Source organism: Callorhinchus milii, unplaced genomic scaffold (genome assembly GCF_018977255.1).
Source record: "Callorhinchus milii isolate IMCB2004 unplaced genomic scaffold, IMCB_Cmil_1.0 Scaffold23, whole genome shotgun sequence".
In the NCBI taxonomy this organism is placed as follows: Eukaryota; Metazoa; Chordata; class Chondrichthyes; order Chimaeriformes; family Callorhinchidae; genus Callorhinchus; species Callorhinchus milii.
The window spans coordinates 2260420-2382315 of NW_024704764.1; the positions used below are offsets into that span (position 1 = coordinate 2260420).

Below are 121896 nucleotides of genomic sequence, written 5' to 3' on the forward strand. Positions count from 1 at the left end.
AATAAAACTACCGTGTGCCTGAGTTTGGTACGTATGTGCTGTGTAAGGGGAGTACAGTGCAGACGCGTTGAAGGATTTATAGCCATTAAAATAAAAGTACTGTATAGCCTTGAAATAAAAGTAACAATTGAAGCATTCGCTGATCGCAGTCGTTGCGAATCGGTGCATTTTCCACCTCGATCTTCCCCCCCACCCCCCACCCCCAACCTTTCCCCTCCCCTCACCCTCCACCTCCCTGGACGGCAGGATCGTGAACCAGGTCTCTGACTGACGGGGGCTCAAGCCTCACCCTTTTCTGTCCGGGGGAAACAAAGAGGCTGATAAAAAAATAGACATAACCATGGCTGAATCTATCCTTCTGTGCCAGGCAGAGACCATAATGTGTACAGCTCTCTCCTGCCTTCGATCAGCAGCTTAAAAAAAATTGATCAAATGCAAAGGATTATTAAACTCAAATCACACTCGGCACGAATAAAGCGCTGTTGGTAGGTTAATGGTGAGTACTTTATCACCTGATGTGTTTTTCTTCATTAGTGTTGGCTCCCAGGGTTACCCCCACCCACCCCCACCTACCCGGGGGGCAGTCTGGAGGGTGAGGAGGGAGTGTGTGGGGTAGGGGGTGGGGGGGTGGGGTCTTTCTATAGAAAACGTTACCGAATTGAGCATTGCTCCTGTCTTGGTTTCCCTGTGTGGATGCAATGCCTTGTGTTGGACTCTGGATTACTACCTCTCTCTCTCTCTCTCCATTGCATCTCTTGTCAACGCTGTTCCCTCGGCATCACTGGGAGACAGAGCAATGTGCCGCGTGTGTGTGTGTGTGTGTATATATATATATATTCCAATGGGGCGAAATCCACACGGTGTGTTGCATTGAAAACATTGCAATATGTTGTATAATAATGCGTGTTGGGTTTAGGGTCTGACAAAATGGCTGATCCTCAACATAAACAGATATTGAAGCCTCACGGTTTCTTGACTTGGCTAAATTAAGAATCGAGAGGTATTCAACCTTCTCTCTCTCTCTCTCTCTCTCTACACACACACACACCCTTGTCCTCTGCTTCCCTCCACCCTCAGGGCCCAAATAGGTTAAAGTTGCAAACAAAAAAACAACATGATGTTACCTATAAGTTTGCATTTCAGCCCTGGTTGGGTAGGTAGGTGTGGAGCATTTTATTGAGTGCCTTTTTTTTATTTCTCTCTCTAACTCCCTGTTTCTTTCTGTCCATCCTATGACATATATTCCATACTATCTGAGGGTAATGTTCATTCTTCTCTCTTTCTTCTCTGACAGGCCGATTATTTTATATTTAAGATTGTCTTTACAGTAAAAACACAATTAAAATCCGGATTATGAAACGGAACTGATTTCAAACCAGATGGGCACAGTTCGGGGAAGGGTCAGGAAATGAAATCACAAGCGTAAAATATTAAAAAATGTGTATCATACTCATCTGAGCAGGAATGATATAATCCATGAGAAAGATGGATGTGTAATTAACGCCTAATTTAAACTTTACGTGGAAAGTGACCTTTCAGAAAGTGACCGGTATAATTTGATACAATGGGTTTAGAAGGGGAAAAAAATGTTCTTTTTCTCTCTGTCACTCTGGTGCGAATCTTACTTCGCAAAATGCTGAATTTTATATTTTTTAAAAATTCAAGAGGTAAAAAAGGCTCTCGCCTGTAAATAAAGAGCCTGTGAGTGTGCCTGTGAAAGAGAAAAAGCAGACTTTCCCGGGTGTTTGGCACAAATAATTTATTTGATTAAAACTGACAGCGTTATTTAACCCAGTGGGAAAAGTACACTGAATAAATATCAGAAACGGTATCCAGTTTTGCACATATCCACCGCCCCCACCCCCATTATCTTCTTTTTCGTACACATATATTTGTGTATTCCAAATTTAAGATTTATTCAGTGAGTTTAATTAATGTTGAGTGATTTTTCTGAATCTTGAGTGAATATATACATGTCCTTAAATAAAGGAGAGTTGTGTGGGAGAGAAACAAAAGTCAGACAATAGTCGTCTTAAAAGGTTCGATATTCAAACGTTGAGGAGGTAAAGAAGGCGGAAGATCAAATATCCCAGACGAAATATAATCTAGAGTGGCTTTGGTTTCTTGCTTTAAGTAACCGAACCCTTCGGGTTTGTTCCAATTTTAAAGTGTGTATCTAATATTAACATTGTATGGGGGGGAATCAATAAGATTGACTATTCTAATGCTGTTAAATGAGATAGATTGAAACATCTAATGCCTTGGGCCATTGTAGCACAAAAAGGCAATCTGTCCAATTTTACAAGTTTTTGGGGTTGAAAAATAAATAATAATATTATCTACTAAATCACGTTGTACTTACTGGCTTTGCAAAGCAAATCAGATATGACCATCAAATACCAGTTTCCTATTTAGAAATGGGAATTGGTTCCTTAAACTTAGAATGCATTACTCCGATATTTATTAGTGGGATTGAAATTTAAAGACCCCAGGATTTAGAATGAAAGACTTATTTGCTGGCCTTTTTACCCCTGTTTCTATATCAATAATAGCCAGGAGATCAGAGAACCTGAGCCGGAATCCTAGTAGCAAAGGCGGGATTTTGTTACTAATTGGACGTGTGGATATACAGAATTGTCATATATAAAATTGGTATACATACAGTACATATAATATATTTATATGTCCAATATATGTAAACCACAGAGGTTTAAGATAAATCACTCTGGTTTTAGAATAAGGGGCAAAAAAAATCCAAGACCTTGCCAGTATTTACGTGACTGGAAACTTAATCTCACAATCTGGTCAGGAGAGAATGGCAATGCACCACATCTGTTGGCGATGATTCAATATTCCTGCATTAGCTTTGGAATTAACTGAGATCCATCCTCAGTAACACACTCGCTTGGCACCGATGAGAGATGCGAGATTGGGATTTGGATGTCACCAAACAATAACTGTGGAGTCTGATCCCGAGTGTTAATGTGTGTCCCACATCGATGCAATTATATTATGTGCTTAAAAATCTCAAATTAACTTTGATTTCCTTGAACCCATCCTCCAAAGTAATGTTATTTCAAACAATGGATCAAACCTAGACACAACACGTGGTTCGACAGGAAAACTCAATAACTGACCCATTCCATTTTTTTGTTTGCTTTTATATTAAAATAAAGCTACAGTTTTGGGGGGGATATTTCATTTTATTGTGATCTCCCCCCACCTCCCCCCCCCCCAACGAAGCACCTCGCCGATCAGAATCTATTTGCACAGTGCGCCCATAGATTCAACTAAAGCATTTCATTCTCAAAACGTCCTTAATAATAGACGGTGAAAACAAAACTTGCACATTTTTATCATTTATATTATCATTATTTCTACTAATCGCCCCCAAAATACACAGACAATTCACCCCACCGTGCTGCGAAGCACTTTGAGACGTCTTAACGAAGTAATAAGGAGCTATATCAAATGCAAGGATTATTATGAGAAGTATTAATTTTACATTATGCCTTTAAGCTTTCATATGCAATATCCCCGCAGCTCCCTGGATTTATGAATCGTTGTGTTGTGTGTATGTGTGTGTGTGTGTGAGAGAGAGAGAGAGAGAGAGAGAGAAAGACTGACAATGCACATTTCACCCCCACTCCCCAAAAAATGCCTTAACGTCTGGCAGATAGTAAAGCTGTTTTGCTCGGCGGAAGTGCATGTGTGTTATATTAATGCGGTGCATACTTGCTGCTTTGGCGGTTATGAGTGTTTCAGGGGCTGGGGGTCGGGGTGGGGGATGGGGGGTGGGGGGGGGGGGTACCAGCTTTTATTGCATCACATGTAGAAAGTACCCAATCAGCTTTGAGTAGAGAGGAATCGTTTGGTGGGTGTCTCCGTTAAGATTGCTGTACTCTTGTGAAGTTTCCTTGGTGAAGGTAGAACAGAGAGGTGGTGAAGGCAGCGCTATATATCACATCGCATTCCTGGTTTGCTTGAGGTTGTATTTTAATCTTTATTTCCCCTTCGTCCCGTCCCGTCCTCCCCTCAAAATGCTCTCCCCCCCCCACCCCCACCCCCCAAAATCTCCAACACTTGCGAAACCAACTGAGCTTTTTTTTAGTGTTTACATCCCATTTTAATTCTAAGAGCGTTTAATGGCACAAGAGCCGAGAGGGTTTGGCTTTGGATGGCGGACACAATGGTTGGCGTTATTCCAAGGTGCGTGGATTGTATTGCAAAGGGCGGGATGGCGGGGTTGGAATCGGGCTACCTGGACCTTGACGGGGTGAGACTGGGTTACCTGCGGATCAATGGGGTGCCGATGTTCGCCTTGTCCCAGGTACTGACGGGGCTATTCAGACATGTGCCCAAGACCACGATCCGAAAGCGAATGGAACACCTGAAGATCAAAAGGCGCCGCTGTGACCTCAGAGAGCTGAGGGGTCTCAAAGCCATTAACTCGGTGCCGGTGAGGGCAGTCAAATGCTCTCTCATTTCCAAAGAGGATCTACAAGCCTTGTACACCGTTTACAAACGACCGGGCGCCAACCAAAAGGGGAGCATTGAGGTCAAGGAGGCGAAGGGGGCAACGCAGATGACGAGACCGGCCGCCGAGGGCTATTTCTCGGGGTTCTGCAAAGGGGTTTTGCTGGAGTCCCGGGGATCCGCTTTCCTCTGGGGGCAGGAAGAGGACAACAAGCCCCGAGGCAGGTCCATCCCAAACAATGCCACTGTCAACGGCCAACGCTGCCATTCGCTCGCCGGCAACTGCGGGGAAAGCCTCTGGAACTTGCCAAACGTGGCGAGATCCTCTTCCTGCCCCGGGTCCGGGCAGCGAGATGTCTTTTTGCACAACGTGGGGCTGTGTGGCTTCCCCAAGGCGCTCCATCCAGCCATTGCCTCTCGCCTCAATAACACCACCACCAGCACCAACCGCCCGCTTCAGTCCAGGTACAAATATTCCTGTTGCACCGAGAGCCAAAGGTTGGCGAGCGGCCTGGGTCATCACTACCATTGCTCCTGCACCTCCCCAACGCTGACATGTGTCCACCGGATGGTCCTCTCTGGAGATACAAAGGGTTTGGGTGAAGCCCATTCCGTTCAATGTGCTGTCAGATGCTCCAGCGATTCTGATTGCAGCTTCGATCCCGATAACGATTCCCGATCCACTGATGATGATGATGATGAGGAGGAGGAGGAGGAGGAGGAGGAAGGAGAATCGCTATTTTCCGCCTCCAGCAGCGAAGACGAAAGCTCCAGCGCCTCCGATTCCAGTTCGGTTTGTAGCGGCGCCTCTCTGCACAGCACCCGCTTCAGGAGAGCCACCCTCCCCCAGCTCACCCCGGGGCCCGATCAGTCACCTCACCCGGGACACAGGCCACCCACTCGCCCACCTTGGCTCTGCTCCGAGCCTCCTAACCCCCATCCTCGTCGGGTCGAGCGAGAAAGGACAAGCGGTGGCTCCAGTCGGTCCCTTTGTAACGTGAGCGCAGTGGCCAACTCCCTGTCAGACAGAGAGAACCACAGTTACATTTGGCCACTCCTGACCCCCAGTCAGTGGGCAAAGCGCGGAGACTGTCCCGCTCTAACTCGCCTGGAGAAGATAGCGGAATCCTGGCAACAAAGGAACTCTTTACACCGAAAGGCCCGGCCCCGGGCGGCTGTTTTGCCCCCAGTGCCGGAGGACAAGAAGGACTCGACAGCCAACGAGCCGGTGGACAACGGGGCTCCGTTGGATCCGAACGCGCAACAAGATGGGAGGGTTAAGCTACGGTGCCGGAGCTCTGGGCCCCCGACCCCTTCGCCAGACCCCGACCCCGACCCCGATCCCGACCCCGGGCCAGAGCACCTCCCCAGCCGCCTCCCCAGAGCCGACACCCGGCCACCGGGAGGGAAGGAAGGAGCGGAGGAGGGCTGTGATGGCAAAGCAAAGCAACGCAGAGCCAAACAGGGAGCGGACGCGCGGAGGGCGAATTGGAATGAAAACGGTGGGACCGTCCAAGCAGTCGGCAAACTGTGTGAGCACATCCCCCTGGAACTCACTACCTCAAAGGGAATACAAAACCACAGCACTTTACAAAACAGCCCCTCTGCCCCTGACGGCTGGGATAATAGAGGCAGGAAGAGACATAAAGCCGGGAGCGCTGAGCCGGAAAAGAGAGATACCTTGAAAGGATGTTTGGAGAGGACATCTGGTGGGCTGCAGCCATGGGGGACAGCCACGGGCAAAAGGGGCAATTCGCCGAGAGAGGCGCAGAAGTGCAAACGTATCACTTGTGGATTGGCAACACCGGTGAAGAAAGCTTTTAGTCTGATGGCGAATTTCCCCTCCCCACCTTCGCTGGTGGTGGGCGCTGACGGGGATTTGAGCCCCGCTTACACACTTTGCAGGAACAACTGTCAGTCACTGCACAAGTCTCACCCTCTGTGCAAGTGGCAGATTGGAGGGACGGTGATCCCTCTCCCACCCAGCCATAAATTCAGGACTTTTAGCCTTTAACCCTTTAACCAGCACCAGCCAATGTCTTAAGGTTCTCGGCGCAATGCCTGTAGCGAGCGGTAAGGTTTTGGGAGGGAAGGATGTCTGTTAAGAAATGTTTTTTTTGCAAAAGCTTCTCTTCCAGTTGTTCAGAGTTCGTGTCGTTTCCCCCACATCCCCCCACCCACACCACACACACACACACTATTCGCATGTCGTTAAACGTTATTGTTCGTTTGCAGTTGGGGGAGGCAGAAAGCAAAGAAAAAAGCTTCTAACCTTGTCTGGTTTGTAATAATAGATATCACGAGTCTTTTGCAAGTGGACAAACGGAACGAGAGGTCTCAAAGCCCTGTTAAAGTTTTATTTTGTGAATTTTATTCATATTATTTCTCCCCAGCGAAGGGTCGGTTTACAAGCCAACGCGTTATTGTCCAAACAAAGAAGCAAATGAATGCAAATTAAAACAAAACAAAAACCGACAATCTCTGCTAAGGGGCGAAACGTGGGACTTTGATGGAGGGAGTTCAGAATCACAGCCCCAGATCGGTTTAAAAATGCTGCTTTTTGTGTTTTTTTTTATTATTTGCGCTATTTATTTTCTTAGTGCAACTATTTGAAACACGGAGATGTCACTTTGTGAGTAAATAGCACATTCAATTCATCGTGAGGGTAACTTGAAACCATCCAAATATGAGTTTCCCCAGGATTTTGCCAGCGAATGCATTATAAAACCGGGAGTAGATTAAGAATATGAAACAGTTTTAATGTATCGAGAGAGTAGGGATTTTTTTTGGGGGGGGGTGTGGGAAGGGATCCTCATTAAAACTTTGACAAGGTTAAATTTTATGGTCACCGTTCTTTCCTTCTGTTCAAGAGATTTTGATGACCAAGTGATTCCAAAGTGCCGGCAGTTAAAATGGGAGGAAAGCGAAAAAAATGATATCAAAATGGGCATTAAAAGTTGATTTTCAGGTGGAAATAAAACCTGGAACTTTTTCAAGGTATTGAAAGTTTTTTTCAGATGGGTGTCGGGGGTGGGGGAATACATCCTAAAGTGTAAACTTAAAATATCTTGGTTCTGTGTGTACCTTAGCCTCCTGCTTATTTAAAAAAAATCGGATGTATAATTTGCAGGAAAAACACAGCAACTAACCCTCTGTTTTGATGCAAATCATTTGAACTTTGGGGTGAGAGAAGGTTAATGCTTGGTTCAGTCAAGCTGAACAAGAGCCTCATGTGACCATCCAATCAATAGTTTCCTTTAGGGGGGATGAAGAAAGGCTGTTTATTGAATCCAAAATGAGATTGTAATACCTTTTTTAATTAAAATTTATTCCTCAGTTGTTGTAAGCTTTATTTATTAAACGTTTGATTATATATATATATATATCAAAAATAAATTGGGTGCATAAGTTGGCCTTTTGTTGATCGCTCGGTTTGGAAAGAGTTTAGAAACTAAAGTAAAAGTCCACGTAAGGCCGTAACAGAGGGGAAAACGGGTCCACGGCGCACTTCTAAAGTTAAACAGGAATTTATGGCTCACTGGCGTAGGACTGTTAAAGAAATAAACTTTATTTACAGTTTATAATTTACGACAAAGCCGCATTGTTTAGCTCTTTTCTTGCCAAGCCTATTTGTGGCTTGTAAAACGCAGGGGTGGGTACAAAATTATCTCTTATAAACCTCATAAATATTCCTCAGTCTGTCCCGTTTCTTTCTGCTTCACACACACACACACACACGAGTGAAGAGAGAGAGGGAGAGAGAGAGAGAGTTGGAATTGATGCGAGGAAAGATGGTGGCGAAGCAGTCATATCTGAAAGGAGTCGGGAGGCGTTTCTGTGAGTATGGCCCAGGCGCCAACTCTCAGCTATAAGGACTGGGTCAAGAACCAGCGATGTGAGCTGTAACGAAAGGTTGGAATCTCCCTTGCCTTGGTTTGAGTGTGGTCACGGAAGTTAAATGATAGATTGGCTTAAAATAGCAGGAGCAAAAGGGGGGGAAAAAAACCAACCCAGGCTGTTCCAGGGATTACAACTGGATTGCTGCTGACTTTTGAGGGAGAGATGCGGGTTCAGAGCTTGAGGGATGCGTGTTTGTGCGTGTGCATATGTTTATATATTTTACCACGACCATTGCAAATCGTGAATCTAGTCTGCATTAACTCGCAAGTCGGGGTCATTAGCAATCGGCAGATGTCAGGGTCGCTGCCCTGGTGTGTTCGGCTCGTTCATATATTTGTGGGCATTTTAGACAATGGGAGAAAAAGGCAGTGGGTTAAAAGGAGCCCAATTTCAGAGGAAGTTTCCATCAGAACTGAAGGAACACTGAGAGAGAGATACAATTTCCGAGCTCAGGCAACCATCCATTTACAAGCTGCCTGGGAGTAACTGGATTTGCAAAGCCTATTTTTGTTGCATATATATTTATTGATAGACAGATATGAACTTTAGTTTGCAAAAGCGAGTTTTAATTTGATGAAGCATTGCTAGGTTTAATCTAACAGGTGCGATTTTTCTACATACCAGATTCCTGCCATTATTATATAGTACTGTTAGAAATTAGACAACAACAGCCATACACACTTCATCTGTTCTATAGAGGGAAGTCCATGGATATAAAACTTAAATCCTCACATTTCGCATAAAGTGCTTTGAGACATCTCGAAGACATGATAAGGTGATATATCCAATACAAGGAGTATTATTATTATTATCTAGTACCGAGCCTTTCATAGGATTTTACTGTCAAGTGAAGTGCCCGCGTCTTTGGAAGTGAACAAGGCAGATTTTTTTTAAAAAACAGCCAGCGTGAAATATGATTTTAATCTGCATTAATATGCATCTCAGTTACTCCCACCCTCCAGGGCACCGCTGTGATGTGTAATGTTCATTGATACTTGTGGATAGATAGGTAGACAAGATTAACAGACATGCAGAGAGACAGATGGAGTTTAAGCGATTTATTTTGGTCAACACGTGTGTGTGTGTGTGTGTGTCTATCTTCCCAGTTATCTTAACACTTAATATCAGAAAGGGAATATTACATTAGTTATCACCACTGTCCAGCTAAACAAAATAGCTAGATATTCGGAATAAAGTCCTAAAGTCAGATGTTTATGGTTGCTGAGTTAAGTCCGGTGAATTTATTAAATAGTTGAAGCAACAACTTTGTGTTTACAGTGTCTACAAATTGCACTTATACATGAACATTTCAAAAGTTTTGCAAAATGTGAAATTAAGTGAATGTTACGCAGCAGAAGTGGCAGCTAATTTGAATGGGGTGGGGGGGGGGGGACGTTTGAATAGACATTACAAGTCTGAATTAATTAAATAAATGAGTGGTTTGGGGTACCTTATGCTCTCCACGTTTGCTCAGATACATTATTTATTTCTTCGCAAACCAAGCATCTTTGGACATTTTTCTTGAAACTTATTTTGGATGGATCAAGTCAGTAATAATTTGTGTTAAGATCGTGTGAGAAGAAACGGTGGACAAGGGGGTTTGTGCATTAGGTAGTTATTTATTATTATTATTATTATTAATACTAGTAGTAGTTATCATTACATTGGTTTGGTTGCTACAATTCTGCTTCCTTGTAAAATCGCTTCACTTTACTGTCGCTCGCCAGTAGACATCTTCGATAATAATGCATCTGTTATACATAGCACCTTATCACGTCGTTGATACGTCTCAAAGCGCTATCACATAATATACAGCAAAGTGAATTGACTGTATATTTTGTGGGCGACACGAGACAGAGGTTATCCCACAAACAGTCGTGGTTTTCTTGATCAAATTATTATAATCACTTAATATTTTTGAAGGAATTGTTGCCCATTAACGTTATTATTGCGAGATCAAAAGTAAGTACACACAGTAAATTGACTCGGACACAACTCTCATAGGATATCATTATATTGAGACGGTTCTCAAAAAGTCATTGAAAAAATCCAAATATCTTAGCATATTTTTGTACAGAACTTTTTTTGTTGTTTGGGCTGTGACCCTCTGGGGGTTTTTTTTTGTCTATTTTGCTGGGCGTTTTCTCAATCTCTCCCTCTTCCTATTCCTCTCTATCTCTTTATCTCTCTGCCTTGAAGTAATTGTCAGCTCATTAAACCTTAGTACCATCTAACGCTTAAACACAAAGGGGAGGGATGAGGAAAGGTGGTTCAGGGATGGCTCATAACCGCTGCACAGTTTTCCTGTGAGGCTGTGAGTTTGGGCAGTACTCACACTTCATCGATGTGAAATCCGACAGTGAAAAAGTGGACGCTTTAGACCACTTCTCATTCCGATAACAAATCTGAAACTAATAAACTGCAACGTTTGACGTTATAAATTGAATGCAACGTACAGATTGCACCCAATAAAAGGGCGAGGTGAAATCTTGAGAAGAAGTAGGATAGGACAGACTGACTATCTGCCACTCTCATTTCGCAAACTCACAGTTAAAAGTGGTTCCACTCGGATAATGGCGATGGGGCTTTTTGGAAAGCGCCTGTTTGAGAGACCGGTTTGCAGGAGGCGTAGCAAAAAAAAATTGCGATATATATCATACTACTTGTTAATATTCCATCAGGCCCTTCAAAAGCGAGTGCGCCGAGGGATTCAGACTGAGAAGCGGCCCACATGGAAATTTCATTAGTTTCATATTTCAGGATGTGAAGTTATGCGGCTCAGATACCAACTAAAATACCCGGGTTTGCAATGCTACTCTCGCTTGAAATAAAGCAGTCCTGGGGGGCGTGGGGGTGGGGGGGGGAGAAGGGGGGGGTTACAATTCTGGGGAGGTATTTGAAACACGAATTCCTTACGTTATTTATGTCAAGAAGAGGAATGAGTGTTTGCAGATTGGAATGGAGAATTGTCCATTTTCAAATCAATGTCCCACGTCTCCCCCCCCCCCCCCCCCCCCCCCCACCCCCACCAACACCACCATTGTCAGAAAGTCCAACGATTTCTGTTGATAAATCAGTTTTGTATTTAAGATGGATTCACAGGACATCACATGCCACCAGTAAATGGCTACTTTCATTGATACCTCCCCCATTTTTGGTATTCTGAACCAGACGATGCAACTTTAACTATTGGTACCGAAATCTATTTTCTAAGCTGCCTTATGATTAACTTCAGCCTTTGTTTTATTTTAAGATTGTGTTTCCCTGTGTCTCTCCCTCCGGAGAAGTATTTAAATCTTAAGATGACAACATTCAGAAAGCCTTATAGCTACAATATCAGTGCCTGGCAATTAGTTAATGTATCTTGTGCCCTGTGAGCTGAGATTATCAAACGGTGAAGAGATAACTCGTGCCCTCTTTCATCACCAGCCCCCCCCCCCCCCCCCCCCCTTTAATATTAATAACAGGAAATGACAGTGTATACTCTGTGTCATTGTTGAATGTGTATGGTTACAGTGTAAGTCTTAAACTGTACGCTGTGTGGTTTATTATATCAATATTTTATCGGCACTGGATGATAACGAGTGATTATTATTATGAGGGATGAATGGAGTAAACGGCGTATTCTCGTCCTTAATATCAGCAAACTCCAACTTCCTTTCTTAACTGGTATTTTCCACAATGCAATGGGTTACATCAAAGGCAAGGTCGCCAATATTCTTTAAATTATTTGTCTCTGTGTGTATATGCTGTATCTCTGTGTATAGAATATGGATGTGTGTATCTGTATGTGTATATATATATATGCATATGTAGATGGTGTATGCATTTATATGGATATATGTATGTTTGTATGTATGTGTATATGCATATATAATATATATGTATATATATTATGTGTATATCTATGTGTGTGTATCGAGGGTGTACATTAGCACTTTTCGAGATGCTATAGTACATGAAGGGCGTTATAAATGTAATTTACTATTATATCTGCGTGAGTTTGGACCTTTCCACTGACTTCTTTTACCGAGTGAATAGTTCATTTGCCATATTTTTCATGAGGGGGAATCAGATAGAAATCCTTCACAATAATCTGCCGCTATTAACCCAATTTAGACATTCTATAAAATAAGCCCCATGTTAGGTCATGTATTTCTACATTTCTATTTATATATCATGCCTCTTTTTTGATTAACGAATCTTCAGATAGCTAGATAGTTTATTCTTTACATACAAATATTTGCATCGACTCTCTGACTAGCCAGAACACTGTCAAGATACAGCATTGGGTATAATAGGTACCAGGTAATGGTGTTACTTTAGGGAAGACAAATAATTGAGAGAACTGACAAGATATAATTCAGAGAGTAAATCGACTTTTTTTGTTATGTTTTTCATTGGGGTTTCAGGTAGAAATCCTTTGCAATAACCTGCAACTATTAACCCAATTTAGACATTTTCTTTATAATAAGAACCACGTTGGGATATATTTTTCTTCCGAGTATTTTGTTCGAAATATTACTCCCAAGTTTTCATCTAATGAGGACAATCTATAACATCGAAGGGGCAAGGGGCTATAGATGTGACAGCAACCAGTTACATAAATTAACAGAGCAGAAGAAAACTGTTTCCCCTCCCATCCCCCGTCCAATAAAGAAAAATAATAGTAATAAACCTCCCACAAGAGAGAATCTCCAATGCATTGTTCATTTTTTACATTGACTCGTCTTGGCTCATGGCCAGCGACGTTACACTGTTTTGAAAGCAAAGGAAAACAGATGTGTGTTCAATTCAATCCTACATTTATAACAAAAAGACCTTGGATATCGCCTTTTACCATCATCTTAGGAGCGCCGAGGTTTCTTCCTGATTACAGCTCTCTTATCTCCCGGTCAACAAACAGAAAAACGACAGAAAGACAGATCTGTGTCAGTGTTTGTGTGTGTGTGTGTGAGTGAGAGAGAGAGAGAGAGAGAGAGAGGAATAGGTACTGTAATTATAAAAACAGAATCTTGTTTTAAGATCTAACAGTGACCAAGTGCTACAGAGAAGCTTTCTTTGCCCAGATGCATACTTTTTAACAAGCGTGTATTTCATGGAATTAATAGTTGCTCTCCTTCCATACGCATACACTGCAGACTCCCCCCCCACACACACACACACCCCACCCCCCCCACACACACACACCCCTGCTCTCTCTCTCTCTCTCACACACACACACCACACACACAAACACTCTCTCTCACATACATTTCACACATCCCAAACATACTCCTACATACACTCACACCTACATACAAACGCACAGCCGCTCAACCCTCCCCCCCCACCCCAAACACACATACAGACTCCCCACTCCTATCGGAAGGAGGTCAAATAATATAAATACAGAGGACATTTCTGTCTTTTATGAATCAGAGATGAATTATACCGCCAGAGACCGAGAATCGATTCAAACATCTCAAAAACGGACTGCGTTCACAGGGCAACGTGTTTCCCCTTTCCTTGTACTTCTGAAACCCACATTGAGAAGAAATGGAAAATGACCTAACTTCCCATCTTCCTTCCACATCCGCCTCCCAGTTTCCGCCTGTCTAAATCTCTGTCTCCTTCTAACTTCCCCCCCCCCCCACCCCCCTCTTTCCCCAAACTCAATCAAATATGGTTCAAGTCATTGTGTATGCAATGAACTCCCCATCTTCCAATAAGGACCATTTATTTATAGCAAGCAGTGCGCTCAAAAGTAATTAAACGTGCGGCAAATGTCTGGAGATGGTCATTCTGCCCACACTCTTCGGACCCCTCTCTCTCTCCCCCCCAAATCCCTTGGCCTTGCGCTCTCCCTCTCCCTTTCCAAACCTTTCTTTTTAAAAAAAATCACCTCTTAGATTTTGCCTGTCTCCCTCCCCCACCCACCCATCCACGCTCCCCGCTCTGTCCCTGTGAAGCACTTTAAAGACATCTGCGTGAAAGTGTGGACTGTTGAGGGTTTAGTTAGTTAGTGAGTAAGTCACTCAGTCTCTTAAACGGCTCCATCTTTGTTACATCTCTGACAGATTAGTATTGGACGAGGCGATTGGCATTCGCTTGTCATTGATAAGTAGATCAATAATAATAATTAAAAATAATAAATGCGTAGGTAGGTGGTTCGCGTGGGATTCTTAGTTTGGTTTGGGTACTATTAAACAAACATTTTGATCAGTTGACATCTAAACTCTTAATATCTTAACCGGTTATCTCACAAATACAACAGCGCTTTCCAGCTAATAATTTCAGACACCCCCACCCAGATACCGACACTACCCCGAATTAGATTGAATCAATTGTATCACTGGATTATTGCGACTATTCACAGAGACAAACCTTGAGCACAACACGTGAATCTTTATCAACGTGCTTCCCACTTAGCCCCACTGAGATGCACTGTACAGCCGAAGCTCCAGTCGGACTCTCTAAGAATGTACTTAATAATTAACTTTTTTTAAAAAAAAAGCCAAATGTTCGCTTCACTTGGTTTCCACTGAAGTGGAAGCAAAAAGCATTGTAAATAATCCAGAACCGTCTCATGTTTCGCGCACAGAATATACAGTCGATTGTTCACGTTACAGTCCATCATGTGAAGCGCTTGGAGACGTCTCGGGGACGTGATAAGGCACTCCATCAACTGCAAGGATTATTATTGTTATTATTTATTTATGTTTGGACTCAGCGCCGAGTTAAACGTACCGCACATTAAAGTGTGCGAGTGAGTTAGGTTCCGCTAAGATGGGTTCAAATAATCGGTTAAAAAAAAATTTGGTAACTCAATCCACGACTGTTTGCGGGACACCGCTTTGTGCGATTAATAATAGTAATAATTAATTGGCTGCCGCGTTTCGCCCACGACACATACAGTCAATTCACTTTGCAGTATATTGTGTGAAGACGTCTCGAAGACGTGAGAAGGTGCTATATCAAAATTGCAAGGAATATTACCATTATTATTAATGTTAACACCAAAGGCACTTCCTGGCTTTGATGTAAGGGAAATCTCATTGCATTAATACAGGCTTCACGGTGCTTTGCGAGAGGTTACAGACAGACTCCTGGCCTGACTGCCTCTCTGCTGGACTGAGCTGTGGGCCCTGGAATGAGACACCCCTTCATTTACATCTTTATGAGCTGATTGCATCTTTAGATCAGTGTTTATTTTGGGGCTGTTTTGTTCAGCTTGTTATATTGGTTGTCACACCCTCCTCTCTCTCTCTCTCTCTCTCTGTCTCTCTCCCTCACTCCCTTTTCTCTCTCTCTGTCTCTCTCCTATTCTGTACTAGTCTCACCCTCTGGGCTTGCACGTCTTTCTTCCTTCTTTCCATTGCTCTCTTTCTGGCCCTCTGTATTTCTCTCTCACACGCTCTCTCTCTCTCTTTCTCTCCCTCTCTCCTGCCCCAGAGTTTCTCTCTCTCTCTCTCCCTCCCATTCTGCCCCTGAGTCTCTCTGCCCCAAAGTCTCTCTCCTCTCTCTGACCCCCCCCCCCCCCTCCCCTCTGCTCTGTACGGTGAACAGTGTACACAGCTGTGTTGACAAACAGAGCTCCAGGCTCCGAGCGCCCCACTGCGCCCTCAAGAGCCCCATCGTTTGTAACCTCCAACTTCATACATCTTCGATTTCTCATTAAACCCCACACCAGCTATTTGTGACAAAACGCCTCTCATAGACGTCCTCCTAAAATTAATGATGGGGAGGGGGTTGGGGGCGATATCATTGTTACAACGCGGGTAAAATCCAGAGTTTGTCAATAAAATAAACTAACCTTTTAGTTTAAGAGATTGGAATCGTGGGGTGGGGTGGGGGTGGGGGGGGGGCGAGTGAGACTCACAAAAGGGTGAAGGGAAATCAAACAAAGTTAATTAGTTTGATTCCTCCTAAGAGGGTCGAGTGATTCACATATTACAGGGATACATGTTAACCACAAATATATATACACATAGGAACATACTATATACATGCACACGTGCCCAGAATGCGCTTATACATATAGTTTAACACACATTAAATCATACCAATATACATACAAACATATATACACAAATAGTTTAATACACAAACTCACACCTACATGTATACAAACAAACAATAAGTGTCATTCTTTGAAATGCAAATGAGATATATTGATTTTAGGAAATAATATAAAACATTGTTTTATAATATTATGTTTACAATACATTTATAAAAAGCAAATATGTACATGTAATAATAAATAAATATAGTAATCATAATAATTTGGTCACTCAATCCATGACTGTTGGTGGGACGCTGCTGTGCCCAATTGGCTGTCGAGTTTCGCCCAACAAAATATACAGTCGATTCGCTTTACAGTATATTCTGTGAAGCGCTTGGAGACGTCTCAACGATGAGGCGCTGTATCAAATTCAAGTATTATTATTACTATACACACACACACACAGAGTTTAACACACACAAACGCATTCCTCTCATTCCGCAGCCTCACGAAGTGGCAGAAACCAAAAGGAAATGTTGACAAACCAGTCACTGAGCTGAATTTCAACAAATCTATGTGTGTGTGTGTTTTCCCACCGCCAGGATTAAATGTCAGTAATCTGTGTCAGGTCACGGAATCTCCCTGTAAGTGATAGTGACAAGAACAAAGTTGGTTGCCAATGTACATTTACCTAAGAACAAAATCTACTTTAGCCAGAATTTCTCCTGTTTAATGTGTGAATGAATCTGCTCTGCCTGCTGGTTGGAGCAAATATCTGATGACATTTTATCTCCTCGCCTTTGTCGCGGCTATTTACCCTTTAAAAATTAACTGGGGGGTGGGGGGGAGAGAGAGCCTGAACTTCAGCTTTTTCCACGTGCAATAATACTTATGTGTTTCTACTTTCCAGTATGTGTCAATGCACTTGTTGTGTTTATTCTTGATTTGCGTCTTAATTTGATTAAACTGTGCGTGCGTTTGTGTCTGTTTTTATACATTTACTTATATACATATGTAGGTATGAATTTTGTGGATTAAACTGTATGTGTTTATGTTTGTATATATGTTCGCGTATATGAAGGTATGAGATTTGTGTATTAAACTATTTGTGTGTGTGTATGTTTATATATACTGTATATACTGTGTAGGGATGTGTTAAACTGTGTATAAAAATGCATTTTGGAAAATGTATATATATTTATATACATATATTATTTTCCTCTGTGTGTGTATGTATTTGTATTTAACGAGTATCCTTGAAATGTTTGTATTTACGATGCCCACATCTCAGAACACAAATGGAACTGTAATATATGATACAATATATTTAAAAAGAAACCCCGAATAATCATAGTTTTCAGGTCGCCAGCAAGTGTAATGGACACTTCAATTGCTCCAGGTAGCGTTACAATTGATCCCAAGGTTTTGGATCAGTGAAGTCTTGTCCCTTTTCTCTCTGGGGCACAGTCTGGGTCAGGTCGAGAGGCTCCAGAGGGAAGCTGAAAATATAAGTAAAGGCAAAAAGAACCAATGACTATTTTTGAGGGGGTTTCTTTTTCTGTTTCTCTTGCCATGTTATGTGGTGTAACAACAGGATGAGCATCAACCAGGGAGGAAAGGGATGGAAATACGGTACCTTAACAAGTCTATCCCGGTGGCTATGGTTGGGGAAATACAAAACTATAGACCCAGAGACATTTCTCTGATAAATTCCACTTCTCAGCATTTCCCACCACGTTCCACGCTTTCCATTCGAATGACAGATACACGAGATTAATAATAATAAAAAAAGTAATCCTTGCACTTGATATAGCGCCTTATGAATGGCATTGAGACGTCTCAAAGCGCTTCACAGAATATATTGTAAAGTGGATTGCCTGTATTTTGGGGTGTGGGGGGGGGGGCGGTAGTCAATTGCGCACAGTAGTGTCCCACCAACAGTCGTGGATTGAATGACCAATTTATTACTACTTTTTTTACTTTACAAGGTGAAAAGCTGTCAAGGCAATCGTTGATTGTCTTAATGTACAATCTCGACAATCGAGAACACAGAATTGTAAGTTCAGAGAGAGCAGAAACTGATGTTTAAAAATGCAGATGTATTATTATAAATATGTTATGATTTCAGGATAACATGACCCAAACAACTCTCAGTCTTATGAAGTCTTTGATATCCGAAGCTTGGTTTATAGTGCACCGGTTCCTTGTTACATTATAATTTGGCTTTTTATATTCCCTTTTCCACATCCTCTACCTCATTTGACTGCTGAGAACACACAGCATGTATTCGCACCTCCCAGGGCAGAGTCTATTAAATACCAATTCAATAATAATTAGCATTGTTTGAGGGGAAACAAACTACCTTGTCATTTGCATTTCATTTGTAACCCCTTGTCCTGAGAATCAGCACGTACATGAGCTCTCCCGTGGGTACGGTCTATATCTTTAAATAACCGATGGTTTATTTTAAGAGAGATTGCAACAATTAATAACTAAATCAAACCATTTTCTTATTGACAAAAATGCTGATTTGCCCAGATCGATCCCGATCGCTCCTAATCTTTTCATCAATTGATGCCATTAATTCTCTGGATTATTAATTCCCCACCGTCCACATGATTCATTACAACAACAAACTTGCTTTTGCACCGCACTCCCCGCAGGTTAGCGCCCCAGAGCGCTTGACAGTGGCGGGGCACGACATAGAGCCTGGGGGAGTGCAGGAATGGTCGAAGAGTAAGGTCCTCAGGCGCGACATGAAGATGGGGAAGCAAGTGAGGGCAAAGCGGGGGGTTTAGAGGAGGAGAGTTCCAGAGTTTATTACCCGCTAATTCATTCTTTTTGAAACATACTTTTTTTTCAGGGATTTTACTGTTCTGCCGAATCGTACAACAATAATAATAAATCCTTGCATTTAATCTTCTTATTTTGTTCACAATCTCCGAATGATATCGAAACAAGCGACGGTTGCATCTGAGTATTAAATCGACCAGATTGTTCTGTCGGTAACCGATTGAATTATCTATGGTTCGCCATGGAGCAACGTGTGTGTGTGCGTAATGTGGAGGTGTGCATCGTGTGTGTTATGTATGTGTGTGTGCATGTAATATAGAGGTGTGCGTTGTGTGTGGTATAAGTGTGTGTGTGTGTAATATAGAGGTCTGCGTGGGAGGGGGTTGGTGGGGGGGTGGAGGGGAGAGAGAATCTTCTCTTCCTGTGGTTGCACTTGTATAATATTTTTGCCTCCTGGTGACAACGTGTGTGTGTGTGTGTGTGTGTGTGTGTGCATGTGTGTGGAGACATAAATAAAGTGCAAACCTCGTGTGGACAGACAGACAGACCGCCAGCAAAAAAAAACACACCATATTTTGGCCAGCAGAAAAAAAGTCTATTTCAAGAAAATGCAACACGCTCTATGACTGGGCAATCGCCCCTCGATTTGTGTTCAGTTCATCAGTTCACAGCGATCTGAAAGTCCTGCAAACCCTCATGAAATAAGATTAAAGAAACACAGTCTGGAGTCTATTCCAAGTCCCTCAGCGATTCTCCCGACCATGGGTAGAAATTCCACCTGGGTCGAGATTTACTCTCGTCAGCTTAACATTTTCACAGCCTCCAGAATTTGTTAAATTCGTTAAAGTGCTGTCTTCGATTTTGAAGCTTTTTTTGTACCCCCCCACCCCCACCCCTGTGAGTTTCTTTTTAAGAGCTATAGAAAGCGGGCTTCAGAATTCAATCTGAATGCAAAAATTTGACAGATTCTGCACAATCTGAAATAATAATAATAATAATCCTTGCATTTGCAACAGCGTCTTATCACGTCGTTGAGACGTCTCGAAGCGCTTCGCAGGATTCACTGTAAAGTGTGCATTTTGTGGGCAGTGCAATGTTGCTAAAGTAAATCTGGACCCAGGTGGAATTTTACCCCCAGAGTTCCTTGAGATGTATTTTAAACAGTCTTTATGTCTGTTATTTTCCCTGTCAGTGCACTCCTGTGTCTTTATATAACTTTCCACATCTCTGATGGGAAACTTTTCTCAATAAAAAAAATGGGTCAAAAAAGGAATCTCATAAATAAAGGGAGCGAGAGAGAGAGAGAGAGAGACTACTTTTTTTTTATTCGCCCCCAAATGCAAAAGATAGTTAGTTCTTTGTTTAAGGTGATGCCATCCCAATGAGGATGTGTGTGTGTACCGGTGTGAAGCGATCGTTTGCTAATTTTCAATGAATTTAAATCAAACCGAATAAACGGCAGTGCAAACCGAATCTCAAGTGAATATGTTATTAAACCCTTAATGGCTTTGATCTCCAATCAGATTGCAAAAATACCCGCCCCCCCAAAAAAAAATATTTCAAGCTCAATAAAAAAAATTTAAAGGAGAATTATTTTATTGATTTAGAAATCCAAACAGCGCATTTTTCTCACAAACATTCCCAAAGTTTCTGAACGACCTTTCCCCCTGAAAGGGAGATGGAAATTGACCGTTTTCAGCCGATCTGACTAATTTTCTTTTTGCTTCCCCCCCCCCAAAAAAAAAACCTACACTCACACAGAAACAGCCACAGTGAAAGTAATTTTAACTGAGTTTCATTTATTGATTTTTTTAAAATATAAAGTCAAAGCAATCTGAAACGCCAGAGAGAAGGGGGGGAAAAAATCAGCAAAAAAAGTTTGTTTTAAGGCGTGTGAAATCAAAGAGTTATGCTGTGGCTTTTTGTGCTTGTAAAGGAGAGAGAGAGATAGAGAGAGAGAGGGGGGAGAGGGTATGGTATAGAAAGGTTATATTAACAATGTTAATACGTTGGGGATGAGTGGAAATTACAGCTCCGTCCCCTGTTGTAAAGAGAGAGATTATAACAGAATAACCCGTCGTTTGCATTGTGCATCAGCACATTTCAATCCTTGCTTTGTGGGGACGAGGGTTTGCAAAGCTCTCCCGGTTCAACCGAGTACATTTCTCGACCAGGAATGAATGGACGGACCGACATTGTTTGGTTTTCTGTCGAGATTTGCAGATCAGGTTTAATTTACAGACCGTTTGACGATTGCGGAAAATGCAGATCAAAGGCAGCAAAAGCTTAATAACAGTCCTCAGATAAGCCCCGAGCAGTCTGTCTGTCTGTCTGTCTGTCTCTCTCTCTCTCTCTGTGGCTGTTTCATGTGTCGCCATGTTTCCTAAACACAGTCCCAGTGCCTCGCCTTGTGCTCTATTGTTATAATCTGCAAAATACATCTCCAGTCTCATCTCTTTCTTTGATTTCTCTCCCCCTCCCGTCTCTCTCTCTCTCTCTCTCTCTCTCACCAAAATAAATGCATTGCATACCAACGTGCAATAACAGTTCCCGAGACGCTGGCGTTTTTGTTCAGAAGGATAAGTTTGCAGGGAGGCAAACACATCTCACAACAAGGCAGACCGTTTGCAAAGGAGATTAGGCAATGGGGAAGCTCTGCAAACCTTTCTCCTGCACAAAGCAAGGATTGAAATGTGTCGGTGCACAATGTAAACGCGGGTTATTTTGGGATGATTTCTCACTCTCTTTACAACAGCTCTGATTGCCCCCACCCACACCCCCCACAAAAAAATAATAACTCTCCTCTGGATTTTACAAGTTAACATCCCACCTTACACATTGGGACGAGTTTATATGGTACTCGAAATGGTGAAGTTGTATTGATTTGATTGCCACACGTTATTACTAATAATTAAAATACACTGGAACAATATTAAACTATATATAATATGTGTGTGTGTGTGTGTGTGTGTGCATTGCATGTAAATATTGATTTAACACAGTCTATGAATCTGACTTATTTGCACTCGGAGCCGGAGTGGAAATGCTTGTAATGGTTCACAATAAAAGGCTTTAAAAAAAATCGCCACTTGCACCAAAACCTCGTGTTACTTACTGTAAGTGCTGTGAGTATACCCGCACGAAAATAGAAAGTAAAATATTTTATTTCGACTCCAAGATCCAATCTGCAAAACATGGACGAGGCGTCAGGCAGTCAGAGGGAATACAATGAAATGTTGCATTCCTATACAATTTATCTGCCATTATTTTTGTCCCGATTGATCCCGTGTAAAACAACAGATTGTAACATAAAACACAGGTAAATCTTTTCTGCAAATAACCTATGCAGATACCACTGTGTTCGAGTCTTGCAGATGTGCAGAAATTGGTCAAATGCACTCTGTTTGTATGTATTTTTATTATGCGATAACAATATTTTATAAATAGTTTTATTTCTTGCCCTTTTGAGACGTCTCAAAGAGGTGATAAGGCGTTACATCAAATGCAAGGATTATTATTATGATGTGATTCCCACATTTTCTGTTGGACATGAAAATTGGTTTACTTTTCTGATTGAAAACTTTACACTTACGTATATTCTGCATATAATATTTTGCCTTTTTAACAAAAGAAAAAAGAATTCTAAATTTGTAGAGGTGTTTTGAACATTTTTCTGGGCTGTGATAAGGTATGAAATGGAGAAGCTTCCAATTGGAAGAGGATAATATAATAGATTATACTGAAACTCTGTATGAAATTTACTGGTGGAAAATAACTGGAGATATAAGATCTTATTTTGTTGAGTTCCTAAGGTTTTAACACAGTAATCACATAACCACTAATCACGCATTAGCTTGGCAGTCCACTGTGCCTCCAAATGTTTCTTTTTAATTATTATAATCTTAATTTAGATCCCAAGCTGTAATTATGGACTGTTTCAAGGTATAATTCATTTGTAATCTGAAAGGTTTGTTTTAAAAATTCAGAGACGTGGGTAGAGGGGAATCTTGGCCACGTGGTGTTAAAGAACGGTTCAGTTCAGATGTTCGGATCAAAGGTCAAACCCGAAACCTGAACCTTTTTCTCTCTCTCTCTCTTTCTCTCAGACAGAGGGAAAAGAAATCCACCTGCTGTGAATTTCCAGACGTTTCTGGTTTTTGTGTAAGATTTCCAGGTCTCGCAGCTTTCCCTGTGATGCAATTTCATTTTCGAAACCAATGTTTAAACCCTCGACATTCTTTGCTGATGTTAATGACGGTCAAACTCACCTTAAACCATTGTTGAATAGGCCATTTAGCCTAACGCCACAGTTTATACTCCACACAAGCCCCCAATTTCCCTCTCCCATACCCCTCTATTCCTTTCTCTCTCATGCCTGTGTCAATTTTCCTTTTAAATTCATTGACGCTTTCTACTTCAATCACACCTTTCTGCAGTGAGTTCCACATTCTCACCACCATCTGCGTGAAGAAATTGCTCCTGCACTCCCCTTTAGATCTGCTACTGGCTGTCTTATATTTCTGCTTTCAGTTTCAACTGACCCATAAGTGGAATCAGCCTTTTATTTCCCCCTTTTCAAATACTTTCACAAATTGAAACACCTCTACCAGGCCCCTTTCAGTCCTCTCTTTCCTTGAGAGAACAGCTCTTGATACTTGTCTCCACTCGTTTCTAATAACATCCTAGAAAAATCTAAATCTATGAATCTGAGCAAATCGTACACGTACCTCCTTAGTTTGATTTGTATCTTGAGTTCTGTGTTGGAGTTTGTTGAGCTGCTTCTAATGTGTTTGAAGTTTAATGGATTGTTCCCCCCAACAGAAGTGGTCCATTATTAGTGAGTTGAGTGCTCATTCATATTATTGTAATAATAATGGTCAATTCACTTCACAATTTATTCTGTGAAGCGCTTTGAAACATCTCGAAGACGCGATAAGGCCTATATCAAACGCAAGTATTTTTATTACTATTATTATTAGCTGGTGAGGGAGGAAGAGAGAGAGAGAGTGAGTGAGCATGGAAGGGGCAGGAAGAGAGAGTGAAGGTGGAGGGGGACGGGATGGGGGGGAGAGAGAGAGAATACAAACATAAAAGCTTCCAGCCTCCCCTCTGTGGACTGGTTTGAAGTGCAATGTGCCAGTGTTATAAATGCACAGATATGTAGTTTCATCTCTCGGGGCAGTTGGTGCAAATTAATTGGGACCTGGTTAATGGGCAGTAATTTTGGTGCCTGTTAATTGCTTAATAATTTGTCCAGATTTTTTAAATCAAACCAATAGTTAAGTCAAACCAATAGTTCAAAGCTGTGAGAGGTTACCCCTACTCTGTCCCTTCCCCCTCTCTCCCTCTCTCTCACCCTCCTTCACACTCTTTTCCTGCCCCGTCCACCCTCTCTCTCTCTCTCTCTCTCTCTTCCCTCCTCTCCACCCTCAATCTCTCTTCCTCCCTCCCCCACCCTCGCTCTCTCTTCTTCACCCCCTATCGCTATCTCCCTCCCCCACCTCCATCCTCCCCACAACAGATGTGAACAACAGATATGATAACAGTGACAACAGATATGAACAAAACTGAGCCAGTTTGAGACACCGAGCCAGTGAGAATGGGGCAGTTGCTGCTCATAAACTATTATTTTATGGCAGTGGGTGTAAGTTCACAGTATTTTATCACCAGCTGCTCTTGAAGATTTGATCTCTGCCCTGAAATAATTCTAAATATGATCCCAGTATCTGAAGTTGGTGCCATACATTAAAGAGAAACTCCCTTCTCTTTTCCGATACTGACTCGGGAACAGGCAGACAGGACCTCATCTCATCTGAATGATGATACCTTTGATGATTCAGCCCTCAATCCACTTTACAGTCTATTCGGTGAAGCACTTTGAGATGTCTCAAAGATGTCAAATGCAAGGATTGTTATTATTATTATGCAATATATCTAAAATAAAATAATTTGCAAGGACATGGTGGCGGTGGTGGTGGTGGGGGGCAGGTAGAAATGGGACTGAATTGATTACTTCTTCAAGAGCAGCACAAGTGTGATTAAGCGAAAGAGAATTGTGGAGTCCTGTAGTGTATTGGTTAGAACATTTGCCTCACAAGCTGGAGGACCTGAGTTCGATTCCCAGGTGAGGCGAAATGTTAGGCAAGTTTCCTCACTCCACTCGCCTCTTTTTACCTAGCGGTAAGTACGAACCTGATTGTTAGTCAAATAATAACCAATTGACGGATCACTTTTCCAGGCGGTAATAATCCCTGCAAAAATAATAATAATAATAATTTGGTCACTCAATCCATGACTGTTTGCAGGACGCTGCTGTGCACAATTGGCTGTCGCGTTTTGCCCACAAAATATACAGTCAATTCACTTTACAGTATATTCTGTGGAGCGCTTTGAGACTTCTCAAACACATGATAAGGCGCTGTATCAAATGCAAGGATTATTATTATTATTTTAAAATAGATTGCCATTGGATCATGCTCCGCCACTTCGAAATTCTCAGTGCATCTTGCTGACATAGGAAGGATGACTGACTTGTTCTGATTGATTTAATTATTGATTTATTAAAGGTTTGGAAGTAAATATGTACTTATCATATCACACTTTAATGTTAGCACACTTTAAGCGCTCGCATTCCATTTGCAGCTGCATTACTTTGAGCTTCACCTCTCGTCATCCAGCTATCTGATGAACGATTTGTGACAACAGTGCTCTAAACAACAAATTACATTTATACAGTGACCATAGGCAGGACAGAGGTTTCGGGGCGCTCTCCTGAGAAGGAGGGTGGATGCGAGTTGTAAGTGGGGGAGGGGGAGGAAGGGAGGAAAGGTCACATTAGTTCTAGCTGGTGAAAGAGTAGCAGAACCACAGCCATTCTGGCAATCTCAGTAATTCTATGTTGGAGCCAGACAGGTCTGCAGTTACTCCAGGCCCTGTGATGGCTGACCAGACTGCTTAGATCAGGAATGAGATAGGGGATAATAATAATCCTTGCTTTTGATATAGAGTCTTATCATGTCATTGGGACTTCTCAAAGCGCTTCACAGTGTACATTGTAAAGTGGGTGAAACGCAGCCAATTGTACACAGGAGTGTCCCACAAACAGTCGTAGATTGAATGACCAATATTTTTTGAGGAATTATTGTCCCTAGAAAACATTCTACCTACCGGGGACTACCAACCGGGTTCCTATTTACTGCTGGGTATACAGAGGCATGTGGAATAAGGAAACTTGCCTAAGGTTTCGTCCTGCCTGAGAATTAAACCCGGGTCCTCTCGCTTGCGAACTGAGTGCGCTAACCACTTCATTACGGGACTCCATGCAGTTTAGATCACGAGATTGATTCGTATGAAGATGGCCCTTCAGCCCATTTGATATCATCTTTCCAGAATCCCTGTCCTCCCCTCACTGAATCAAACTGATCCTTGAACGTAAAAACAAAACAAAAGGCAAAATACTGCAGAGGCTTGAAATTTGAAATAAAAACAGGTAATCAACTTGAAATAATTAACTCACTTTCCTCTCTCCATAGATGCTGCCTGACCTGCTGAGTGTTCCCCGCAACTTCTGTTTGTTTCTTGAATGTGTTCCAGCATCCTGAACTCAAGCACTATTTCTGATAACCCTGTTGCAGTCAATAACTGCTCTCTGTGTAAAGAAACACTTCTTGGTGTCTGCCCTGGATTCTTCCCACTCAGCTCCTGGGCAGCGAAAATTGGTGAAACATAAATAGTTGATGACCTAAGTCCAACTAAGCCTACTCCACCTTTTTTATTTTATTTGATATTGATATTTATTTATTTGACTTGATATTGATATTGTGCAAATCACATTGGGAGGTCATCTCAAAGTGCTTACTGAGGTGTAGAAACTGTGTGTTTTGTAGGTGAATGTGGCTGTCAATTTGCACACGGCAACAACCAACGAACAAACAGCCAAGAAGTGAATCGCCACTATTATATGGAGAGGGAGTTGTAACCCACAACACTGGACGTTATGAGGGCACAGGAGAGTTATTGCTGACAACTGCTGTATCTTGCAACTGTTATGGAAGTTGACCTATTGGAAGTTTTCAGCTTTCCATTGATACCAATGACACTATCTCTAGCTCAGATTGATGTCTCCATGAACAAAACAGACAATTCTAAGCTTATGACAAAAATGGAAGCCAATAATTACAAGTGAGTCACATCACAGATGCCATGTTCCTTATACCTTCCTTGACGAATTTACTAGTAACAATTGCTGGCGATGACAGAATAATTTTGTCCATATTGTGTGGTTTGTCTGGACAGATTCACTTTATCTGTGTAACATACAACAATATCAATAAAGAACGTCAAAAGAAACAAATGGAGCTATGTAATCAATGAGCTGAAGGTTAGTGGACATAAACAAAGATGACCTAAAGATTTTAACAACACCCTACATTCAGGAATGTTCAAGACATCATCATTGTTGTTTCAAGCTGATGAATGGCAAAACGCCGTAGACATTCGCGCTTTCAGCCACTGAGCCCCGAAACTCTGGAACACTCTTCCTCTATCCCTCCACCTTGTCCCTTCCTTCCCCATCTTCAGATCGCGCCTGAAAACCTTCCTCTTCGACCGTGGCTACAGTCACCTCCCCCTCCCCCCCCGGCTTGGTGTCGTGCTCCGCCACTGTCAAGCGCTCTGAGATGCTATCCTGCGTGAGGGGCGCTATATAAACACAAGTTGTTTTTTGGATAAAAATCCACCTTCAAACCTTTGGAATCAGCCAAAACAATAAAATAATTCCCCATAGCTCTGGATCTATTTAACCCACAACCTTCTAACTCAACTGAGCCAGGCTTGACACGTTTTACTGGCAATGATATTGTGTTTCTTTGTGACTGAACTGAACTGGAGTGGAGGGGGTGGGGGGGCGGCACATGGACTTTCAAGATATGGTGAAAATGCATGTTTCCAAAGACAAGCTGAAAGTGCTGTACACGGAAGAGTGTGTACGTGTGTGTGTGTCAGAGATCAATCAGGCTGACACACTAAAAAAAACAGGAAACCATATTTGTGGTGTGGATAACGGAGTTGGGATTTAAACATGTGTAATGTAAATTTGACAACTAGTAGCTCCAGCACTGACCAGAGATGAATGATGTTCTGCACCCCAGAGACCCTATGTCGTGGAGACAGACGGACAGACACAAACACACACGCGCACACACATACACAGAGCAGCAACGCGGAAGTAACACGGGCGATTAGAATTGCTCACTGACACTGACTGGCCTGAAACACACCAACAAAACAGACACATATTCTCCGGCACAGGATCTGACTGAAGTATTGAAACACAGTACATAAAACCACGAGATGCTTCGATCGTCCACAATCGCTATTTTCCACGAAAACAATTTGGGGGAGTGTATGTGTGTGTGTGGGTGGGGGGAGGGTATGTGTGGCGTGGAGGGGCTACGTGTGTGAGTGTGTTGAGGGTGTGTAAATGTGTGCGCGAGGGATGTGTGAGGGAGGGGTATGTGTGTGTGTGTGGAGGGGGTGTTTGTGTGTGTGGGGGTGTATATGCGTGTGGGGATGTATATGTGTGTGTAGGGGGCTATATGTGTGAGGGGGTGTATGTGTGTGTGGAGGGGGTGTATATGTGCGTGTAGGGTGGGTATATGTGGGTTAGGGGTGTATGTTTGCGTGGGGAGAGGGTGCATATGTGTGGGGGTATGTGTGTGGGTGGGGGTATGTGTGTGGAGGGGGTGTATATGTGTGTGGGGAGGGTATATGTGTGGGGGGGGCATGTGTGCGTTTATGGAGGGGGTGTATATGTGTGTGTGGGGAGGGTATGTGTGGGGGGGTGTATAAGTGTGTGTGTGGGGGAGGGGGTATGTGTGTGTTTGTGGAGGGGGTATGTGAGGGGGTGTATATGTGTATGTGTATGGGTATGGGAGGGGTATGTGTGTGGGGTGTGTGTGTGTGTGTGGGGTGGGGGGGTGATGTATGAGTGTGGGGGAGATGTATAGGTTGGGGGGGGGGGGGGGGGTTGTTGTGTGTTGTGGGTTAAGCAGAATTCAACGCGTCAGCCCCCTCCCTCCCTCCCTCCCTCCCTCCTTTAGCGTCCGCATTTCTCTTCCCGGCGTTATTTTTGCGTTTGATTAAAGATTTGTCAGGCAGATCAGATCGGCTGCTCCGCAGATCAATCAACTGATCCGAACCGGACTCGAAAGACAAGACAGAAAGAAAGGAAGGAACGAAGGAAAGAAGGAAGGAACTGGGGTGAAATTGACCAAATAATCAAATGACAAAGGAGATGGTGTGAGTGTGTGCAGTGCAGTGTCGTGCAGAGGGAGGACTTGGGGTGCAATTCTTTTCCACTGAACCGTACGAGGATGGGTTCAATCAGAGGGGTAAACGTATGTGCTTAGGATCCTTTTTTTTGGTGGGGGGTGGGGGGTTTGCTCAGGTTTCTTTTTAACATGCAATTCGGCATTTTACAGCCGGCCCCTAGGGTGCAGATTGCGGCATCGGATTCGAGCCCAGTTCCGCCGGGTCAGCGTGGCTTTTAAATCCTCCACTTCATTAAAAAGTAACAAGAAAAATGGCAACTTTTCAAGTCCTTCAGACTGACAGCTTCCGGACTCACCCACTTGTTTACCCACAATCCCTTCCAGTGGAATAAAAATTTTTAGTTTCAAAGAACTTCCCTTGCATCGACCTCGAGAGCAGAGCTGAGCTTCTCAGTCGCTGCGGCATCTCTGCCTGTCGTGATAATCATTATCCCCGCGTTTGATATCACGCCTTGTCACGTCGTCGAGACGCCGTGAAGCGCTTCGCGCAACGTACTGTAAAGTGCACTGACTCTCCTCTCGGTGAATTCGCTTTGCGAGCGAACCGCACGCGGCAATTTTTATTATTTTATTCATGTTTGAAGGGATTATTGCCCCCGGAACACGATCCGCTAATCAATTGACAACCCGGTTCCGATTTACTGCTCGGTAAACAAAAGGGCGGGTGGAATAAGGAAACTCGCCAAGGTTTCACCCTGGCGGGAATCGAACCTGAGTCCTCTCGCTTGCGAGGCGAGTGTTCTGACCAATACGCCACAATACATCATCTGAGAGTGTATGCCTCACTCTCAAGTGAGTCGCTCAGGACACTTCTGATTCAGAAACTCTCTGTAGCACTGACAATGTACAAACAAATGCAATGAGATGGCAATGAGACAGCCTTGGGCGACTGTTGATTTGAAATCAACACAGCCACATTGTCCTGCAAAATCACAGTCACTACTCTTCAAAATAAATCCTGCAAAAGAGCTTTGAGATCCTCTCCTTTATTTATTATTTAACAAATAGTTTATTAATTTCAAAACAGAGGCTGGTTGTGAACCCTGACTCACGGGTTGGACCCAAGCAGGGGGTTGGGATCAGGAGGGCCGGAGGGTGGAGGTAGGAGGCCACTGAAAGCATGGTCGAAGAGGAGGATCTCAAGACGTGCCTTGAAGGAGGCAAAGGAGGGAGCAAGGCGAAGGGACTATGGGATGGAGTTCCAAAGGATGAGGTAGACAGGCTGAAGGCCCGGCCACCGACGGTGAGGCAGGCCAGGCGGGGGACGTGGAGCAGGCTGGAACCTGCTGAGTGGAGGGAGCAGACAGGTTGATATGTGGTCATCAGGTCAAAGAGGTAGGAAGGAACAAGACCGTGGAGGGCTTTTAAGGCGAGGAAGAGATTTTTGAACTCTATCCCATGGATGATGGGGAGCCAGTGGAGCCGGGCGAGGGTGTGGGCGATACGGCAAGGTTCTGGACTGGCTTAGTAAGGTGGAGTGTACATCCTTGGATGGTGATGGTATCAGTGCCTGAGGCATGGAGACACCGATGGTGGCCAATCAGTAGAGCCTTGGTCTTGTTGACGTTCAAATGGAGAAAGTTAGCTCTCGTCCAGGACTTGATGTCGTCAGGACAGCAGTGGTCCAGGAATCGAGGGTTGAGGCAGAGAGAGAGTTGGATGTCATCTGCATACAAGTGGAAGTTAACCCTATGTCTGCGAATTATGTCACCAAGAGGGAGCATGTAGATGTTGAGGAGAAGAGGACCAAGGACAGAGCTCTTAGGAACGCCGCGTGAGATGGTGGGGGAGAAGCCATTCGTGGAGACAAGGTGGAGATGTTGTGAAAGGTAGGAGCTGCACCAGTTAAGGACAGAACCGTGAAGGTTGAGGTGAGAGAAGAGTCGCTGGAGGAGAATAGAGTTGTCAAAAGGTTCACAGAGTAAAGAGGAGGAGCTATTTCCACTGGAGGATAGTCGGTGACCAGAGGACATAGTTACAAGAAAGGAGAGCTTGGGAGTATTTTTTTCCCTCAGCGAGTGGATGGGATGTGGAATGTCCTGCAGGTAAGGTGGTAGAGGCAGAGTACATTGTTGATTTCAAGAGGGAAGTAAACTGGTATATGAAGGAGAATCTTGAAGGGTTCTGGGGATAGGACGGGGCAGGAGGATTGAATGAACACTTTGATCTGATAGCCAGTGCAGGCTCGATAGACCGAATGGCCTCCATCTGCTCTGTAAATATCTTTGATTCTCTGTGAGCTCAAAGTCCCAAATGAGGCTTGGAACCACAATATACTGACTCAGAGGCGAGAGTTCTACCAATTGAGCCATGCAGACAGTTGACAGATGATACAGAGGAAAAGCTACATGTAAATACTCCTTGTGTTTGATATAGCGCCTTATCAAATCATCAAAACAAATCAGAATCCTTCACAGCATTTACTGTAGAGTGAACACGACTACCAATTTGCACACAGTAACGATTCACAAACAGCATGAAGGGAAATTAGTTTGAATTATCTTGTGAATCATCCGGGGATGGGTAGTTCGGAGTCAGCGTGAGTCTTAGCTGTGCTGATACAGAACTCCCACATTGACAAGATTTTGTGATAGGGCCAAAGAGAGGAACTCTCAAAGGGCTGCCCAAAGCCAGAGGAGGTGGCTAGTTTGTTCTATGTAGCCTTTTCTTTTACCAGTTTCTCTTGGCAATGGCCAACCCAACTCTCAGGTTACAAAATGGTTTAATTGTTGGGAAAGGCAGCCCAATGAAACAGCTGGGAAGATCTACATCACATTCCTGTCTGGAGGTCTATTAGGGGTGAGCTTTAATTGTGTTTTTTTGTGTGCTTATCCTCTCTGGAGGGGAAGGGAGGGTTAAGCGGGGGTCTCCTTGGAGCTATCCTGGCTCCGAGGTTACATGTTTGGCAACAAAATATTGGAATCCAGTCACTCCTTTGTGACTATCTCAGTAATCCTGTTCCGGAGCTCATTAGCAGGTCTTGGAAGGGGAGACGAATCAGGAAGGGTAGGGAATCCTCCCTTTCAGCTCCTGTTAACCACAAGCAAAAGCCGTAATGGGCAGAATGGTCCTAGCAGGAAGCGGCAGAAAGTTTAGGAGACAATGCTTTCAATGGCAAGCTGTGTGGTTTTAGCTGGTTAGGCCGCAGCAGTACCCCAATGTGTACACTCTGGGATCCCCATGGCTTGGCTCAATTAGGCCAACCTGTGTCTAATACTCTCTTGAATTAAGTAAATGGGGTGTGTCCTCTAGGGAGAGAGGGTGCATTCCATTCCAGTCAACCATGAAGTGAATGAGCAATTTTATTTGGGGATTCTTGCCCAGGGACACAGGGAGGATTTCCCTTCTCTTTTTGAATTTAGACTTAGAAGTGATCTATTTACTCACTTAAAAGCAAGTTGTGGAGTCCTGTAGCTGAGCTTTCCCGGAGTAATAATCCCTTAACAAAAAATTGTTCACTCAGTTCACTTTACCATAGATTCTGTGAAGCGCTTTGAGATCTCGAAGACATGATAAGACGCTATATCAAGTGCAAGGATTATTATTATTGTAACACAGCACATTTTTTAGAATTCCCTCTTGGACCAGCTGGCACAATCAGAATGGGAATTGAAATTCTGTGGGAAGCATTTCAGAACTTTTCCTGGGAAAAGAACAGAACTGAGAAAAAGAGGTGAGCTTTCAAATGGCTAGTGCACAATGGGTTTCCTCCAGCTCGGAGGCAGTAGCCTGTGTGAAGGGCACAATGTAAATGTAAGTTTGCCCCTTACTCTATCAGCCCCACCAACAGCCAATTCTGACCCAGCTCTCCGGGACTCCAGCCCCGATTCCCTCTGACTTGCCCCCTGATTCCTCTCATTCAAAATGTACCTCTTTGGCCGTGCTTTCAGTCATCTTTCCGCTCCCCACCTTCCGCCCTCGGCTTCCACCCCCAGCTCAGGTACCCATTCCAACCCTGTACTGTTGAATGATTTCAGACATCCTCCAAAAGTGAAAGACGCTGTATAAATGCAAGTTATTTTGTAAGCTGTTGTTGTTGCCTCAGAGAGGTGAATGTTAATAATAATGTTATTAATAACAATAATTAATGATAATATTATTAATGTTCACAGTCACTCCACTTTACAGTATATCGTTCAAAGCGCTTTGAGACGTGCTCCCAATGTGAAAGGTGCTCTACCAAATGTAACTATTAATATCATTATTACTATTATAATAAAAACAAGTTTCTGATGTTAGATGCCAAACCCGGGGATCTTACGAATAAGACTGTCTTCTGAAGAGTCAGCAATATCAACAAGTTGCATTTATATAGCACCCCTCATACAGGGTAGAGTCCCAAAGCGCTTTATTCCTTTGCAAAGAAAGCAGCAACAATCGGCAGACTCTATCATGAGGCTGGTTTATACTCTCCTTGCTCTTTCTTTGCACAATCAATCAAATCCTTGTCAAAATAAGCGAAAGATAATTTCAGACAATTAGCATTCAAAGGACATGCGGTTTGTCTCAGCGCTGTCTGACTGGACAGGGCCAACTCCCAGGAGGAACAGTTTGTTATTAAGCTCCCATCCAAGCCCTTTAAGCTAATGATAGCCAAGATGAGCTACTTGTCATCTCACCGTTTTAGTGTTTATACTGAGACCTGCTGGATATATGTGCATAGGTAGTTCGGGATATATGTGCATGTGACTGCCAAGAAGGTGGAAGGCAAACTAGATGGATATTGGTATTTTTATCGCCTAGCATTTCTTATGTTCTTATGGTGGGCTGAATAGTCTATTTCGATGCTGTACAGTTTGTGCTTCTCTATGGTAGTGATCTTGGCCTTCATTGAATCCGCATAATACGTTGGTTCATGCTGTGTTAGCCTGGCCCAGTTCTGTCAGCATGACTCAGTCATGTATGCGTGGTTCAGTTAGTCCGCCTCTCATCGGTGACTCAGACACTGTTTGAAAAGCAACGGAAATTTTTCCTGGTGTCCTGGCCAACAATTCTCCAAATTAAAACAAGTTATTTCATTGCTGTTTGTGGAACATTGATTTAAACACTCCGCGATGCTATCCAGCGTGAAGGGCGCTATATGAATGCAAGTTGTTATTTTTACTCCACCATCGGCGGTCGGGCCTTCAGCCTCACTGCCCCCACCCTTTGGAACTCCATCCCACAGTCCCTTCGCCTCGCTCTCTCCTTTGCCTCCTTCAAGGCCCATCTCAAGCTCCTTCTCTTCGACTGCGCCTTGGGTCACCCTCTTACCTCTACCCTTCCTGCCCTCCAGCCCTCCTTATCCCAAACCCCATCCTGGGTCCAAATCCCTGACTGTCTAGCGCCTTGTGACGTCCTCTTGACAACTGTACAGCTGTAATTTGTTGTTGTTTGCTGTGTGCAAATCAGCTGCCGATCTGCAACCCAAAACCTTCTGATCCAGAGAGGAGAAAGCGTCCGACTCAGTCAAGTGTCATTTTACAACAGAACTCAGCCTGAAAAAACATTTTTCACTTTTCGGGATTTGTTGAGAGATATTTTGGATCTGACTTTAAAACCCTGTGCATGGATAGGGACAAAAAGCATCTCCCAGTTCCACCTTTGATTCCCGACAGTTGGAAGCTCAGTTGGTAGCATTTGCACCACTGCCAGTTAATGTGGAGGTCGTGGGTTCAAGCCCTACAATGTGACTTTGAACTCCTAGTCCAGGATGATCCTCCAGTCTAGTGCTGGAGGATAATAATAATAATAATCCTTGCATTTGATATAGCTCCTTATTACGTCTTCAAGACGTCTCAAAGCGCTTCACAGAATGCACTGTAAAGTGTAGTGACTGTATATTCGTGGGTGAAACACGGCAGTTAACTGTGCACAGCATCTCGCCATTGTCATGAAGTATCATCTTTCAGATGAGACGTTAAACTGAGGTGCGATCCACCTGCTTGTCAGGTGGTCTTTAAACATCTCATGAAACTATTGAAAAAGACCGCCTGGTTTCCTGGCCACCAATGCTCCAAATCAATGGAGGCCAACCTTTTTGATTGGCCAACAGACTAATAATAATAACAAAAATAGCAAAGATTTATGCCATAAATCAAGAAATAGTCAATCAAGAAACATTTATTTTGTTGGCCAACCAAATGTTCTAGATTAGTTGATCATTCTGGTCACGGCTCCTCTGAGACCGTGCAGTGCATAAAATGGCCGTTACGTTTACCTACACTGCCTACGGGTGTCAGCCTGGCACAGTTAGCGCTCTCGCCACAAGGTTGGGGGGTGTTCAAGCCTCACGTCAGAACTTTCTACTCACGAGTCCAGGCTGACACTCCAATGCAGTGTTGGGAGGAGCGTTGCTTTGTTGGAGGTGCTGTCCTTCAGACAAGATGTTAAACAGAGGTCCCATCGGTGTCTGTTCAAGTGGACGTTAAAGACCCCGCGGACCTATTCAAAACGTGAAGAGTTTTTTTTTCTCTCTCCCGGTGTCCTGGCCGACAATCCATAAAGTTGGTCTTTTATTTTGTATCTGTTTGTGAGATGTTGCCTTTCTTGCACAAGTTAACTGCCACATTCACCTACAAAATATACAGTCTACAGTATATCCTGTGTGCAGCTTTGAGACATCCTCCCGACGGGAAAGGCTTTATATCAATAAGGAGGTAAGGCCCAGGTTTGATTGAACAATGCAACGATTTAGAGTTTAGAATGTATTCCATAAACATTGCAAGAAACTCTATCACAATCCCAGCTGATATTTTATTAGGAGTTTATGACATTTGAATTGTTTTTTTATTGAAAACAGACAATGATGGAATGTTGAATAGAGTATATGGTCCTGAAAAGTACGTCTCAAAGGGGACTTTATAGAAGATTTTCCATGGGTTTGAGAAAGTAATAATAATAATTATAAGCCTCACATCTGTTACACGCTGGGAGAAGGTCTTATTAGCTGCATAGGATTTACTGTTAAGCATAGTGACTGTATTTTTTAGGTAAAATCCTTTTTGGAGGCAGAGAGAGAGAGAGGACGTGAAGTCAAGGGTTTTGGAAGAGAGTTCACTATACGGCGGTTTGTCAGCACCTTGTGACGTCCTCCCGATGTGAAAGGCGCTATACAAATGTAATCTTGTGTTGTTGTTGATGGATGTCAATGTTTGCAAATCAGCTACTGTGTTTGCCTTCAAAATGAACAGTCATTACACTCAACAGTTTATCCCGAGAAGTGCTTTGGGACACTGTCCCGACATGAAAGATGTTGTATCAAATGCAAGGATGATTATTTTTTATTATGTCGAGTTTCAGAGAGGGGAGTCATAATGGTTGAAGATCTGGCCACTGATGGTGGGATGGAGCAAGAGAGGCGTCCGGAGAGCAGCGTCAGAAGAGCGGAGGGCTTCACCTCCTCGCAGGAGAATGGGGCTTGAGGAGATCGCATTGGTAGGGAGTGGCGAAGAGGTGAAGGGATTTGAAAATTATGACAAGGATCATCAAGTCTGAATGGTGAGGCAATGGGAGTCAGTGGAGGCAAGTAAGGATGAGGGAGGGTGGGGGGGTGGTTGCGGAGTCTAGCGCTGGACACATGAGCTGCAGAATTTTCAATGAGTTGGAGCTTTTGGAGCTAAGAGGCTGTCTGGGAGAGCGTTGGAGAAATCTGGTCTTGAGGTGATGACAAAATGGATAAGAAACAGCCCCACCATAAAGGGAATCAGGCCCTCACTCCCCTGACAGTTTAGATGGTGAAGCATCTGCCTAATGTGACAGTGACCCATGAATGACCCAAGAGAGGTAATTATTCATAGAATCACAGAACCTTTACAGCACAGAAGGAAGTGATTCAGCCCATCACGTCAGTGCTGGTGCGTACTTCCCCACTGGAGCTCTCTGCTCTGATCCCACTCACTGTCTATATTCTTTAATATTATTTTTCATCAAGTTTTTATTCCAAATCTCTTTCATTCCACTTTGACGGTACCCCTTGGAAACTAAAATTCAGGATCAAAACTAGAGACGTCACCTCCATCATCTCCAACCACCAAGGGCACAAACCCCCCACCGCGATTACCTTGACATATTTGCCTAAATGTCTCACTTAGCAGAGATTGAAAAGTGCCTCTGATTATCCGACAAACTTACTCCTAGTCCTTTTCAGGTTGGGCTGGAGAACTATCTCCTTGTCCCCAAAGCCAGGAGATCCTCTTCTCCCCTGTTCCTGAAGCACACAATTATGTTATTGACCTGAGAAGGGGGTCAACCAACTGAGCTGCTTTATGCCATTTGAACGCACACTCTGGAATCCCCAAGCCTTGGCTCTTGCCAAACTGTGCCTAATACTCTCCAGAATTAGCAGGAAGTGCCTCCAAGGTAGAGAGTCCGCATTCCATTCCAACAGCCTATCTCTGGAATTTCCATGTGTAGATCAGATGCATGAAATTCTCAGCTTGGTTTTGATACTCGTAAGTATGGTGATGGGTTTCCGCACGTGTCAGACACCAGGCTGAGTAAAAAATAAATGCCTTTAATGGAGCAGAGCCATGGTCTGATTTGCATTTTTTTTCATTAATAAATAGGCACTGAATATGTTTACGGAGAGATATAAAACTCTGCAGAGTTCTTCAATTTCCAAATAGTCTCAGTTTTATATGAGGTAATTCTGCTCTCAGTTGTTTAACATCTAAATAGTATTAATAATAATCCTCACATTTCACATAGCACTTCTCACATCAAGAGGACATCTCAAAACGCTTCACAGTAGTCATAGTAGTCGTGTATTTTTGCGGCTTGAAGTGAAAATAGTATCTACTGGGTGTTCACAAAGTCCTGTTGCCGCCATGGGTTTTTTTCACAGTGCACTGTCCAACAACTGAAGCATGTGGAAGAATGACGCGATTTGTATTTAGAAGTACTTGATTGTATTCAGTACAAGCGTTTAATTGTACTTGGAAGTCCAGAAGATTGGTGGGTGTGAGTGTCATCATTGTCATGGCAGATAATGATCCGTTGCCATGTTCGGTGTGACATCTTCCATACCGTGGATGGAGACGGTGAGGAGGAAGTTACTGGTGTCAGACATTGTTACACTCGACTCATCCGCAACAGAAAATTGAAGTTCATTGTAAGAAAAAAAACAGGGGGCAGGGGTAACAGGACCTTGTGAACACCATGTACAAAACGTTCACCAACAAAATACGCAATCACTACACTTTACAGTGAATCCTTTGACGTGCTTTGAGATGTCCTCATGTAAATTATTATTTATTACTTTTATTATTTTAATCTTTCACATTGGAGGATGTCTTGAAGCCCTTTACATAAGACAGCACAGGAGAACAGCGGCAACAATGTGCACTTACGTAGCACGTTCTATGTGGGATATGGTTCAAGAGATCGAATAATAAATGATAATAATAATACTTTGGTTTGATATAGCGCTTTATCACATCGTTGAGATGTCTCACAGAACGTACGCTTCACAGAATATGCTGTAAAGTGAATTGATTGTACATTTTATGAGTGAAACGCAGCACACAAATATGCATAGCAGTGTCCCAAAAACAGTCGTAGATTGAGTGACCAATTTTTTTTGAACCCCCAAAAAAACAGTCTGCCAATCGGGTGGGATAGGAGCGAGATGACCAAAAGTGCAGTCAGAAAGGTAGCTTTTTGCGATAATAAAAACTTTGGATTTGATGTAGCGCCGAATCTCATTGTCAAAGTAGCTCAAAGCACTTCACAGGATTTTTTGGCACAGTACAGTGATACTTTTTATTTTTGTGGTCAACAAGGCAGCCGATTTGCATACCGTCATTTCCCACAAACAGCCCAAAAAGTGAGTGAACAATCTGGGGATTGTCGGTTACGATACTGGCAGAAACTCCCTTGGTTTTTTGAATTGCGTCATGGGATTTTCAACTTCCACCTAAACTGGGACAGACGGAACTTTAGTTTAACATCTCAAGTGAAAAAGTTCCATCTTTGACAACGCAGCGCTCTTTCTCCCCACCCCAGCCCCAGTCAGCCCAGTTGGGACGGGAGAAATTAAGAGAATTTGCCGCAAGTAATAGCTTAAAATAAAACACACCTCAGAAAAGTGGCGTTTCGCCCCACAAAATGTACAGCCGCTACACTTTACCGCAATGTTCTGCGAAGCACTTTGAGACATCTCGAAGACGTGCTAATTTTATATCAAATGCAAGGATAATTGTGGAGTCCTGTAGCTCAGTGGTTAGAGCACTCGCTTTGCAAGTGAGAGACCTGAGTTCAATTCCAGGCAGAGGGCGAAACCTTGGGCAAGTTTCCTTACTCCACACAGAGCCTAATAATAATCCCTCCAAAACCAAAAACAATAATAAATTGGTCATTTTCAATCCACGACTGTTTGTGGGACATTGCTGTGCGCAATTGGCTGCCGCGTTCGCCCACAAATATGCAGTCAATTCACTTTACAGTGTATTCTGTGAAGCGCTTTGGGACGTCCTCCCGACGTGAAAAGCGCTCTATCAAAAGCAAGGATTATTATTATTGTTATAATTATGAAACCAACGTCCCGCACCGATTCTCGCTTTCAGCATCCGATCTGTGCAGACGAGGAGGATTTTTTCGCGCGGGGGAATAATAATAACGTGGATTCCAAATTGATTGTTGTGGTGTGGGGTGGGGGGTGGGGGGTGAGGGGGGAAATGTGGGGAGAGAAAGAGGGTTAAAGATTTGGACTGGAGAAAGGGTTAACAAGCAAATTTTTTAAAAAAAACCTGCCCTCCCCAGCGAGTTTCGAGGAGACAATAGTCGGCCAACCTAAAGATTTATTGTCTGCGGCCATACTTGGGTTGAGCAGCGCTGATGGTTGCTTTGCATCGACTCCCACCCCCCTCCTCCTCCTCCCCCCTCCTCTCTCTCTCTCTCTCCCCCCACTCACCCCAACCCCCTCCCCCTCCCCCCCCCCCCCAATCATTGCAAAACAATGTGGTGTGGGAGAGGATGCGATGGTTACTTTGTTGTAACTAGTTTTTAGAAGCAATCGGGACGGGTCTGGGAAGTATGAAGGAGATGGTGGGAGGCTGCTGCGTGTGTTCTGACGAGAGAGGATGGACTGAGAATCCTTTGGTTTATTGTGACGGACACGGCTGCAATGTGGCTGTGCATCAAGGTAAAGGGAGAGAGAGAGAGGGGGGGGTGGGGAGGGGGAGAGAGTGGGGGGGGTGGGGGAGAGTGGGGGGGGGGGTGAGGGGGGAGAGAGTGGGGGGGTGGGGGAGAGCAGGGGGAGAGAGTGGGGGGATGGGGGAGAGCAGGGGGAAAGAGTGGGGGGATGGGGAGAGCAGGGGGAGAGAGTGGGGGGGGTGGGGGAGAGCAGGGGGAGAGAGAGAGGGGGGGAGAGAGAGAGGAGTGGGGGGGAGAGAGAGAGAGGGGGGGTGAGAGGGAGAGAGGGGGAGAGCAGGGGGTGGGGGAGAGAAAGAGAGGAAGGGGGGAGAGAGAAAGAGAGGAGGGGGGAGAGAGGAGGGGGGGGAGAGAGAGAGGAAAACAGGGTTGATACTCGCAAGAGGATGTGATGCATTCACTCCCCTAATCCTCTCTCTCTCTCTCTCTCTCCGCGATCCTCTCTATACATTGTAACCGTTCGCGACTTTGTATCCATTTCTCGCGACTTTGTATCCATTTCCTACCGCAACCCCCGTGTGTCTGTGTGTGTGTGTCTGTGTGTGTCTGTGTGTCTGTGTGTGTGTGTGTGTCTGTGTGTGTGTGTCTGTGTGTGTGTGTGTCTGTGTGTGTGTGTATCTGTGTGTGTGTGTGTCTGTGTGTGTGTGTGTGTATCTGTGTGTGTGTGTCTGTGTGTGTGTATCTGTGTGTGCGTGTGTGTGGATGTGTCTGTGTCTGTGTGTATCTGTGTGTGTGTGTCTGTCTGTGTGTGTGTGTGTCTGTGTGTGTGTGTCTGTGTGTGTGTGTGTGTCTGTGTGTGCTGTGTGTGTGTGTGTCTGTGTGTGTCTGTGTGTGTGTCTGTGGTGTGTGTGTCTGTGTGTGTGTCTGTGTGGGTGTGTGTGTGTGTCTTGTGTGTACGTTTGTGTTCACAATGTAATGCCAAGCCGTGGGTTACATTGTGTGTTGCGGGTTGGGGGGGTTCGGGGGTTCGGGGTGGAAAAAAAATAGATCCCCAAGTTTCCACCGTTCGCTTTCATTTCTGGGTGTCGTTTCTACGTCGGTCGAGGCCAAGGCTATGTTGGTTTGATGCAGTGATGTGGTTGTCATTGCATCTTTTTTTAAAGAGAGAGAGATTGCATTATTTTCTTTTTATTTAATTTGGTTAAAAAAAAGGGTAGGGGCCAGGCAGGAAAAGGGTGGTGGTAGGGGAGGGGACATTATATGTATATATACACACGTATCTATAAGGTAGAGAAAAAAAACACGTGTTGTCTGTAAAAGCAAATTGATTTCCTTTATAACACACATGGTCTTTAAATCTGGAACTGGGTGCCCCCAGTGTTGTAATCAGTGCCCTAAACCTCTTATATTTATTTGTTTTTTTTAATTCTACAACGGGCAAAAGGCTCAATTTTGTGCGGCGTGAGATGAGTAACGGTGCTGTGAGTTGATTAGTGGTCAATAATCCCGTTAGCAAAATTAATTGGGTGGTGGGAGGCGGGTGGGTGGGGAGAACAGAAAAGTAACGGGGAGGAGTGTCGTTCTTACCTACGCTTGTCTTGTGATTGACGGCTGAAATTAACGTGTTTTCTTTAAGTTACATGCCTTGCTTCGAAGTTGTACCACGGCTTGAGGCTGGCTCGGGCGAATTTAGCTTTAGGCCATAGTTTTATTGCATATTTTTTAGAAAGTCCTTTTGTAAAAAGGAAAGCCGCTCTTAATAATTGCTTCCCGACTAAACCCTTGCCAATTGTGGGCTTGCGTGTCCCAAGCTATCGTCTTAAAAGGGAAGTTTGTGGTCCAGTAAAGTGTCTTTTGAGATTTGTACAGTGATGGGATGGGATGACAATGCCAGTCATAATAATAAATATACAGTAATAGTTGGAATCCGTGTACTTGATGGCAATTTATCACGTCATCCCGGTACACGTCAACATGTGTTGGCGTGTCCTCTGTTGTCTGTCAAGCTTTCCCGCTGCTTGACCAGCCAGGATCACCCTTACCCATTAGGGCTTTGGCTTGCAGGAGCTAAGTGGGAGGATTTCATGCCCCAGTGACTGGTCTGCCCTTCCAGGTCCTGCTGATGAGCCAGGCTGGCTGTGCTGTCAGCAGCAGTGCCCTGGGAGTACCATGGACCCACCTGGTTCAAGAACTGGACTACCGAGACCGCCACAGAGGGTTGGCTTGATCTAGTTCAGCTCCAAGGAGACCCCGGTTACTTGTGTGTACCTCAGTACGAGTATATACCTTCAGGAGAGAAGGAAGAGAGGGGCGGAGGGAGGAACCCCATTTTTTACACAAGTGAGCATGAACATGGTTATACATTGTCTAATATGTCTGTTTCCTCTCTGTTTTACAGCGTGTTATGGGATTGTTCAGGTCCCCACTGGCCCATGGTTCTGTAGAAAATGTGAATCACAAGAGCGTGCTGCCAGAGTGGTGTGTATTTGCCCAAATTTTTGTCTTGTCTGAGTTTTGAGTAGTTGTAGCATTATGTCAATCTTAGTAACTGTGGCTGAGTGTACACGTTGCACACGTTCACATTACGTTTCTAAACCTCACGTTTTATATGTCAAAACATGTAACATTAAAAAATCTCAAAGCGCTTCACAGAATTTGTAGGATCAAGCCACAAGTTCAGTGCTTCGAACTCACAGCTGACCCTCCCAATACAACGCTGGGGGAGCATTCCATTGTCAGAGATGATGTCCTTCAGATAAAACATTAAACCAACCTTCCATCGGAGCCTTATCGGATGGATGTCAAAGATTCCATGGCACTATTCGAAAACTGAATGAACTTTTTCCCGGTATCCTAACCAACAGTTGTTTAACAAAATCGATCATGTACTTCACGGCTATTTGTGGGTTAGTGCTACGCGCAAATTGGCTTCCGCATTTGTCTACAAAATACCACACTTTAGAGTAAATCCCTTTGAGATTTCTCAATTATGTGATATATTAAAGGTAAGGATTATCTTGAGTTTTTCACNAAAAAATATAATTCCTAGGATTATCCAATTGTAGGCTCAATCACAGGGACTTTAAATTAACCCAACTTCAAACATCTAAGATGATTAATAATTGATGTAGCACTTAAGTTAACTGAAACATTGAAGAGGTATGTTCTTACTTGATTTTTTTTAACGCAGGGGTTTGATAACAATTTGTTAACAATAATATTTGTTGAATTTGATACAGCACCTTTCATATCAGGGCGATGTCTCAAGCACTTCACAACATTTTACTCTAAACTATAGTGACTGCTGCGTATGTTGTAGGCAAACACGGCAGCTAGTTTGCGTACACCAGTGTCCCACAACAGCCATGGAGTGAATGACCAATTTTACCTGGGGGATTGTTGGCCAGGACACTGGGAGAGAGAAAATCCCTTATCTTTTTCGAATTTGTGTCACTGGATCTTTAACCGGGCAACAACAACTTGCATTTATGTAGCTCCCTTCATGCGCGACAGCGTTGGAACACTTAAGTAATAATCCTTGCATTTAATATAGCACCTCGTCCCATCGTTGAAACGTCTCAAAGCGCTTCACAGAATATATTGACTGTGTATTTTGTGGGTGAAACGCGGCAACCAACAGTGATGATCCACAAACAGTCGTTCCATCAATCGACTAACAACCGGGTTCCTACTTACTGCTCGGTAAACAGAGGCGTGTGGAGTAAGGAAACTTGCCTAACGTTTTACCCTGCCTGGGAATCGAACCCTGGTCCTCTCACTTACCAGGCGAGCGCTGTAAACCCCTCTGCTAACCTCCATGGCACAGATAGGACCTCAGTGTAATGCCCTGCCTCTGACAATGCATGTTCCCCCAACATCGCACTGGAGAACCAGCTTGAACTATGAATACTGGTGCCTGCTACGGTATTAACAGAGTATTAGGATTCTTCCAGTGGCCGCTTTCCCAGGGCCTCACTCTCATGGTGTGGGCTCGAATGGGGAATGTTACATATCATTGACTGTAATGCGTGCTGTTGTTTTTCAGCGATGTGAGCTCTGCCCCCACAAAGACGGTGCCCTCAAGAGGACAGATAATGGAGGTAAGGTGGAAAATTACACACTGCCTTGACATTTTACCTCCTGCTCTTTGGAACTCACTTTCAAAAGCCCTCCTTTGCCCCCTCTCTCACTGCATTCAAAAAAAAATTATACTAACAGTCCTACTAATGTGTGCAGCCAATTGCATATAGCAGTGTCCCATAAACAACCATGGATTGAGTGAGCACTTTTTTGGGGGGAGGAATTATTCCTACTTACTGCTAGGTAAACCGAGGTTGTGTGGTGTAAGGAAACATGCCTTGAGACTAACCTCTTTTCCGCGATGTTCTCCCCACGTGAAGGGTGCAATATCAATTCAATTGTCCGGTTAACCTGGGGGATTGTCGGCTGAGATACGGAGAGAAACTCCCTTCTCCAGCACCAGCGGGATCTTTAACATCCACCTAAACATGGAAGGACTTTGGCTTAACATCTCATTTGAAGATCGGTGGGTCTGAAAATGCTTTCCCCCTGGAGGTGGCCGCCTGGACTGTGAGCTCAAAGTTCCTAATGTGGGGCTTGAAAGCACAACCTTCTGATTTTGGAGACTAGAGCGCTCCCGGTTGAGCCAAGCTGACTCTGGCCTGAGGTTATTTCAGTTGATGATGATAATAATGATAATCCTTGCATTTGATATAGCGTCTTAGCACATCTCCCAGAAACAGCAGCCAGTTGCACCCAGCAGTGTCCCATAAACTTTGTGGATTGAGTGACCAAATTATTATTATTCATTTTGGGATGGGGAAGGGCAATAACAGTAACATTAGCATTACAGATGTATAATGTACAGTTGTTTGACTGACACAATGTCTGCCCACAGCTTTACAGTGTGAATGTGACAGAGTTTGGACTGTGTTCGTGTCGCGTGTTAAATCTTTTCCTCCTCCTGCCCTCTTATGTGATCTCCAGGCTGGGCCCACGTTGTCTGTGCTCTGTACGTCCCTGAAGTACAATTTGCCAATGTTATCAGCATGGAACCCATCGTCCTGCAGTATGTGCCCCACGAACGCTTCAACAAGGTAAAGCATCCTGAGTTCCTGTTGTACTGGATATGTTCATATTATAATAATAATAAAATAATAATCCTTGCATTTGATCCAGTGCCTTATCACGTATTCTAGACGTCTCAAAGCGCTTCACAGAATATACTGTAAAGTGAATTGACTGTATATTTTGGGGCAAAATGGGGCAGCCAGTTGCGCACGGCAGTGTCCCACAAACAGTTATGGATTGAATGACCAAATTATTATTTTTTGAAGGGAGTATTACCCCCAGAAAAGCGATCTACCAATCGACTAACAACCGGGTTCCTATTTACTGCGAGGTAAACAGGCGTGTGGAGTAAGGAAACGTGCCCAACATTTTCCTCTGCCTGGAAATCGAACCCAGGTCCCTGAACACCATTCACCCAGCGAGCGAGAAGATTTGGGTTTGATTCCTGGGCAGGGCAAATTTTTAGGCAAGTTTTCTTATTCCACAAGCCTCTGCTTACCCATCAGTGAGTAGGAGCTCGGGTGTTAGTCGATTGGTGGATCGCTTTTCTGGAGGTAAAAATCCCTTCAAAATAAATAAATATAATAATAATTTAGTTGTTCAATCTACAACTGTTTGTGGAACACTGCTGTGCGCAATTGGCTGCCGCGGTTCGTCCACAAAACATAGTCAATTAACTTTACAGTGAAGCACTTTGAGGTGTCCCAACAATGTGATAAGGCGCTATATGAAATGCAAGGATTATTATTTTGTTATTATAAGAGGGTTCCACTGCAATAGTGTTGACTGGAAGAGTTGGGCTGGTGTTTGCAGCCACGTGTCTCACTGAAAGCCCGACAACAGACAGTGCAGTGGGGTGAGGGGTGAGTTCCAGATGCCAAACATCGTTAAGAGGGCAGGAGTGAGCCTCCAAAAGTCAGCAGGCTGAGAAGATGCCGATAATGATAATAATAATAATCGTTGCGTTTGATAAGTATCTTTTTCATGTCGGTCGGATGTTCACAGGATATACTATAAGGCGGAGTGACTGTGAAACTGTGTTGGGTGAGCGAATGCAGCAAATCAATTTATCACACAGCAATGTGCCATCAACAGGGATGAAGTCACTGATCAATTTTTAGCTGGCAGATTGTTGGTCAGGACACAGAGAGAATGTCGAATAGTGCCATTTACCTGAACGGGTTTAACATCTCATTTAAAGGATGCCAGCACACCTCCAGCACTGTATTGGAGTGTCAGTTAAGACACGGAGCTTGAACCCACAGTCTTCTGACTCCGAGAGTGCTACCAATTGAGCCAGGCTGACACAGGATATAATAATAATGTATTTGATATAGCACTTTATTACGTCGTTCAGACATCTCAAAGCGCTTCACAGGATATACTGTAAAGTCATTTGACTGTATTTTGTGGATGAACATAGCAGCCTGTTGCACACAGCAATGTCCCACAAATATCTATACAGTGAGTGAACAATTTTATTTTAATGATAATAATAATCCTTGCATTTCATATAGTACCTTTAACATCATCGAGATGTCTCAAAGTGCTGCGCAGGAATTACTGTAAAGTGTAGTGACCGTATTTTGTAGGCGAACGCAACAGGCAGTACGCACACAGCAATTTTTCACAAACAGCCTGTGAAGTGATCAGCCTGATATCTTACACGTGGAAACCCATCACTGTGTTCAAGAGCATTCAAACCTGTCAAGAGACTGTGTATTTTGTGGACGAAACTTAGCAGCCAGTCGAGCACACTGGTCCGTACTAACAATCATGGACTGAGTGATTTTTTTTTTGGGGGGGAGGGAGTATTAACCCTGGAAAGCGATCCGCCAATCAACTAAAATACCTTTATTAGATTCCTACTTACTGCTAGGTAAACAGAGGCGTATGGAGTAAGGAAACTTGCCTAAGATTTCACCCTGTCCTGGAATCAAACTCAGGTCCTCTCGCTTGCGAGGCAAGTGCACTAACCATTATGTTATGGGTTTTGGGATGTCCTCCCAACTTGAAAGCTGCTATATAACTGCTAATTGTATTGCGATTGGACCTTCAGAACCAGGCTTTCAATCCTTAATTGCCAGCGGTGGTGTTCTTTGCTTTCAGACATGTTACCTGTGTGAGGAACAAGGCCGGGAGAGCAAGGCAGCCACTGGAGCTTGTATGACCTGCAATCGGCACGGGTGTCGACAAGCCTTTCACGTCACCTGGTGAGTAACTCATGGTGGGCATTCCTGCGCCTTGACTAATAACGTAACGCAGAGTTACATTGAGTGATACAGCACGAAAAACAAGTCATTTGGCTTAACAAGTCCTTGCGGGTGTTTGTATTTAACAGACCTCCACCCCTCCTTGTCCCCTTGCCAACCCCTCCCCACCCCCTTCCATATGCATCGAGTTTCCTCTTAAATACGTTCTTGGTTTTTGCTGAAACCACAGTTTCCGACAGTCAGTTCCACATTCTCACTAACCACTGTGAAAGGAAGTTCTTCCTAAACCCCGTAATTAGACTAGAGTTCTGTACTGCATTGGTTAGAACATTCGCCTCGCAAATGAGAGGACCTGGGTTCGATTCCCATGTGGGGCGAAACCGTACGCAAGTTTCCTTACTGCTCATGCCTCTGCCTACCTAACAGTAAGTAGGAACCCAGTTGTTAGTCAATTGGCAGATTGCTTCTCTCCAAAAAAAGTAATAATAATAATTTGGTCACTCAATCCACGGCTGTTTGTGGGACACTGCTGTGTGCAATTGGCTGCCGCGTTTCGCCCACAAAATACACAGTTAATTCACTATATACAATATATTCTGTGAAGCGCTTTGAGATGTCTCAATGACGTGATAAGTACTATATCAAATGCAAGGATTATTATTATTAGATCTGCTACTGGCTAAGATTTGTTTTTACTGTCAATAAGTGGAAACAGTCTATCAATGACCACCTTATCAAATTAGTTCATAACCTTAAACACCTTGCTCAGGTCCCTTCTCAATTGTCTCAACTCCAGAACAGTCGCAATAGTCTTAATTTGACACTTGTGCTAACTATGTGGAAGAGGAAATTACAGCTGCCATTCATAACTTGCGTTCATGACACTGCCTCTCACATAGAACAAACAGCAACTTGCATTTATACAGTGCCCTTCTCGCCGGATAGCGTCTCTGAGCGCTTTACAGTGGTGGAACTTGAATCCGAACTAGGGAGAGAGGAGAGGTGAGCGAAGGAGATGGGTAGCGGAGTAGGGTGTGAGCAGGTTGGAGAGATGGGAAGGTGCAAGGGCATGAATCGATTTTGTAAATAAGTGTGAGGATCTTGAAATCGATTTGTTCTGCAACAGGGAGCTAGTGGAGTCTGGCAAAGACCTGGGTGATGGGGGGAGTGGGGTTTGGTGCAGGTGAGAAATAGGCAGCGGAGTTTTGAATAAGTTGGAATGTGTGGGTGGTAGAACTGGGGAGATAGGCAAGGACAGCATTGAAATAATTGAGGCGGGAGGTGATGAATGGAGGTTTTCAGCTAGGTTTGGTGTGAGGTCTGGTCAGAGGGGTATGATGTGGCGAAAAGCTGTCCTGGTCAGGGACTGGTTGTAGGGTAGGAAGGACAGCTGGGGATCGAACCAGACACCTACGTTGCACACAAAGTCAGTGAGGAATAAGCTGGGGAGGTTAAGGAAGATGGAGCCGCAAATTTGAGATGGGTCGGTAGTTTGCAATTTGGAAGGATCGAGAGTGGGGCTTTGGGAGAGCGGTGATAGCAGCAGTTTTGATGGAGATAAGGACAGTGTCTGTGGAGAGGGATGGGTTAACTGTCTGCCAGCAGGGGGCAGAGGAGAGGAGCAGATGAGTGGTCAGCAGCTGGGTGGGATGGGGCGGGGTGGGGGGCTCAGGGCATTGGGCACTCATCTCGCAAGCAAAACGAACCAGGGCAGGGCAAACCCTTAGGCAAGTTTCCTTAATCCACAAGCCTCTGTTTACCTAGTAGTAAGTAGGAACCTGGTTGTTAGTCGATTGGCAGATCGCTTTCATAATAATCCCTCAAAGAAAATTGGGTCATTCAATCCATTACTGTTTGTGGGATATTACCTTGCACAATTGGCTGCCACTTTTCACCCACATAATACACAGTCGCTTCACTTTCCAATATTCTCTGTAAAGCAGGCTTAGACGTCTCATTAAATGCAAGCCTTATTATTAGTGTTGTGATGACGTTGGGTTGCATATGGATGATGTTTAAGAAGGGAAATGTATAAGGAGAGAGATATGGGAGCAAGGGTTGCAGTGGTAGGAACAGTGCTGGAAAATGCGAGTAATATAGAATATATGGGGGAGGAGTGCTGGGAGACCAGGCGGAGGAAGAGGAGGCAGCCAGGCAGATGTTGTCTCTGGAACCTCTTCTCACTTGGCATTTGAAGTGAGGATCAAGGCAGCTTGAGGGGCAGACGGAGGAGGTGATATGTGATGGAGAACAGGATCTTGGGATTATTTTTGGTCTACAGGATGGCCTGGGAGCAGAATGTGGTTTGGGCCTGTGCGAGGGAGAGGAGGTAGGTTCGAAGATGCTCGAGCCACATCTGGTGGTGAACCATGAGGCTGTTTTTGTACTATCTGCGCTCGAGCGTCCGGGTTTGGATTTAAGGGGGCGGAGGTGGCTATTATACACGGGGGAGCAGGTGGGGTTGGAGGTGGCCATGGATTTCGGGGGGGCGGGGGGGAGCAAGGGAATCGAAAGTGGAGGAGAGCCAATTGCTTAGCAGCTTAACGGGTAACAGCTGCTAAGAAGTTCCGAGGACTCCGAATAGCTGAAAACATCTCAAAGCACTTTACAAAACGGAATTAATAATAATGTGACAATCCTTGGATTTGATGTAGCGCCTCGTCAGGAGAATGTCTCAAAGAACTTTGCAGCATTTACTGTATAGAAACCAACTTGTGTTTATATAGCGCCCTTCACGTGGGGCAGCGTCCCGGAGCGCTTAACAGTGGCGGAGCCTGACTCCCCAAGTGGGGGAGGGATGGGGTAACCATAAGAGAAAGATCTTCAGTTGTGATCTAAAAGAGGGGAAGGAGGGGGCAAGGCGGAGGGATTGGGGGAGAGAGTTCCAAAGCTACGGGGTGTAGTGGCTGAAAGTGCGGCCGCTGATAGTGGAGCGGACGAGGGACAAGCAGGAGGCCAGAGACAGCAGAGCGGAGGCAGTGGGTAGTGGAGTGCGGAGAAAGCAGGTGAGAAAGGTAGGAAGGTGCCAGGGTGCGAAGGGATTTATAGAAAGGATTTTGAAATCAATCCGTCTGAGATACGGAGCCAGTGGAACCTGGCGAGGACTGTGTGATGGGGGTATGAAGTTTACAACAACAAATTGCATTTGTATAGCCCCTTTCATGTCAGGAGGAGGCCATTCGACACATTGAGTCTGTACTGGGTCTCAGAGCAATGTGTTCATTCAATCCCACTGCCATGTCCTATCTTCAAGCCTCTTATCATACACCTGTCTATTTCCCTCTTGAAACCCACAGTGGACTGTGCCTCAACCATCTCATCTGGCAGGGGCGTACCCCGTCCCAACCACTCTCTGTGAAAAAAAATTCTCCTAAGCTCTTGTTTCACTCTTCTTGGGATCTTCCTGGGATCTTATATCTATGTCCTCTCGTTCCTGCCTCCCCCACTGTAAAGTGTAATGAATAATATGTAGATGAATTGGCCTTGAATTGTCTGATGTGGTGGTTCCGCAGTGCTCAGATGGCAGGACTCCTGTGTGAGGAACAAGGCTCGGAGATAGACAACGTCAAGTACTGCGGCTACTGCAAGTACCATTTCAACAAAGTGGTGAGTGACCGTGAGTGCAAACTGGGCACTGTGTGTCCAAACGTTGTACAGTCTTCATGATTATTTATCTTTTTGTCCTTTCCGTGTCCTGCAGCACTGTGTGAACATGTGTGTCTCGCACTCGCCATTGTCCTTGTGTGGTCTTCACCCCCTTTCCCCCCCCCCCCTACACCATGACTGTCTTAACTAACAGATGAGGAAGGTTCCAGGTTCGGTCCTGGTCTGCGCTGAGTTTGATGAAATCAGCTGAAGTGGGTTTCTGATTGACTACAGTACGAAAGGCTGGTCAGATTTCCCAGTCAGTAACCATTCGTTTTGCCCACAAAAGGTACAGTCAATTCACTTTACAGTGTATTCTGTGAAGCACTTTGAAACGTCTTGCAGATGCGATAATGCGATCTATCAAATGTAAGGATTATTATTACTGGGGAAACAGTGCCCTGGGTGGGGGTATACAGACTCTGTTAGATGGGGGAGAGGGGCAGTGACCATATGGAACTGACTGCTTCTGTTATTTATTGGAGGACGAGGGCTGTGTGTGACATGCACAGCCTGTGCTTTATAATGCAAACACCACAGATAACAGTAGCTTGACTGGACCCTCAGAGCATTTGCTAACCATCACTTGCACCTGTCGAGAGGATTCCTGCAGGGCAAATAGTGAGAGTGTTTGCACTGGTCGACCAGTCAGTCACAAGAGAATTGCAGGAATGTCAAAGACAACCGCAGAGTGAATGGAAGGGGAAGTTAGAAACTAAACCTGTGTGGAATCCTCACACAAACCTTTGTTTGTAGATTGAGGTCCATTAATTATTTTACAAGGAAATTACAGTGTACAGTCCTGTAGCGTAGTGGTTAGCCCTCGCAAGCGAGAGGACCCGGAATCGATCCCCAATGGGGCAAAACCTTAAGCAAGTTTCCTTACTCCACACGCCTCTGTTTACCCAGCAGTAAGTAGGGTTATTTGTCAATTGGTCGATCGCTTTCCAGGGGTAATAATCCCTATATATAAAAAAAATTGGCCTCAATCCATGACTGTTTGTAGGACACTGCTGTGCGCAATTGGCTGCCACCTTTCGCCCACAAAATACACAGTCACTACACTTTCCAATATATTCTATGAAGTCTCAACAATGTGATAATGGAATCAAAAGGAAGGATGATTATTACAACAAAGGACATGGTACAGAGCTACATGGTATTATATGGTACAGAAACCGGCTACTTGGACCAATTTAATCTGTGCCGTGTTTATACTCCACACAAGCCCCCACCCCCTCTACTCCACTCTCCTGTACCCTCTTCCCTTCCCCCTCATGTGTACCTCAAGTTTATCTTCGATGCTTAAAGATGCTTTGATGCTTAAAGGTTGAAATACTTTGATGCTTTTTGCTTCAACCACAGTTTCTGACATTAATGCAATAGGTGTGTACGATGCTTAGAGGGGAGGAGAGTTTGGGCAGAGTGGAGAAAAACACCAAAGTAGGCTGGTTGGCTGAACAGCCCATTTTGTGTGCTGTAATGTTCAATTTTCCATAGTTCCTCCCCCAATACAGGCTGACGTTAGGTGGAGATTTCGAGGCCTTATCCTGTTTTAAGCCACAGCAAAAATACTTTCATTCACAAAATGTACAGTCTTGACTTTGCAGTATATTCTGTGAGCGCTTTGAGACATCTCGATGACGTGATAAGGCACTATTCAAATGCAAGGATTATTATTAAGATAGCATTGCATTTGATATAGCACTTATTAAGTTGTATTATTAATAATAATCCTTGTATTTGATGTAGCGCCTTATCACGTCTTAGACACGTCTGAAAGCGCTTCCCAGGATATACTGTAAAGTGGATTGACTGTAATTTGTGGGCGAAACGAAGAAGCCAGATTCGCACAGCAATGTCCCACAAACAGCCAGATTATTATTAAGAAGAAGCAGAAAATCATGCTCTTTGCTTTGCCTGCCTTAAGCTTTTTCTTTGGTTCTGTAGAAGAAATCTCGTCACTCCGCAAACAGTGCTTATGATCAAGGGCTCAGCGACTCATCCACCCATTCCCAGGATAAACTAAGCTCCCTTCACGACAAACAGCGAAAGGTACGTGTGCTGGTTTGACCTTTCTTGCTGTCACTGTGAGCTGGGAAGTTCTGACCAAGAGACAGGGAGTCTCGGAGGTCAAGAAACAATGCGTTGCAATCACACCCCTCATCAGGCACCGTGTCTAAAAACTCCTCACCCCTGTGACTGAGCCTTACTCAATATCCGCAGAGGAACACTGTCTCATGATCAGAAGTGGGATTTTGCTATAGGGATTTTATAATATTATAACTATACATAAAACCTGATATATATGTTATATTTATAATATATAAATATATACAGTAAATCTCACATAAGTCGTATCAGTTGGGACCATATATTTAATATGACTTATAATATATATTATATGTATGATTTTGCTGTGCCTTAGAATGCGTTAAGGCTACAAAACCTCCACCGAACCTCAGCCAGTACGGGGGCGGGCGGGGGTTGAGTTCGAAGACATGAGTTTTGTCTTAAAACCAGGGAATTGTGGAAATTCTACAATATTCAGTTCTCAATTTGGACGCCTACTTCCTTTTAAATTTTTTAAATTAAAAATGTTTGATTTTTGGGGGCCTGATATTGCCTGAAGTAACCCCCCCCCCCCCCACCCCTTTACCTGGAGTCAAATCCACAGCCTTGTGGTCTATGGGGCTCAGCTAAGTTTAGAACCATTTATTCAATTGTATGGAGTGTAGAAATTTCAAACCAATTCCAGCCAAAGAATTAAGTGTGCATTGGTTACATAACATGTAGGGGTCAACAGACTGTGCCACTGAGAAGCACTCTGAGGTTATCCTACTTGATGGGCACTGTTAATAACAAGTTGTTATATTCCATGCTTGTTATCTGTTGGGGATGATGTGAGATACTGTGTTACAAGCTGTGGTTTTCTCTAAATTGTGTGCGGATTATTGCCAGCTCAAATGGGTTGGATTTCACCACTTCAGACGCTGCTAAGCTCTGTCATGGTTTGGCCGGTGTCAGTGGTGTTTAGGGGCAATGGGATTAAGTGGACCGAAGGGTGTTCTTCATCTCTCCTGACTTCTTATGATGCAATTCAAAGTATGTGTGGTCGGGAGATTGCAAGTTGGTTTGGTTTGTCTGTGTGACTCCTTCCTGCTGCTTGTTCGGCAAGGACCACCATACCCTTTAAGGCTTTGGCTTGCAGGGTTAACAGGAGCTGAGTGGGATGGTCTACCCTTTCAGGTCCTGCCGATGAGCCAGGCTGGCTGTGCTGTCATCAGCAGTGCCTTGGAGTACTGCAGACCTGCCTGGCTCAGGAACCAGATCCCCTCCATTTGTATTGATTGGTTCCCCAATGGCTGTAGTCTGTAGGTACCTGGTAACCCATGAGATGGATTCTCCAATGGCTGTGTTGAATTGGAATAAATCGCTTCTCTCTGGCACCTCCCTACCTCTCTGATCTCATCCTACCCAATCTTCCCCTTGGCTAACACGTCCCTGCCCTCTCTGCTCAACTATCAGTGGCTGAGCCTTCAGTTCGTTCAACCCCTAACCTCTGGAACCACCCTCTGCCTCGCCCCCTCTCTATCCGTCTTAAATTCCTGCCTCAAAATCTACCTCCTCAACCGTGCTTATGGTCACCTCCTAACTCTCCTCCACTTCTCTATTGGACACCCGACCTCGTCACTGTGAAATACTGTGAGACATTACCCTATGTGAAAGGCCCTGTTAATAGCAAGTTGTTGTTATTGGATTCCTGGTAAGCTGTCGGATGGATTAGAAGCCGCTTTCGGGAATGAGCATACCGTGTTGTACAAATGTTCCAAAAGAAATCCAGATTTTTTTAAAATATAAAGAAGAAGTGCCGTGCTTTGGATGAGATGTTAAACCGAGCTCCCGTCTGCGATCGGTTCAGGTGGACGTAAAAAATTCCGCAACGTTATTGGAAACGAAAAGGGAGTTTCTCTCTTCCGTTATCCTGGTCGACAATCCCCCGGTAACGTCGCTCGCTCGCTTCATGGTGTTTGTAGGACACCGCTGTGCTCAGCTTGGCTGGTCACATTTCTCAAGGCTCTCCTCTTCGACCACACGTTCGGCCACCTTCCCCGGCCTCCATCCTCCCTGATCGCAACACCTGCCCGGCTCGGGTCCCTGACTGTCCAGCGCCTTGGGATGTCCTCCTGACGTGAAAGGCACTGTGTCAATGTAATTTGTGTTGTGTGTGTATTGAGTAGTGCGTGGCTATTTGTGGAAGGCTTTGGACCACCAGGTCCCAATTTCGAGTCCATTCTCGACCCCGATAGTGTTATGTTCTGTTAACCGCTTCCCTTTCTTCCTGTCATCTGACAGGAAGCTGTGCAGTATATTGCTCCCACTAATAGCTACAGATTCAAACAGGAAACTCTCTAAGAGGCCGTGTATATAAAGAGAACAAAACCTACAGTTACTGGTCCATGGAGTTTCGAGCGTGTTTATGACCTGGGAGAACAAGCTCTCCTGTGGTTTACACCATCTCTCCTTCTTTTCCTTTTTAAGAACGACAGAAAACCCGCTTCAAAATTGAAACCGAATTCAACAATTTGCCCAATTCCGAAAACGCCCTAAAATCCCACATAATTGGAATAAATTGGGAGTCGTCAACTGTGTTGCAAACTGTGCGTTATATCCCCACCACCACTGCGCCTTATAGTTGGATAATTCGGAGAGACTGATGGAAGAACCAGGTTCAGTCCTATACTCCATCCCAGTCCCTTGCTGATAGACATAACTATTCCAATATTAATAATAATCCTTGCTTTTGATACAACGCATTTCACAGGAAACTGTCTCAAAGCGTTTCACAGGATGTACTGTAAAGTGTAGTGTTATAAGTCAATGTCCATAGACCAAATTCTGCACCAGCAATGTCCCACAAACAGCCATGAAGTGAGTGACCAATTTTATTTGGGAGATTGTCGACCAGGCCACCTAGAGAGAGAGAAACTCCCTTCTCTTTTCGAATAGTGTTGCGGGATCATTAATATTCGCCTGAAAAAATTATTTATTGCTCGGGGTTGAGATGTGATCACTGAGATGTGGGAGTTTGTATTAAGACAAAGTCCTGTGCCTCTTCAAGTTGACGTCAAAGTTCCTGCGGCACTCTCGGGAACTTTGTCCCCGTGTCTGAGACAACAATCCTTTAGATAAATTGATTGTTCACTTCATGGCTGTTTGCTGGACATTGCTGTGTGCAAATTATCCCTGCATTTGTCTACACATTTCATAGTTGCTAAACTGGATAGAAATTGCCTGCGATGCATTTCAGGTGTTTAATTGTTCTGATCACAGAATCAAATGCAAGTGATTATTATTATTAATAACAATAACTATCCACGGAGAGCTGCCAATGTAGATAACGCTATAGAAATGCAAGTTTCTGACTGGTGTGTTTGTGTGGATGCATTGGTTAGAGCACTTGTCTTGCAACCAATTCTGCTTCGATTCCTGGTTGGGGCGAAACCTTAGGCAAGTTTCCTTACTCCACACGTCTCTGTTTACCTAGCAGTAGGTAGGAACCCGGTTGTTAGTCGATTTTGAAGGATCGCTTTCCAGGGGTAATAATAATCCCTTTAATTCTTTTTTAAAAAATCGCTCAATCAACAACTCAATCTGTGGATCCACGACTCAATCCATGACTGTTTGTGGGACACTGCTGTGCGTGATTGGCTGCCACGTTTTGCCCACAAAATAGACAGTCACTCCACTTTACAGTATATTCTTCACAATGTGATAAAGCTCTATTTAAGTGATTACTATTTAAGGCGGAGGGGACTATGGGTGGTCAGGCTGCCAGTCAGTCTCTTGTTCCCTTCCTCTCGTGTGTTTTTTCCCCCCCTCGGGGACCCTTTGATCAGAGACTATTGAGGTTTTGCCCTTTAATGACATATGGGACATCACAAGGAAGACTTCAAAAGACCCTCCTCAGTGACAGTGACCACATGAAAGGGTTGTTTGTCGTGGGCAGTCAGTGATGGGAGGGGAAAATATCAAACATCGCATCAGAGCTGGAGCTTCCTGTATTTAAAGCTACTGAGGTTTGTTCATATGTTCAGGGGCTGAATGTCTCCTGTTTTTAGGCACTTCATGGGTTTTTGTCAATAATAATAATTTAAAGACTGTGAAACTATTATGGTGGCTTGACAAAATACATGGTAAACAAAATAGCAACGTCCTGTAAAATGCAGCTATTTACCGAAGCTCAAATATATTTAAAAAAGTAACATACATTCATATGTAAAGTGGCAGTGCTATTGCTCTGGCTGACCATCACTGAAACCAGTAAGAAACTACCTCTACAGAGAGATTTAAACTGTAATAACATAATAATAATAATATTCCTTGCATTTGATATAGCACTTTATCACGTCGTTGAAGTCTCAAAGCGCTTCACAGGATATGCTGTAAAATGCAGTGACTGGGTATTTTGTGAGGGAAATGCAGCAGCCAGTTTGCACACAGTAATTTCCCACAAGCAGCCATGGAGTGAGTGACCAATTTTATTTGGGGGATTGTTGACCAGGACAGCGGGAGAGAGAAACTCGCTTATCTTTTTGAATAGCGCCGTGGGAAATTTAACTTCCACCTGAACAGGCAGACGGGACCTCGGCTTAATGTCCCGTCCAAAGGACGGCACTTCTGACAATGCAACACCCCCACCCCCCCAACTACTGTATTGGAGCATCATCTTAGATTGTGTGATTCCAAATCCCGATGTGGGGCTTGACCCCACAATCTTCTGACTCGCAGGCGAGAGCGCTACCACCTAGCCAAGCCGACACACAAGTGTGGTGACTGTGTATTTTGTAGGCAAATGTAGCAGCTAGTTTGGGCACAGCAACATCTCACAAACAGGCGTGAAGCCAATGACTAGTTCTGGATGTCTCTTTCTTTACCCCACACCCACCCTGAGCGTCAACCTAGACTGTGAGCTCACAGTCCAGTCCCTGAACCCAGCACCTCCTGATTCCAAGGCGAAAGTCGGGAGACGGGATACAATGCAGGGCGAAGGGTAAAAGAAACTGCTAGCTCGTTGTGTGTTTCAAGGCAGTAACACACTGAGTTAGCTGTACTGCTAGGAGCGCAGACTGCAATCACAAACCCTCTGCACGTGACACTGTGAGGCCTGACCCATCCAATTTAAGTCATTATTGATAATAATAATAATTTCGCCCATAAAATACACAGACAATCCACATTGCAGCGTACTGTGTATCCTGTGAAGCGCCTTGAGACGCCCGTCGACGTGATGAGGCGCTGTATCAAATGCAAGGATTATTAGAATGACTTCCATCGCTGAGGGGAATGTTAGCAATCATGGTGGAACTCGCGCGCACACACACACACACACACACACACACACGCACGGAGCGGTTTATTTTTAGCCAGCAGCTGCTGTGATTTAAAGGGGCTTTGCGCAGAGGGAGTGCGATTGTAGCCAGTGCTGCCGAGGCTGTGAGAACTGCAGGGGTTCAGAGGGTGAGTGAGTGAGGGAGTGAGAGAGAGAGCGAGTGCGTGCTGGGGTGCCAGGTAAGGACACCAGTCGCCTCTCTGCCTGGTTGGAGCTGGCGTGAAACGTGAGCTGCGGTAATTGACCAGGATTATAGCGGAGCCTCCCTCCCTATACAGGGCCCAGCACCTCACACGCCAGTTCTGATTCACGCACAGCAAGCACAGCCTCCAGGCGGTTAACTCCTTGAGCGCTAAATGTCCCTATGCAGTTTTCTGGAAAGACAAGGAGGTGGGGGTTGCGATCACACCTCCCTGTCCCTCTCCTCCTGACAATTTGGGATTTCGTGTGTAGGTGGGATGTATGGAATTCTCGGTTTGGTTACTCTTAAGCCTGGTGATGGGTTTCCGCGCGTGTCAGACACCCGGCTGAGCAAAAACAAAAAACCTCCTGGCAATTAGACTGCGGTTCTTGACTGGCTGCATCACGTTACCTGTATGACGGCTTGAATTCTAGCCGTCTTCTGTTTTATGTCTTATCCGTAGACGCCATAACTGACTGTTTAATTTTCCCTGATTTGTCTTCCACTTCTGTGTGTGTGTGTGTGTGTGTGTGTGAGGGGGGTGGGGGGTTCTCTGGGGTGTGTGTGTGTGTGTCTCTCGCTATCTGGTGTGTGTCTCTCTAGGAGTGGAGGGGGTGACCCTCTGAGAGGTGCGAATGTCTCTCTCTCTCTCTCTTTGTGTCTTTCTCTGGGGGGGGGGGTGTGTGTGTCGGAGGGAAGAGGTGTGTATCTGTGTGTGCGCAAGCTTACCTATCTGTGTATGCGTGTGCGCGTACCTATCTGTGTGTGTCCGTGTATCTGTGTGTGCGTGTGCATATGTCTGAGTGTTCGTATCACTCTCTCTTTCTGTGTGTGTTACATATCTGTGTGTGTGCGTCTTCGTAATTATTGGTTTGTGTGTATCTATCTACCTGTGTGTGTGTGGGGGGGTATTTAACTGTCGTCTATGTGGGATTGTCTGGGTGTGTGCATCTATCTATCTGTGTGTCTCAGGGTGGGGTGGGGGGGGGGTTCTGTGTGTGTGTAACTATCTGGCTGTGTCTCTTGGTGTGCATGTTTCTGTGTGTGTGTGTGTGTGTACGTGGGGTACGTGTGTGCGCACGTGCCAGGGGTGTGTGTGCAACTGGGGGGGCCGCAGGGGGGAGTCGGTGTGAGAGGGGGAAGGATGGGATGCCCCCCCCCCCCCCAACATGAGCTGACACCTACAGGAAAGGAAGAGAGAAACTGGGGGGGATGGGGGAATCACGTGCATGATTAGTGATCTTGAATTACATATTTTTTTATTAATATCCCTTTCTTTCTCTCCCCTCTCCCCAACACACACACACACACACACACAGGCCAAAAACACTGCACGTGAGAGCAACAACAGTTTGCATTTGTATAGCCCCCTTTACGAGGGGTAGCGTCCCGGAGCGTTTGTGGGGTCTTGGAAGGCTTTCCCCCCGCTCTCCCAAATGCCTTCCCCCCCCACCCCCCCCACCCGGTTTAGTACTATCTCTGTGGAACTCACATACCTGGGAAAGGTATTCTTTAAGCACGGGTTGGCGTAATAACGTAATGCATGTGTGTGGGCTTGACAACGGTGCTTTGCATCACTGTTAGGACAAGGAACGTTCAGGAAGACTCGCATACATGATGTACAGCTCTTTCGCCCTCCCTCCGACGACAACAACTTATACAGCATCTTCCACAGCAGGAACGCGTCTCAAAAAGCGCTTCACAGGATTTACTGTAACCTGCAGTGACTGTGTGTCTTCGGGGGCCAATGCCGCAGCCAATATGCGGACAGCGGTGCCCCCGCAAGCAGTCATGAAGTGAGCGAATAATTTTATCTGGGGGATTGTCGGCCAGGACGCTGAGAAAGAGCGAAACTCCCATTAGTTTTCAAGCAGCGCTACGGGATCTTTAACATCGTCCTGGAAAGGCACAAGCGACACAGCGTCCGACAGTGTGGCACACCCCAAGCCCTGCACTGGAGTGTCAACCTGGACTGTGAGTTCAAAGTCCGGACGGGTGTGGGGGTGGGAGTGGGAGTGGGGGGAGGTTTGAACGCACAATTTTCGAGTGTTACTGACTGAGCTAGGCTGTTGCACCGGCTTAGGGAGCTAAGACCAGAGAGAATCGGCTTCCAGCTGTCAGTCTCTGACATTTCAGCAGTGGATTGGCTGAAATGGGTGCCACCGAGTTCATTACTGCAGGATCCCAATCGAGCCTCGATACCTGTTCAGGGCACCGTGCCAAGCACAGCCGCACGCTCCAATTACTGCTCTCAGGCACAGCGCCATTCCATCGGGATCTTGCTAATCCCCGGGATCCTTTGCATTAGAGAGCACAGGAGATTAGGTTGCCTTTCAGGTGAGGGTTTAGGCATCTGTGCCCTACTTTATGCTTTATCTCCCTCCTCTTCTCTACTCACCCACTCACTCATTGATATATAGTAAACCAGATGGGATTTTGGCCCCCCACGTTTCCCCCACCTCCTCTTTTCCTTTCCCCCAACATTGGGAGGGTGCAAATCAACCAGTGTTCCCCTATGGGTCATTGGCAGCTATACCCAAGCCTACCCTCACCCAGCTGACCCACAGGTATGCACCTTCTAGTAAGGGGAACAGGGTAGCAATCTGCACTGGAAATCTTTATTAGGTTCCCCCCCCACTCCGCCCCAGAACCTCAGTCAATTATCCCTTGTGACTCCCTCACTAAATTTAAAAAATTACTCAATCCACGATTGTTTGTGGGACACTGCTGTGCACAATTAACTGTCGAGTTTCACCCACAAAACACAGTCAATTCACTTCATACTATATTCTGTGAAGCACTTTGAGATGTCTCAATGACGTCAATGGATTATTATGAACTCATTTGTCACAGGCTGGAGACATTCCCAGGTTCAGTGGAAGGCTCCATCATTCACTTGAGAGATGAATATTCCTTCCATTTAATACAGTGCCTCTGAAACAGAAACATCTCAAAGAGCTTCACAGAGAATTAACTGTCAAATTCAGTGACAGTTGTTACAGGCAAATGCAACAGTCATTTTGCGTACAGTGAGATCCCACAAAGAGCCATGACGTGAATGGCAGAATTGTCTGGGGGTTATTTCCCTTCTTTTTACCAAAGATGCTGTAGGGCTTTTTAAGGTCTATCCGAACACGTACAGACAGGACCTCGGTTTAATGCGTCATTCAAAGGAATGGTGTCTTCGACAATGCTAAACTGAAAGTGAACCCACATCCTTTGACTCACAGGCGAGAATGCTGCCACCTGAGCCAAGTTGACACCAGTTGGATTCAGTTGATTGAGCCCTCTTAGAGACCCATTCTTCCTCTGGATGGGTTCCTGACCCCACGTACAGTGCGAGCTTTATCTCTGTCCACAGGACGTCCCAAGCTAGATGTGCAGAGAGCGACAATCCTTGTTCCAAAACTGTATTATGCGTCAGTCACTAACTGGAGCCCTATATCAGTGACAGACAGTAATCCAATCCAGTGCTTTAGTAGATGCGAGAGCCAAGATCCATTGTTAATTTAATCCGAGCCCCTCCGTGCTGAGCTGGCTGACCTCACTTGGGGTGACCCTAGGAGGAACTCTACACTTGGTCTCAATGACCTGGGAAGGGGAGGATTTTGTTGTCTCACCAGCTACAGGCAAACACAGTTCTAATGCCCTTTGACGAACGCTATGTTGATTATAGTTCCAGCGATGGAGTTGCTAACTTTTAAAGCCCTCCAAGTCCTCGCTCCTCCCTACCTCTTGACCTACTAAAACCTTAACAATCTGCCTGCTCCCTCCGCTCAGAGGGCAGTGACCTGCTCCACCTCCTTTGCCCTGCCCGCTCCATCATCGGCAGTCGGGCCTTCAGCCTTTCTGTTCCCACCCTCTGGAACCCCAACCTGGAATACCTTCACCTCATCCCCTCCCTTGCCTCCTTCAAGGCCCATCTCAAAACCTTCCTTTTTGACCTTACCTTCGGTCATCCTCGTACACTCCAATGCAGTGCTGGGGGTAGTTGAATTCAGATGAGAAGTTAAACCAATGTCGCCTTTGCCTGTTCAGGTGGCGGTTAAAGATCCCATGGGACGATTTGAAAAGAGAAGGGAATTTCTCTCGGTGTCCTGGCCAATAATCCTCCCAAATTGATCATTCACTTCATGACTATTTGTGGGACATTGCTGTGTGCAAACTGGCTGCCGCATTTGCCCACATAAATACAGTCACTCCACTTCACAGTAAATCCTTTTGGGAACAACCTCCCGATGTGAAAGGTGCTGTATCCAGCGCAAAAATTTTTATTATAATCCTGACATTCAATATAGTCGACCACTTCATAGGCATTTGCTGTCAAGGGTAGTGTGTGTGGGGGAGGGGAGGGTGTTTGGTGTTAGTAATAATAATCCTTCCATTTGATATAATAATAATAATCCTTGCATTTGATATAGCGCCTTATAATGTTGTTGAGACGTCCCAAAACTCTTCACAGAATATATTGTAAAGTGAATTGACTGTGTATTTTGTGGGCGAAATGCGGGAGCCATTGTGAAAGTTTGTGTGTGTGTGAGGGAGGGAGGGAGTGAAGGGGAGTTAGTGCGATAATACAGCTTTAAACAAGGAAGTGGGGGAAGGTGAATAGATGGACAGGAATGTATGAAGTGCTAACCTCCCTCCCACACACAACAACAACATTACATTTGTACAGCAACTTTCACATTGGGAGGACGTCCCAAAGTGCTGGGGGACACAGTGCATTGGTGTCGCACTGACTACAGGTCGGGAATGAATGTGTTTCACTGGGTGATGTCCCGGGGCCGAAGTCCCTTCAAATGCCTGGACTTGGCTTTGCGCAGACCTTCATCCGGGGAGCCCTGTAACTCGGACACTCTGCTCCCTGCCGCTGAGCCAAGGTCTGGGGTCTTTCGTCCTCCTGACGTGAAAGGCGCTCTATAAATGGGTTGGGGTACCCGCTGGAGTCTGATCTGCTAAAACCACATAGCTTGCCATTGATTTCCGCTGTCCCGCAAGCTTTCCCGCTGCTTGGAAGCGCTCCGGGACTCTGCCCCGGGTGAAGGGCGCTGTATAAATGCGAATCGTTGTCGGTCAGCAGGGACCACCCTACCTGTGAGGGCTCGGGCTTGGAGGGTTAACAGGAGCTGCGTGGGAGGATTCCCTGACCCCGAGACACAGTTACAGTGGATTGTGCAAAAACGCTGAGCCAGCTGACTGACTGCTTCCCTGTGTGTGAGGGAGGGAGGGAGGGAGGGAGGGAGTTGGGCTGCTTATTCATGTGATACTCTTGAGAGGTGAGCTGTGTTCTGTAGTTTGTGTGTAAATAGTTAAATTATGTGCTGTTCCCACTTACTGCTTCCCTCCTCCTCCTCCTCCTCCTCCCACCACCACACCATTTTCCTAAACTTGGGAGCCAGAGCAATGGGGGGGTGGGAGAGAGGGAGAAGTCTAGCTCTGTACAGCGAGGGACGTGTGTGTCTGCCACAGTCTGTGTGTGTGTGTCACTCTCTGTCTGTGTGTGTGTGTCTGTCTGTCTGTCTGTCGCTGTGTCTGTCTGTCCAGCCCTTGGTGAGGAAGCCAGGAAGAGATTGCCTAATTAATGAACGTCCAGGAAACTGAAATGAAAAGCCCAGTCTGCAAAACACAAATGCTACCCAAGTGAATGAAGTCCCCTGGAGGACATTGCAATGTGGCTTCCAGCCAGTCACACCCTGTGCAATGGGCACAGGCAAGTTCATCTGGTTTGCAATGGGTTTTTTTTGGGTGGGGAAGAGAGAGAGAGATAGTAAAGTTTACAGTCTCAGGGGACGGAGGGAGAGAGAAGGGGGGAGTGAGTACAGAGGACTTGTTGCATCTTAATAATAATAATAATAATAATCCTTGCATTTGATATAGCGCTTTTCACGTCGGGAGGATGTCCCAAAGCGCTTCACAGAACACACTGTAAAGTGAATTGACTGTATATTTGTGGGCGAACATCTTCAATGGCAACGTGAAATTAACACGCGGGGGATCTGCTGTTGTGGTGTCTCTCTCTCTCTCTCTCTCTCTGTCCCCCCTGTGGTTGCACAGCCTGTGCTGTGTGTGAGCTCCGGCTGAAGGTGTGTGTTTTCACAGAGCCCTGTGACTGTGACTCCTCATTCCGCCTATTCGCTAATCTCCCCGACTCTGCTCTGCTTTGCTCCGGGAGTGGCAGTAGTATTGGCACAGCAGCTGTTTAAACCCCCCCCACTCCCCCCTTTAAACAGCTCGACTCACAGACAGGAAGAAGAGTTGTTTAAAGGGACTGAGAGAGTACGTGTGAGAGAGAGAGAGAGGGGGAGAGGGGGTGGAAAGCGCCACTGGATGTTTCTGCCACTGTTCCCAAACTATTCAAGGTAAAAAAAAAAGTGTTTACAGTGTTTTCTCTCTCTCTCTTTCTCTCTCTGTGGTTCTATCGAGGTTTTAATGCTCAGGGATTGAGTGGGTGGGAAGGAAGGAAAGAAAGATAGAGACTTTCTTCTCTGCTGGAGTCTCTTGGCAGTCTCTGGCTTTTTTTTTGGGGGGGGGGCTGTTTTTGACCCCTGTTCCTGCTGATCACTGTCCCCCCCCCAAAAAAAAACCCCAGACAAGCCCTTTTCCTGCCTTTGACATGGTTTCAGTACAGTGCGAATGAACAGTGCAGACCAGGTTACTTTGTACTTAGTGTAGAATTGGAAACCACCCCCACCACATTGTGCCCAAGTTACCTGATAGCGGCACGTAATATGTCGTAAGTGCTTTTTAAGATGTGTCTGTGTGTGTGTGTGTGAGAGAGAGAGCGACAGAGGCAATGGAGCCAAGGATTAAAGTGTGTGTGTTTGGGGAGGGAGGGAGAGGGCGAGAGAGAGAGAGCCAGAGCTGGGGGCTTGGGGAGGGGGGCAACAGAGCCAGAGGTCGTGTGGGGGGGAAACAGCCAGAGTGTGTGGGTGTGGGTAGGGCGGGAAGCGGGCATGGTGTTGGGGCAGACAGAGGCAGGGGTTGGTTGGGGAGGAAAACAGAGCAGGGGTTTGCGGGGAACAGAGTCAGAGGTCGTGTGTGTTTGTGGCGGGGGGTTGGGGACAGCCAGGGTGGGGAGGACAGAGCTGGATGGGGGTGAGCAGGGGCACAATGCCGGGGGGAGAGGGGTGGTGGTGGGGGGGGGCACGGAGCCAGCGGTGAGGTGAATAAGGTAGGGTGCGGAGCTGTGAAAGGCACTGGATAAATGCACACTGTATAACACCGTTTGTGAAAGGCTCTCATGATAATAATAAGCCTTGCATTTGATACAGTGCCTTATCACGTCATTCAGACATCTCTAAGTGCTTCACAGAATATAAAGTATGTTGACTGTATATTTTGTGGCGAAAGGCAGCAGCCAATTGTGTGTGTTGGCACCGGTCGACATTGCAAAACACCGACCGATGTGCGGGAAACCAAAATGGGTAATTTCCAGGTAATCAGGTTCCTGCTGATGTCACTGTGGTTCCTCAGTTGTCAGAAGCACCAATCGATCCAGCCACCTATCTCTGCATTTGCGTGCGTGTGTGGGTCAGTCCATGGGTGCGTCTGACTGTGGGTGTTTGCCCCTGTGTATGTCTGTGTGTGTGTGTGCGTCTGTCTGCCTGTGTGTGTGTGTGTCCCTGTGTCTGACGACCATTCGTGAGGAAGCCAGTAAGAGATTGTCGCTCCAATACATCGCTGGAGGGAGTCCTGCATTGTTGGAGGTTCTGTTCTTCGGGCGAGACATTAAACCGCGCTCTCATCTGCGCCTGATCAGGTGGACATTAAAATCATTAAAGACAAATGCTATTCGAACAGTTGTCCCGTGACCCGATATCCCGTCCAACAAACCTCCCGATAAATAGATCGGTCGTTCACTTCACAGCTGTTAGTGGATACCATGCTCTGTGAAAACTGACTGGCACTCTCAATCTAATTTCTTCCGGTTCTTCAGGTAGCCACAGACGAGGTTGAGCACGCGTCATGTCCACAAAGTACACAGCCCGTCCACTTTACAGTGACATCCTGTGAATGCTTTGAGACGTCTCGATGACGTGATAAGGTGCTATATCAAATGCAAGGATTAGTATTATTACTACTCTTTCTTACTGTAACAGGTGTGCCACATACTGTGTTTTGGAAAAGAAGAATCCCCTGCGATTGTGCTTGGACTATCTGTGGATTTACAAGGAGCAGAGGGTTGGGGGTGGGGGGAGGAAAGGTGGCAAGGGGTGGGGGGGGTGGGAGTGTTGTGTATTGATGCAAACTACTTTGGCTGCTGCTGGTTGCTGTTTTGTTATAGAACAGCTCTCGTGGGAGTGTGAGCCGATCCCAATGCCAGTCAATTACCCCCATTGATGGGTCTCCGGGGATCAATCCACACCGCAGCTCACCAGCTCCACTGTATACAGTCATCCACTGTGCAGGTTGTGCCCTCCCCCTCGCAGTTTGAGTTTGGAGCAAGTTAAGGATGTGGTGTGTTTGTGAGGGGTGGGTGGAGAAGTGTTGCCACACCTTTACTGAAAGTATTGACTGTTCCTGTGATATGGTTCCTCCTGCTTGAGGCTGGCCGGTGAATCCAGGCTTGCGAGTGCACAGTCCGCTCCCACCGTTGAATATCCTGCCGACATTCCCTGTTGGGACTCATGCACATGACTAACGGGAAGGTAAGGTAGCCAGAGGAAATTGGAGTTTGTGGAGTCTGCCCCAGCGCAAGGCAGAGAGTAATTACTCTTTGAAGGTGCCTTTTTGTTTAATAGATTCAAACCTCAGGATTTTGAGCTCACAGTCCAGGCTGACACTCCAATGAGGAGTACTGTGGGTGTACTGCATTGACACAGGTGCTATTCTTTGGATAAGATGTTAACGTCCCATCTGTACCTATTCAGGTGGATGTTAAAGGTTCTATCGTATTACTTGAAAAGAGGAGTGTTCTGGCCAACACTCCTCCTCCCCCAAGTAAAATGGTTACTAACTTCATGGCTGTTTGTGGGATGTTGCTGTGAGCAAAATTGGCTGTCACATTTGCCTACAAAATACACAGTCACATCACAGTATGATATACTTAGTGAAGCTTTTTGAGACGTGCTCTTGACGTGAAAGGCGTTGTAAGAAATGCAAAGAAGTGTTAAGTATTAAGAACTAGTTTTGAGTGGAAGGTGGAGTCAAACATTTGCAGGAAAGGAGAGATTATCAACGAATCAAACTGACACTTCATTGCACAACCCTCCCTTGTGTGAGTGCTTTGAGATATCAATCTTATCTCTGTTATAAACGCGGCGAACCTTGGCTCTGAACTTTCCCTGAAAAAATGTTTGTGTTGTGTGACTGGGTGTTTGTGGCCATGCTCATTGCTTCTCCAGGCAAATGGTGAGCCAATTGATCAGTCGCCTCAAAGGACATTTGTTTAGAAATATTTTGATTATGGAGAAAGCTTCTCTACTCCACGTCAGGCACTAATCCGGCCTTCATTAAACGATGAGGCATTCAACTGAGATCCTGTCTGTGCCTGTTCAGGTGGATGTTAAAGATCTCACGGTACTATTTGAAATGAGAAGGGAGTTTCTCTTTCCCAGTGTCCTGGCCAACAATCCCCCCGGATAAAATTGGTCACTCACTCCATGGCTGTTTGTCAGACGTTGCTGTGCAAATTGGCAGCTGCTTCACCTACAAAATACACAATCTCTGCACTGTATAGTAAATCCTATGAAACGCTTTGAGATGTCTCCTGATGTGAAAGGATGTGCCAAATGCAAGGATTATTAGTTAACGTAATGCTGATAACTGCTTTTGTTTTGGTTTGCCCATTTGTGTCTGTGTGTTTAAAACTCAGCGATGCCATTTTAATTTAAGAATATAAAAAAGATTAATTGTCCTTGCATTTGATATTGCGCTTGTAACATCAATGTCTCAAAGTATTTTGCAGTAATTATTGTAAAATCTCTCCAGGGACTATTTGTAGGCAAAAGCAATGTACGACAAAGGTCCATGAAGTGAATCCTTGCATTTGATATAGCGCCTTATCACGTTATCGAGTCATCTCAAAGCGCTTCTCGGGTTTACTGTAAAGTGGAGTGTGTACCTTGGGTGTGATGGCAGCAGCCAGTCGCGCATCGCAGTGCCCCACAGACACCCATGGAGTGACTGACCAATTTTATTTAGTGGATTTATTGGCGAGGCCAGGGAGAAACTCGCTTCTCTTTTCGAATAGTGCCATGGGATCTTTAAAGTCCATCTGAACAGGCAGACAGGACCTCAGCTTAACTGAAGGTCGGCACCACCAACAATCAGTGCGCCCTCTAGCACTGAATTTGAGCTTCAAGCCTGAAACCTTCAGCTCAAAGAAAATACTGTAAAGTGAATTGACTGTTTATTTTATGGGTGAAATGCGGCAGCCAATTGTGCACAGCAGTGTCCCACAGACAGTTGTGGATTTGGTGATCATATTATTATTTATTTATGTTTGAAGAGATTATTACCCCCAGAAAATTGACTAACATCCGGGTTCCTACTTACTGCTGGGTAAACAAAGACATGTTGAGTAAAGAAACTTGCCCAATGTTTCTCACGGTCCGGGAATCGAACCCAGGTCCTCTTGCTTGCGAGGCAAGTGCTCTAACCACTGAGCTACAGGAGTGTGTGTTTTGTGGGTGAACACGCCCCCATGGGGTTTGAACCCACACACCTGACCCCCAGAGGCAAAAGTGCTGTGGACTGAACAAGCCATTTTTTAAAAAGAAACGCACTTGCACTTCGGCACTTAAATGGTTAAACCGCACCATTGCACGCACCTTAGTTGGGCTTCAGGGCTGGTGCGTACAATGTGATGTAAAAACTGGCCGGTCTAGTTTGTCTGCATTCAGTTTGAATGAAATCCCTCTTTTGTGAAACTCTGACCTGTTGATCCGCCGAGCAAAGCCTGGTCCGTGGTTCCAACCACCGGTGACTTGGACAGGCATCCTGGTCAGCCAGAATAGGGTTAACACTGTGCTTATCTTACATCGGGCGTCCCCCTCTTCCTTTTCCCTCCTATCCCAAACGGCATGTTTTATTCCCCTCCCCATCATTGTATGCACCCTCCCATCCCCTTTTCGTTTGAACGGGCCTATGGCTATCGCTCACTCTCCTCCCACCCCCCATGAAGGACGCTATACAACAACAAGCTGTTGTTGTTTCTCTCTGTGGGAAAACGTGCTACAATAGGACATCTAGGACTTCGAGGTACGCAGGAATGTTCTGTACAGAAGAAGGCTGTATCCTAGCTCTCGGTTTGCGTGGGGCTCGCTGATCCGTTAGGGTAGGAATTGGAGAGCTCCAACCATTTTTGTTTTGGTCAGCCAGATGGCTGATGTGAGTGAAAACCTAAAACTGTGCTTAAGAGTATCCAAACCAAACCGAGAATTCCATGCATCCCACCTAAACGTGGAGTTTCCTGAGATATTTATTGGAATGCAATGCACACTCGCCCAGGTGTCCTGCGTACCTAATTCCGGAAAGTATTAGGCACAGGTTGGCAAGAGCCGAGGCTTGGGGATCCCAGAGTTTGCGTTGGGGTAACTGCTAGAGTCTAACCATTGACATTGCTGTCCGGCAAACTTTCCCACTGCTTGTCCAGCTCGGACCACCCTACCCGTTAGGACTTGGCTTGCAGAGTTAACAGGAGCTGAGAGGGATGACGCCCAGTCAATGACTGGTCTGCCCTTCCATGTCTTGCTGTTGAACCAGGCTGGCTGGGGTGTCATCAGTATTGCCTTGCAATACTGCGGACCTGCCTGGCAGAGGATTAGCTCCATTCCGATATTCCGTTGCCAAGCATGTCACCTTGGAGACAGTTCAGCTGGCTCCGAGAAAGCTTCCAAAACCACTTTAAAGGCCTCTGCTTTTGCCTCTTAGTGCTCCTTCCCTTTTCGGTTACCATGACAGGTCCCATTTCAGGGTTGAATGTCTTGCAGGCTGTGGCTTCAACTTCCTTGCGAGCTCAGCTGCAGAAGCAAGAAAGTCCTCAGCCACGTTGTCGATCGTTGGGTCCGTGCTGTTAGCCCTCACACAGTCAGTCCCAGGCTTCACAGTCAGCAAGTGTGGTGGAGGACCTTGGTATGTTCATTTATAGCTCCCTCCTGGCTCAGTGTTGTGCTCTGCCACTGTCACGTGCTCTGGGCACTATCCTGCATGAAGGGCGCTCTATAAATGCCAGTTGTTGCAGCACGAGGCATACCGACATCTCCAACCTGACAGTCATCCTGCGTCACAGGCTCAGCATCCACGGGAGGAGGTCCAAGGGCTGTTCTTTTGACACAGAAGTTGACCGGCTAGTGGTCAGAGGTTTCCCAGTGATGCCGAGCAATGTAATTGGAGACCATAAGACCACTCACCACTATGTTGTCAATTGGTGTTCTGTGCTGCCCTCCGCCCCAATGCCATGCAATTGGCAAATCTCAGAACGGAAGCAGACAGCATAGAAACCATGTTGAAGGGTCTTGATCCTCCTTTGTTCTGGTTTTGACATGTTCCAATCTCCCATAACAAGCAACCCAGTAAGTGAATGAGTGATTTTATCTGGAGGATAATTTTTGGCCGCCAAACTCCCCTCTCTTTTCTAATAGTGTTGGGGAACTGTAACATCTACCTGAACAGGCGCACGTGGGAACTTTAGTTTATGTCCCATCCCCTCTGGCAATGCGGTGCTCCCCCCAGCACTGCACTGGTCCATCAGCCTAGATCATGAGTTCCAAGTTCCCCAATGTAGGGCTCAAGTGCACAACCTTCGAAGGTTGGGGGTTGGGCGGTGGGATTGCAGAGCGGAGTGAAGTGTCTGCCTTTACACATCCGTGGAATTCGCAGCTTACATTTTAGACGTTTCTTTAGTTAAGACCCCCACATGACATTTGGAAAGATTTCCAGGGCTGGGACCCGTCGCCTTGGTAAATGAGAACATCAGAGTGCTCATTATCTCGATAACACAATTCACTTCACGGCTGTTTGTGGCACGTGACTGTGTGCAAAATTGTCTGCCCTGTTCGCCTCCAAATACACAGTTACAGAGACTCGATGGTAAACGCTTTGAGACGTTTTAGGGCCGGTAGACGCTGCGTCAAAATGCAGGGCTTATTTGAATGTGAATTGTGGGGCTGCAGTGTTAATAAGTCACGATCCAGCCTTAAAGACACCAACGGCTTTCAAATTGTCTTCTCTACACGTGAAAGCAGGCCTCAGACTGGGGCTGCGGTGGAAATGGGAGATTCGGGCCTGAGCGTGGCAGACAAAGGCTCGCTTGTGTAGCCAGGGACAGGGTGCAGTCTGATACTCTCTGAGACGGGCAGGAGTGAGGTTTAACATTAGCCCGTAGGAGTAGGTGGAGCAGTGCTCTCCTCGGTTTACTCCAATCTGACAGCTACAGAGAGGGCCCCCGTGGGTGATTTATTCTGGCCTGCAAGTGGCGGGTCAAACAGATAGGTTAGCCTGGAGACGGACTTAACCCTTTCCAGGCCCAAACCCTGTCACAGTAAGGGTTGTTTGTTGGATTTCCTTTTTTTTGACAATAAGTAACCAGAATCCTTGCATTTGATCCAGCCCCTTTCACGTTGGCAGGATGCGTCGAAGCGCTTCACGGGAGTCGATGTGAAGTGACTGTGTGTTTTGCCGGCGAACGCAGCAGGCAATTTGGGCACAGCGTCCCACAAACAGCCATAATAATAATAATGATTGCATTTCTTACAGTGCCTTATCACGTCTTTAAGACGTCTCAAAGTGCTTCACCGAATAGACTGTAAAGTGAATTGATTGTACATTGTATGGGTGAAAAGCCGCAGCCAATTGCGCACAGCAGTGCCTCACAAACAGTAGTGGATTGAGGTGACCAAATTATTTTTATTTAGCTTGAATTATTACCCCCAGAAAAGCGATCCGCCAATCGACTAACAACAGGGTTCCTCACTTGCTGCTAGGTAAACAGAGGCATGTGGAGTAAGAAAACTTGCCCTATGTTTCACCCTGCCATGTCCTCTCGCTTGTGAGGCGAGTGCTCTAACTGCTAAGCTACAGGACTCCACGCCATGAAGTGAAGACCAATTTTTCTCCAAGGCGTCAGATAGGAACTCCCTTCCTTTTTCCAATAGATCTGCGAGATTTTTCGACGTCCGCCAGAACAATCACAGACTGGGATTCAATGCTCCCCCCGGCATTGCACTGGAGTGTAAGTCTCGACTGTGAGCTCAAAGTGGAGCTTGAACTCACAACTTTCTGAAATGGAGGAGAGAGTGCTCTAATTGAGCCAGGCTTAGTTTTTCTCTCTCTCTCTCTCTCTCTATCTCTCCTCAATGTGTTTCACTCCACCTTTCTTCTGCTGGAGGATGGTTCCTTGGATCATTTGTGTTGAGTGCGAGTATTGGGAAGGTGTTTGAATGTGCATGGCGGAGGGGGGCAGCACAGGTGGGTTGGGGGCAGGTCCACAGACCTGTCGGCAGGACTTCCGAGGAAGCCATCACGAGCAGGAGCCCTGGTGGTACGTAAGCACCAATCAACACAGCTAACCCTTTCACATTCTCTGCTCTCACAGAGTCGGAAAGACAGGGAGAGGCCAAAGCAGAGACTGAAAAAGCCAACTGAGTCACTGAGCGTTGTCGTGAACACTGTTCCCGCGGCGACAGAGAAGGTAAGTGGCATCCGAGCCAATAAAACCCAACAACGACTGGGAAAAAGCTGTGTTTGTGTATTGTGTTGCTTGCTGGTCTGCCAGCTGCGACTCTCTGTTTACCTAGCAGTACGTAGGAACCCGGTTGTTAGTCAATTGGCAGATTGCTTTTCCGGGGGATAATAACCTCTCCAAAATAAGTTAACAAAATAATAATAATTTGGTCACTCAATCCGCAACTGTTTGCGGGACGCCTCTGTGTGCAGTTGGCTGCCGCGATTCGTCCACAACGTACACACAAAATTCGCTTTGCAATATATTCCCTACCCCAGGGAAGCTGAAGCCGATGGATCAGAAGGTTGTGCAGTTGAGGGACTTTGAACTTATCATCTAGGCTGATGGTCCAATGCAGTGCTGCCTCCAAAACTCCCGCTGCTCCTACTTCTATGAAGAAGCCTCTGCTTTCTGGGTGTAACGCGGCAGCTGATTGCGCTGAGACAACAGGCTGAGCACCTGAGCAGTAAAATCATGTGAAGCGAGAGAGCGAGGTGGAGGGGGTGTGTGTGTGGGGGGGTGAGGGTGGGAATTAAAAAAAAACCCAAGCAGCACAGACACAATATGACGAACTGCCTGCCGTTCAGAGAACTTCAGAACCTCTGTTTGCTCAATAAAAAAAACAACGCAAAGTTTAACTGTGGGGCCTGGTTTACAGTGGACTGTCCACTTAGTTTCACGCAGAGCATCTGTTTGCCGAGGTGGGCTTTAATGTGGGCTGCAAGTCGGATGTTGCCCCATTTGCGAGGTTTTATTAAATTCCTGGAATGTACGAGGTGCCTCTGGGCTGGGCTGCACATCTGCTCTGGCCCCAATACACTCCAGCTGCTTTTGCCAGAAAGTTATCTTGAACTAACAGGAAGTTTCTGCACTACGCCCGCCGAAAAAAACCAAAAACTATCGGACCTGCACAAGTGTTTGCAGTAGTTACAGGTCTTCGAGCTTTGTTGAGTTTGGCTCAGTTTTATCAAGTTTGGTTAAAACCGTGTTTTCTCTCTCTCTCACTCTCTGTCTCTCTCTCTCTCGTTCTGTTTTTTTTTCACCCAATAAAACGATCGCAGGGAGCCTGCACCCCACACGTGAGCGGGAAGGAGCCTGCTGCCGAGGTTAACAGGTCAGAGAGCAAAGTCAAGAAGGCCTCAGGTCATGGGTCCAGCCAGCGGGGACGGAAGCCAGGCGGAGGGAAGAGCTCTTCCAGCGTTCCTGCTGCATCGTCCACCAGCACGTTTCAGCAAGGTACTCGCTCCCCCCACACCCCCACCGGCAGCGCCACGCCACGGGTCCCACCCAACAGTGAGCGGCCATCAGCGGACTGCGCATTCCATTCCATCAATCTATCTCTGGAAGCGGTTAGAGCGCTCGCCTTGCAAGCGAGAGGATCCGGGTTCGATTCCCGGGCAGGGTGAAACTTTAGGCGAGGTTCCTTGCTCCACACGTCTCTGTATAACCAGCAGTAAGTAGGAAACCTGGTTGTTAGTCGATTGGCGGATCACTTTTCCCGGGCTACCAATTCCTTCAAAATAAAATAATAATAATCATTTGGTCACTCAATCCATGACTGTTTGTGGGACACTACTGTGCGCAATTGGTTGCCGCGTTTCGTCCACAAAATGTACAATTCGCTTTACAATATATTCCCTACCCCGGGTATATATTCTGTGAAGCGCTTTGAGACACCTTGAAGACTTGATGATGATAATAATAATAATATAATAATAAATGCAAAGGTAGGGGGGGTTGTGTGTGTATATAGGATTTCCCCTGTGATTTAAAGCTGAGCCTGAGGTTGACTGGCGACCAGTCACTGTGAATGATGAGTTGTTAAAGTGGAGTATTGGCCATTAGCAAATGTTCCAAGGTGAGAATGGGCCATTAATAAGCTCCTGGAAACCACCGTGCAGTGAGTGCTGAGCAAATACTAGGCAGGTTACCAGCATGTGACCCTGGATAGAAACCAACTCTCCCAACCCCGAACAGCGTGGCCAACCGCTGCATTATCGGAAATGCCGTCCTTTGGGTGAGACGTTAAAGCTCCCGTCTGCACCTGTTCAGGTGGACGTTAAAGATCTTGCAGCGCTATTCGTAAGAGAAGGGAGTTTCTCTCCCGGTGGCCCTGGGCCACAATTTCCCCCAGATAAAGTGCAGTGAATGTGTATTTTGTGGGTCAAATGCAGCAGCAAGTTGCACACAGTAGTATCCCACAGACAGGGAGTGAGTGACCAATTTTTATTTTGGAGGGATTGTTGGCCAGGACACAGGGAGAGAGAAACTCCTTTCTCTCTTCAAATAGTGCCGTGGGATCTTTAAAGTCCACCTGAGCAAGAGGATGGCATATTGCTTCAACACATCTCATCCAAAGGACAGCAAGTCTGATCAAATGCAAGGTTATATTGTTATTGCTATAACCTGGTGCTAATACTGCGAATGTCTCACTGAACTGGATTAGTTACAGTGGGAACGAGTAGCGAGTGGTAAATTACCCAGTCAGGAGCTTGTTTAATTAAAATTATTAAAAATTATGAGGGGTTTTGATAGGGAGTAGGTAGGGAGACTGTTTCTACTGCCAGGTGGGTTGATAACCAGGGTAGCCAGGGGTCTTAACACGTGCGGAATACCATCACCGTGCGTAAGAGTACCCAAACCAAGCTGAGGTTTCCATGGATCCCACCTACACATGGAAATCCCAAAGATAGGTTGTTGGAACGGAATGCGCGCTCTCTCCCTCGAGGGAACGCAGACTGCTTACCTAATAGAACTGAGTGTTCCCGGTGACTTTTGTTTTTGTTTCAGTATTAGGCACAGGTTGGCAAGAGCCAAGGCTTGGGGACCCCAGAGAGTTGGGGTAACTGCTGGAGTCTCACCAGCTAAAACCGCATAGCTTGCCATTGGTATCGCAAGCTTTCCTGCTGCGTGTCCAGCTAGAACCACTCTACCTGTTAGGGGTTTATCTTGGAGGGTAAAACAAGTGGGAGGACTCCCTGCCCTTCCAGGTCCTGCCAATGAGCCAGGTTGGCTGGGCTGACATCAGTAGTGCCCTGGAATACAGTGGACCCACCTGGCTCAGGCACCAGACTACTGAGACCGCCACAGAGGGCTGGCTTGATTTCGGCCAGACGTGTCATCTTGGAGCCAGTTCAGCTCACCCTATTATCCCCACCTCCCCTCCCCCCACCCCGAAGGAGAAGAGATTTAAGATAATTCGCAAAAGAACCAGTGGGGAGAGGAGGAGAATTTTTTTTTACTCAGCGAGTCGTTGCGATCTGGAATGCACTGCCTGAAAGGATGGTGGAAGCAGATTTGATGATAGCTTTCAAAATGGAATTGCATGGGTACTTGAAAAGAAAAAATTTGTATGGCTAAGGGGGCCGGGGGTGGGCGTGGGGGGGGGGGGGGGGGGCAGAGGGACTGATTGAATAGCTCTTTCAAAGAGTTGATACAGGCACAATGGGCCGAATGGCCTCCCTCTGCTGTAAGATTCTATGACTCTGTGTGCCTCCCTTGCAGGTAGCCTCCTGAACACGCCCAGTGCCCCCACTTGTCAGGAGTTGGTGCGGATTCCTAAACCAGACGTTCGAGGGGAGACTTACCTGCAGTCTCTGTGCCTGTCTCAGAGCTCGCCACCCTATGAGACGATAAAAGGAGGAGATCTCTTCAGCACCGACAGCAACCTCTCGGGATTTAACCCTTTGATGCGCTATTCGTCCGGCACCGGGGGTCCGGCGAAGGCCTTGGAGAGCACGCGGGGGGAGCTTAGGACGTGCAGTGGCGGAATGGGTGGCCCGTCCGCCGGGGGGGGCGGCTACAAGAGGCCGCAGACAGTGGGAGCCGAGGGCGAGGAGACGGTGAAGGAGAAGAAGCACAAAGCCAACAAGAAGAGCAAGGCCGGCCGGGGACGGCCCAAAGGGAGCAAGAACAGCGAGCCCCCGCCTGCCCTGGCCCCACCCTTGCTGGCCATGCCTGAGGTGGTTACTGCCATCGGCAACCCTACCCTCCCCAAACTGACCCCCTCGACCTGTGCCATGCCGGGCATGAACATCGAGTCGTCGCTCCTGAGCACAGGTACGCAAACCCCTTAGTTTGCCCCCTTCGTGCCCCGTGTGGTGTCAAGCCGTGGAATGGTTGGTTTCTTTTGTACTCCCTTCCTCCCAAATCAAGACGCAACTTCTTTACCGCACTTTTGATCATCTCTCTCCCCCACCCCCCCCCCCACCCCCCGAAAAGTGCGGTCAATGGTGCCAGGGTGAAGGGACTCATTAGCTCTATAGCCCGAATGAGGAAAGAAACAGCTTGGGGAGCAGGGAGTTGAGAAAGCTGGATAGCTCTAGGCTATGAAATGTTATTTCTGGAGGGGTTCATGTGAAAATTATTAGTGCAAGTTTTTCCAAGGAAAGTGGACAGTGGTGAGTCAGGGTCAGGATAGGGAGACAGGTAAGCAGGTTCCTCTCTCTGACTCACTCTCTCTCTCTCTCTCTCTAGCCAAAGATTTACACAGACTGCACGGTACAGAAACAGGCCACTCGGTCCAACTAGTCCATGCCGGTGTTTATACTCCACACGAGCCTCCACCTGTTCTTCACTCTCCCTCCCACACCCTTCTATTCCCTTCTCCCTCATGTGAAGGACTAGCTTCCCCTTGACTGCATCTACACTGTCTGATTTGACCATCGCTTCAGGCACAATCTCACTCTCCTCTGTGTGAAGTAGTTCCTCCTGAATTCTCTTCTAGATTCTCCTAGTCACAATCTTATACTCGTGTCCCCTAACTGGTGGAAACAGCCTATTTAAGCTAACCTTATCGAGCCCTTTTATAATTTTAAACACATATATTAGTCCCGTTTCTTCTCAAGCGAAAAAAGACCTAACGTATCCAGATTATTCTAACAACAGCAACCTGCCAGCGCTGGTATCATCCTCTTAAACCTACGCTATAGCTCTTCAATATTAGTCTATGTCTGTCTCTTAATTCTCTGACCTCTCCCTCTCTTTCTTTCACTCTGTTCTGTCTCTCTGATCACCATCCCTCTCTCTTCATTCTCCGACTCCCTCTTTATTCTCTGACTCTTTCTGTTCTCTCTTTTTATTCTCGTCGATCTCTCTCTCTATTCTCTTGTCATCTCGATCACTCTCTCTGTAACTATTTTCTCTCTCTCTCCCCCCCCCCCCCCACCACCACCACCGCCACACTCTCTTGCCTAGCACTGTGACCCCCTCCCATCCCGTGAACAAGGAGTGACTAACGTGTGCTATTGCTTGTTATTTCTTCTCTCTTTTCTGTGACAGATGTGTTTGCTAGCAGCGAGCCCCCTCTCTCTCTGGGGGCTGGGATGTTGGGGGCCGTTTGTAGCACGCCGCACTCCTCTAGCATGCTCAGTCATCAGCGTGGAGGCCACCTCATGCACTTCACCAGACCCTCACTGCCGGGCACCATCACTGCAACCACCTCCATCAGCAGCTCCCAGGTAAGAGGAGAACATTCTCTCCAGCTCCGAAACTCTTAGCCTGGCTCAGCCAGTAACGTTCTCACCTCCCGAGTCCTACTCACTCTCACCTCTGCCCTCTGACACACTGGAACTCCACCCCCGAATCCCACCATCTTGCCCCCTCGCCTCCTTCAAGGCCCGTCTCAAGAACGTACTCTTTGACCATGCCTTTGGCCACATTCCTCCACCCCCCTACCTCATTTCCCCCCACCCCACGCCACCATCTACCCCTCTTGATTTCAACCCCCAACTTGGGTGCAAACCCTTAATTGTCCAGTGCCGTGGGACATCCTTCCGACGTGAAAGGTGCTATATAAATGTAAAAACAAAAACAGAAGTCGCTGGGAACCTCAGCAGGTCAGGCAGGATCCATGGAGAAAGGAAAGTGAGTCAACATTTCGGATCCACGACCCTTCATCAGAACCCTTAGGAAGGCCTACCTTGAAGACTGCTCTAGCAATGCCTAATTAAATGTAATTTGCTGTTGTGGTTGTAGCATCAGAAGGTTGTGGGTTCAATCCCCGCATCAGCATTTTGAGCTCGTAGTCCAGGCTGACACTCAGTTTAATGCTGGGGGAAGCGCAGCATTGTCAGAGGTGTTGCGGCCCTTCAGATAAGACATTAAGCTGAGCTCCTGTCTGCCTTTTCAGGTAGATGTTAAGGATGCCATGATGCTATTTGAAAAGAAGGGAATTTCTCTCTCGGTGTCCTGGCCGACAATCCCCCTTCTCTTTTTGAGCAGTGCCACCTGAACAGGCAGTCTCATCAGAAGGGCATCATTGGACTGGCAGCCCCAGCAGTGAGCTCAAAGTCCCAATTTGGGGCTTGAACTCACAACCTCTGACTTAGAAATGAGAGTGCTACCATCTGAGCCAGACTGACACACGTTGATGTGCAGTCAGTTTCCTTGACATATGGTGAAACGGGAAGACCGGAAATCCACAAAGTGAATGAGCGATTTATATGGGGTTTGCTTGTAAACTCAGGCTTGAGCAGAGAGCCCAGCAGCGTGAGGAGGGAACTGAGTGAGGTGGAACAGAGTGAGAATTCTGTTAAGGAATTTGGTGAGAGTGGGAATTGAGGTGGAAGAGTGAGAATTCTGTTAAGGAATTTAGTGAGTGGAATTAGGTGAAGAGGGTGAAAGAGGTGATTAATTATAAAATATATAAGTTATATTAAAATAATATAAAACATCTGGGAATATGGCAGGGCAGCTGAAACCGGTTGCATGCATAATGTGCCATGTGGGAACTCCAGGATGCTTAGTGTGCCCTGGACAGACACGTGTGTAGAAAGTTCCTCCTGAGTTTCTGAGCTTGAGGAGAGGCTGGTGTCACGACATAGCTTAAGGAGGTTGAAGAGTTCATGGATTGAACTTTTAGGAGGTGGTCACCCCACAGCCACAGAGGATTCAGAAGGAGAGTGAGTGGGTGACCACCCGGCATGGTAGGAAGAGGGGACGGGCAGTGCAGAAATCCCTCAAGAGTGTGGCACACTCAAACTGGTTCGCTGCACTGAATACTGGTCAGGGTGATGACACCTCTGGGGAAGGGATGCACAGAGGGACACAGGGAAGTGTGTCAATGCAACTGTCATTGGGGACACAATGGTGAAAGGAGTCGATGGGCGTTTCTGCAACCAAAGACATGACTCTGGTATGGTATGTTGCCTCCCTGGTGCCAGGGTTGAAGACATCACCAAACGGGTGAAAACGTTCTACAGGGGGAATGGGGACATCCAGAAGTCGCGGGCCATGTTGGGATCCATGACTTTGGGAAAAAAAGGGCTGAGATCCTACAGAAAGAGTGTCAGAAGCTAGGGAAAAGGCTAAAGAGTAGGACCTCAAACCTGGTGATCTCTGGATTACTCCCAGTGCCTCGTGTAAGTGAGTATCAAAACAGTAGGATCAAACACATGAATGCATGGCTGGAGAAATGGTGCAGAAAGGAGGGCTTCAGGTTCCTGGATCATTGGGACCAGTTCTGGGGCAGGTGGGACCTATACAAGGTGAATGGGTTATACCTGAATAGGGCTGGAACCAATGTCCTCGCATGGAGGTTAACCAGTGCTGTGGGGAAGGGTTTAACCTAAGTTTGAGGGGGCTGGGGGAAGGGAATCGGGATGTAGTATTAGAAAGGGACGATGTGCTAGAGGGTCCAAAAACAGAATCTATTGGTAGGAGTTAAGGAGCAGAAAAGGAGCTGTTACTATGTTAGTTGTATACTATAAACCACCAAATAGTGGAAGGAGATAGACGGGCAAATCTGCAAGCAGGTTTCAGAAAGACGCAAAACCAAGAGAGTAATGATAATGGGGGTTTTTAATTATACTAACATAGACTGGCAAAAAAACAGTGTGAGGGAGAAGGATTCCTTAAATGTGTGCAGGATAACTTTCTGGATCAGTATGTTTCCAGCCCAACGAGGAAGAAAGCAGTAGGAGAGCATCTCGTGATCACAACATCATTAGGTTTAGAATACTTATGGGAAGGGACAAGGAGCAATCAAAGGTGAAGATACTCAACTGGAAGAGGGCTAATTTCAGTGAGTTAAAAAGGGACCGAGCCAAGGTGGACTGGAAAGAAAGATTGGCAGGTAAAACAGCTAACGAGCAACGGGAAGCCTTCAAGGAGGAGATAGTTCAGGGACAGAACAAATACATTCCCACAAAGGGGAAAGGTAGGGCATCCCAACCTCCCTGGATGAATAAGGAAATTGGGATTAAAATAAAACAGAAAAAAGAGGCCTATGATAAATGTCATAAGAACACAAGAAATAGGAGCATGAGTAGGCCATTCGGTGGTGAATGGTGGTTTTTCTGACTGGAGGGGAGTGTACAGTGGTGTCCCCCAGAGATCAGCATTGGGATCACTGCTGTTTTTGATCTATATAAATGACCTGGACTTGGGTATAGGGAGTACAATTTCTAAGTTTGCAGATGATACTAAGCTGGAAAAGTAGTAAACAGTGAGGAAGATAGTAGCAGACTGCAAATGGTCATAGACAGACTGGTAAAATGGGCAGACACGTGGCAGATCAAGTTTAATGTGGAGAAATGCAATACACTTTGGGAGGAAGAATGAGGAGAGGAAATATAAGCTGATGGTACAATCTTATCCAAATCAACAAAGCTCTTTTACATACACACATACAAAAAATACGCACATACAATTAAAGGTGTGTGTGTGTGCAAACTAAATACCCGCATTTTTATGCTAAATACACACATGTACGTACTAAATACACACACAGACACATATGCACCAAATACATACACACATATGCACTAATTAACACAAACATACGTACTAAATACACACATGTAAATACAAACACACGTATGCACTAAGTAGACACACACACATGTGCACACTGAATCCGCACACATGCAAACGTACATCAAATACCCACACACCCGTATGTGCTGAAGACGCAAGACAGATATGCAGTCAGGCACATACCGAACGTACACACAACACGCGCACACACGCACACACTGCAGAAGTCCTCTGAGCTCTGTATTGTCACTGTGCGCACTGTGCAGTGCCATCCACTGGTAGCAAAATGTCTTGCCGTTCCAGAAATCACAGATCGCTTGGTCTCATTCACTGCCGTGCTGTAACCCATATATTTTAAAGCCTCCGCAGGGGTCACAGTGCCTCCAGCCCGGGTAGCACAAAAGCAGACAGAGGTGTGATCCTGCGCCAGGCTAGGCTAGGCCGGGCTACTGGATCTCAGTGGGAGGCAGTGGTGTTATTTAGCCTGAGGGAGAGGAAATCAGCCACGGTACTGAGACCCCAGACTTCGAAGGCCAGGACAGGGTGAGGCGGGGGTTCCTGCCAACGCTCATGGGCTCTTCCCTCCTCATGGCCCAGAGCTGCCCCCACACAGTGTCTGCACCAAAGGTCCTCAGTTTGCCCTCTTGTCAAATCACAATAATGTGGAGTCCTGTAGCTCACCTCACAAACAAGAGGACCTGGGTTCAATTCCCAAGCAGGGCAAATCCTTAGGCAGGTTTGCTTACTCCACACGCCTCTGTTTAACTAACAGTAAGTAGGAACCCGGTTGTTAGTCGATTGGCAGATCGCTTTCTGGGGGTAAGAATCCCTTAAATAAAAATAAAATACTAATATAAATTTGGTCACTCAATCCACGACTCTGTGCGCAATTGGCTGCCGCGTTCGCCCACAAATATACAGTCAATTCACTTTACAGTGTTTTCTGTGAAGCGCTTTGGGACGTCCTCCCGACGTGAAAAGCGCTATATCAAATGCAAGGATTGTTATTATTATTATTCTGTGAAGCGCTTTCAGACGTCTCGAAGACATGATAAGGCGCTACATGAAATGCAAAGGATTATTATTATTATTAAGGACAGGTGACCGCTCCTTCCACCTTGCTCTCTCAGTTCCGCCCATCCTTGTACTCAACGTGCCATCTTATGGTTCGTAAACTCCCAAAGTGCAGGGCTCCTGTGCCAATGGGTTCCATATGGCCCCAATGGTTTTATTGGCTTTAAATCCTGTTCTGCGGTCGGAGCCTTGTTAAGAGCTGGAATCCCACCTGCTTGCTTCCTGCTCTACGTCTCCTTAATTGTCTGCCAGCAACCGGACGGGACAGGATTTCCTGCCTGAGTACTTGGTTCAAGGCTCTCGTTTTGTCTCTCGCTTTCTCTCGCTCCCTCGCTTTCACTCTCTCGCTCCCTCGCTTTCACTCTCTCGCTCCCTCGCTTTCACTCTCTCGCTCCCTCGCTTTCACTCTCTCGCTCCCTCGCTTTCACTCTCTCGCTCCCTCGCTTTCACTCTCTCGCTCCCTCGCTTTCACTCTCTCGCTCCCTCGCTTTCACTCTCTCGCTCCCTCGCTTTCACTCTCTCGCTCCCTCGCTTTCACTCTCTCGCTCCCGCGCTTTCACTCTCTCGCTCCCTCGCTTTCACTCTCTCGCTTTCGCTCTCTCGCTTTCGCTCTCTCGCTTTCGCTCTCTCGCTTTCACTCTCTCGTTCTCTCACTCTCTCGCTTTCACGCTCTCGCTCCCTTGCTTTCACTCTCGCTTTCACTCTCTCTCACTTTCACTCTCTCTTGCGTTCACTCTCTCTCACTTTCACTCTCTCTTGCGTTCACTCTCTCTCACTTTCACTCTCTCTCGCTTTCAGTCTCTCTCGCTTTCACTCTCTCGCTTTCACTCTCTCTCACTTTCACACTCTCTCCCTCTCGCTTTCATTCTCTCGCTCCCTTGCTTTCACTGTCCTGGTCGCTTTCTCTCTCTTGCTCCCTCTCGCCTTCCCCCTCTCGCTCGCACTCTCCCTTTCACACTCTCTCGCTTCTCAGTCTGTCTCACTCGTCTCTTTCTTTTCGTACTTTTTCTCGCTAACTTTCTGATTTTCCCTCTTGGTCTCTCGGGTTCTTTCTCTGACTCTTCTTCACTCTGGCTCTCACTTTCTTTCTCGTTCTCTTTTTCTCTCTTACGCTCTCACTCTCTTGGATCACTTCACTGTGTTAAACCCTGGTTTCGCTGTATGTTTGTTAAGCAGCATCACGGTGTCCTCTCAGTGAGAACATTGAGTGTTTAGGCCGACACAGTCTCATACAGTACAAGCGGACCCTGCATTGGCACAGACCCTGTCCTTCTGACAAGACAATAAGCCGTCCAGCCATCCATCCCTGTTCCTGTTCAGGTCACAGTCCCGTGGTTTTATTTGAAAGCAGCAGGGAGTTTCTGGCAGTGGTGCTGGGATAAGATAAATTGGTCGTTCACTTTGCAGCTGTTTTTGTGACTTTTCTGTGCGCAAATTGGCTTCCCCGTTCACCTAAAATGACAGTCACTGCACCTTACAGAAACCCTGTGAAACGTTAGGAAATATCTGATAATAAATTGAATGCAATATTATTATTGTACGTTCTACACGTATAAAGTGGAGTTCCGTTAGCTTAGTGGTTCGTGCGCTTGTCTCGCAAGCGAGAGGACCCGGGTTTGATTCCCAAGCGGGGTAGAATCTTAGGCAAGTTTTCCTTACTCCACACACTCGCCCCCTGCGAACCTAGCAGTGAGTAGGAACCCAGTTATTAGTTGATTGGTGGATAGCTTTCCAGGGGGTTAATAAACCCTCAAAAAAAATCGCTCAATCCGCGACTGTTTGTGGGAGACTAGTGCGCATTTGGCTGCCGCGTTTCTCCCACACAGTCACTCCGCTTTACATTACATTCTGTGAAGCGCTTTGAGGCGTCTCAACGATTCGATAAGGTGTTGTATCAAATGCGAGGGATTCCAATTGGATCCGCATTGAGCTCTTTCTTTTCCTTTCTAACACCCGCTAAATCCATCGGACGCACTTAAATGTTTACAACGGAGGTTTTTTATCACCTTTTCCTTTTGTGAAGTTGTTTTTCTTGGGTTTTTTTGTGCAAGGCATGTTTTACTTTTTATTGGGTGACGAAGGCACAAACACAGAGATGGTTCATGTCTGTAGGGCCTTTGATTGGGAACAGCAGTGATTTACAAGCCAGCCTGTTCAGCAAGAACATCCTAAAGAGACTCGTGTGTGTGTGTGTGTGTGTATCGCTCTCTCTCTCTCTCTCTCTCTCTCTGTCTCTCACATGCTCCCATTCTCTCTTTACCCTCTCTCCCACTTTGCCTCTCTGGCGTGCGCTTTCTCTCTCTCACTCACACTCTCGTTCTTGCTCTCTCTGGCGCGCACTCTTTCTCTCTCTCTCTCTCTCTCTGGCCTGCTTTCTCTCGCACTCTCTCTCTCTGGCATCCACTCACTTTCTTTGTTTCTCTTCTCTCTCTCGTGCTGCTGTCTCTGTCCGGTGCTGTTTCTCTCTCTCTCTCTCTCTCTGACGCACACACTCTCATTCTCTTTCTGGCGCACACTCTCTTGCTCTCTGGCTCACTTTCTCTCTCTTGCGCTCTCTCTGGCGGTGCTCTTCTTTCTTTGTCTCTCTCTCTCTCTGGCGTGCGCCATCTTTCTTTCTCTCCCCCGGGTGCTCTCTATCTCACTGGCCTGCCTCTCACTCATGCTGTGATCTCCTGCAGTCTCGCTCTCTCTTCTCTGCCAATTCCTGCTGCTTCCCCCCCTCCTCCCCCACCCACCATGAACATCCACCATGTTGCCTGTTTCGTCCGCAACTCTCTCTTTAAATCTTCCTCTTTGCTTTCAACTTGTAGTCAAGACTGACTCCTCTCCCAGGACTATATGTGCGGTCAATCAGATGAGATGTTAACCCGAGATCCTGTCCGTGCCTTGCCAGGTGGACATTAAAGACTCCGCGGACTATTCAAAAAGTCAATGGAGTTTCTCTCTCCCTGTGTCCTGGCCAACAATCCTCCAAATAAAATTGGTCACTCACTTCATGGGTCTGTGGGACATTGCTCACCACACTCTACAGTCCACCTTATGAATATCAAATGCAAGATTATTATTACTTTTGTGTGTCAGCCTGGCTCGGTGATAGCACTCTTGCCTCTGAGTCGGAAGATCGTGGATTCAAGCCCCACATCGGGACTCGCACAGTCTAAGGGGGTAATCCAGTGCAGTGCTGGGGGTTTGTTGCATTGTCGGATGTGCCATCCTTCAGATGAGAGAAGGGAGTTTCTCCCGGTGTCCTGGCTCAGCAATTCCCCTAAATAAAATTGGTCGCTTCAATCCGCGACTGTTTGTGGGACACCGCTGTGTACAGACGACTTCCGCGTTTCGCTCACAAAATACACCGTCGATCCACTCTCCGGTGTATCCCGTAAAGAGCTTTGAGACGTCTCAAACAAGATAAGGCACTATATCAAATGCAAGGATTATTATTATTATTATCAAATCCATGTAAAACTTTTATCTCTTTGCACCTTTGGTCATCTCTCTCTTTCTCCCACCTCCCGCCCCCGCAAAATCTCCCACTCCATCTCCGTACTTACTTTGAGACAGTCTCCTTCGCTGTGAGAGAGCTGTTGGCGTTGAGGTTCCAGTGATGAACAGATGAATCGATGAAATGTCTTTGCTGAGAGATGCTTCTCTCTGTGTGCAGGTGTTCTCGCTACCTGGTTCGTCGTATAACCTGACCCCGTCACACCTGTTCGGAGGACCGCTCACACCCGGCCCATCCATCAGCTCGCTCATCAACGCCTCGGAAAACAGTCAAGCAGGTAAATACTGCTTTTTGGTCCCTATATATAATGCCCCTCACACAGGGTAGTGTGTCCAGAGCACTTGAGAGTGGCGGAGAAAGGTGCTGAGCCGGGGGGAGGCACAGTCGAGTGGAGGTTGTGGGTTGGGGAGTAATCAGGTCGGAGAGGTTGGGAGGTGTCAGGGCATGATCATTTTGCGACAGGGAGCTCATGGAGCCTGGCTAGAACTGGTGTGACCGGGGTTTAGTACGGGCGAGTGTGGAAGGTGGCGGAGTTTGGATCAGTTTGGGATCAGGGAGCTCAGTTAAGCGCTTCATCCGATGCGGGGATTCAAACCCACAACTTTCCATCCCAGAGATAAGAACGCTGCTGATTGAGGAGGAGAAACAGAAAAGGGGTGGTGGTGGGGGGAGAGAGGCGGGAGGAGAATAGGACGAAGCAGTTCTCAAGTCCCTGACTCGCAACCACAAGCTGTGTGATTGGAGCCAGAGGGAGGATAAATCTTTGATTTCTTGTTGTCTCGTTTATTTCAGAACCGGATATGGACGACAATGACTGCAGCTTTGTGTGCCGCGGCAGCTCTTCCAGAGAGAGTCTTTCCCCCAGGTCAACTTTACACCGTCTCCTTGCGCTGGTTTCCTCTTTCGCTATAGTAACTGCACAGTCTCACCCCTCTCGAGATACCAATCACTTTTTTTGGTTTGTCTTTGGTCAGCCGGGTGTCTGACACACAGGGAAACCCATCGCCATTGCTTAAGAGAATCCAAACCAGACTGAGAATTCCACGCATCCCACCTCCACATGGGAATTCCAGAGATAGATCGTTGGAATGGACAGTCTTATCTCCGGGTGGATTTGGGGGGTGAGGGGGGCAGTGGGGGAAAGTGAACTATGGGATGGGGGTTGGAAGGCGGTGCCTTTGGGGAGGGTGGAGGCAGCACTTTTGTTTGCGGCGAAGAAATATGTCTTTGTGTGTCCATCCACTGTTCCTCATTCCCAATGATTTTACCCCTCTTCATTCCCTCCCTTTTCCCACTCTTTCAGCTCCTCACGCCCCAGCCTCCAGCCCGGGTATGTCACTTGCTTCGGAGTCCTGTGCCAGTGTTGCCCTCGCTAGTCACTAAGTTTCAAGAAGTTCCTGTGGTGATGCTGGTGTTTGTTTTTTACTCACTACCCTCACAGGTCTCCGATAGGTGGCTTGCCCATCCTCTATGACCAGACTGTGTCCAGTCAACTGGAGAATGTCCCACAGTCAACGTCTAACATCGAGCAACTCTTAGAGAAGCACTGGAATGGAGATGGGACCATTGATAGTGAGTGGACATCAGTCAGACTCAAATATCCGTCTTTTTGCTCTGTTCCGGAGGTTGGGGGTTGTTCTGTTCTTCATTTCAAGATCCTCACACTCTCGTACAAATCACTTCACGTCCTGGTACCTCCGCATCTCTGATCTGCTCACACCCCCACTCCTCTACCCCCTCCTTCACTCAGCTGGCTCCGGCTTCCTGCACGTCCCTCGTCCCCTCCGCTCCAACGTCGGCTGCCGGGCCTTCAGCCACTCCGCCCCAAATCTCTGGAATTCTGTGCCTCGATGCCTCCGCCTCGCCCGCTCCTTGTCCATCCTCAGATCATAGCTGATCTTCGACCTTCCTCTTCGACCATTTCTTTGGTCTCCTCTCTCTCCCTGCCTCAGCATTAAGCTCTGTCACTGTTAAGCGCTGTGAGGGAGGGAGGGAGTTGTTACCGACTCTGTCTTTGTGGATTCAAATATTGGTTTGTCTTTGCTCCCCCGCCCCGGCCCCAGTTGTGGAGATGCTGAGGTCACTGCACATGCTGCAGCTGGAGAACAGGCGCCTACAGGAGCAGATCATGAGCCTCTCGGCCAAGAAAGAGCGGCTGCAGCTCCTCAACGTGCAACTGTCGGTGCCCTTTGTCAGCGTGTCGGCCAGCCCTGCCTCCCAGCTCCACATGATTCCCTCTCACAACGGTGAGTCCGTGCCGAGTCCGTGCTCGCTCTCCTCTCCCTGTCTGACCCTCTCAGGTAAAATCGGTCGTCACTTTGTGGCCGTGGGACGTTGCTCTGCGCAAATCGGCTCCAGCTTCGCCTGCACAGCACACAGCCACTACACTTCACAATAAAATGCTGTGAAGTCCCCACTAGATTAGTGGCTAATGGTTCCGCCTCGCGAGCCAGAGGACCGGGAGGGGGGAGACGAAACATTAGGCAAGTTTCCTTACTCCACACGCACGCGCCTCTGTTTACCCAGCAGTAAGTAGGTTGTCGGTCGATTGGTGGATCGCTTTCCGGGGGTAATAATCCCACCGGAAAAAAAACTCGGGTCACGAAATCCACGAGTGGTTGTGGGACGCTGCCTTGTGCGCATTTGACTGCCGCGTTTCGGCCACAAAAATACGCAGTCAATTCACTTTACAATATATTCTGTGAAGCGCTTTCAGCCGTCTCAATAATGGGATAAGGCGCTGTATCAAATACCGGGATTATTATTATTATTGTTATTGATATGGAGCAAATTTCACTTTCTCCTTTTCCATCCCAGTTTGCAGCTCGGATTTGCTGAACAGCATTAAAAGCCCCCCCTCCAAGACCAGCTACATCACTGAGAATTCCCTCTCGGCATCCTCGGAGGTACTTGACACAGCGACCGACCGGCGCAACCCGACGTGCGTGCCCCGAAATTCCACCAAGTCTCGGGCCACGTGGCCTGAAAATTTAAGGTGGCACGGGAATTACGGATATGATTCAACGCTGCCTTCATTTGGAAGTTGGTTTTCCCTCATCCTGGAAAACGAACGATAGGACTTCACAATTCAAATCTCGGTTGAAAAATGTTCCACAGTTCTCCCCGCCTTAAATCTCGAGAACAAATGGTCTCGGAGTCTAAGACTGAGTGGAATTTGCGGCCTAATTTGTGGTTTGAACTTGGCTGCATAGTGGAGGAGCGTAGACCTGGGGGAGCGCGGCATAATCTGAGGCGCAGCACTTTGGCTGAGATACTTTCATGCCGGGAGGACGTCCCAAGGCGCTGGGTGTTAACCCGAGCTTCCTGTCTGTGTGTTCAGGGGTTTGGAGACGTCTCGACGACGGGATAAGACAATATATCAAATGCAAGGATTATTATTACAATAAATCCTGTGAAGTGCTTTGAGACATCTTCCCGACTCGATAAGGCTCTGTATGTGTAAAGTGTCTGGTTATAAACCGGCTGTTAATCCCTCTCTCTCTCTCTCTCCTCTCCCACTGCCAGGATCTGCGCTCAGGCTGCCACAGCAGAAGCAGTTCGGCCTCGTCGTTGCAGAGCACCCCTCCTCCCCCACAGACCCCAGCCTCGCTTCCGATCCTCGGGCCCATGCCTGGGGGCCAGCCGCAGGTCAATGGTCTGACCAGGACCAGCATGGCCGCCGCCGCCGGAGGAGGAGGACCTCCCATGACCTCCGCGTTTGCCGCGATGCCCGGGGTTGGTGGAGTGATGGCGAGCCAACCGGGAAACCAATTGGCGATCAACGGTATTGTCGGCTCTCCCAACGGTGTCATCCAGCCGTCGGCATCGACGGCACAGACTCATCCCTCCCTCTCACATGCGTGCACATCCCATACCGTTCCACTGTCAACAAGCCTCTGTAACAGGTCAGATTGTGTGATATTCACTGAGTGAGAGCGGGCGCCATCCACCAGTCTCTGCGTGCGGGTCTGTAGGTAATTGAGGGGCCCTATCTTACCCATAATTAGATCAATCTCTTGCATCGAGGCTCCAACTGCCGGCTATGCAGGTCCCAGACTCGGTGCTGTCTCTCTTTCTCTCTCTCTATCTTTCTCTCTCTCTCTCTCTTTCTCTCTCTCTTTCTTTCTCTCTCTCTTTCTCTCCCTCTCTCTTTCTCTCTCTGCTCCATCCGAGCTCAGCCAACGGCGTCAATGCCCTCGGGCTAGGGAGGTGGGGGAGGGGACACGGGGGAAAGGAAAGACCAGCAATCCCCCAATTGCTCTGTGTTGTGCCCCCCCCCCCCCCAGCCCGTTCCCCCCCGCCACACCGTCCCCGTCCCTATCCCCAGCTGCCCATCAGGTTAAGTGAGACCAGGAGTGGGCTTGGCTGCGATTGTCCACACACACACCTCACGTGGCTGAATCTGGGCTCACAGGGAATGAGGGTGCTAGAAGAAGACACCCGGGCTGGGCTTGTGTACCCCAACAGCGAGGGGGTGGGGCTGAATCCGAGTGGGGGAGAGGGAGGGAAGGGGTTTGTAGCCAGCCACCCTGAATCTGGACAGTGGAAAGCAGAGACACGTAACACATTGAATTAATGTTGGGAGTAAGGCTTGACAGGTCATCGGTTTCAGTTTAGCAAGTGCATGGCCTCGCTCCCAGACATCTTATCTGTCCCTCAGTGTGCCTCCATCGCCCTCCTCTTACCCCTTCTCATGGCTCTTCACCTCCATGTATCTGTGTCTCTCCTCCAGGTTGAGCCTTGCTCTGCGCACATTCCCCACACTGCTCTGCTTATCTCTCTCTCTATCTCTCTTCCCTGCCTCATAAACTCTGCCCGACTCAACCTGGGGACCATTCTGTCACAATTACAACACGAGCTACATCTATACAGTAACTTTCACCTCAAAAGCGCTCGACATGGCTGACTGGGAAACCCGAGAGCAGATCGAATGGAACTGTGCAAAAAAAAACTCAATGGCCCCTTCTGCTGCTGTAAATTTCTTAAGCTTTGGCCTTTGTTTGGAAGTCGGTCCTTTTTGTGAAAAAATGACTACAAAGTCACGCTGGCTTTGGAAATTTTGCATGTGATTCTGGGCAATCTGAATCTGAACCCCAAATTGTCTCGCGAGCTGAGACTGGGAGATGTTTGAGGCATAACCTATGCCCAATTGCAAAGAGCGAACAAAGGCTTTAACAACAACCAACAAAATTACATTTGTAAAGCGCCTTTCACATCGGGAGGACGTCACAAGGTGCTGAACAGTTGGGGATCAGGACCCAAGCGTGGGTGGGGGGGGGGGCAGGGATGGGATGAGGGAGGCCAGAGGGGGTAGGAGGGCGGCTGAAGGCACGGTCGAAAAGGAGCGTCTTGAGTCAGGCCTTGAAGGAGTAAGGCGAAGGGGTTGTGGGATGGAGTTCCAAAGGGTGAGGGCAGAGAGACTGAAAGCCTGGACGGTGATGGTAGGGCGGGTCGGGCAGGAGACATGGAGCAGGCCGGAACCTGATGAACGGAGGGAGCGAACAGGTTGATAGGGGGGTTAGCAGGTCAGATAGGTAGGAAGGGGGCAAGGCCGTGGAGGGCCTTGAAAGTGAGGACAAGAAAATTCCGTTACCCCTTAACAGAATTTTAGCCATTCCGTTAAGGGGTAATGGAATGGCAAAATGCTTCCTTTCTCAAGAGCGAACATCAGGATTAAAAGCTCCTGGGTGTTGACTGAGGGTCAGTGAATGGACCTGGTGCAGAATAAGACCAGCGCCTGCTGTGTTGGTCATTCGGCCGATCTCAGTTGTGGCACAACCACATTATCAGCAAATTGGAAATGCGCCGTAAAATCTTCCTTATTTTGTTGTAGCTGCGCCTGCACTGCAGCACCCTGCCACCAGAGTGCGGCAGTGAGCTTTGTAAACGGTGTGGGTGGGGGGCGGGTGGGGGGGGGTGGGGGGTTTCTCTCCAATGGTGGGAAGCTTTGCAGAAACCGTCCCAGGTTTACAGCACACAAAGGAAGCCATTCGGCCCCTCGTGCCAGCGCTGGGGCCTGGGGAAAGAGCACTGCAGCAGCTCAGTTTAATCTCACAACGTTCAGTGTGGCCCCTCGCAACAATGCAGCTTTCACTTTCCCGCATAATCTTCCGACTTTCTCTCTGCTATCAGGACGCTCACTGGGAAAACTGACCTGTGCGCAGTGACCACTCGAGCCAGGTACCAGACCCCAAGGCCTGCGCTGGGTCGACATTGGGTACATGTGGGATATAGTGCTCACAACTGAGGAGGTGCAGGGTATGACCCAGAGGGTAGTTAACGACTAGAACAAGTTAGCAAGAGGTTGAGGCCAGGACACTGGACTCATTTAAGAAACAGTGATCTCTGATGGGAGGATATGCAGCTGAGTAGCTTGGAGCGATGAGATCACGTGGGCCGAATGGTCTTCTTCACCCGAACCAATCTTGTGAACTGAGTGAGAGAAGTTCAGAATAATGAGGGGAATTGACAAGCCGGGTTACGGGCAGCTTCTGCCTTTGTTGGAGGGATCTGAACCAGGAGACAGGCTTCAAGGATGAGCCGCGCTGGTTAGAGATGAGATCAGGAAAGATTTCATCAGTCAGATTGATTGTGGAGAATGTCGAACACATTGCCCCTGGGCCAGTGTGTTCGACATCAGAGATGCCGAATTGAATGGGATGTTTACAAAGGAGACAGATACATACTTGGGAAGTCAGGGGAATTAGTGGTGACGGAGAAAGGGAGTGCTTAAGAGATTGGACTCGACCTAAGAAGCTGACGGTGCAGGCTGCAGGGGCTGAATGACCTCCTCCTGCACCTGTTTTAATAACGACGTGCATTTGTATAGCGCCCTTCCCACAGGTTAGCATCTCGGAGCACTTAGATGGTTAATTATGGTGCAGGGTCCAACTGGATGCCCACGGGCCGATTTCATCCTCCCCACCCCCTCCCTCCCCACCACCACCCAACCAGGAAAGAAAAGTGTCGTCAGGGGAAGAGAAAGAGCAAAGAGATGGCTGTGGGGTTCAGTGTGGTCCATCCTCCAGCAGATCTGCATACATCTCCCAGCTCCTCTCTCTCTCTCTCTCTCTCCGTGAAATCACTGATCATCGCAGGTCACACTTGCTTACGTTCCATTCCTCTCGTACTCGGCTCCCCCAGTCTACCTTAACCGGGGAAAAAAATAACAAATTCCACTGCTGGGTGAGATTTTCTTTTGTACCAAGTTGGGAGGGCGGGGTTGGGGTATTTGATCTCTCAGTTAACTGTGACCTAAATTCCAGCTCCTGTGTTTTCTCCCCTCGCCCCCTCCCACCATAGCAACATGTCCGGACTGGGGCAGTTACCTGATCAGCAAAGACAGCTCCTCTATCAACACCAGCAACAGCAACAGCAGCAGTTACACCAGCTACTGACCTCTCAACAGCTGACTCCGGTAAAGACTGTGCGATAAAACACGGTTAAGTAGGCAAAAGTGCCAGGATCCCAAGAAATTATGAATAATAATGATAATGATAATAATGATAATAATCCTTGCATTTGACATAGCTTTTATCACGTCATTGGCACCTGTTAAAGCGCTTCACAGAATATATTGTCAAGTGGTTTCTTACCTCTATGCCTCCGGCCACTTATCCCTCTGCCACTGTCAAGCGCTCTGGGACGCTACCCTCCGTGAAGGCGAGTTGTTCTGGTCAGGATGTGGAATTCGTTGCCTCTACCGTTTCTTGAAGCGGAACCCACCAAACTGTTCACAAGTGATTCACAACGGGTTGGAGAGGGGCTGTCGAGAGAGTTGGGGGGAGTGGGTGGGAAGGTGGGATTGGACTGTGGGAAACCCTGGAGCACTGAGCTGTCATCCTTCAGATGAGACGTAATGTCTTCGGACTCACAAACCCGAGTGGGGCACTTCCCGGGGCGGCTCAGGTCCAGACATCTGGAGATTCTGTGGGTGTGAGTGTTTTGTTTATACACTGTGTGTATGAGTATGTTATTTGCACACTATGAGTGCGTGTTATTTACACACTGTGTATGTGTGTTATTTACACACTGTGTGTGAGTGTGTCATTTACACGCTGTCCTGTGTCTGTGTGCAGGACCAGCACGCTCTGGTCTATCAGATGGTACAACAACAGCGTCAGCGACAGTTCCAGCGGTTGCAGGTCTCCGCGGGGCCCCAGCTCCCCATCAGCAGCCTCCTGCCGGGCCCCTCGGCCCTGCCCGCACACCCAGCCCGCAACTCATTCCTCTCCCTTCACGCCAACAGCGGTGCACAGAAAGTACAGGTGAGAGGCTGAGTGCCAGACAGCAGAGGGTGTGTGTGTGTGTGGGGGGGGGGACTGCCATCTCGCTGGGGTGGATGGGGGGGAAACAACCGCCCAGTATCATTGCTCCCCATAGAGAGCCTGAGCCATGTAAACACACACATACACACCGTGTAAACACACACACCATGTAAACACACACACACCATGTAAACACACACACCATGTAAACACACACACACCATCTACACAGACACACACCATGTAAACACACACACACACACCATGTAAACACATACACACCATGTACACACCCACACACGCACACACTATGTACACACCCACACACACCATGTAAACACGTACACACACACACCATGTAAACACACACACACATACACACAGCATATAAACACACACATACAGCATGTAAACACATACACCGTGTAACCGCATACACACACACACCATGTAAATACACACACACATGCACGCAGCATGTAAACGCACACACGCGCGCAGCATTTAAATACACACACATAGAGCATATAAATATGTGTGTGGTTGGGGGAGGGTCAGAGGTCCATAGGCAGCTCAGGCGAGAGCGTGTGCGAGGGCGTGTGCTGCTGTTGTTGCCGACGCGTTGCTTGTAACCGTGTCGTGCTAACACCGACCGGGTCTGTTTTCCTTTTCTTCTCGGAAAGAGACTGAGTGAGAAAGGTGGCGCCGTGAACCAGGAGAAGAGCTGACAGAGCGAGACGCATCCCAATCGGTCGCTGGAGTAACAACCCGGATGACGCTCTCTCGCGACTTCCTTCCTGTGCGAGATGGGGGTGGGTGGGTGGGGGGGGGGGTGGTCGGGAGCGGGGGGAGGGGGGTCCGGTCTCAGCGGGTCACGGAGGCCAGCTTTTTTTGTTTTTCTCTTCTTATCATTTCAAAGAGACAAGACGGCGCGGAGGAAAGATTTCCAGTGGCTTCTCCTCATCCCCGGAGTTTACTTCATCCCGGATCCACAGTCAGCAAGTGTTGGGATGGGACGGAATTCAGAAGCAGTCCTTCCACCCGCTCCCGGGACACAGACAACAGCATTGAGCTTGATGCCTGACCCCCCACACCCTCAACCCTAACGACAGCAAGTTTCGAGCAGGGTGTTGGGAAAGGAAGGAGGAAAGGGGGATAGTCCTCCGCTCCGCTCGGTCCCCCCTTCCCACAACCTCCTCCCCCTCCGACCCTCACCAGATACAGTCATCGAGCACACGCTGTGCTCACTTTTGGCCAACGGGTGTTCGGAAGTTCTGGGCGGCGACTCGGGTCTGGTTGGTGTTGGCAGGCGGTTGTCGAGGCTGAAGTCCCTGCTGGCACCGACGCGCGGCCCTGGCGCGGAGGTGACTGACTGGCAAGGCAGTGCGAACGGCCGCCCGGAGAAGGGGGCGAGTGAGAGGTTCGGCAACGGAGAGACTTGGTCATCCGTCCCCCTCGTCCGGTTGCCTACGTCGTCCACTCTCTGCTGCAGCCCCAGGCACAGAGCGGAGGGAATGGGACATTGGCCGAAGATCCTGGATTCCAGATACCCCCACCAACTCTACCCCCTCCACGCTGGGTATCCCACACCCTGGCCACCTCTCTGATTCTCTTCTCGTTCCACATAGACACTCACACACTCACACCCATTGACCCATTGCTCGTCAGAGAAATGCTATTCCCACCCTGGCTAGAAATCAGCTGGACACCCATTCGCTGCAGTGATTTTAATTTGCTTCCGAGTCTTTGCGCGCGTGTGTGAGCACGCGAGAGGGTGTGTGTGCACAAGAGAGGGTGTGTGTGCGCACGAGAGGGCGTGCGCGAGAGGGGGTGTGTGCGTGCGCGAGAGGGTGTGTGTGCGCGCGAGAGGGTGTGTGTGCGCGAGAGAGGGTGTGTGTGCACACGAGAGGGCGTGCGCGAGAGGGTGTGTGTGCGTGCGCGAGAGGGTGTGTGTGCGCGCGAGAGGGTGTGTGTGCGCGCGAGAGGGTGTGTGTGCGCGCACGAGAGGGTGTGTGCGCGCGCAAGCGGGTGTGTGTGCGTGAGAGGGTGTGTGTGCACGCGAGAGGGTGTGCCCAAGAGGGTGTGTGCGCGCGCAAGAGGGTGTGCCCAAGAGGGTGTGTGTGCGTGCGCGAAAGGGTGTGTGTGCGCGCGCGAGAGGGTGTGTGTGAGTGAGAGGGTGTGTGCGCGCGCAAGAGGGTGTGCCCAAGAGTGTGTGTGCGCGCGCAAGAGGGTGTGCCCGCGCAAGAGGGTGTGCCCAAGAGGGTGTGTGTGTGCACGCCCGAGCAAGAGGGTGTGCGCAAGAAGGTGTGTGAGTGTGCGCAAGAGCGCGTGTGCGCGCAAGAGCACGTGTACGCAAGCGGGTATGCGTGCGCGCAAATGTGTGTGCATGTGCACCAGTGTGTGTGTACACGCAAGAGCTTGTGCGCGTAGTAGTGGGCATGTGCGCGCGCGTGCAAGAGGTGTGCGAGTGTGTGTGTGTGTGTGGTGCGTGAGAGCGAGCGAGCATGTTGAGTGCGCACGTGTGAGCATTTATCTGAAATTCCAGTTGGAGTTCTGTGTAGTAACTGACTCTCTCACTGGTTAATCCCGTTAGGGGGCAGGGACCGTGTCTGACCTTCGCTTTGAATGTAGCCAAATGACACGTGCCTCGGGGCGGGGGAGAACCCGCAGCGCAGTCCAGACCGGCTCCATTTACGCAGAGTTTCAGAGCGGACAGAATTTTGTAAACTCTTAAAAATGCTGCTTTTTAATCTTCGAGCCCGTTCTTCTGTAAATTGCTATTGCGAGAAACAACGGACCCCAAACTGGAGTCGAGACAGAATTGAGCAATTTGCCAAATTCTGGACGCTCTGAAATGCTCTGAAATGCTCAGAGGAGCGAGGAAATCCAGAGCCCGAGAGGAGTTTCTCTCCCAAGTAATTTTTTTTTAAAAACAATCGAAAAGGTTATATTATTTTTCCGATCTGATGACTTTTTCACCCCGTGTGTGGTGACTGGAAACAACTGTGCACTTTACGGCAGCAACCGATGATGTGGTTGCTTTTCGAAAAATTGGAGGCTTCTCCTAGAAAGACTGTTCCTAGTGGGATTTTTTTGGGGGGAGGGGGGGGGGGCGGGGGGAAGGGAGTGAGTGGGGGAGAGTAGCTCCCATTCAGCCGGTCTGTTGGTCCATATTCCTGTTTTTTTCCCCCTTCACTGCCAGAGCTCCGTGACCCGGGATTGTGAACTCGCGGCGTAGCTTTACTCTGTCTGAAACCCATGTTGCCTCTGACCTGGGAGTGTGGAAGCACAGTGTAGACGGAGCTTTACTGTGACTCTTAACGCTGACCTGGGCGTGTGGACGGACAGGATAGAGGGAGCTTTACTCTGTCTCTGAGCCACAAACCACGTCAGTAAACTCTCTGCTCAGTGTTGACATCTACATATCATCCTGAAGAGTAAAAGCGATTGCAACCCACCTCCCCAACAAATCCTATATTTTTGTAAGCTAAATAAATGTATGCCCTCCCTAAATTAAGCAATAACAATATTCAGGCACACACTGCCTTGGCAGGAGGATAAGTTGCATTTTACTATAAGCAAATCTTCCCAACCTCCCCGCCCCAACCTTCCCTGCTCCCACCTTCAGGCTTATCCACTCTAACTGAGACGTCAGATTTGCTTCTTTTTAAACACCTTTCCTGATCTTCGGGTTGAATTTGTGTTTAGTCGGTCACTATAACTGGGAGTGTTGCCCTATAGGAATCGGTGTATGTAGGGGTGAGTGTGACTGCTTCTTGACGTGGGTCGTGCGGGTGTATTGTAGAGGAGAGAGTAATGGGTACACACACACACTGCATTTCCCACAATCTTTGATGTGCCAGTGTGTCTTGTGTCAGGGAAAGTTCAGATCACATTTCCATACTCACACACGAACACACACACACACCGAGATATAAATGTGCATACATGTACGTACTCACACGCAAACACAGACGCACACACAGAAAAGTATGCACATGTGCACAGATATGTTCACACATTCACATGTACCCAGACACTTGGACGTGCCCACACAGAAATTACGAACAGATTTTCTGCACAGAAAGAGGCCGATCGGCCCACCGAGTCTGTCCCGCCACTTGCTGTTTCTCCCGAATTTCTGGAAGGGCCACGATAGGAGCAGAAACAATCGTCGTGTTGGAGCAAAATCAAATTTGACGTACGGTGACGTTTAATCCTATGTTATTTTCCTAATGTGTAAAATGAGTACTTTGGAGGGGGAGGGGGGAAAAATGCATCTTTTTCAAAACCAGAGCTGCTGCAAACACTGGGATAGGACAGACCAACCAGCACTCTCCCAGACCGTGCTCTGAGATCAGTTCTGTCTCGGTTTCGGTTCCCGACTCACTCCACCGGTCCCGCTCTCTTTGGGTTACGAGCGTTGCAAAAGCCAGAGCAGACGTGGAGTTCACTTTAAATCGAGACGGACCGAAGCCTCTTCCTTCTACGACGATCTGAGATCTGGAGATCACAAACAGTGTCTGTACTTGTGTCCGTCCCAGTTCCCACCCCCTCTTCCCCCCCCCCCCCCCCCCCCACCTAATTTTCTCCCCAGATGCAGCGGAATCCAGGTGCATCCAGATTTCAGAAGCACAGAGACGTACAGATGATTGAGGCAAGGACACTGACTGACACTGTGCCTCTTTCCCTTCTGGGGGGGGAAAAAAAAGCTGTCAGGTGAGCGTTGAGCTCTGATTATGCCGCGTGTCCCAGTATATGAAGCAGTTCTGATTGTAATATTTAGATGGCTTTGAAGAGTAGATCACCAACGTGTACAATGGTGAGGTCCTCTCTGTTGCTATGGTTGTATTTTTTTGCTATTGCACTTTTACGCGGAGCCTCGGTCGGTCGGTCTCTTGCCCGGCCACTCTGTTCCGCACTGGTAGCTATTTTGTGAATGAAAAGTAGAGTTTATAGCGATTTGTCACATCACTGGCGTTTAAACGTAAACCAGACACTTTGGCACATGATATAAAAAGCAGGAGGCAGCTTAGTAATAAGTAATATAAGTTTCGCAAGTAAACTTTGGTTTTGTGGGGATAAAAAGGTCAGCTTTTATCGAAAAAAAATAATAAAATCTTGTTCGATCGGCAATGTCAGTGATTTGGAATCGTCAGACATTGCTGAGTTAATTATACAGAAATGCTTTTTTCCTGTTTTATTCTCTCACTCTCTCAGCCCTTTGCTTTGTATAGCTGGATGTCATATTAACTTGGTTGTAAGTTGTACAGCTCTTTGTGTCAATTGTACATAGACGTTGTTCTGAATATTATTTGTCAAAAAAAGCAAAAGGGGGACAAAGAAAACCCACAAAAAATTCTTAAATATTTCCCGTTTGTAATATTTTGATGGAAAACCTTTTTTTTTGCCTTAGAGATTTATCTGTTGTTTTTTTTAATTTATTGTCTTGTTTCTTTTTTAAATGTAACTTTGCAAGTTAACATGTTAACAGGAACTGTTTAAAAAGGTTGCTGGTTTGGCGAAATGCCAACCCTCCCAACACCCCACCCCCCTCCCCTCCCCACCCCCCACCCCCCCAACCCCACCCCCACCTTCTCCCGCTATGTCTGAGCAAATGTAAAAAGAGATATTTTGCTATGAAGGATTAAGTTTTTACTAAAAATCAAATTTGTCAAAAAAAAAGCTCTTCCCTTGGTCTCTGCCTCACTACTGAATTTAACTCATGTCCACTTTGCGTGTGTGCCATTGCATCTGTGTGCGTGTGTGTGTGGTATGTGTGCACGCCTGTGTGAGTGTGCACACCTGTGTGTGTGTGTGCACAAGTGTGTGTGTTAAAGATTGGCCTTGTTACTAGATCATCTGGGCAAGGAGTTACTAATAATAATAATGATGATAATCATCTTTGTATTTGATATTGCGCCTTATCAGATCATAGAGACATCTCAAAAGCGTTTAGCAGACATTACTATGAATGGCCAGCCAGGTGGGTGTCTGACACATGCTGAAACCCATCACCATGCTTAAGAGTATCCAACCCAAACAGTTACTAAAATGTAGTAGGTATGTAATTTGTACGCGAATGCAGTAGCCAATTTCCAACGTCCCACAAACAGTCATGAAGTGAATGACTGGTTTTATTTGGGGTGGGTGGGGGGGGGGGCGGGGAGGGATTATTGGCCAGGACACTGGGATAAACCCCCTTCTCTTTTCCAATCATGTCGAGGGATCTTTAACATCCACCTGAACAGGCACAGATGGGACCTTTATTTACCGTCTCATCTGAACGCACAGCACCTCCCAACAGTGCAGTGCTCCCTCCAGCGCTATGCTGCCAACTTTCCCTTTGAAGCAATGCCTGCTTCAAGGTGGCACTGTGTTCACTGAGCTGCTACATGTCATGAGGGTCCCTGGTCCGTGTCATTAGTTGCTCTCGGCTAAAGCAGTAAGTGGGGAAGAGAGAGAACCACATCCCATACATGTAGAGTTAACAGGAGCCAAACCTGAGGTTTGCACTAGTCAAGTTTAGCAGGTAAATGGAGTTTTTTTTTGGTGGGGGGACAACTGGTTGTCTGACACATGCAGAGTGAATGTCTAACACACATGTGCTCGAACGTGATGTATTTGACCAGAGGTTGTGCTTGATGGGACACTGGGGTCTTTTTGCGCCATGTATAAGTGCTGTGTAAACCATGAGTAAAACCCGTGCGTGCAGGGAATTTACAACTTGAGTCTCGCGTTGCTGAGCTCAACAACTGCAAAAGCTTTTTGCAGTTCTCCCCCCCCGCCCTCACCACCACCGCCCTCCTCCCCAAACACCGCCATCACCGTACACCATTTCAACACGTGTGTACAGAGAGGTATGTGAGTGCAAATCATGTGTACGTGTTTATAAAGTCGCCAGGAGTTGAGTGAGGAAAATAAATATTTTTTAAAAAAATGATATGTATGAATTTCCGAGACCCCCAAATTCCACCCAGTCTCCCGCGAGACCATTTTGCCTTAAAAGTTAAGGTGGCACAGAATTGTGGAAAATTCTTCAATCCAGGCTTAATTTGGAAGCCAATTTTCACACAGTTATTAAACAGTAACCAGCTTCAGAATTATTATTTTTGGGTTAGCCGGGTGGGTATCTGAGTCTCCAAACCAAACTGAGAGTTCAGCATAAGTAGGCCACCTACACGTGGAAGTTTCCCTGTGCGTGGAACACAATGTGAACTCTCCCCATGAAGGGATGGACCCTGCCGACCTAATTCCCGAGAGTATTAGGTGCAAGATGGCAAGAGCCAAGGCTTGAGGAGCCCAGAGTGTGCGATGGGGGTAATTTCTAGAGCTTAACCAACTAAAAACGCACAATTTGCCATTAAAAGCACTGTCATTAAATGCTTCCTGCTCGTGTCCAGTCAGCGAGGACTTTGGCTTAATAGGAACTGGGAAGTAGGAAGAATCCCTTCTCCCCATGTTGCCCGTTTCCTAGTCCTGCTGACTGACCAGGTGGGATCGCAGGTGCGGCTGTCCTGGGGTGCGGACCGCCCAGACCACCACAGAAGATTGACTCAATTCCACTATTCTGTTGCCAAACGTGTCACCAATGATATCTTGCAAACTTCTCCCCCAAAAGGATTGTCCAAATAAAGGTGGAATCGAATTCCTCACAATTCTGTACCACCTTAAATTTTTAAGGCAAACCCAATCTTTTGGGTGACATATGTCACAAGCTCCTGAAATTCTCTCTACGAATGTGATCAGGGGCAAAAAATTATTTAGAAACTTCATCTATAATAAGATTTCAGGTTTAAAGAGTTTTAATCTGATGTTTTTTAATATATAAAAATATATGTACATGCAAATAGCAAAATATCCCTTTCAGTATGGTGTGTTTTTAATTCTATATGCCTATAATTCTAATGTCTGCATAATATTTGTAGTTTTTTTTAAAAAAGGTACAAAATGTTTATTGTTGGCAACAATTTTATAATGTTTGCAGAAACTTAATTATCTTGTAGATTATTTTGTACCAACTGAACGAAAATACAACCGGAGCGATTTTGTTTTTAGGCCCACGTTTTCTACCTCCCGTCAATTTGTGGGAAATTAAACACTTAGAGGTTTTAGGATTCATCATTTTTTTAGAACTTAAGGTGGCCCAGAATTAAGGTGTCTCAAAATTTCTCCGATTGAAACTGAATTTAGAAGCTTTATCCAACCGTAACCTAACCGTAAGTGCATTTATATTGATAATAATTATAATCCTTGCATTTTCATTGCAATGTGCCACTTGTCCCTTTTATAAATGGAGTCCTGTTGTTCAGTAGTTAGAGCATTCGCTTCACATGCAAGAGACCTGGGTTCAATTCTCGGCGGGGTGAAATGTTGGGCAAGTTTCCTTACTCCACATGCCTCAGTTTACCTAGAGGTAAGGAGGAACCCGGCTGTTGGTCGATTGGCGGATCGCTTTTCCGGGGGTAATAATTCCTTCAAAAAGAAATAATAATAAATTGGTCACTCAATCCACGACTGTTTGTGGGACACTGCTGCATGCAATTAATTGGCTGCCACATTTCGCCCCCAAAATATACAGTCAATTTGATTTACAGTATAGTCTGTGAAGCGCTTTGAGACATCTCGAAGATGTGATAAGGGGCTATATGAAATGCAAGGATTATTATTAAGAAATCCACACAAACTTGATGGAATTGAGCCAGGGGTGCAGGAGAGTTGCCTCTTTAACAAGAACAACAACAACTTAATAATAATAATGATAACTTGCATTTATATAGCGCCCTTCATGCGGAGTAGCATCCCAGAGAGCTTCAAATGATTCATAAGTCCGGAAATTCCTCTCTACCCCAGCTTTAAAATTATTAAACCCTTTAAACTGTAGGATCTTGGAGAGTTTGGGGGGAAAAGAACACCTTAAATCCAGCATGAATTTGGAAACCAGTTTTCCTTGATTGTTTTTTAAAAAGAAGACTGTGCCCAAGTTCAGACTGAATCTAAGAATCGTCCCCATTTCTCCGGCATTGGGCATTTTAAGACGAGCTGAAACCATGAACGATTTGAACCATGAACTGTGTGTGGAGGGGTCTAACATGCGCTGATCTCAAATGGGATTTCTTAATTAGGAATCCCGGGACAGCTGGGGCATCCTTCTGATCAGGATCTCTGTCTCGGATGTACAAGGTATTTCACAAAGTACTATTACCCCCCATTTTTTTTTATATAGTGCACTGACTAACAACTGAAACATGTGGAAGAATGATGATAATTGTACTTAGAAGTGCTTAACTGTATCCAGTACAAGTGTTTAACTGTATTTAGATGTCCAGAGGAGTGCCATCATTTTCATGGGAGATAATGTACCGCTGTAAAGTGGGTGTATGCGGAGATCAGATGAGCACAGCAGTTGGGTTGATGGGATGTGCTGCCAACACTCACAGTGTGGGCTCGGGTATGAAGACTGAGGTTAGAGAGGTTGGCAAGAGCCAAGGCTTGGGGACACCAGAGTGTGCATTGGGATACTTCTGGAGTCTTAACCAGCTAAAATCGTATAGTTTGCCGTTGATAGCACGGTGTGGCTTTCTTTCCCGCTGCTCGTCCAGCTAGGACCACCCTACCCATTGGGGCTTTGGCTTGCAGGATTAACAGGAGCTGAGTGGGAGGATTCCCTGCCCCCAGTGACTGGTCTGTCCTTCCAAGTCCAATCGATGAGTCCACTGTCATCAGTAGTGCCCTGGAGTACTGCAGGATCTGAGACTACCGAGAACTGAGGCTACCAAGACCGCCACAGAGGGCTGGCTCGATTCTGACATTTCGTTGCCAAATATGTCACCTTGGAGCCAGTTCAGCCAAGGAGACCCCGTTAACCTAATACCCCCCCCTCCGCCCCACCACAGAGGACAGTTACTAGTTGGTTGTATTCAGGATTATGAAGGACTGATTTTTAAGTACAGATATCAGGAAGTATCTCTGTGCACACAAGTAATTAAGAACTGGAACAGCTAACCAGGGAAGGCTGATGAAACAAGGATGCTGGATGCCTTTAAGGAAGAGCTTTGATGCTGTAATGAGCCTGGGGTTTCTGGAAGCATTATTTAACCCTGATAAGTGGTGAAATCTTTTCCCCCCATTGCATAATTCTCAGCCGCCTTCAGTAATTTCTCCTTCAATCCTATTTGTCTCCTCTTTCTGCTCCCTTCCTCGCCCTCTTCCTCCTCTTTTACTCCCTTCTCTCTTTTCTCCTCTTCCTCTCCTTTCCTCTTCCTCTCTTCCTTTTCTCTCTCCTACTTTCTTCTCTCCTGTCTCTCTTCCTCTCTTCCTAATAAACACTCATCGAGACTCTTCCCTATAAACCAATTTGTCTCCAGTGTGTCCTTGATTAGTTTGTGCCTTTTATAATTCCTCTAGAACGCTTGAGACGTCTTGACATATATAGGGCTTGTCCTTTTTTCCTTTTCCCCCCTCCTCCACTTCTGTTGGTCCAAAGCTTGAACTCAACCTATGTTCTCAGCCACAAACACTGTGATTAACCGTAGTGTAAGACTCCGCTGAATTCCTCTCGTTCTGCACTTCAAGCGAACTGTTCAATTTATTGTCCAGTTAGGATCATCTGAGCCAACAGGCTCACAGGGGCTGAGGACATGTCTCCTTTAGGTGACTGTTGGAATCGTGTCTCAGAGTATGTTTAACCTCTGGGAGACCCTACTTACCGCTTCCATCTGCAAAGATATCAACAGTGAAAAGATGGGATCCAGTAGATTGTTATTATTGTATATAAACAGCATATGTTTCTTTATATACAATAACATACAAGCAGTTGCATATACTGTTTATCTACAATAATTTATCTATTGTATCCCATCTTTTCACAGTGTATAAAAACAATAATAATCCTTGCAATAAATGGAGCACCTTATCATGTCTTTGAGACGTCGATTTTTGTTTGGTCAACTGGGCATCCGACACATGTGGAAACCCATCACTGAGCTTCACAGTCTGGTTTGGACGCTCTAAAGCACAGTGATGGGTTTCTGCGTGAGTCAGACACCTGGCTGTCCAATATATATACTGCATATAGAATATTATAGGTATTTTCAAAGAATTCTATCTTGTGAACTCTCACATCACTTATAAAACAAAAGGTTGCTTTGTTTCCATGTTGTACCCAGGAATTATTGAACAATGCAGTAATTGAATATCTTTATTGTAATGACTAATGTAATATTGAAATATTAACACATTATTAAATATAAGAGTATAAGTGATCGGTTACATGTGTGCTTTGATATTTTACATACTAATTTAATAATAATCCTTGCATTTGATATGGCATCTTATCACATCGTTGAGATGTCGGATTTACTGTAAAGTGTAGTGACTGTGTGTTTGTAGGCGAACAGAGCCAAGTGTAGGTGAAACCCTTGACTGGTTTGGATATTCTTAAGCACGTCAAACACCCGGCTGGTCCAAAACAAGTGTTCCTCCCATCGTCCCCGCCAACAATCATTCCAAATAAAATTGGTCATTCACTTCACAGGGGAATGAACTCCAGCGCAGACACGATGGGGAAGAGCAGGGAATGGGATTAGAGTAGAGAGCTCCAGTAGGGAGCGAGTACCAGCACAGACACAATAGACTGAATATGTGCTGTAAACAGTCTATAATTCTAAGACAGCGTTGAAAATCTGATTTGAAATTCAAACATCAATCTTCTCATTCGAATCAACTGCTGTTAATTTAAGTGGAATACAGCTATAGCGAACAAGTGGAGCAATCGGCTGTGATGAACCGGTTCAGATAGACAGTGACACTGGATGGCCAGCAGGTAGCGCAGTGCAAAAAATATAAAAATTCAAAAATAATTTAATGCAGGAAAATATAACCAGGTAAAATTCATGAATTCTTTCCCCAGGGATCTTCCACGTTCCCATATATTAAGGAGCTATTATTTAGATGTGCAAAAATGGGATTCTCTGCCACAAACGGCTTTGGGAGCAGTCTGTAAATTCCTTTTTAATGATGAATAATAATACTTGCATTTGATACAGCGCCTTTCACGTCAGCAGTTTGCCCCAAAACATTTCACAGGACCGTTGCAAAATGTGTTACTTATTCTGTGAACGAACACAGCATCCAGTTTGTTCACAGCAATGTCCCACAAATAGCCATGTCGTGAATATCTGCTTTTATCTGGTGGATTGTTGACCAGCACACCAGGTGAAACTCCTTTCTCTTTTCCAGTTGATCTTTAACATCTGCCCGAACAGGTCACAGACAGGATCATGGTTTAACATCTCGTCTAAAGGGGGCAACACGTCTGACAATTTAGTGCACCCCCACCCCAGCAAGGCACTGGAGTGTCAAAGTGAGCTCAAAGTCCTGATTATAAAATATATTCCTGCCTTTCCTTGAGCTTCCTCCTCCAAACCTTCACCTGTTAACAAGTAACACGCATCAGCAGAATAAACAAAGGTGAGAGGCAGACAAGGGTTTAAAGTTCACAGGTTTGAGAAAGACCTGTTTAGTTGAAAGATACTCATTGCTGAACCCAGCTGATGGCGGGGCCACTCTCGCTCTCTCTCTCTCTCCTCATTTCCTTGCTCACAAAGAGCTTGTTTAAACATAGCCCTGCTCCTGGGATCAGCTTTCAGATCCAGGGAAAGCTACAGATGAATAAAAGGTGCTGGTTTAACTGTGTGCCATCGCTGCTGAAGTCTCTCTCTTGCCTCTGGCAAATATGAGGTTAAGCGCTTTGACCCTGGCATACTTCTCTGCGATAGAGAGCACGAACGAAAGGGGGAGAGATCGGCCTTTGCATTTGCATTTCAGAAACACGTTGAGAGCTCCCGGCCCAGGCTGATGCTCCAGCCGGAGGGAGCGCCACATTGTAAGATCTTTTTCGTAAGGTGGGAGGGAGCGGACGAGGTGGAGGGACTCCAGGATGGAGTTCCAGAGAACGAGGGCAGAATGGTTAAAAATTAGTGAGGATGGTCTTTGACCATTCTTTATGTCATCCTTTCCCCCTCCCCCTCAACCCCATGCACCCCATACCAGTGGCATCCACCCCTTTGGAATCCCAACCCCCAGCTTGGGTGAAAATCCTTCGATGTCCAGCTCCTCGGACATCCTCCCGGCACAAAAGGCGCTGTGTAAATGCAATGGTGGTGGTTGTGGTTCCCTGAGCAAAAGGAGCAGCTGAGTCAGCTGGAGGTCGGAGAGATAGAGTGAGGTGAGGCTGTGGAGGGATTTAAAGGTGAGGACGAGTATCTTGGATTTGAACCACTGGGGGATGCAGAGCCAGTGGAACCGGGCAAGGACGAGGGTGGTTGGCTCGCAGAACCTGGTATGGGAGAAGACACAAGCTGCAGAGTTCTGGATGGTCATCAACTTGTGGAGGGTAGAGCTGAGGAATCTAGTGAGCAGGAAGTTCAAATAGTCTTATTATAAATAGCATTATATCATCATAATAATTTAACCACTCAATCCGCGACTGTGTGTGGGACACTGCTGTGTGCAATGGGCTGCAGCGTTTTGCCCGCAAAATATAATCAATTCACTTTACAGTATATTCTGTGAAGTGCTTTGAGACATCGAGAAGATATGATAAGGCGCTATATTCAATGCAAGGATTATTATTATATCGCTATTAGTGTCACAATATTATTACCCACTGGATCAGTGCGGGTGCATCTGTAAGATATAATAAAAATAATAATTCATATCAGAAGGACGTCTCAAAGCACTTGACAGTGCAGTGACTGTATTTTGCAGACCACAATGTCCCACTAAAGTGAAAGACTAATTTTATTTGAGGGAGAGAGGTGTGTGTGTGTGTGTACGTGGGGGGGTGGGGGGGAGATTGTTAGCCAGGAGAATTCTTTATGATTATATTCTATTATAAACCAAAAATAACAGATTTTTTAAAGAGGAAAACAAGGAAGAAAATTTGTAGGAAACGCAGTTTGTAGGTTATTTTACCAAGAGTGATGACAGACTGTGACAGACACAGTCAATTGTGACAGGTCAATTGTGATCAGTTAGGTGATGTCTCAGCGCTTAACAACCACTGATCGACAGCAAACTTTGACATTAAAGTTGACAAAGACGGATTAACCCTCAACTGGAGCCCGCATATTCAGGAACACACTTGGTTTCCTCACACTGAGGGATTTTTTTTAAAAAGAAAAAGCCTTCTGATCACTGTACAAAGTTATATATATATTTAGGCTGTTATATAAGGCTGAAATTGATAAAATAGTGGTGGGGTGGGGGGGGGGGGGGTGTAGGGAGAAGGGGGGGAGGAAGAGGGCGCAGGCAGGTCCAAAGGAATTGGATTAGAGCAAAAAATAAGAGATAAAAAGATTTTAGGCTGAGATACATTTACGGATCGGAAACTACAACAGCTCCCAGGTTTTTAGTGTTGAGTTCGTGACGTGAGGACAAGTCCCCTCTCCCCCCCCCACCACCACCACCACCGCAAAAAAAGGGGGCGGACATCAAGCTTGTTCTTCCGGCTGCAGTTACATTCTCAAGGACTCCAGAGTCGAGAAGGACAAAGTATATACAAGCTTGCGGGAGGCCTCATTAACCTAGGACTCTGAGATGAGTTTCATTCGGGGCACGAACCGCTTCCAGGTGTCCCTGCAGCAGGTATGTGATCTGACTCCACTTCAAATCTCTTCCTCTTTGTTATTTGAGGTTCTGCGCTAAACTCGGTTCCCAGGAGAGGACGAAACCTTTGACCAGTTGCCTTACTCCACACACACACACACACACACACCACACCACGAGCCTCTGTTTACTTAGCAGTGAGTAGTTATAATCCTCTTTTCAAAGACCAGGCACAGACACCATGTTCCGAATGGCCTCCTTCTGCGCTGTATAATTCTATGATTCTGTGAATCCCTTCAGTTATAATCGCTTAAAAATAACTGCTACTAATAATAGTAATAAAAATAATACTTTGGTCGCTCAGTCCACAACTCTTTGCGGGACGCTGATGTGCGCAATTGGCTGCCCCGTTTCGCCCACCAATATACCCAGTCGATTCACTTTACAGCGTATCCTGTGAAGCGCGTTGAGATGTCTCGAAGATGTGATGAGGCGTTATTTCGAATGCAAGGATCATTGAACTCCATACGCCCTTCAACAACAACGACAACATTGCATTTATATCGCGCCCTTCACGATCCTGGAGCGCTTTACGCCAGCGCTAGGCAGGCTCCACCAGCTCCCTCTAACCGGATGGATCAATTTCGTTCGACCCTCACATTTGTCTACAAATCCCTGGCACCTTCCTACCTTTCCGACCCGCTTACCGCCCAACCCCCAATACAGTTGTCTGGAAACTCTGGAATATTCCCCCTCAATCCCTCCACCTTGTCCCCTCCTTCCCCACATTCAGGTCTAATGTCTCACCATAAGGCGACACTTCCTCCCCCACCTCCAGTAGTGCATTGAAGTGTCCGCCTGGACTGAGCTCAATTTCAAGGATTAAATAACAGCACATTAACAATATTTAACTGCGCAATTTACTTTCAATGTTCCTGTGGGCGTGATTATTAATAAAATGGGCCCGACATGGAATATCTGGTAATTCATAAAACCTGGAGTTTGCTTTAACACTTCAAGGTATAGGGTGAAATCGTGATTTTTTCATAACAGCTTTGATTAGATCACACTGAAGCAGTTATGAAATCGTTTGAACTTTTCAATGCTAAATTTGCACAGCGCCAGAGAGAACAGTGCTACACAAGGGAAGGCAGAAGAGAAAAAGAGAAGGGAGTTTGTCTCTCTCTCGGTGGCCTGACCCACAGTCCCCCCAAATAATTGCATATCAAACGTATTATGTTCCAATAATATTTTAATAATTAATAATAAACTTTACAGTATATTCTGTGAAGTGCTTTGAGACATCTCGAAGATGTGATAAGGCGTTATATATGGAGTCCTGTAGCTCAGTGGTTGGAGGAGCCCTCCCCTCCCAAGCGAGAGACCTGGGTTCGATTCCCGGCTGGGCAAAACCTTGGGCAAGTTTCCTTGCTCCACACGCCTGATAATAATCCCTCAAGAAAAAAAATAATAATTTGTTCACTCAATCCACGACTCTTTGTGGGACGCTGCTGTGCGCAGGTGGCTGCCGCATTTTGCCCACAAATATACAGTCAATTTACTTTACAGTATGTTCTTTTGAGACACTTTGAGACACCTAGAAGATGTGAAAAGCGCTAAAGCAAATGCAAGGATTACTATTAATAACTTATTATTATGTCAAGTGGAAGGATTATTGTCAATAACAACCCATGCATTCAGTACAGGGCCTTATCACTATTACCATACCCGTTTTTTTTTACTCCACCCTTTGGAACTTCCACTTTCACAGTTAATTATTTCATGGCTGTTTTGCAGAACGTTGCTTTGCGCAACTTGAGACATAGGAATAGGGGTGGGCCAATTCCACTGGATCATGGCTGACCTCAATTCCATCTGCCTGCCATGAGTTGGTGCTATGTTCACCTGTAAAATACAGTCACTGCACTTTACAGTAAAGTCCTGTGAAGCTCTTTCAGAAGGCTCAACGATAAGGCACTGTATCAAATGCAAGGATTAATATATCTTGGAACATAATTTGTTTGATACGCAACCTCTGATTACATCATCGAAGGGGCAGTTTGGAGGAGGTACAGAGTGTTGTGTGTGTGAGCACGAGGCGAGGTCTGGATGATAATTATAATCTTTGCATTTAATATAGCGCCTTATCACGTCTTCAAGACGTCTCAAAGCGCTTCATACAATACCCTGTAAAGTGGATTGATTGTGTATTTGGGGGGTGAAACGGCAGCCAATTGCGCACAGCAGCGTCCCACAAACTGTCGTGGATTGAGTCATGAAATTTATTTATTTTATGGACGGATTATACTACCCCCCGGAAAGCGATCCGCCAGGTTTCTACTTACTGCTAAACAGAGGTGTGTGGAATAAGGAAGATGGCCGAAGGTTTCGCCCTGCCCGGGAAATAACCCCGTGTCAACTCGCTTGCGCACTAACCGCTGAGCTACAGGTCTCCACGTAGCGGTTAGATAAAATAAAGAAACTCCCTTCACTTCGCAAGTAGTGCTTCGGGATCTTTAATGTCCACCCGAACAGGCACAGACCTTGGCTTAACAGCTTACCTGAATGATATAACCGAACACTCACGTTCGGCACCTGTGCTCTCTGTTAGAACTGCTGAATAAAATGCCTTGCGAACGGCGATGGAATGCAGACCAGATAATGCAAACCAGATGCTGTCTCCTTGGCACAGTAAACATTAACAGTCATGTCTAGAAATCTCTCTCGCTCTCACTTGCTGTGTCTGTCTCTCTTTCTGTGTTTGTGTGTGTCTCGACCGTTTTGACCGGGTCTACAGTCACCTCCCCCCCCCCCCTCCCCCCCCCCCCCCCCCCGGCTCAGTGCCGTGCTCTGCCACTGTCAAGCGCTCTGGGACACTATCCTGCGTGAGGGCGCTATATAAAATCAAGTTGTTGTTATCCCTTTCTCTCTCTGACTCTCTCTATGTGCTTGTACCTCAAAATCTCTGTGTGTCTCATTTTGTGTGTGTGTCTCCGTCACACTGTGTGTTTCTCTGCCTCTCGTCTCTCTCTCTCTCTCTCTATAGATATATATATTATATATACACCTCTTCTGCCTCTGGGATTCTATCCTGCTTAAGGGACACTATATAATGGAAATTGTTGTCTCTTTCTATGTTCGAGTCTCTCTCTGTCTCTCTCTTTCTCTGTGTTTGTGTCTATCAGTCTCTTTCTGTGTGTGTGTGTGTGTGTGTGTCTGTCTGTCTGTCTGTCCGTCTGTCTGTCTGTCTGTGTGTGTGTGTCTCTCTTTCTCTGTGATTCTTGCTGTACCAATAAATTGGAAAAGAAACCGAGAGCCTGGACCCTCGAGCTGCCCAACATCCCTCACACTGACACCAAACTCCTGATGTTTGTGAAACTAAAACTTTGTCCTTTTTATAAAGTAAATCACCCCCCGAACAGTGTTTGCAGCGCTGAATAATGTGATTGTTATTCTGGCTGTTTTCGAGCCTGGATCCAGATTTAGGAAATCCTTGACTTAAGTAACAGCTTATATATCTTGGGATTTATTTTCAAATCCGCTCACCATTAAGAGAAGGTCCTTTATCCTTTCCCTGGCTATATAGCTACATCCAAAATTGTATCCCAAAATTCTGACAGCTATGAGACTGTTTTGTCTTAAAACTTAAGAGTCCTGTAGTGTATTGTTTAGAGCGCTCGCCTAGTAAGTGAGAGGACCTGGGTTCGATTCCCAGGCAGGATAAAACGTTAGGCAAGTTTCCTTACTCCACACCCCTCTGTTTACCTTGCGGTAACTAGGAACCTGGTCGTTACTCGATTGTCGGATCGCTTATCCGGGGGTAATAACCCCTTCAAAAAAATTATACATATAAATAATTTGGTCGCTCAATCCACGACTGTTTGTGGGGCACTGCTGTGCGCAATTGGTTGCCACGTTTCGTTTACACTCAGGCTTACAATAAAACATAATTTACATTTATGCAGTGCCTTTCAGGTCAAGAGGCTTAAAGAGATATTCCCTAGAAATTAAACTGGCTTCAGATTCAGACCAAACTGTCGACATTTCCCCAATTCTGCCCCATTTTCTGGCTGACACATTCTGCGCCGTAAATTTTCCAATAATAATAACCTTTACATTTGATACAGTGCCATATTGCATCGAAATGTCTTTCAGCTCTTCACAAGATTCACTGTAAAGTGCAGTGACTGTGTATTTTGTGGACAAACACAGCAGTCAATTTGTGCACAGCAATGAGGAGTGGCGGGGAGGGGAGTGGGGGAGTGATATTGTCGTTTCAAATGTAATTTGTATTGTATGGTATCTGTATCAGAAGCACGGATCATTATCAATGATACATTAGCAATACTGGATCGGGAGCTGTAATGGACTGAGAGAAACTAGTTCTGCAGGAGAGCTCCAGCATTGTGCCGTTTCTAGTTCAGTTAACACAGAGCCTTGTAACTTGTCTGCTGAGCTTTGCTGTTAATTCCCATGTTATTTGCTGCGGTAAATTAATTTTGGCCAAAGCAGGGATTTTAGTCATCCTGAATAAGGTCCAGAATAACATTTCAGAAGTGCTTCTTGAATTCACATTGGGTCAGGCGGGTAAAAGAGGGAAAGGGTGTAAACCAAAGTCGAGGGGATCTGCTCAGCTGCCTCTGCCCTTCCGTCTACCGCCCCTCCAACCGCCCCATCTCCCTGTCACACCCCAGCCCCCACCCATCCCTCTCTCCACACCTTCAAATCTGTCTCCCTCTCCTCTCTCACCACCATTATAACCCACATGAAACCGACCACCTGCTCCCTCGACCCCATTCCTACCCCTCTCCTTACCTCCAGCTCCACCTCCTTGCCCCTCTACTCACAGACACCATAAACCTCTCCCTGTCCACTGGGACCATTCCCACCCCTTTAAAAATGCCCGTCATCACTCGTAAGCTTAAAAAAACCTTCTCTGGACTCATCTCTGTTCTCAAATTACTGCCCCATCTCTATCCTCATCCACCGCCTCACCTCTCACCTCAACTTTCATGGTTCTGTCCTTGAATGGTTCAGATCCTACCACTCACACCGTCTCCACTTCATCTCCACAAACAGTTTCTTCTCCAGCCCCCGCACTGTCTCGTGCGGCGTTCCTCAGGGCTCTGAGCTTGGTCCCCTCCTCTTTAATATCTACATGTTCCCTTTTGATGACATCATCTGCAGACATGGGGTCAACTTCCACATGTATACCGATGGTACCCAACTCCATCTCTCTGCCTCCACCCTTGTCTCCAGGACCACTGCTGTCCTGACAGAATGTCTGTCAGACATCAAGTCCTGGATGAGAGCTAACTTTCTACAGTTGAATGTCAACAAGACCGAGGCTCTCCTGATCGGCTCCCGTCAGCGCCTCCACACCTCAGGCGATAACAGCATTATCATCCAAGGATGCTCACTCCACCTTACTAAGCCAGTCTGGAACCTTGGTGTCTTGTTTGACCCTCAACTATCCTTTCTACCCCACATCCATGCCATGACCTGCTTTGCCTTCCTCTACCTCCGTAACATCGCCCGGCTCCGCCACTGTCTCACACCGCAGGCCACCGAGACCCTCATACACGCATTCGTGGAGTCCTGTAGCTCAGTGGTTAAAGCACTCGCTTTGCAAGCGAGAGACCTGAGTTCAATTCCAGGCAGGGCGAAACCTTGGGCAAGTTTCCTTACTCCACACGCCTAATAATAATCCCTCCAAAACCAAAAACAATAATAAAAATTGGTCATTTTCAATCTACGACTGTTTGTGGGACATTGCTGTGCGCAATTGGCTGCCGCGTTCGCCCACAAATATACAGTCAATTCACTTTACAGTGTGTTCTGTGAAGCGCTTTGGGACATCCTCCCGACGTGAAAAGCGCTATATCAAATGCAAGGATTATTATTAAGGATTATTATTATTATTCATGACATCCAGGCTTCACTATGCAAACTATGCCTCCCTAACTCCTCCCTCCAAAGGCCTGCAGATCATCCAGAACTCTCCCCAACCTCTACGACTTCCTAACCGTCTACCAATCTGCCTGCACCCTCCACTAAGCGGGCTCCAGCCTGCTTTATGTCACCCATCTCACCTGCCCCACCATTGGCGGGCCTTCAGCCACTCTGCCCCCATCCTCTGGAACTCCATCCCGCAGTCCCTCTGCCTTGCCTTGTCCAGCACCTTGGGACGTCCTCCCGACGTGAAAGGTGCTATACGAATGTAATTTTGTTGGTGGTGGTGTTGTAAACTGAGATGGATTTACTTACGATCAAAGCCTTGAATGGTGCCACTGAATGTGGTGTAACCCTGCAATTTATTCTATATTATTACTTTGATCAGCTTCCCTGGTAATTTGCCAGTCATTTTTATTATTGTTGTTGTTATTATTGGTAATTTGCTAGTTATTATTGTTATTAATGTCAATATCAGTATTGTTAATGTTAATGATGTAGCAATGTCTCCAATGTGGGACCAACCATTAAGTTTAAACAAGGCTTTTCCCTTCTTTTCGCTCTCTTTGTTGCAAACGCAGGTGATCAGGAGCTGGTACAGCACGTCGGGTCTTCCAAATCACGGCGTCATTGCTGCCAAACAACCCTTTAAAGTTGAATTGGAAATGAATAAACCCTACACCTGGTGTGCATGTGGATACAGCCGTAAGCAGGTACAGCTGAGAACCATCGTGGCTTCTGCTTATTTTTCTTGGTCACCCAGTCTGACACACGCAGCAACCCATCACCGTCATCAGCCGGTTGTCTGACACACACGGAAACCCATCACCGTGATCAGCCGGGTGTCTAACACACGCGGAAACCCATCACCGTGACCAGCCGGGTGTCTGACACACACGGAAACCCATCACCGTGACCAGCCGGGTGTCTAACACACGCGGAAACCCATCACCGTGACCAGCCGGGTGTCTAACACACGCGGAAACCCATCACCGTGACCAGCCGGGTGTCTAACACACGCGGAAACCCATCACCGTGACCAGCCGGGTGTCTAACACACACGGAAACCCATCACCTTGCTTTAAGAGTATCCAAACAGACAGAGTTACACTTATGTATATCACCTACAAATGGACATTTCTCCGTGACTGGAATGGAATGTGAGCTCTTTCCCTAGTTATTAGGTGCAGAGAATTAAGGCTCGGGGGATCTATAGCGTCTGTATAACTACTGGAGTTTAAGCAGCTAAAACTGCACAGCTTGCCATTGAGAACGCTATCTGGCAAGCTTCTCACTGCCTGTCCCATGAGGGTCACTCTATTTGAGGCTCACCTCTCATACTCTCTATCTCTCTCTCTCTCTCTCTCTCTCTCTTTCTCTCTGAGTCTCTAACATTCTGTCCCTGTCTTTGAAAACCTCTATCTTTCTCTGACTTCCAAGCCCGCTTTAACATCGCCACAATTGGAGAATGTCTTATCGACTGCTGTAAAGGTCGAAATAAATAAAATAATACTTGCAGCCGAGCAAGTATCGCGCCTTTCAACGCAGCAGCAGCACATTGCTGCGGACAAATTGGCGGCCAAGTTGGCCTACAAGTTAGAAAGTGAAGCAGAGTGCTTTAGGACATCTTTCCAATGTGAAGGGTGCTGGATCAAAGGTAAAGATTATTATTATTAGGATATTTTATTGGGTTTTCTGTAGCAGGTGCTGTTGCTACAGGTTTAGCACATAATAACACACGATGTGGTGTCAGGCAGCCATGGCTCACGGAGTTTATTGTGGATCAGAGAAGCATTCAAAACTGAACGTCTTTCTCCCAAACCGTCACCAGACAAAGCAAAATAGATAACAAGATGTGGCTCACTTTTTCGACACGGTAAAAACAGACTGTGCTGTGGGAGGAAAGTCAATCCTCTCGATCACTGGGAGCAGGGATTTTTCCTCCTCGGCTCCTGTTAACCCCACCAGCAAAAGTGAACAACCCACCTCGTACAACCCCCGCCTTTCGTTTGTGTTCTTCGGTACTTTAGTGGAGTATTTTGGCAGCGCACGTGTTAAAATGAGCGAGCAGCATAGCCCTAGGGGGGTGTTCAAACACGAGTAGGGAGTGTTACCGTTTTCAATACAAGTCATGAAACTCATTGGGTTCTGGGATCTACTTCAGCTGCTGATACTACAGGAGAGCGTAGAAAGCCCCTCCCTTCCTCCCCCCACCCCACCCGCATACACACACACACAGGAAAGTGCGTGCGTGTATGTGGATGGTGAGTGAGGTCGGACTGAGCCTCGTCTGATGTTTAAAGAAGAATGGATGGTCTGGGACCTGGGAAATCCATCTCCTGGAAGATGATGGATAGAGCAAAAGGCTTTTTTATTCACAGCCTGGCTCAGTCCGTTGCTCTCTTACCTCTGCGTCATACGGTTGGTTCAGGCCTCCCCCCCCCATCCCACCACAGTATATTCTGTGAAGCTCTTTGAGATGTCTCGAAGACATGATAAGACGCCATATCAAATGCAAGGATAATTATTATCATAGCCAATGTTGTTGTGTTTCCCTTCCAGAAATATAACATAACATTTATGGGTTATGGAGGAGGGGGCAGATGAAATCGGCCCGCGGGCCACCAGTTGGACCACCCTGGTCTAGGCAGATGTTCCAGTAGAGTGCTGGGGGTCTATCCTGGCCGACAACAAATACCTAGATATAAACAGTCGTTCACTTTGTGGCTATTTGTGGGGTTGTTGCTGCGTGCAAATTGGCTCCTGATTTCGGCAACAAAATACACAGTCACTAAACCTTATAGTAAACCCTGTGAAGCGCTTTGAGACTTCCTGCCTATGTGAAAGGCGTCATATTAAATTTAAGGATTATTATTATAAGAAAAATTTATGGGATTAGTACCCACGGAAAGCGATCTGTCAATCGACTAACAACTGGGTCAACGTGTGAAGTAAGGAAACTTGCCTAAGGTTTTGGCCTGCCCAGGGATCGAACCCAGGCCCTCTCGCTTGCTTTAGTGTTCTAACCAATACATCACAGAGGTTGTTCAACAGGAACCCTCTGGTGTCTCGCCCAGTTGTCACCTCAGATTTAGTTACTCATAAATTCGTGACAGACACTCTCCTGACCTCAACCTATATTTAAAAGTCCCTGAACTATTAATAGGTCTGGGGTTTACTGACAGCTGTTTAAAGTTTTAATGACTAATTTTGATGTTCTGCAATGAGTCACACAGGATTTCAAAAAGCTGCTCACCAGCGTAGGACAATACTCTCTGAGGACACTCTTTGTGTAACGCAGTGCTGGGTGTTAAACTAAGGCCCCGTCGCCTGTTCCCATGGGAGTTTCACCTCTCTCCACCCACTCCCCCCCACATCCCCCACCCTGCGGTGTTCCTGGCCAATAATATTGGTCAATAATATTGATCTACATCATCGCTGGTAAACAATGATTTCCCTGTAAATGAGAGAGAGAGAGAGAGAAAATCCTTTGCGTCAAGTTTTCTTTATAACTGTTTGCCTTTCCTTTGTTTTTGTAGCCATTCTGCGATGGGACTCACAATTCTGTGCAAACAAAAATGAGCCCAATTAAGTTTAACGTGGAGATGACTGGATATACACTTCTCTGCGGTTGCAAACAGACAGCGAACTCTCCTTACTGTGATGGAACCCACAAGAAGAATTGGGTCCAACAGGCTTCTCTCTCTACGTGTCCATCAAGAAGCTAACGCTGGAGCATATCTACGGGAATGTCTTTCTTGCCACGTTCACAGTCTCGCAGCGCTCTTTAATTGAGATAGTGGGTTATGAAAATAGACTTTCTGGAAATCTCTGTTTAATTGTCTCATTTCAGTCGCTGAATTGAACCACAACATATTAATCAAAAACAACAACAAATTATATTTATAAAGCCTCTTTCACGTCAGAAGGACTTCCCAAGATGCTGGGCAGTCTTTACTCTGGAAGTATCTGCAAACCTCACGCACCGTATTTTATTTGTAAAATAGGAAATTTGAGAGAAGTGACAGGAAAGATTTTAAGCCACTTTCCTTTTTTTTAAAACGGAAACCTTCAAATGAAACCCAGGATTTTCCACCATTCGGCTCCATCTTAAATTTTAGGGCAAAATGTGACAATGTGTCTCAAGGCCGAGAATGGTTTGAATCTCAAGCAACACTGTGGTGATCTGCTACAACGACTTTCTTCTCATTCCACCCAGCAGCACACTCGGCCCATCGTGCCTGTTGCCAGCTCTTCAAAAGAGATACCCAATTAGTCTCACTCCTCCGCTCTTACCCCATAGCCCTGCAATTTTTTTTCCTTTTCGAGTCCCTATCCAATTCCCTTTTGAAAGCTGCCATCGAATCTGCTTCCACCACCTTTACAGGGAGGGCACTCCAGATCGTAACAAATTCGCTGAGTAAAACAGATTCTCCTCGTCTCCCCTCTGGTTCTTTAGCCAAGAAGTTTTGTAAGAAATAATTTATCAAAAGCAATGACAAAATACCTTTGCAACCTCCTTGGCCTTTACGAACCTGACCGTTACCCTCACTTGACCCACACTTGCCTCTTCCCCTACCCCCATTGCCATCACCATCACTGGGTGGGAGGGTGGCCTTTCAGTCACTTGCTGCTTGCTCTCTGGATCTCCATTCCGGATCGCTCTAACGTTCTCCCAACCCTCAAAATATGCCTCAAAATATACCTCTTTGACTATTGTTTTGGCCATCTTTCCCTGACCCCACACCCTCACCCTCAGCACTGGTGCTCAGACACAATTGTCGAGCACCTTGAGACCCCCTCCCAAGGTGACAGTACTGTAAATTGTATTGCCCCACAGACAACTCCACAGACATCGCATTCCTCAGAATTGGTGGTAAGGATTTGACAGAAATAAACTAATCCGATTTGGTTGAGTCGTATTGAAGCCAACTCAGTTACTAACCTGGTCACCACCAAACCATCCTTCCCCTCATCTCCTGGTTGTGATATTATGATGTGAGCTTTGGTCTTGAACTAAATCACAGGGAACCCTTGATGGCCATGGAATATAAGGAGATACAAACAGTCTTATTGAATGGCGCTCTCCTGGATCCATTTCCCGACAGTTGACGTATTGTGTGGGGGAAGGTGTAACGTTACAGTGAAGAAGGGTTAAATGTCATCTTCAGAACCAGGACTGGCGACATTTGGCACAGCCAGACCAGAGTCAGAGCAAGACTTGATACCACACAGGTATCTCTCACCACCTCAATACCCCATTTTCTCTCTGAGACGAACGTTTTAAGATTTTGACAAACCCTGTACGACTTCACTGTCTCAGAAAAAATTATGGTAGTATGTATTAAAAGTATCTTACCTCCTCTCCTGAGCAACTTCAAGATCCTTACCCCCTTAGGTATAAATCCCTTCACGCCCCAGCACTTCCCCATCTTTGTGACTTTCTTCTGACCCTACACTTCCATCACACCTCCGATCCACACTGTTTCAGGTGTGACCCATCCTCTCCATGCCACCATCTGTGGCCGAGCCTTCATCTACCTCACGCCTGACTGTATCCCTCCGTCTCACACACACAAACACACACACACACTTTAGAGTATGTGTGTGTGTGTGTGTGTGGAAGGGAGGGAGGGGGAGGAAGGTTATGTTGATTTGGCCCAATTGTCGCAATAAATCAACAAGAAAACATGAATTAGATCTTAATATTAGTTAAAGACTCAAGAGTCTGCTGGGTTTTTACTGACCCAAACATTGCCCCTGAATGTTGGATGTCACTGTGCCATCAATGGGATTGAGAACCAGAGTCCTGTCAAGTTCCAGCACAGAGAAACCTTCAATATAACTCAAGGTTCCCCTACCATTAGTTTAAGATCGTTAGGGAAGAGGGAGATTAGGAGGAATATTTTACGCAGCGAGATGTTGTAATGTGGAATGTCCTGCCGGGGATTATAGTCAATGCAAAGTCCAGATTAGCTTTTAAGAGGGT

At 46.4% G+C, this 121896-nt stretch overlaps 3 protein-coding genes across 5 annotated transcripts; all 3 read left to right on the forward strand.

Moving 5' to 3' along the window:
- Window positions 1-4237: 4237 nt before the first annotated feature.
- On the forward strand, window positions 4238-6644 carry LOC121850661. Its single transcript, XM_042343436.1, has one exon. It carries the CDS (start codon window positions 4238-4240, stop codon window positions 6488-6490), a length of 2253 nt encoding a protein of 750 aa, XP_042199370.1. The 3' UTR covers window positions 6491-6644.
- A 33782-nt stretch (window positions 6645-40426) lies between these two features.
- LOC103185694 (MLLT6, PHD finger containing) lies at window positions 40427-96143 on the forward strand. 3 transcript variants are annotated; one of them, XM_042343209.1, is made up of 21 exons: window positions 40427-40606; window positions 42953-43032; window positions 44600-44654; window positions 45562-45671; window positions 47755-47858; window positions 51371-51464; window positions 53454-53558; window positions 73617-73712; window positions 74807-74981; window positions 77250-77804; window positions 78222-78245; window positions 79026-79204; window positions 87238-87355; window positions 87871-87943; window positions 88520-88650; window positions 89142-89324; window positions 89896-89984; window positions 90604-90983; window positions 94381-94495; window positions 95157-95345; window positions 96029-96143. In XM_042343209.1, the coding sequence occupies exons 1-21, from the start codon at window positions 40498-40500 to the stop codon at window positions 96071-96073; spliced, it is 3009 nt and encodes a 1002-aa protein (XP_042199143.1). In that variant the 5' UTR covers window positions 40427-40497; the 3' UTR covers window positions 96074-96143. The 3 variants fall into 3 exon arrangements, with proteins under 3 accessions (XP_042199143.1, XP_042199144.1, XP_042199145.1); XM_042343210.1 differs by lacking the exon at window positions 78222-78245; XM_042343211.1 differs by lacking the exon at window positions 53454-53558.
- Window positions 96144-109864: 13721 nt separating this feature from the next.
- On the forward strand, window positions 109865-121270 carry cisd3 (CDGSH iron sulfur domain 3; the record flags this gene model as incomplete). Its single annotated transcript, NM_001292204.1, is given in 3 exon segments — window positions 109865-109994; window positions 116489-116620; window positions 119447-121270. Coding segments are annotated over 3 exon segments (369 nt in total). The 3' UTR covers window positions 119636-121270.
- Between the last annotated feature and the right edge of the window lie 626 nt (window positions 121271-121896).

Coding starts and splice junctions, on each gene's coding strand:
- LOC121850661 (XM_042343436.1), top strand. CDS start 4,238: ATGGCGGGGTTGGAATCGGGCTACCTGGACCTTGACGGGGTGAGACTG.
- LOC103185694 (XM_042343209.1), top strand. CDS start 40,498: ATGAAGGAGATGGTGGGAGGCTGCTGCGTGTGTTCTGACGAGAGAGGA. Junction 40,607..42,952: donor CAATGTGGCTGTGCATCAAG/GTAAAGGGAGAG, acceptor TCTGTTTTACAG/CGTGTTATGGGATTGTTCAG. Junction 87,356..87,870: donor CTCGGAAAACAGTCAAGCAG/GTAAATACTGCT, acceptor CGTTTATTTCAG/AACCGGATATGGACGACAAT.